The sequence below is a fragment of the Arachis hypogaea genome, chromosome 15, assembly GCF_003086295.3.
Source record: "Arachis hypogaea cultivar Tifrunner chromosome 15, arahy.Tifrunner.gnm2.J5K5, whole genome shotgun sequence".
NCBI classification, from domain to species: Eukaryota; Viridiplantae; Streptophyta; class Magnoliopsida; order Fabales; family Fabaceae; genus Arachis; species Arachis hypogaea.
In genome coordinates this window covers 159,656,483-159,778,378 of record NC_092050.1, presented here as the reverse complement: position 1 = coordinate 159,778,378, position 121,896 = coordinate 159,656,483, and the positions used below count along the sequence as shown (strand labels likewise).

Genomic DNA, 121,896 nt, shown 5'->3' with positions numbered 1-121,896 from the left:
ATCCATTGAATCAAGATAGATTTCAGCATCTAATATCCATGATAAATAATTGTTTCCAGATATATCAAGAGCATTGCATTCAAGATGAGAGAGTTTCGACATAATGAAAATTTGTTACCTGAGTCTTCCTAAAAATATGATCAAAGTCTCGTGCTGATAACGTGTTGTAAAATAAATAAGGAAGATATAATAAATATAAAATAGAGAAATATAAATATGCTCTTATCTCACTATAATATAAGTAATCTATATATATTTACTAATATTATAATTATTGTAGTTTAAAACCACACAGATAATGAGATAAAAGAGAGAGAAGAATATTTGTAAGATAAGAAAGGAGAGAGAATTGTTTTTATTGCTTGTGTATGATAGCTCAGATATGTGCCTCTTATTTATACATGTACGGGTCTTTATTTTCAACTTTCATTTAAGTTCATTCTTTCTTGTGAATGGACATCTACATTGATTCTTATCACAACAGGTATTTATTTATTTATTTATTTTTTGGGTCTTGGGTTAAGCCCAAAGAACCGTACTTGATCCTTATACCCGACCCAAACCCATTCTGATCGTCGCGCCAAGATTCTTGTTTCCATGGCTGTCGCGACCTAACCACAACAGATGTCTTCCAGGAATGGTTGAACCTTGCCAATGTCTTCTTTTGACTTGATTGGTTGGGTGATATTCAGACTATCTGTTTCAATTATTACACTCTCCATATCTAAATTTTCTGCTGTCAGGGCTGAACATGCTATAATTTTTTAAGCTGAACCAGTTACAATGCATCCATTATGGTCCCTAAACACTACAACAACTGCTCCTTTTACAGAATTTTTATTAAATGATGCATCTACATTCCTTTGATCCAGCCATTTAGTGGTGGCCTCCAGGTAATGCTCCCACCTTTGCTATTCCTATTGATGTTGTTATTTAAATCTGCAGTGTTCACTGGGTCTGAGAATTCCACTTCCAATATTCTTGCTCTGAGTATGCACTGCCTGGATGCCTTTTCATATCTCCCAAATCAAACATCTAGCTTTGTTTGTATACATTCTGTATTCTGATCCGAAGAGCTTATCTTCATGTTTTCTACAAGGTCCAGCATCCATTTCCCAGATGTTGTAACTATCTATGGCCTTGGGCTGCACTGAATTTGTGCACCGAACCATACTGCTCTAATCCAGGGACATAAGAGCAACTCATGTTCGGTTGTCTCCTGCTCCTACATACATAATGGGCAAACAAGGATATTAGTAATCCTTCTTTTATATAGGTTAGTGAATACCAGAATAATATTATGCGAAGCCTTCCAAAGGAACATCCTAATCTTATGCGGGATCATTAAATCCCATATTTCTTTTCACAACTCCTCTATGTTCTCACTAGTCCATGAGACATTCTGAGTATTACTTGTATTTTCTTTCCTAATTAAGTGGTACCCAGTTCTAACTGTATATTTTTCATCTGCTCTATATGGCCATATGAATCTATCCTGGTCATTAATTATGCTGACTGGAGTTCTTCTAATTTTTTCCACAATGTCATCTTGAAACCTCTCTCTTAATTTAGCTAAAGTTCCATCCAACACCTTCATCAATCCGATCTTTCACCATATTCATGTATTCATTCCTCTGTCCTTGTATTGTCCCTATCCCTAGCACTCATTTGTCTTCCCATATCCTCACTTTATCCTCCTTGCCTATATCCCATCTTCCATTCCACAGCCAAAAATCCCTCTCCTCTATAATACTTTGCCAAACCCAAGATGAAGATCTCCCACCCTCTCCTCTTTGAACTGACAAGGAAAATAAATAGCCTTGAGAACTTGGACCCATATAGCATTAGAGTTCTCAAAAAATTCTCCAAGCTTGTTTGGCATGAAAGGCTAGGTTTTGATCATGCAAATTCTTAAAGCCTAAGCCTCCTTCCCTTTTGCTAATGCACAATTTAGACCAACTCTTCCAATGAATCCCTCTCTTTTTTCCAATCGAGGCCCACCAAAATCTAGCTATCCTATTGCTCAACCTCTGACAGAACCTTTTAAGAATGCATACAACATTCATGACATAAGATGGAATGGCCTGTAATACAACTTTGATTAAAACTTCTTTCCATGCCATATCTAGGAGAAGATCCTATTGAAGTATCTAGGTATATATGCTTAATTGTCATATGCCTTAAGGCTGCGTTTGGAAGGGAGACAGAGATTGAGACTGAATTAAGTCGCTGTATTGTGTTCGGTGTAAAATATATTGGACTGAGTTATGACTCAGTATTATGTTTAATTTAAAATAAATATGGAGATTGGGGGTAGATTTGGAATTTGAAAAGTTAAATTAAGATATTTTTGAAAAGAAATGTTATTAAAGTTTCAGTCTCCATTCCCAAAATTTCAGTCCTTTGTGTTCCCACTTTCTGGAGGTACTGAAAGGATTGAAATTTTGCGAACGAAAACTGAAATTTTAGTTCCAATCTCTGGCCACCAAACACCCAGTTCCTCAGTCTCAGTCCCAATTCCCCTAACCAAACGCTAACTAAGGGCTTAAACTACCACAAATATTAATAATTTCACCGACACTCACCTCTAACTTTCTCTGTTAGCAATCACATCATCACCAAACTCTACAAGACTTAATATAGACCACAGCTACAACAACTATCTATTAGTCCAATTCTTACCTAATCAATTTGATAATATTCATGCAAGCTTAAATTCATGCTAGCACCATGCATTCACACACTTGGAACAAGCATCACAGCATTTTATCATCAAAATTGTAAGGTATAGCAGGTCAAATTTAAAGGGGGAGTGAATTATCACTAATGTCTTACACTGCTAATTCTTTGCCGATTAAGTCTGACCGAGAGATGCTTGATCTCGAAGGCAATGATAACCCAACTGCACACTCCTTCAAATCTTCATCTACCAACTTACCAGAACACAAACCTTGTGAAACCTTAAGATGTGTATGATAGCTTTAATTTTGGAGGATATTTTGTCTTCAAAGATCGAAACTCACTAATATACCCTTCTAAAGCACTCCAAACAAATCTCCTAACGAACCAATCTAAAGCACTCGCCACCGCCTCGCCCCACCTACAATCACCCTGGCTCACATTCCTTACTCTAGTCACCGCCTAAGATATAAAGAAGAAAAGGTCTTAAATCAACCATGGTAAAGGTTTCAATGATGAGGAAAAAGAAAGAAAATATGCAATACACCATGGAAAGAAGGAAGACCCAATATTTAGCTTATTTAGTTAGACAATTATATTCCTTCTTTTTTATGTGCATTTTGAAAATTCCTAAATTACCCCATCCTATTGACCTGCCCAAGTGCCTGTTGTCACTATCACATCTCCTTCAAGACCAGCCACCATGAAAGGTTCCACACAGGAGAGGGGGTGAGGGACCCCTTCAGAAATTTGTGTCCACATCCTCTTCCTCCAATCTTCCACCATGCTTCCCACCTCTTTTAGTTCCAGCCGTACACGTCAATGATGGGTCCTTTGTTGGTGTCTGGAAATGCCACACCCTATTCTGGTCTCAGCATAAATATTGTTAGAGAGTACCAACAGAAATAGAAAAGAACTATCCTGGTTCATGAATGGTTATATTAGTTCACGGTCTTATTTCATTTAATCCAAGACACATGTCGGAGAGAATGAACAAGCAAATGTTAGCTTTATGCTTGTGGTACTAAAGTTAACAAATGCAAATGCCTAATAGTCCCTAGTTGGTCACAACTGAAAGTTTTTATTAAAAGAAATAGTGAAAGATGCAACAAATTCATAGAAAGGCACAATGAAAATAAGACGGCACAACACATCCACAAATTGGGTTTTACAAAATAATAATAATAATAATAATTATAATAATAATAATAATAATTAAAAAACCACTAATCTCACTTTTTCCTTTACAATACCATAAACAGAAAACACTGAAACAAATCAAGAAATGATAACAAAAACTTATTAGGCAGGTAGATTCTTTAGTTTAGGAATCAATTTAAAGTACAATGCAATGCTGTTCCCACTTTATGGGTAGCTACTAGCTAGTCTATCCGCTACGCGGCTACGGACTAAATCTCCAAAGTAATCCCTTAAATTCATGACTTTCACAACTTTAGCCCTTCAAATCCAAAATTCATTATAATAGTTCTCGAGATTCATCTCTGGGCACCATATTAGTCATTGGACCTTTTCTAGCACCGAGTCAACGAACAAAGTGCTGAACTAATTTTGACTTACCACCCTAGATATAGGGTTAAACGACGTCGTTTTGTTTTGGTGCTTAAACAAGGCAAAACGAGAAGACGAAGAAGAGTTTATATGATATGCAAACCGTTTTATCTCTCCCTATCCTCCAAAACAACATTGTTTTCGCCTTGTTTAAGCGCCAAAACAAAACAACATCATGTATCCTTGTGTTTAGCGTAGAAATTCAGAGCTAGCTCGGTATTCCATTTGTCGACTCAATGCCAAAAAGGGTCCAGGGATCAATATGGTGCCTGGAATTAGATCTCGGGGACTAGTATAGTAAATTTTGAATTTGAGGGACTAAAATAGTGAAAGGCGTGAATCTCAGGGACTACTATAAGGATTTAGTCATCCGCTATGCTTTAGAAGTCATAAACTTTCAAGAAGGTTTCTTTTGTTTTACTGGGATGCTTCCTGCAGTTGAATTCAAAGTACTGGGTTTCGTAAACCAAGTAGTATAGAGAAACTGTTTATGTTGTCCTACATGATTGCAAATGAGGCGAAGCTTTTGTCTCTCTCTCATCCATCTCAACACTATCTTCATATGTTGCTTGCCTTTCAAATCTTTCAATCCAACCTCCTGAAACAGTTTAGACAGTTACTCAATGGGCTCAATCTACTGATTAAACAGGTAAAGTTTAATTATGAGTTTCAGTATATACTTAAGCAACTTTGATCATTATCCCCTAGTAGAAGTAGCTGTAGTATGTTTGTAATTTGCTGAATAATAAGATTTATTGGAGTAAACAAAATCAAAATTTAATCCTTACTCAATAATGTTCAGTTCAATGTTATTCCTTCCTTTATTCACTTAGCAAGCAACAGCACATTACTCGCAAAGATGACGGAAGAAAGAGTATCAAAAATATTTATAGCACTATATGTATACCTTGACATGTTCCCAGGTGTCTTGAACGGTGAGGGGACCATGCTCCTTCACAATATCAAATAGCACTCTAGTGATGGTGAGTCTCTGCTCCGGTGGAGTCTTAAGTTCTATTGGTCCCATCTTCGGCTTCGGTTTCTTGGCAAACAACCTTATTGCTGTCCCCAACATGCTGGTGAGTTGCGCAATTGCAGCGCAAGCAGTCAAATTAGAGAAATGTTGAGTATTGACGCCTCTTGAAGCAGTGGAGATTACAGACGCGTTGGAGTTGTGATTAGGGACGATGCGGGTCTCTTGGAGAGTTGGAGTGCTCCAAACCCAGCTACATCAGTGGAGGAGGCTGAAGCAAGGGGCTGCTATTTGGGCTTCTAGTTTTGGACATATAGGTGTTATAGGGCAGGTTTTGAAATCGGATCGGTCAATAAATTGTTCTAGTTATTAGTAAAATTATTGATTCAACTGCTAAAATTGGTTTGTATTAAAATAATAAATAAACATACTAATTTAACAATTTAACATTTAGTTTTCATTAAACTAGATTATATCACTATTGTATTGAATAAACAAAAGCTCATGTTTCAACTCAGTTTTAACAAAGATTAAACTGATTATATTAAACAAATAAAAGATCATGTTTCAACATAATTTTAACATAGGTAAGCAATATTTTTAGCAAATAGCAGAATGATCACAATTTTAACTAGATCACAGCACACAAAAAAAAGCAACAAAATAGAGTACAGCACGACAGCAGTGAGCAGATTAATCATTTAATAATTCAATCTGAGTAGCACTAGTAATTGTAGAATTTTAAACCGATGAACAAAGAAACAAGAATCAAAAAGAAAAAAACAAAACAAAACAAAAACAATATCTGAGTAACACTAGTAAAATTCTAAACTTTTTTTTTTCACTTCTGAACATAGCATAAAAAAACGAAAAACAAACACTAGCAGTGAATAATGACCTTCGATCTGAGCAGCTTGGACAGAGTATGATGGAAGATAGTTGAGTGCGACATAAGCAGCATGACAACTAGACGACAACCACGATTATTCCTTCTTCACTTCACCACTAATGAGTTATGAGTCACGATTCACGAGATACTTTTCAAGGACAAAGTTCAAACAGGAATATCGTTCATATATAAATTTTTATAAAAGATTAAAAGATATGAATGTCTTTTTGATATGTGTGTGTGAGACTTAAAGGATATGAATGTCTTTTTTAAAGACATAATAATAATTTTTGACAAAGGAATATAAAGGTCATTTATTAAAAGATTGAGGATAAAATAACAACCTAATAAAAAGGAGGACATAAAGAAAAATATCCTAAAAGAATAAGTGCAAAGAAAGTCCCTAAAGGAAAGAGACAGAATAAAATAAAATGAGATAGATTGAAATAAAATATTAAACCGAAACAAAGTGAAACAGAATGAGGCGGATGAAAACAAAATAAAATAGAATAAGACAGACTAAAAACAAAATGAGGAAGGCTGCTAAAACTAAATAAGCCAGAATGTGATAGAATTGAAGGCAGAATACTTACTAATGAACATTCTTAAAAGCTTTATAAGAGAATGATAATGAAGAAATGTCTCAGGCCTAATGAATGGTTAAATGTTTGCTTAGCAAGGTTGAGAGTTCCATCTCGCTTGTCCAATGCATAGACTATATGAATGCGGGTTTCTGGTTTTATCCTACCCACGGAGTGTTTGACTATGTGTGTATATTATAGCGCCAAGTTTTGTGATAATTGGCGGTTGTCATTGACTAATGGTATTCTTAATCATTCGATACATGTATACAGACTGACGCAATCGAAAAGTTGTATCTGAGACTTGTTCCCAAGTAATGTCGGGTTGCTGGTAGTGAACCAACACATAAATTCATGGCATGCATGCGTAGGACAGACATGCATCATGATTGTCTGCAGAATATTCTCTGTAATCTTGTGTTGTGTTTGATTCTTTATTATTGTGCTTTGTAACTTGTAATTTGTGATTTGTCTATGATTGTCTACTGTTACTGACTTACTATTATGAAATTGACGAAAATACTAAATGTTAATGGAAAAAAACTGTAAAGAATTATAAGAAAATGTAAGGAATAATGTGAAAAGGAATTAAGACTAAAATAGCCACGAGATAAAAGAAAGCTAAAATTGTATAACCTATGATTGAAATAATAACGTGTATCATTATCCCTACGCTAGAGTCTTATCCAAGGACCGATAAGCAAATTATTTCTCTCGTTAGTATCCTACTGAAAACCGTAGATTTTCGCCCTTTTCCTTCACTATTCCTACAGGGGTTGAAGAGGTGGTACTACCCCCCTTTTGCTACAATCCAAACTTGAAATGTGTTTACCTTTTAAAAACGCCCAACGGCCAACGCTATATAAAGCTATGAAATCTAGAGTGTTTTTCCTCTCCTTGTTAATATTTTCTTGATGGGTAAGACTTTACTAACTTGGATGCCATACTATAAGCTTTTTGAATTGGCTAGGACTCAGATGTCATATGTCTATAAGAGTCTGTACTATATATGTAGTGTAACATACTAAAGGAGTCTAAATTTAGGATATGTGATGTTGTATGACTAATGTTGTTTTAGTCTCTTGATGTATGTATGAAGCCCTTGCGACATTATGTGACATATTTAGTTTGAGGAAGTATAGGAAATCAATACATGTACCGTACAATGTATATAATGGGGTTAATTTTAAATTAAAATTAAAGTATTGGATGTTTATTTAAAACTATTCACATATACTTATTTTAGAATAATAAAAGTGTATTTGTGTAATCAGTTTCAAGTATTTTAAATTGGATGTTCGATTTAGTAAGATATTAAATGTTTATTATCTTTGGTAGTTAGATTCTGAATAATATGAGTATATTGTATTTGATAAATTAGTAGTATTTTATCTTAAATGTTTAAATTTATATGATAGCAAATGGTTAATTTTAATTTTTTATTCATATTAGGCCAAAAAATCAACTCATTATATACATTATATACTTACTCCATTAGTCCCTAGCGAAATTCATTCGGTTTTTATACCTTGCTCGTATATTGAATGCATCTTTTTTAGTCTTTATCTATTTTACGTATGTCGTGAAACCAAGCAAATATAGCTAGTGGATAATGTGCACATTCACGGGTCATTGTGATAGGTTGAATAATATATAAATTAAATAAAAGTTTAGAATTTATAAGTTGACAGATTAATAATACTTGACAATTGGCATTAGTCACGACATGCTAAAAAATTAAGTTGTTATAAAAATATAAATCATAATAAAAAAAGTGATAAATGCTAAAAATTTATCTATTGAAAAAAATATGCTTAGATTCTTTTTGAGGATTAAAGTAAAATTAAATGTCTAATTACCATTAAAAATTGAATTTTAGTGCAAAAAGAATAATGAAAGCCACTCATGTACTAAATTTAAATATGAAAAATTGTAGAATTATTATTATAAATGTGAAAAAATTAATCATGATAAAAGAATTTGTGCTAGAGATAACTATGTCCATAGTAAATCCAAATGTCATCAGATATGATCCACAGAAAAAAAAAAGAGCAAAATAATGGGATGGAAGAGTCAAGTCAATGAGGGATAAGAAGTTTCTAAGCTAGTATCTCAGCAAAATTTTGGGAAGACTAACAATCCACATGATCAAATGAAAGGGAGACAAGTGGCAATGCAAAAAATTCAAGACAATGATGAAGGGGATGATCTTGAAGAAATAAACGGAGATGGGAAAGTCACCAAAAAAAAAACGGAGATGGGAACACTAATGTCTTAAAATTAGGTGATGGTACCGCAAATAAAAAAAAAAGAAAAAAAAAAAAGAAAGGTTACTTAAAAAAATCAACAAGTCAGTGGATCAGAATCATCTAACTAATGGTAATTTTTTATTTACCTAATGGACACTTAATACGTAGGTTAGTGTTAATATGATTAAAACTGATACGAAACATAACCCAGGATAAGATGGAAGATAAAAAAAAGAATTCTTCTACTTCAATTTGATTTTCTGATGTAACAGTTAAGGAAATTACTTTATTTTATCTGTTCACACCCAAGTTTCTCAAAAAAATTCAAACAAAATTTCATTCATCAAAATTAAGAAAAAAATGACTACCAGATTTTAGAAGGTTTTTATACCTCTTAAATTTAAAACCCTAATTCATAAATTTACTAGAATAAAATATGAGTCGAATCATAATTGGGCCTAAAACAAATAAATAACAAAAATAAAATAAATATAGAATAAATTCTAAGAAAGTGACGTCTTTTTTAATTCATTTTGTCTAATGAGAGTCTTCAATGCATCTTATAAAATAGTAAAACGTGTGACTTTTGATAATCATTAATCATTATTTTATCCAATTCTTGATGCATCTCTTGAACACATGATTTAGCCATATTTATAAAACCTTCTTTTATTCTCTCAGTTTGTCCCATAAGGATCGTATCAAAAACTTTGATAAGGTGATCAAAACTTTGTTATACAAGTTAATAATTATAAAATCATGAAAGACAGCTTCAATTAGATGGTATAATGGGATAGAAAACCTATTATATATATATTTTTTATATTACATTATTGAGGTATAATTCTTTTGCTGTTTTTTATAAAATGAATTGTTTGTATCAAATTAATTTTTTTATTAAAAGTTTTATTTCTGACTACCAGTTTTATAGGTTATTGTTTAAGGTTTATTAATTTAAAATATAAATAATATTTTTTTTGCAATTATTAGAGTGTATATGTTATTTACTAATGTTTTCTATATCTTAATTATTTAATTTTAGTATTAATCATGTTAATTCAATTAAATAGCTGTTAAAAGTTGCAACGTTGGATTTTTTATTGCTTTTTTTTAGCAGAATTTGATATAAGTCCTACCAAATTTTTTTTTAAGGATAAAATATTATTTTAATTTCTAAGATTAAGACTAAATTTTAATTTGTTCTCTAACATTTTAAACGTATTATTTTTATCTCAACAAATTTTAAATAGATTCAATGTGGTTCTATCGTTAAATTTAACACTCATAGTTAACAGAATGAGTTGTGTGAACGTTAATATCGTTACTAGTTAAGTCATATATCTTCTTTAATGTGTTAGAAAAATAAAACCAAAATCTTTTTATAACACTTTTTTTTCTTAATTTTTATTTGAGGAGTGCTAAGAGGCTAACAAGTTTTGTGATTTGTAGCCATCAATTAGCCAACATTAGTATTTTTAATAATGTGAGATTTCATCCAATGGTGTAAGATTACTCAATTTTCCTTTGTTGGTTAAGTATTAGCTAGATTTTAATAAAAATGTTGGCCCCTAGACTTTCTCTTTTTATTTTGTATAAAATTCTAAATCCTAATAATCAATCATCAACGCTTCTAAATCAAAGAAAAAACTTTTATATTAGTGATTATCCGTAGATCGATTTTACTTGCATATTAAAATCGAATGCTATTGACTTTTCAATATGTGAATTGTTTGTGTCAAATTTAATGATAAAACAATATTAAAATCGTTTAAAATTTTTTTGAAATTAAAATAAAATATTTAAAAATTTTTAAATTGAAATAGGATATTTCAAACGTTAGAGACTGAATTAAGATTCGTCCTAAATATTGGAAATTAAAATAATATTTTATATTTTTTTATTAAAAGTGTTATATTGTGTATTTTTTATTATTTCTTTTTGTTTGTTGCATCCATATTTATATACAATTTAAAAGGTTAGCTGTGGGTAGAGTTTGTTATGTTAAAACTATTAAAATCTTTTTTAATTAGAATTTTCATATATCATGTATCCTTTTTAACATTGTGATTTTTAGTTTTTTTGTGCATCCACGGGCATTCAATATGTATATAATATAATTCTCAATAAACGTATCTCATTTATAGTGCGAATAAATACTTATGAACATATTTTATTTTCTTTTTAAATGAAATATATTTAAAAAATATTTTTTATTTTATCTTGATTGTATTTGTGATAGATTTTTAACGTATTAACGAGCAATGTTAGGGGATCAATAATTTTTGTGATTTGTAGCCATCAAATAGCCATCAATGATGATTTTAATGGTGTGAGATTTCATCCAATGACTCACTTTTCTTTGCTGGTTACATGCTAGCCAGAATTTAACAAAATTGCTGACTCCCTAGACTTTTTCTTTTTACTTATCTCGTTCTCTAACAAACTCGTCTTATATAAAAATGAGATATATAATACATGAAAAAATATAAAATTTTTAAACTCGTAACTTTATTTGTAAATTTAGTATTTATTTTATTTATTTAGATTTTTATATCTATTGATCTTATAAATGTAATCTCATATTATAACTAATTTTTAAATATTGTTTGAAAATTAAACAAATTTTAATTTTTTATTTATAACCGTTATATTAAAATTTAAAATCGAAACATATTAGCATTTGCACTCATATTAGATAAAACTTTTTCTTTCAATTCCCTTGTTTTAATCCCACTTAAATCTTAACAAAACTCATTAGTGAATGTAATTAACATCTTACACATAGGCCATAGCATAGTTGTTCAATAATTTTTGTTGTTAAATAACTTAAAAATATAGGCAACACAAGATTCTTACAGTAATTACACTACTAACTAGGAATACTAAAACACAGATTTAACATGAAGTAAGCGGTAGTATAGGTGCTTACCAGATAGAGCAGCAAAAAAGTTTTTTTCTATTTATAAAATTTGATAATTTTATTTTATATGTGTGATTTGTTTCAGCATAATTAACAACCTGTGCGATGAGATTCCAGGAATATCTGTGTCATACTGGAACAGTCCTAGAAGATGCAGTTTGGTGCTGCTCAGAAGTAGTGATCTCAGCAGCTTCTTCGTCTTCTTCATTCTCGCCGCTCAACTCCTCCAACGATTTCCCTTTCGATTCCGGCACCAGCAACGTGAAGAACATCCCAAGACAGTTGCACACAGCAAGCAGAATAAGAGTATCCTTCATCCCAATACCAGCAGGGTACCCTGCATCTCTTTTACTAGGATCTTTGCTCTGTGAAGCGTACAAGAACCCGAACGCACCCACAATGGCCCCGGCCTTTCCGGCGGCCGAGGATATCCCATGGCAAGTGGACCTCAACCTGGCCGGAAAGATCTCGGCCGGGACAACAAAAGTGGTGGCGTTGGGACCGAAATTGGCGAAGAAGAAAGTAAGAGAGTACATGACCAAGAAACCAATCCTGTGTTCCTTCTGTGTCCAGTGATGGTATGGAATGGCGAGGGCGAACATGAAGACAGTCATGAAGAAGAAGCCCATTAGTTGGATGAAGAATCGACCCAAGTAGTCTATGAATGCCACAGTGAACCAGTAGCCAGGGACAGTGCCACAGAGCGCAATGAGTGTCTGAGCTCTAGCAACCCTGTAAACCTCGTGGATGGCGTTCATTTTAGCCGCCGGAGGAAGCCACCCGATGCTAGTATAGATGTCCTTCTGGAAAAGGTTTGAACTGTAATACGCAATGTCCAGTAGAAACCAAGTGGTAGTTGTTCCAAGTAAGTGCAGGCCGTGGCGGCGGGCGAATTCCCTTGTAAACAATCCAAAGCTGTTGTTATCTTTCACCGCCATCGCGTCCACCTTCTCCTGCTCCGCTACAATCTCAACTTGCAGCACTTTTGACATGTCTTGCGCCGCCTGTTTCGCGTTCCGGGCCACCAGCGCCGTGTACCTCGCCGTCTCCGGCATCTTCATCCGCCAATAGTATGTTAGGGCGGCAGGCACAGCGCCGAACATCAAGATGATCCGCCACACGTAATCTGCTTCAGGGACAAGGGACGCCTTTGGATCCACGTTGTACGGCGGTGCCTTATAGGCGTGGTCAAACGCCGTGGACACAATGAGTGACACAATTCCACCAACCAAAATCCCGAATCCCTGCATAGCGAAAACCGCCGCTATGAAGGCGCCGCGGGTCTTCTTGTTGGCGTACTCCGACATAATTGTGGCGGAGAGAGGGTAATCGCCACCAATCCCAAAGCCAAGCCAGAACCTGAAGAAACAGAGCGTGGATATGACGCCCTTGGCGCTCTTGCCAAAGGACAAACCAGAAGCAAGAGAGGACACAACCATGAGAGCAAGCGTGACTCCATAAACCTTCTTCCTACCAAGTTTGTCACCCAACCAACCGAAGAAGAGCTGGCCTGCTAGAGTGCCGCAGAGGGCAACGCCGTTAACTGCGCATGAGACATTCGGAGGCAGAGTCCCGGGCTTTGGCGCCCCTTCGTGTGTGTAGTATATGCGTCCCAGCAACTTTGTGACGTTGGCTATGCTGAAAAGATCATAAGCATCTGTAAAGAATCCCATGCCGGCGATCACTATGGCCGTGAAGTGATACCATTGCGTCTTTGCTGCGTCAAGTGCAGTAAGCACTCCCAGTTGATCTCCACCTCCAGCCATCTCAACTGCTTCTCTTAAGACCTCTGCAAAAGTAATATCAACTGAAGCTTTTAAGAAGCATAAATAAATATCTCTTTCGTTTTTATATTAAAATTAACAATAAAAAATAAAAATAAATGATCGAAAAAATTATGTAGGAGCATCATTTCTCTAAACTCAACACCTCTAGCTAGTAGCTACTTGGCCTTAATTGAACCCCTTGCATTGGTATTCTACAATACTTTAACTCTTATTTAATTATCGAAAATGTTTAGTAACCAAAGAAAATCAGCCAAAAGTCATAACTTATCTTATTTAGCATTTATTAATTGTTGCGACAATTAATGAATGTTAAATAAGGCAAGTTATGGCTGTTTTTTTTTTTGTCTCCCTAGCATTACCCTTTAATTATTTGGTCTTTTAGATCTTTATGCTCAAAATAGTTTATTCGTTGCTGACCCTACTGCAATTATTTTATTTTTCCTGTATTTCTATGTCGCTTTTGAATACTGATTTCAACTTAATTATTTATTCAAATATGTCCGCTTGTGTTCAAATTTTCTAAGCAAGTTGTTTTCAGTATTGTGACATCTATACTAATGTTCAAAGCCTACTAGAAACTTGTGTTATTTGAACTACTTTTTAATATATTTTCTAATTTTAGATATGGAGGAACAAATTAAAAACAAAAAATGTAAATTATTTTTGAAAAGAAAGTTGTATATTTTTAAAATTTGCTTGTATTCTTTGCCTTATCTTTATAGAAGGAAAAGTGAAAAAATGGAGGAAAATGTTATATGGGAAATAGTCATTTGTTGATTCTACACATAATACAAATAACAATTCAATTAAATACTTTTTGTAATAGTTTTGGAGGTATAAACTATCATCTCCTCCCCTTTGGTCCCGAGTCAGTTTATCAATAAATTAAGGTAGAAACTTAGGTGCGTGAAATTGATAACTAAGAGCCATTAGATTATTTGACTGATTTGACTAAATTTTCATCTAACGACTTTCAACTATCAATTTCACGTGAAGTCAACTGCATTTGAATTTTCATCATAAATTAATGACTAAAGTCACTAAACTGTTTTGTGCGAGTTCATAAGAGGGACTAACCTGTTTCACTTCATAAAGAAGTTACGTTTGGAGCAAAGGATTGAATTGTCTCTGTTATGCATGAAAAGGAATCGGTTGAAGTGGTTATATATATCACATATATCATACATTCATAAACCGATAAACAGCAATCAATCTCATCTTCGTCAGGGTGATAGAGTCTTGTATGGCATCTTTGGCATATACCATGATTCTTTCGTGGAATAAAATAATCAAAGTCAACGATTACACAAAATGTTGAACATGGTGTATTTTAAACGCTAATTAATTTTCTATCTGCGTTCCATTACATAATGGTAATGTGAAACTAGGAAATTAAGATGTCAAAATTTGAAGGTTAGACACAAAGACTTGTATCTTGTTGCTTTTCATTATTTTTCTTTCAAGTTTCCACCGATGTTAACTTTTATTGGCTTCTAAAATAAGAAAAAATATAACTCTACTACTCTAGCCTTTGGAATAGAAACATGTGTAATTTTTTTTCCTTTTAATCTTTTACTCTTTTTCTTCGTCCTTTTTCTTCTCTTCTATGTTTTTATTTCGTTTTATTGATTTATTAGCATTTTTCTTTTTTTTTTTTTCTCTATCTTCTTTTCTATTTTTAATTTTTTTTTGCTTTTCTATTCATGATCATTGTACACATACTTTTACCTTAAAAGCGACATACGCTCCGTTAAGATTTTATTTTGAGATAGAATTACATAAAAAATGCAATTCCTATATTAAATATATATGTGGTTTAATTTATTTTCAATGTATATTTATATTTTAACATATATTTTAAATTAATAGTTAACTTTGGTAATTGATTTTGGTGTACGCATAGCATAATCAAAAATACATAAACAAAAAAAATTTAGAGACAAATAATATTTGGATGTAGAAATAGAGACAAATTTATAAATCTATCCCTACCTTTGGAACAGATTAAGCCAAAATTCTTGTTCATTCTAAAATTTTAAATACAAAGATAATATTCTGAAACAAAGGACAATTCCTTTCTCTTTCCAAAATAATTCTCATTAACTTTTAATAATCCAATTATACATTTTACATTTTTTAAAATCAAAGTCTCACATATTACAATAGTTTGTTTTATAATCATGCTATTTTAAATTGTGATCATAGTTTAACTTATGGTCACGGTTTAAGTGTGATCATAGCTTATTCTATGGTCACTCTAGTTTTAAACCATGATCATAATTTAATCTATAGTCACACTATTTTAAAATTGTGACTATAGTCACACTAATTTTAAACCGTGACCATAAATTACTCTATTGACTATATCTTATTCTGATTACGCTTTTTTAAACTGTGATCATAGAAAAGCTATGGTCATACTAGTTTTAAACCGCGACCATAATACATAGCTTACTATATGGTTACCATGTTTTAAAAACTGTGATCACAGAGTAAACTATGATAATGGTTTTAATACTCTATAGTCACTGTTTTTCGTACTCTACAGTCATAGTTGTTAGACAATTCAAAATTGTGACATTTATTTTTCTTAAAGTATATTCATATCCAAAAATTATGATAATTAATCATAAAATAATTCTAAAACAAACATAAATTCAATCATCTAAATCATAAAATTTACATTATATATTAAATAATATTTTAGTCCAGAAAACACAAATCAAAACATATTATATTATTCATTATATATAATATGCGATAAAGACCCATAACAAAAAAAATTTAAAAAACATTAAAATATTACAATTAAATAACTAGAGTATATATAAGATCCGTCTCATCTCATATATCTATCAAAAATAATATTTTTTATATCACGTCTTTCTGCTAATAAAAAAAATAAATATTTTAGTGATTTTCACATTCACATTGTCTGCTATTAGATGAAAAAAAATTAATTACAAAATATGATATAAATATCATTTGTTAGGATAACATTTGATTTAAATAACTAAATGAATCTTGAAAGAACCTAATGGAAAGTGATATTCACATTCACATTTCTATGCATGTAGTACAAGCTACGTCTCATATTTTTGTCTTATTACTACAACAAGAATCAGGCACTACTAATTTTTATAGTATTTACTTTCAAATCTTTTGGTATATGACTCGATCCAGATAAAGGAGAAATGTTTCGTCGCGCGTAACTTGATCCACTATTTGTGTCAGATGGAGATTATCGGGAAGATTCTATCATAGTTTACATTTGTTTTGTACTCATATCATGATTGACTTGTTGCAACAACACTCTAACTAACTTTGTTAAACCATTCAACTTCTAAATTAAGTTATTTTGATTTTTTTTTCATAGTTGCAACCACTTCAGTATGCTGTTACTACATTTGTTGGATTTCTTTTCCTTTTTAAGAGAAGATTTGCTGCATTTGTTGGATTTGCTTAACTGGTTTCAGTGATGGTCTGGTCAGTCGGATCAATGAATAGGAGTCTATATCTCTGGAGGTGTTGTCGTCAGTTGAAGAAGTAAAGTAGGAAGTATAGGATTGCGAGTCAACTAAGGCACAGGTAGTGATGGTTACAATATGAATTTTATCAAGAAGTATTGGGAAGAAATTGCGGGTAAGTTCAATGCAGTTGTGATGAGTTTCTTTGAGACAGCTAAGCTATCAAAGGATTCAAACGTTACCTGGGTGGCTTTGGCACCGAAATTTATTGGAGCAAAGGAGATTAAAGACTTACGGCCGATTAGTATAGTTGGTTATGTATATAAGGTGATATCTAAAATGTTGTCTAGGAGGCTGAGAAGGATAATGCCTGGATTAGTCGAGGAGACACAAAGTGCTTTTGTGAAAGGTAGAAAAATAGATGATGGGACTTTGATAGCCTGTGAGACTGCTCAGTGGCTAAAATTGAGAAAGAAAGCTTCTGCCATCATTAAGTTGGATTTTCAAAAAGTGTATGATAGAGTTAAGTAGATCTTTGTAGATATTGTTTTGGCTAAGATGGATTTTGATCAAAGATGAAAGAAGTGGATTAGGGAATGTGTAGTTACCGCATCAATATTGGTATCATAAATGGGTCACCAACGAAATCCTTCAGGATGGAAAGGGGTTTGAGGCAAGGAGATCCTTTGTCTCCATTTCTCTTTGTTTTTGTTGTTGATATTTTGCACAGGATGATAGGAGAGACAATTCGAAATGGGCGCATTTTTTCCATTACTAGTAGGGAGGGATAATATAGAGTTGTGTCATCTCCAATTTGTATATGACACTGTACTATTATGCTCTGCTGAAGAGAAAACTGTGCAAAACTATAAGAGGCTTCTCTAATATTTTAAATTGATGTCTGGGTTAAGTATCAACTTTGAGAAGTCTAGTTTGATTCTGGTTAATTGTGAGCCAGACTGGGTACATCGGATGTGTGATGTCTTAAAGTGCAAGGCAGCAGTACTACCTGTGAAGTACCTTGGTATCAGTGATTGATAAGATTAAAGAGAAGCTTAACCTATGGAAAGTTAAGGTGTTAAATGAAGCTAGTAAATTGGTTCTTTTAAAATATGTTTTTAATAGCTTGCTAGTTTATTATCTTAGCTTGTATAAGATGTCGAAGGCGGTTGCGAAAAAGTTAATTATTTTACAGAGAAGATTTCTTTAAGGTAAGGAAGATGGTAAATCTAGGATTGCTCAAGTTAAATAAGAAGTAGTACATGCACCTAAGAAGCTAGGAGATTTGGGGGTGGGTGATATAGTTGTTCGAAAATATGACGCTTCTGTTTAAATGGTAGTGGAGATTTTCTAAAGAAGATTGCTCGCTTTGGAAAAAGGTGGTGTGCTCGTCTAATAACCTGGATCCAAATCGGATGCTATACACTCAGACGCTCTATACTAGAGGTGGCCCTTGGAAGGACATTTGTTAAATGCAGATAAAGGAGTAACATGTGAAAGAGAAGATGATTAATGGTCTTTATATGAGGTTAGGAGATGGGAGGATGATTAGATTTTGGAAAGATAACTAGTTACATTGTAGTGTTCTAAAGTCTTTTTTTCCAAGACTTTTCTCGGTTTCAAACAAAAAATGGTCCACTATATGGGAATGTAGGTTTTGGAATGGGTTAGAGTGGGTGTGGAACTTCCAATGGAGAAGAGATATCTATCAATTGAAATTAGAATTACTCAACCAACTACATGGTGTTCTACAAGAGGCCAAATTGACAAGAGTAGGGGTGAGCACGGGTTGCGAGTACCCGATTATCCGCCCGAATTCGAACCGAACCAATTAAATTGGTTCTGGAACCAACGGGTAATCGGATTCAACCCGAATCAAATCAATGACTCTCGCTAGTAATTGGTTCGGTAACAGTTTTGGGGTACGGAACCTGAATCAATTCAAACACCTGACCATATATCAATTAAATAAAAAAAAAATTTCAAATATATATATGCCTTTTATTATGTTTGGATTTTAACGTGTTTAGTTTTTAATGTATTTAAAGTTTAACATGTTTGGATTATTTCTATTAGTATTACATGTTTATTGTACTTACAGAATTTTTAAGATAAAAAATTTCGTTTTTTTTTTATGAATTTCTGTTTCATTAGATACCTAATTACTCGAACCGAACCAATTTATTTTTAATCGGTTTGGTTTGGTTCGAATACACAAAAAAAAAATACAAATCGAACCAAGTACAATTCAATAGGTTCGATTCCAATTTCACCTTAAACCCGAACCTATCCAACGCGTACTCACCCCTAGACAAGAGGAAGAGAAGATACACTTGTATGAAAATTTGATAAAAATGGACTGTTTACTACTAACTCATTTGTACAGGTATTGCAGGAAGAAAGGTTACCAGAGGATATATCAAGCTATAGTTTTACTAAAGCTATTTGGAAGGGGTTGGTTCCACCTCGAGCTGAAGTTTTTACTTGGTTTGTATTATTGGTAAAATTAATACTACAGATAGGTTGAGTGTGTTTGGCGTAATTAAATCTAGTGACAATTTGTGTGTGTTGTATGGTAAGAATGTAGAGAATGTATACTATTTGTTTGTTGCTTGTGAGTTTTTGTGGCAGGTGTGGTGTGCTTGGACTTGTGATGGTAGTCGCTTATGAATTATTTCAGGTACAATAAAAGAATATTTTAAAAGTTGGACAGAAATAACAATAAAAAAAGATCATAGAAAGAAATGATTAATAAATTTTTTTGCTATTATTTAAAATATTTGGTAAAAAAAAAAATCAAATGAACTTTCAGTATAAAGTATCAGAAATTGTTGATGTTATTCAATCTTTATATAAAAATTACAAAAAATAGAATTATGCTGATTCTTTTAGTTATTGATAACAATGTCAAAAATAACAAAAATATAAATTATAAATAATTTTTTATTTTATTTCATTTTATTGTGCTGAATTTTGTGTTTTTTAAAAAAATTCAAACAATTAGACTGTGACGTTGGTCAAAAGTCAAAATCATATATAATTGATTAATTGTCCTCCTATTCATAATTCATTAGTGTAAATCAAGACGCAATCTTATCCGTTTGGGACACCTGTTTAAATTGTTTAATCGGCATCATTACATCAACACGGCTAATACATGGGATTTAATTAAAAAAATTATGGCACGCGCACAATCGAAGACTCCAAATATATGTATCACATTGCTTCTAAATAATTGCTCAGATACCATTATACACACAAATTAAAGAAATAAAATAATTAGAAATTTATTAATTTTCAATAAATTAAAGTGAAAGAACTATGCGCAAAAATTAAAAAAGTAATTATTTTATCTTTTCACTTACTTTTTAGTTGTAAACACAGAATTAGTAGTAAAAATAATTAATTAATGTTCTAAACTATATTAAAAAGAGAAAATTATTTGGTGATCTTGATTCTTCATGCCTATTTTATAGTTCGAAATTTGACTTTTCTATCATTTTTATCATCACGAATAATTAAAACGATCCCAACAAGTCTACCTGTTCTTTTGTGACAACATAAGCCCGTCTATTTAGATTAACTTCTCCGAATTGAACAATAAATTATTAAATTTCAATAAAATATTTTCCCATAGTCATCTTTTCTGGAAACCCTTTTTGTTTGCTGAAAAAAAATAATACAATAGAGTCAATGGACCGTGATGGATGGTTACTGAATAATGATCTGATCTAACCTAATAATATAATGTAATATATGAATAGCAAAAAAGTATGTTTATTCCACTAAAAAAAATTACTCATATAATTACTTTTAAAAAGTATAACTAAAAATGATAAAAAATAATGTTTTTGTCAAAGGCTACACTTATTTGATTTTGGAAACATTTTAATAGAAATTATCTATTTAGACATTGTCTATTTTTAAAGGCATCACTTTTCCCTATCAAAAATTATACTTTTGAAAATTAGAATAACCTACGTTTTTAAAGTGATGCGCTAAAAGATCAAACACTACACTTTTCATCACTCATACTTCCATAATTCAAAAGAATATGTTATATTTATCTTTACTAATGCGATAATTCTAAAGAATAGGTTATATTTACCTTTAAAATATAACAATATTGTATACTTATAACTATTTTATATAAATATAGTCTTATGTTCTTTACTTTTTTTATTATATATATATATATATATATATATATATATATATATATATAATCTTCTTTTCTAAAATCTAATATTTAGTAATATTTAAACATAATCTTAGTAATATGATTATACATATAATTCTGTATTTTCAATTAAATTAATCAAATATTATAAAATAAAACTAAATACATAGTAATATATACTATATGTTCTTTAAATAATAAAAATTTATTCTTAAATAAAGTATATTTATAATGAACTAAAAATATTAAGATTATCATATAATTTTAAATACTCATAAATTTTCACACTAAAATAAACATATGCATATCAAAATATGTATAAAATCACTTTGAGTTTACTATTAATAAACTAAAAAAAAATAAAAAATATTTTATCCTATATCATAAGTATCTTCTAATTAAATTCATTACCAATAACCATCTTTAATATTTTCAAGCCAAATAAATTAACCATCTTTTAATTCTCAACACTCAATCTTTGCCAATATATCATTATAATAAATATCTTAATCTTTATTAATATCTTTAAAATTATCCTGTATAATTATATGAAAAAATAATAAAAAAAATTATAATAATATGTAAGCATGATTATAATTAATCTATATATAATTAAATTATCTTTTTACTATGTTAACAATCATAATTAATTAATTAATAATTAACTAACTGAAATTGTAACTAAGTGATGAATTGTAACAAATCAACAACAAATAAAATTAGATTTGCCATGATTAAATGTATAAAAAGTCATAACCATGCTTAGTGTTGCTGCCAAACTTTATATATTGTATGTGCAATTCCAATCATGTGCCATTCAGACTTTTAAACAGACAATATATAGGAGCAAAATTAATGTGATTATTCTTATATTAACGATTACCATATCTATATTTGGAACATGAGTTGATTCATGAGCATTATTTACATCAATTGGAGAGCGTTGAACAGTTTGTAACAAAATTTTGATTTTTTCTGGTCTCATTTTAGGTTCAGATCACTAAAGTAGTAATTTAACTATATTTTGTAATTAATGAATCTCTTTCTCTTAGTACCATTGTCACTACTAAAAAAAATTTTTTTAGCGGTCATTTATTTTGTTTTTAGCAATAATAAAAATAGATGTTAATATATTTATCGGCAATTAAACATTAGTCATCTTATGCTTTATCGCAAAAAAATTTTAGCGACAACTATACAATTGCCGATAAAGACATCTTTAATGGCCACTAAAAGTTATAATTTTTTGTGATTATCAGAAATTTATATGGCCACTAAAAATAATTATAAGATTATAATGTTATTCACTTTTAGTTGCTATTATTATTGTCTAAAACCTTAAGTCATTTTTTAATTATAGGTTTAATTACTTTGTTAGTCCTTATAGTTTCACCAAATTTTTAATTAGGTCCTTTGATAAATACCTTCCTCCTCAGGACCTTTGACAAGAATGGAATGGAGTTTAATTACTTGTGTGAATGAAATATACAGCAGAAGTTGCTCATCCGCATCACTCTCCAAATACAAACCATCATCTTCTCTATACCCCTGTTTGCTAATACACACATCAATAACATAACATGCACCTATAACCAATCCAAAAGTTTTCTTTAAGAAAAATGGCAGCAATTCTAGCAATAAATAAGGGCTTTCAGAAAAGCACAATAACTTGCTACAAAAAAGGATAAAACTGAAAATGAAAACTCGGATTTCTAAATATTCAATCCAAACAATTAATTGTGTAAAAGAAAAATTCAAAAACTGCAAATAAAATTATAGGAATCGACAATGTACAAATTACAAACAAAAGGTAGTTAATTGCAATAAAAGTATAAGTACAAATAAAAAGAAAAAGATGCTGAAAGGGAAAAATAGCGATCGTTACCTACTTTAAACAACAGCTATGGAGAGCAAGCTGACGGCGAAAATTGTTGGTGACGGCGACAACAACTAGGGGTGGTAAAGCGGGCTGACCCGCCCTAACCCGCCCGTCCCGCCTAGGCCCACCCCATAAACGGGGCGGACCGGCCCGCCTCGCCAACTAAAATGGGTTCAAAATGCTAGCCCGCCCCGCTTTATGGCGGGTTGGCGGGCTAGCCCGCTTGACTCTTTTTTTTTTTGAAAAATAAAATTCATTAAAATTAACCAAAAAATAATAATTAAAAAATCAAATACAAATAAAAAATAGTCAAATTATAATATAATTTTTTTACTATTTTTCTTTTTGAATTTTTAACTTCAATAAAATTGTTCAAAATAATATTTGTCAATAGAATCATCTTTATTTTAAAAAATAAGTCACATAATTTGAGCATATATACGAAATTGTAAAATAAAATAAATAAAGTTAATAACTAAAAGAAGAATAAAAACAAAAAATGAAAAAAAAGTGTTTAAAAATTCTATAATTATTAATTTTATAATAGTAATCACTCTTTTATTTAATAAAAAAAAGAAAAATAAAAATCTTCGGCCCGTCGAACCGGCCTGCCTCGCCCCGCCAAAATCCGCCAATTTAGCGGTGTGGGTTTGGCGGGCTCCAAATCCTAGCCTGATCCGCCTTTTTAGCGGATTGGCCCGACGGGCTCGACCCGTTTTGCCACCCTTAATGATGTGTTGGAAACGAGATTCCAACACGTAAACTCATCGGCAAGTGTACCGGGTCGCATCAAGTAGTAATTACTCACATGAGTGAGGTCTATCCCACAGGGATTGAAGTATTGAGCAATTTTAGTTAGGTGGTTAGTTTAGTTAAGCAAACAGTTGATGATTTGAGTGAATTGTAACCAACAGAAACTAAATTGCATGAAACTAAAAGGGAGAGGGAGATTTGACAGTAAATTAAAGAGCAGAAGAAGTAAAATAGCGAAATCTTAAAGTGCCAGTAATGTAAATGACTGAAACTTAAATTGCAAGAAATGTAAATGGCTGAAACTTAAATTGGAAGAAATGTAAATTGCTTGAACAATAACGGGATGTGGGATGGGGATTCATAATTTAACAATAGAAAGTAAAGAAGATGAAGTAAGTGCAGTAGATCTAAACAGAATTGGAAAATTGCAGTGAAGAACAAAACAGAAAGTAAATTCAACTCAATTGCAAGAGCTAGGAAAGAAATTCAAGAACTCAGAGGCTCAATGAGACTAGAAAACAAGTCTAGATCTCAATTCCTTCCTTGATCCAACAGAGAACAATTTGTAGAAGAAAATAAAATAAAAACAGTAAAGGAAACTCATATCCACTTCTTGGAACAATTGAGAAGAGAGGTATAAGATGATTCTCAAACTTAGAATCAATGAAGCTCTTCAATCTCAATTCAAATTCCAAGAGAAGATAGCAAATGTAGCAGAAGAAATGAAAATAAAAACAGAAAGCTAAATCCAATTCCCAATCCTTAGAATTATACAGAAGAGAACAAAGATGAATTGTAGACCAAGGATTGAAACAGAATTCCTTCAATCTCTATCCACAATTCAAAAACAGAAAGTAAGAAATGCAAAAGTAAGAACAAAGAAGAGAGAACCCAGCTCTCAATCCCAATTCCCCAATTCAAGCTAAAATTCAAAATGAAAGTTCAAAAGTGAGTGAAAAAGGTTTTTCTCTAACTCAAACTAAGTCCTATTTATACACTTTCTATTTTTGATCTTCAGAATTTGGAGTGGGCTTTTCATTTGGTGAAGAATTGAATCCAAAATGGTAATTGAAGTGAAATTGGCCCATGGTGCAACTCCTAGGGAAGCGCTCAGTTAACTAAATTAACTTAGCGCTACCCATTGCCCTTCCTTAGCTTATTTTGGTTCGTGCGTGGCTCCAGGGAAGCGTTGAGTTATGTTTCTCAACTGAGTGCTACACATGCCTTTGGCCTTCAATTTTTGGTACGTGACAAGTTTCCTTGGGCAGCCCTCATAGCGCTAAGTTAACTAAGTTAACTGAGCACCCCAAGCCTTGCACGAGGTCCCTTCTTCGAGTCTTGCTGAGGCCACCTTGGCCCCTTTGTTTGTTGAACTAGCGCTCAGTTGAAGGAGTTAACTCAGCACCCTTTGGTTTGAGTGGAGGCTTCTCTTCGAGACTTGGGGAGTGCATGGTGTGCCCATTTTCTTTCAAGGGGTAGCAATACAAGGTAGCGCTCAGTTAAGTAAGGCAACCGAGCGCCCTTGTCTTCCTTAGGTAGCGCCTTCTTGTTATCCCTCTTGGTGAATGCTTTTTGGCCAATTTCCCTTGGAGTAGCGCTTCTCTTGGCTAGCTCAAGGTTCAAGGTTCGAACCTTGGCCATTTCATTTTGGTTAATTCCACTGCTTGTAGCGCTTCCTCCATGTCCTCCAAGTGCTTGGTTCGAATCCTGGCTGCCCCCTTTTGCTTGCTTGCGCTTTGATTTTTTTCCTTGGGGAGCCCGATAAAGTTAACTTAGTTAACTGAGTGCCCATGCTTTCTTTGTTTCTTGTAGCGCTCAGTTAGGTAAACTAACTTAACGCCATGCTTTCTTTGGTTCCTTGGTCATGCAGCGCCTTTGGCCTTGCCCTTTGGAGCTTCCACTGGCGCTCAGTTAAGTGATTGAACTGAGCGCCCATGCCTCCTTTGGTGCGCCACGCTTTTGTACCTTGGGTCACACTTTCCAAAGCGTGGCCTAAGGTCGAAAGCGTGCTTTATCTTTAAAAGCGTGCCAAAAATTCTTTTTTCAACCATTTCTTCACCTACAAGTAATCAAAACAACCAATCAAAGCATCACCAAATTCACAAGGTTCATAAATCATTCAAAAACCAACTAATTTTAGCTTAAACCTTATGATTTAGTGTCAAATAAAGGATGGTTGATTGATTCAACAAAACCATGCAAATCCACTCCAAATTACTTACTTACAATGCAAGAAGGTGAATAAAACCTAATGAAACAAGTGAAAATTGCTTGAAAAGCTAGCATAAGATGACTTGTCATCACCTAACAACAACACAAAATCCTGCTGAATTTCAGAATTAGTAAAAATATAAAATGAGAAACAAAAAATAAAAAAGATAAATAAATAAATAAAAGGAGAAGATCTACTGGCGGCTCCTCACTGTTGACAAGGCTTATAGAATGAGCATAGGTATCCCTGAATCCATCCATCTTCAGCCATTAATGCACATAACCCTTTGGTCTATCTCCTCGCTTTGCTATTGTAGCCATTGCGTGCATATGCCTAGCATAGCAAGCAGATTTGCATTATAATACTTTTATCAAAGATATTAAGATGATTTCATTATCAGCTACACATATGAGTAAATACTGCCCAACACCAATGAACATGAATGTAAAGTTTTTACTTGTAATTTGCCACATATTACAAATACATGTGTTGTTCCCTAGATGCACTCTAACTTTCTTCATATGATATTGTACCTCAAAAATATGTCTAGCATCATCACCAGTCCACTGAGCAGTTTAATATTTGCACTCCTTTATGATGTCTTTCATCCTCATCTGTTGCACTGATGCCACCACGCCTGTGTACGTGCTCAGGACCTTTTTATGTTAGGTCATCCTCCTCATGATGTAGTATCTTCACTCTAGCATTATTAAAATAGGCTTTTTCTATGTAGTGGACTATCTTGGCATTCCACGCTTCTGTCATATTGTTTGTGATGTTATCAAGTTTAGGTCAATGGATAAAATGTGACTTGGTCTAGCATCCTGAGTTGAATTTGGCTAGGTAATCCCATGCATCCTCATTAATTCTCTTCGTCCTATCCATGTTCTCCTTGAACTCTGCATACGTACTACTCTTGGTACAAGCACAGACCACATTCTTCAACTGCTTGCTCTTATACGTATTAGTAAAATTCTTCCATATATGCCTTACACAGTTTCTATGATGTGCATTCGGCATAACCTCTTTCAGAGCCGACAGCATACCCTACACAAGATTGCTCGATGTTATAACTAAATTAAAGGAATTAAAAATTATAAGAATTAACGATATTAAAAAACTATATTGCTGATACCTTTTGTTGATCACTAATGAAGTTTCACCCTTCTACAGCAGCACTGCTCAAGTAATTTTGTAACAATTCTATAAACCATTTTCAGCTAGCTTTAGTCTCACTATCAATTAATACATATGCAATCACATAAAATTGAATGTTAGCATCTTGTGCTATAGTTAACAGTAGTTATTTCCCGTAATACCCCTTTAGAAAGAAGCCATTTAATCCTATCAATAGTCAGCAGCCAGCCTTAAACCCTTGTTTACATGTATATAAGCTGACATACAACTTGTCAAATAGTGGGGGGTGAGTGGGAATAGTCTCCACTGATAAAAGGAAAGTTTAACCAGGATTGTTTTTATGTAGCTCCAGCTGGTAGTCTCGCAACTTTTCATATTGAGCCTTCTCATTACCGACATACTTCTCTCTTGCCATCTTCAACCTCTATACAACATCTTGTCATTGATTATGACATTGTAGTCAATCTTGATATGATCACATACCTCTACATGAGTTAATCTTAGCTGACTCAAAAGTCTTTTTGACAATTTGTCTGCAACCCAATTTTAGTCTGCCATATTGTTTCCAAATTCTCTCCCCTAAGTGTGCACGAGTTTAAAAGTCTTAATCTAGTAGCCACTAGACCTTGAGTTTATTGCATAGTAAATAAGCCAAGAACAATCATTCTTCTCATCTTATTCTTTATCACCCGCTGTCTCAGACCTTGCCTTACCTGCATTCTGATTAGTTCCACCGTGTACTCCATTATCTACCACAACATCAGTCCATATGTCAACATCAGAACAACCTCTTATTTGTTTATTCACAAAACGAATGTATAAAGCGATTCCAACTAAATAAAGAAATACAATCCTGTCAAAAAATATATAATTTTCTTATTTCAACCACTACCACTAATTACTACTACTATCCATCACAATGCATGTACACATACTAAAAAATTCAACAAAATTCAATTACTAACCTTGATCAATGACGAACCGAAGCTAGATTCTTTAACCAACTACCGTCACGACCTCCGTCACAACCACTTTTATGGCAAAGTAGAGCAATGAGTATGGTCAACATTAATGGATATATGAAAGGGTTTTCTATAAAACCTAGCAGAGATAGTGGGGTTTGGAGTAATTTCATGAATAGATTGAATATAAGAAGACTCCTTCAACGAGATTGTCCCCCATTTAAAACAGCAACGTTTCACGCCTCTGGCCTCCAAATTGTGCTCCACGAAATGACGTCGTTCTTTTCTCATCTAATACGGTGTCATTTTTGCCACATCGGCTAGGGACCAAACTGTCCTACGCGTGACACGTCTCACTTAATTAGATACATTAGCAATTTAACCTTCACGTAGGATGTCAACGTTAGTCTTAACGTGGTGAAACTGGGGTGGAGACGTATCTGGTGTATAACTAAAAAACTCAGGCCCAAAATCCTAGTTAAATTTTGTTGGAGACAAATCTGTCGAATCGTAAATTTTTTGAAAATCTATTTGGGATATTACTCTGATATTTTTAAAAATTATATAGAAACTTATTTAAACAATGTGTTAATTACAATTGATCCTATTATGATTAAAATATTAATGCTAGTTGAATTTACTCCGCTCGCATTATTAGTATGAGCAAATCACTAATGTCGCACCGGAATTATCAGAAAATTGACCAAAATGATCTTGAATTTTATTAATGACAAAAAGTTTCACATAAATTTTTTAAAAACAGAAGAAAATTAACCAAAGGTGAATCCAATCCATCTCTGTTAGTGGTTTTCATTAAGGTAGCTAACGAAGTTGCTGTTGTGGCAAACAAAGGTGCCTATGTGGGATTCCTTTGAGATTGTACCTTTGGGTTTCCAATCCTACGACCAAATGTGAAAGGACAAATAGGTCATTAATATTTTGTTTCGCAGATAGTTAACTTTATAAGGAATGAAAAAATACATGAAGGTCTCTGGCTTTCTTAAACGTGAGATACTTAGATCTTTTTGTTCATTCAAGTTTGTGAAATATATAACAAAGTTTATTCTACAAAAAATATTTTTTCAAGTGATTTTTTTAAAAGATCCTTTAGAAAAATAAAAATAATTTTATATTTTAATATTTTATGTAAAAATATATTTTTATCTAATAATTATATTTGTATATGATAATATAAAAATATTTTTTATTTAATATTAAAATATCTTTTTTTAAATAATTTTTAAAAAAAATATAAAATTATAATTTATAAAAGACTAAAATATCTTTCCTATATTTGAATTTTTTTAATTTTTACTACTAAAATTTTAATCAACACACTAAAAATTTAAAAAAAAAACAACTAAAAAAAAAACTTTTTTGTAACAAGTTCACTAGTCATGCCACCAAAACCTCTCAAACTTTTTGGGAAATGATTTGGGTATTATTCTTCTTTTGCTGGTTCGCTCGCAGCTCTTTCTGAACTACCGTCATTGCTTATAGGAAAGCGGAAGAAGATGACTGACGTGGCAAGTTCGGTGGTCCATGAGGTTTTGGGACGAAGGGTTCTCGACGTGGATCAGCCAATCGTTGATTACATCGTGAACGTCCTCGCCGACGACGACTTTGATTTCGGACTCGACGGCGAAGGCGCCTTCGAAGCCCTAGGAGAACTTCTTGTCGCCGCTGGCTGCGTCGACGATTTCTCCGAGTGCCGCACGGTCAGTCCCAGTCGAAACCACGATCTCAATTTGTTTGCGTGTTCATTAACGATTTTGTTTGTCGAATAATTCCAAGTGAAATTGGTATAGGTGTGTAGCAAGCTGACTGATAAGTTTGGGAAGCATGGTTTGGTAAAGGCGAAGCCAACGGTGCGAAGTCTTGCGGCGCCGTTTAGGATGAATGAGGGAATGGATGAAGGGCAAGCTAAGAAGAAGAAGCCCGAGCCTGTTGATGGCCCTTTGCTCTCTGAACGCGACCGCATGAAGCTCGATAGGAGAAAGAGAAAGGAGGAACGCCAGAGAGAGGTTCCAATTAAAATTTTCTCTCTTCTTGTATTTAACTTGATGAATTTTGTTGATATGTCTGTACCTAGTAAGCCACAAAAACCCTAACAGCTGATGAGGTTTTTCCTTAGGTATGTTTGTTTGGGGGTAAAATAGGTTTGGAACAGTTATGGATGAATTCCACGTGTAAAAATACGCACAAAATGATTGAACTTATCCATGAATTTGCTACCAATTTTTACCCCTAACTAAACAGACACTCAATCGAAATTTTTTTTGTACCACAAAGGGAGGAAAAAAGAAAAGAAAAAGAAGAAGAGTGGATAGCTGGTTGATCACTTGCAGTTCAAAGATTCATTAGCTAGTGGTATTGTGTTTTTGTTATGTACAGGCGCAATACCAAATGCACTTAGCAGAGATGGAAGCAGCACGGGCAGGGATGCCGGTTGTATGTGTTAGGCATGAAGGTATTGGTGGAGCAGCTGTGAAGGACATTCATATGGAGGGCTTCAATATCTCTGTTGGTGGCCGTGATCTCATTGTTGACGGTTCAGTTACACTTTCCTTTGGAAGGCATTATGGTGATTGCTTCCTTCTTGTCCATTATTGTGAGTTTCTGCAATCATGATCAGGAATTTGATTGGTGTTCCTGATCTTTTTCTTTGTTTTGGTGGTGCAGGCCTTGTTGGAAGAAATGGTACAGGCAAAACTACTTTCCTCAGGCACATGGCTATGCATGCCATTGATGGTATTCCAATGAACTGTCAGATATTGCATGTGGAACAAGAGGTTGTTGGTGATAATACAACTGCCTTGCAGTGTGTTCTCAATGCTGACATTGAACGAACTCAACTTTTGGAGGAAGAAGCTCAATTGCTTGCCAAACAGGTTGAATAGTTGAATATACTGTTCTGTTTAATCATGTCTCCATTCCCTTCCCCTGTCCTTATTGTGTTGTTTGTCTTACAAGTTGTTATGCCCCTAAAACTGGACAACTGATGATGTTGTGGCTGTTTGCCAGAGGGAACTTGAGGAGAAAAATGGACAAAGCAATGGGGAGGTTCATAAAGATGGTATTTCGCAAAGACTCGAGGAAATATACAAGAGGCTTGAGTTAATTGATGCTTATTCTGCAGAGGCACGTGCAGCATCGATACTCGCGGTGAGTTCATAGGTGAACTAACGTGTATTGCAGTTTATTGAAGATTAGAAAGCTCTGATAGTCTGATTTGACTTATTGAGAGTTTTTATTATCTTATTAACCATGTTGAAGCTTGTAAAATTCTGAACTTTCTTTGTTTTTTCTTTGGTGAACAAAGATACAAAACGAAAAAGAAAATGGAAATAAAAAACCTAAAGAAATAAAAAAACTAGGTTCCTAAGGACTACAATCACTCATCATAGCCGAAAGTATCGAATTATTTGGGTAAAGCCACTCCACCATATCTGAAGCTCATTGAGCACCTCCTTTCACCATTTAGTCTACAACTTTATTAGCCTCCCTTTGAATCAGACCAAAACGGACAAGCCAAGCTTTTCGCTGCTTCAATTAAAAAATTTCGTTGATAATAGCCTTCTCTTCATGATCATATGGCACTTTCCAATTTAGCCAGAAAGAATACCTCTACAGAGTTAGTTTCGCAAACGACATTCTTGAACCGAGCCTCCTAGGCCATTGTCAATCCCCTCCAAATAGCAAAAACTTCAGCTCTCAATATACTGACACTTGGAACTCAGCTAGAACACCCTCTCAGCCCATTACTATCACAATCTCTAATCAGACATCCAGATCCAACTCTTCCAACATTTTAAAAAACGCTCTCATCACCATTTGATTTGACAAAGAAGCCATTTAGATCACTTAATAAGATTGTGATCCCTGCCTGACCCTACATATCAGTTTTGCGTAATTATGGAGGGTGGAAATACTCTCTCTCTCTCTCTCTCTCTCTCTATTATATATATATATATATATATATATATATAGCAAATGTCCAACCAAAATTTTCTTATAAAATGGCTTGTATTTAATTTTGGGTGTCCCCTAAAATTACAACAAACTACAACTAAGCTTTGTCCCACTAGGTGACAAGCTACATGGATAAAGCGAAACCATAGTGCCCTATCATGTCTCATGTACATGTGTAAATCATTTATTTTTAAATCTCTTTTACTAATTTTCTTTATAGTTTTCTTAGATCTTCCTCTACCTTTATCCATAGGGCTGCAATTGTTTGTAGTAAATGTAGGTAATGGGGAATGTTTTGGCTTTTGTTAAGTATCTAAGAAAGTGGGAAACCACACCTTAAAAGCTAGCTGATAAGGGGGAAGAACCACTCTCCTTATATACAACATCAAGCATCCCATCTACTCGATGTAGGAGCTTGAGCACCCCATAACACCCAAGTGCCTAACAGCTTATTGGAATTGAAAATTGCTGGGGTGTATAGCTGCTACTGCTTTTAGTGTTCACTTTTTCTGGAATCTTTTCTTCATATTTAAGTCATTGATGTAGTCTTACATTTTTGTAGGTTGATCCACATTAAATTCACGTCTGTCTCTCTTCTTAGTTGTTTTGAACACTTGGCAACAATGTAATTGAGTCTGATAGGATCAAGGAACTAGCAGAATTAGGGGGATTTTATTGATGAACTAGGGATTGTAAATCAGAATCCCTTATTGGAGTACACTGTTGGATCTAACCAACTCTGGAGAGAATTTTCCTCTCCTGAACTAACACACTGAACAGAATTTTATAATTAACTAAAAGCTAACTAACTCCTAGCATTTATAGGCAGCAGCTAGGCCTAGCACTACTGCTCCTAAACCTGATAAACTAGCTTAAAAAGACCAACAAACAGCCATTCTGCAGCAATTAGGAATTAAACAGTGAAAAATCAGCCCATCAACTCCTTACCTTCTCAGTCTGGAAGTGATGCAGTAATGCCACATGAAGGGACTGCCACTGTAGCGTCGTGCGGTCGCTTCCCACCATAGGAACCACGTGAACGCGCGGCCTTCCATGGCGAACGTTGCCACCGCAAGCTACTCCTCATCTGGCACCGCTCTGAGCAAGAACTGCTCCAGACGCTTGACCAAAGTCCTCGCATCCTCACTGTTTGAAAAATCGGGAGTTCCAGTTTTCTCCACTGCTCTGGCGCGGTTCTACTCCCCTGTGAGCCATTGGCGGCCTGGTGCAACGCTGGAGAACTCCGTTTGTGATGGATCAGAGCGCCCTGCTCCATGGAATGCACTTGTGCATTGATCCTCTACAGCATCTCCTGCAGCGTGCGGCACAGGTCTTCGAATCGGTCGCGATTCCATCGCATCCAATCTCCCTTCCATTTTCTGCTATCGGGTTACACCATTCACCACTTCCAGGATCCATGGACTTCTTGTACCAGTGATAGGTTCAAGGAACTAGCAGAATTAGGGGATTTTATTGATAAACTAGGGATTGTGATCACAATCCCTTATTGGAGTACACTGTTGGATCTAACCAACTCTGGAGAGAATTTCCCTCTCCTGAACTAACACAATGAACAGAATTTTCTAACTAACTAAAAACTAACTAACCCCTAGCATTTATAGGCAGGAGCTAGGCCTAGCACTACTGCTCCTAAACATGCTAAACTAGCTTAAAAAGACCAACAAACAGCCATTCCGCAACAATTACGAATTAAGCAGTGAAAAATCAGTCCATCAACTCCTTACCATTCCTCCTATAAACCAAGCCAAACCTGTTTCTATCAGAGTCCCTGAAGAATTTGTGAAAATTCATTGTGACATGAAAAGAATTTATTTTTGTGCTCAAATGATTTTCACTTTGCCTTATTAATTGGATAATCAGTTGTCCAGAGTTGTTATTGATATCAACTGTATTTTCAGGGTCTTAGTTTCTCTCCTGAGATGCAGAAGAAAGCAACAAAAACTTTTTCTGGAGGATGGCGGATGCGCATAGCTCTTGCTCGTGCACTGTTTATAGAGCCTGATATGTTACTTCTTGATGAGCCTACAGTGAGTCAGCATTCTATATTTTCATTCATCCTGGAGTAATATAATTTCAGATTACTTACTTTATTTTTATTACAGAATCATCTTGATCTTCATGCTGTCCTATGGCTTGAATCATACTTGGTTAAATGGCCAAAAACATTTATCGTTGTTTCTCATGCCAGGGAATTTTTAAATACGGTAAAATGTTGATTTTATCTTTATATCTTTGATTTGGTATTTTGTTCATAAGTTGTTTCTCTAACTTAATTTGTAACTTACCTCAGGTGGTTACTGATATAATTCACTTACAAGCTCAGAAGCTGACTACATACAGAGGGAATTATGATACTTTTGAGAAGACACGAGAAGAACAAATCAAGAACCAGCAAAAAGCACTAGAGGCAAACGAACGTTCAAGATCTCATATGCAGGTATCACTTTTTCTGTTTCAAGATCTCATAAGGTAGTTTGTTTCTTTTTGCTTATTCTTATTTATAATACTAAATAATAAATTACATTACATAGATGTCACTCCATTCGTGATATGAGCTTTATATTCATGGTCTTGCCATGAATAATGTGTTTAGTAGTTTACACGTGACTTTATTATTTACTTTTGTCTTGAATCTTGATGCTTTGAGGTGGGGGATCTGGTGATCAGTCTAAGTGGTCATTTAATACTTTCTGCATTAATATGTAAATTTATACGATAACTACCTTGTCCCACTACATGGTGCAAGTTTGTCAAATTATTCTATTAAATTTACTGGATAGGCTAGTTTGTGTTAACTGTTAAGAGGAATTTGAATAGCAAACTATGATGGAAAACTATAGCTTACTGTATGTTTGCAATGCTGTATGGAAATTCCGTTCCTCAATGTGGTTTCTTATATCAGTCTAAACTTATAATTTTTTTAATTGAACAAAATTTTGATTATTTGACTTCTCAATGTAACTTTTTATTGATTGTATTTGATATTTTAGCTGTGTTGGTTTCTGTTTTTTGCTACCAGTCCTTCATTGATAAGTTCCGCTATAATGCCAAGAGAGCATCCCTTGTTCAATCCAGAATCAAGGTACTTGATAGCATCTGTTTTTTAATTACCAATCAAATGCTCAAAAGCTTCATCAAACACAAACACACACACACACGGAGAGAGAGAAAGATCTTATGTGGTTGGTTATTTGAAGCTTCTAATTAAATCATTAAAATTGAAATTTATTTCTTCTTTGAACAATATTCCAGGCTTTGGAACGAATGGGCCATGTGGATGAAATTATTAACGATCCTGAGTATGAACTGCTATTTTTTTTCTCTCTCATTAAATAATTCTCTTTCAAGCTGTCATTAATTATGTTTCATTTGGTTCAATATAGTTACAAATTTGAGTTCCCCACCCCAGATGATAGACCGGGCCCACCCATCATAAGCTTCAGGTAGAGCATTAACCCTTCTTTAACTCATTGTTGACAAAAGACATCTATACATAAATGAATCTGTGACACATGATTGGCCTATCTCTAACCTTATTTTATTTTCTTTTCTGCAAAATTTTACTGCAGTGATGCATCATTTGGTTATCCTGGGGGACCCATTCTATTTAAGAATTTGAATTTCGGCATAGACCTTGACAGCCGTATTGCAAGTAAGAAGCTTCTCTATCCATATGCATGACTTTTCTCCCCTTTCTTATGAATCCTTGGTAAATTATTGTATCATTGTAATAAACTATATTATCAGCCTATATTAACATAGTTTACTATTCATATTTTGTAACGAGTGTAAATGGGCTCGAGTTATGTGATGAGTATAATTGAGTTAGCCTAATAAGTAGAAGTCTACTTTGTAGAAGTAGAATTAGATATTATTAGAAATAGTATAAATAGTATTGTGTGACACACCACAGCAGCCAAGAAGTTCAGGGCAGAAAGGAGAAATTACCCCTTTCAAATAGACATATTACATATAGGAGGAGAGGCAAGAAAACTAAATGAATGAGTGATGGAGATCACTGTGCTTTTAGGAGTTAGTTAGAAGGGAGAGAGATACAAATAGACGTAATTAGCAATTGTTGGGAGATGAAAAAGAGTGGAGTGGACTTGGGGAGAGAATTGGCCTCTTGAAGGCCAAATTATCATTTCTGTATTCCCTTTTTTTTATCACACAGAGTTATTCAATACAATCCTCACTGAGGAATTATCACACTGATATTCCCTTTTCTGTGATCATACTTTGTTCTTCTACTCTCTGTTTCTATCTTTTATATTCTCCATATTATCTATTTGGTTCTGCTATTCTACTGTGATAGAAATTGTAATGGAATATGTTGAATTTATTGAAGGCTCTCGTCTCTCTGGATTCTCTTTTCTCTATTCTAATTTTTTATCAATAATTCTATTCTTCTTAGTTATATTCATACTTATCACACTCGTATTCCTATACACATCCATATTACATAGAAACCATTAGTCATCATTTCCTCTCCTAGCTTACGTACAAAAAATCCAAATGTTCTATTGTAATCACTAATAGAGCAAGCTATTGAAGTCTAGAGTAGTAGTTAGTTAGTATAATAGAGCCAGCTAGGATAGGACAGCTGTTAGTTACAGCTTCCATAACTAAAGCATGAACTATGAAATGACTGTTCAGATTTTTCTTATCTTACACCACAAGTTATCTCCTCATTGTATATCAGCACTAATCTGTGTTTAGCTCATTAAGGACATACATTACACAATTCAGACCACTATTGCTTCTCTTTGAACTCTCTCTTTCCTTTTAATCACCGATCTTAAATTCCTACCTATTACATATTGATGATTGCAGTGACTTTTATGATGCCGATGCATGGTAGATATGCCAGCCTGGTTGCATCTTTTCTTCAAACTTGTCTTGAATACATGTGCCCTACTGTTGTGTGTGAGATAATGTTGTTGAAACTAGTAAAGGACTGCCACATTGTTTGTCTCATGTTATAAAATATAAATTGTATCCTTTGTTTTTACAGTGGTTGGACCAAATGGTATTGGCAAGTCGACTATACTCAAATTAATTGCTGGGGAACTAAATCCTAGTTCTGGGACAGTTTTCCGATCTGCTAAGGTAACTACTAAATCTGCCAACACTTTCATCATTGCAAGTCAATTGTCCCTCACCTTCATGTCATGCTATCTTTTGCTTTCATATGTGACCCCTCTAATTGATGTTTTGTGTTGGTGCACTATATATTTATTCATCCATGATAATTTTGAATGTCAGCTGCTGAGAAGTATGCTTCTTTATTTTACCAATTAGATACAAATTTAAACTAGTTTACGCATGATTTGCAAAGCTAATGTTGGAAAGATAAATAGACTTTGATCTGCAAGGACTAAATATTATAAGAATGGCTATGTCTCTCCTTTATGCTCTCTTTTCATCATCATTGTTTTGTCTTGTTTTGAAATTTGGGTCATTAGTTATGCTTGCTGCCTGTCTGTCTGCAGGTTCGTATAGCAGTGTTCAGTCAGCATCATGTTGATGGACTGGACTTATCTTCAAATCCTCTTCTGTATATGATGCGCTGCTATCCTGTAAGCACTTTATAGAAACTATTGTAATGTTTTTCTTCAAGAGTTTAACTACTATTTAGTTGTCATTTGTTGACTGAGCCATAGTTGCATTGAATTTATTTTCTGGTAAGAATGAAAATTGTTAAATGCAATTGTTATTGAAATGTTGGGAAGAATGCAAGGATGTATATGATAATAGCTGCAGTTGCATATATTTGAAAAGTGATCATTTTCAGGAAACTCTTTTTTTGGATAAATACATACATTTGATATTGGTGCTAATGACTTTGAATTCCAAGGGCACAATTTATTTATTTATTTATTTATTTATTATTATTATTATTATTATTATTATTATTATTATTATGAGTTCTACACATTACGATGTACATTTTTTAGGTACTTGTATTAACAGATTTCCTTTCTGAATCTTCTGCAGGGTGTTCCAGAGCAGAAGCTTCGAGCTCATTTAGGATCTTTTGGTGTAACGGGAAATCTCGCACTTCAACCAATGTATACTTTATCAGGTATTATCTCTTATTTTGGTACCTGTATCTCTTAAAAAGATTCTGAATATGGTGATATTCAAAAAATGCAATAAAAGATGCTAGGACACATTGATTGTTCAGAGTAGCTATTGATATTTTCATGCACCTTGCAATTATTTATGTTTTTGGCTTTTCTGATTGCTTTTCTTAGGGGGTCAGAAAAGCAGAGTTGCATTTGCTAAGATAACTTTCAAGAAGCCACATATAATATTGCTTGATGAGCCATCCAATCATCTGGTAAGTTCCCTGTCTCTCTTACATTGATTTTTTCTTAGTGGGGTTGCTGGATAGCTAGCTGCTTGCTTAATTTTTTTTATTTTTTTAATTTTGTTGGAGGAAAGTGTGCCGAAAACATTAGTTATTGTTACTAATATCATTATCATAAATGATTTCGTTGCCATTGTGGCCCTATTTTTCAATGGTTAAAAGTATCGCTCTAATAGCCTATTTGTAAACAAAAGTTTGGGGTTAATTGTACTTTACCTCTCTAAACTTAAGCCCCTGAACTTTGAAATTGTGGTAATCAAGCCTTTGAACTTTTGCAAATATGCGGATTGCTCACACTAGTAATTTTTCCATCAATTGTTTATTGTTAACAAAAATAGCATTTATCATCTTCTAGGGTGTCAGTTGCATATTTAAGAAAGTTTAGCAGGGAGATTTGCACATCACAAGAAGTTGAAGCATATATTGCACTTATTTTGAATAAAATGCACATTTAGGGAACTTTATAGGGTCTATTTGCGCATTCTTAAAAGTTTAAGGGCTAAAGTGCATATGGCATATAAAGTTCCGTGGCTAACTTTTTTTAACCCCCTTAAAAACTGTTCAGTAAAAATGAGTCATGTTTCTAGATAATGACCAAAAAGGTTGTCGTGCAACCTGCATGACTTCGACAAAATATAAACCCAACATTGACTGCAAGTATCTGATGATGTAGGACTTGGATGCTGTCGAGGCGCTAATTCAAGGACTGGTGATGTTCCAAGGAGGCATTCTCATGGTATGTTGATGTTCACTTCTTGCAATAGTATATGTGATGTGATAAGAGAACAAAGTGATGTAAACCCTGATAAATGTGTTTTGGCAGGTGAGTCATGATGAGCACCTCATATCCGGAAGCGTGGAGGAGCTATGGGTTGTATCCGAAGGAAGAGTGACGCCATTCCAGGGCAACTTCCAAGATTATAAGAAGATACTCCAATCTTAGGAGAGTTATAATAGTGCAGTTTCAGATTATGGTTTCATGAAGTGAAGATTGGATTTCTGCTGTTCATTTCAGCCCTGTTGTACAATTTTGCACCTTACCTTACCTTTTCAACAACTATGTATAAGCTACATTTTTGTTTCTGCTTTCAAGGGAATAAAAAAGGGGGGAAGTTTATTAACGGAGAGGACAAGAAGTTGGAGTAGAAGAAAACATAAGATTCCATGGAATTGAACCTTGTAGCATGTAGATGAAACATACAATTTTGCACTTTTCTTTTTCGATACCTATGTATGAGCTAAATTGTTTTTGCTTCCAAGGAAAAAGGAAATTTTATTAACAGTAATACAAATCAGAGTAGAAGATCCCATGAGATTGAATCTTGTAGCAGTACAGATTTTTCTGCTTATCTAAACAAACAAACAAAATGGAATTGAGACTTCGAAGTCCAATGATAATCCGCAGCGACACATTATGTTGATGAGATCAAATTTAGTTCGTTACCAAGAAAAAGGGGGAAGCTCTCATAATGAGAAAACTAAAAAAAAAAATAATTTTTATCGTGTCGTATTACATCATATCCTGTTTATAGCTTAAGTGAAGCTGAAGATAAATTTTGTGTGTCTGCGTACAAGCTGAAGATAACATTATAGTTCATTCAATAACAAACCTGACTAAGGCCTAAAATTCAACTAACACAATCGACTAAGAAAGGATACCCCATCATTATTAAGAATAATCCAACTAAGAAAAACGTCCTGCCAGCACCGTTTCTTAAAAAAGAGTACCATTATCTATCATAATGGTCTAGGCCCTTAAATATGCAAATCTGAATAGAAAATCAAAATGCTCTTGAAATTGGAGTTATTGGAAACTACACAAAAATCACAAGAAAAAGGACAATAACTCCAACCATTTCTGTTAGAGTATTTACCATTTTGGTCCTCAAATAATTTCGGACCAAACACTTTAATTCCCAACTAAAATTAATTACTTGATAGGTCCCTAACAATTAACTCCGTCAGTTACTTAGGTCATTTGTTCCGTCAACTCTAACGAAGGATAAAATAGTCCCTAGCAATTCTAACAGGGGACAAAATGGTCCCTGACCTCTTCTATTCCAAAACGACACTGTTCTCCTCCAATTTCCATCATATCTCGAATAAGTCTAACAGTTTAACACTGTAACTTCAACTTACACAATGCACACTCTGCAACTTCAATGTTCATAAGAAGAAATATCATCAACTTGTTTTCAATCAATTAATACTCGAGAAACTAATGACTATATCTCTCAAGTACTTGTTGTCTTCAATGGATCCCATGAATCTTTAAGACCCGTACCCGTCATCACCATCTCCCTCCTCCTCTGCCCTATCATCTCCATGACCACATTGTCCATCACTCCGATCGCTTCTTTCAGCTTCTTCTCCGAATCAATATTCATTAATTGCTCCAGTTTTCATATAAGCAGCAATGACGATATTGCTCGTTGTACTAATAGCTTGGATTTAAGGTCGAAACTGTCGGGAAAAAAGGAATAAAGCACTCGGGGTCTATTCCAAATGAGAATTTGCATATGATGTCGAAGGAGAATCTTCTCATGATGTTTTAATGTCCAACAATCTATATTACTTGCTGGAGAATGGAGAAAGGCGTGTTCTTGGGATAGTTATGGAATTTGGTCTTGAGGATGTGGTGGACAATGTCGAGGTTGGAGGTGATGCTGTTATCAAGGACGTGAAGGTGGATGCTTCTGGTGGGTGAAGTGCGGAAGAGGTGGGTGTACCAGTCACAGATTTAGGAAATGTGTGGTCAATAACATGCTGAAGTAGGTGCAACACACGTGACAGTTACATCATGGCTTGATCTTAGAGTTGAAGAGGAGGAAGAAAAAGATGGAAAAGAAGACTGTGAAGGTGAAAGAGAGTATGAATGTTAGGATTATGCGAGATATGATGAAAATTATGGAAGAACAATGTTTTCAAACAAAGAAGTCAGGGATCATTTTGTCCCATATTAGAGTTGTCAAGGACAATTTTGTCTTCCATTAGAGTTGACGAAGCCAAAAACCTAAGTGACTGACGAAATTAATTGTTAAAGATCAATCGAGTAATTAATTTTAGTTAGAGACTAAAGTGTCTGATTCAAAATTCTGAGGACTTAAATAGATAAATACTCATGCTGCATCTGGCTTCATCTTAGGTCTCCAAGTCACTTATTCATGCTGCATCTGGCTACTCTTAAAGCTGAAGAAAGGTGGTCCATTTTCGTAATTCACATTCAATCTAATTACTCTTGGTCTTTTTCTCCATGGCTAGTTTAGTCTTGCAAAAAAGCTGCTTTTAGTCTTACTCTTTTTTGCTCTAGCTCTAGTCATGGACCATTTATACCTTGTAGTTATTTAGTATCTTTGGTGTGCATTGTATTCTCATCGGGAAGAACCTCCAGTTTGAAAACGAAGAATATGCACAGTAATTTGCAAAATAAAATGACAGATGCTACATAATTTACAAAATAGAATTGTATGTTGACAATTTTGCCTAAAGTAAACAGATGCTTTTACAAAAGGTTAACGTCCAAAACGAAAAAACGCCTAAATACCAAAATTTCATGTCATAGGATAAGCAATACTTCTTTCATTGAAATATGATAACGCAACAATAATTATAAACCACAATTGAATACCAGTATATTTATAATTATATCTATATACAACTACATAGACCCTATGACAACCAAAATTCCAAGATAACTTGTTGAATTAACTAATAGCAATAGACAATATACTCCAGAAATCATTTTGGGGAAAGTTTTAAGTACCTCCACACTAAAACCTTGTGGCTACATCAAGAAGTGAATCATTGTTGCGTTTGACAGATTCCAACACATTCTTTGAAGTTTCAGTGACAACTTCACTGTTAACATAGTGATATCGGCACACTGGCATGTAGACATCGGAACCAGCAATCAGCTCAGTTTGTGTCTCTTGTGTCTTCCTGAGAGTGAAGAAAGCACGCTTGCAGCATAATTCACATCGAGCTGTCAACTTGGTTACAGTATCAGCAAGCGGTATTATGTGAAGCACAGAACCAAAGCTTTTCCTGAAGAACATAGATAGCAGAAAAAAAGTTTGAAAAGCATCCATATTGGTAACATTTCCAGCACAGTAAAACACAACAACGATTAGAATATCTGCACAAAGTACCTCAAGTAATCACCATCCAGGCCAGCAACAATCACAATTTTACCATCTTCATCAGCAGCCTTGCAGCAGAACTCATATAGGTCCTCAAAAAATTGAGCTTCATCTATACCAATCACATCCAACTGCATCCAAAATACTACTAACATTCAGCCAACATTACATCTAGCTAAGGGTATCGCTTAGCTCCTCTATAGCACCACAAATTCAAATGAGCAATATCCCCTAAGCAATAGTCAACAGTAACATAATGAAATATTGAGACTACCTTTCGATAAGCATCATGACCATATTTTTCTTGGAATGACATCAGATCTTGCAGTGCCCAACAAGGAAATCTAATCCCATCATGTGTCACAACCGAGTCAATGGCATATCTTGTATCCTTGCTTGATTTTAACATAGCCACGTTTCTTCACAACATAACATAATTTAAACATAAAGAGGAATTAGCCCCCAGCAGAAGATTCTACAAATCACTATCAGATCACAGTTTTAAACTTTCTTTTATTATTCGTTCCAAGAGAAAGAAATTACGTGGTGAAGCATGTATAGTCAGCAGTAACTGAAAAGGAAGGGATTCCCCACCAAAACACCAAAGTTTCATTGTGATAGCCATTGATACCACTTCAGAGGCTCATTTCAAGTTATCAAAATTTTCCAGCCGAGTAGAGCAACAAAATAAAGATACTATTAAAGACTTTAAAACGATTGTTAAAAAGCAAAAAACGCACAACCCATCCACTAATTCATTAATACCTGCCATTGTCAACTTCGGATTTGATACGGCGAAGAAGAGAAGAAGTTTTTCCTGCAAACATGGGACCAACAATAACATGGACCTCTCCAGAAGGATAACGATCCTTGCCGGAGATAAAGGGAATTGGGTGCTTGAAGGAAGCCATTGAATGAATCGAGGATCTTTGATGGTGAATGGTGATGGGTAAATTTGGAGATCATGGTTTGAACATTTATAGAGAGAGTGAGAGAGGAACATCTTTTGGGCGGGATCTATGAAGGTATTGGTGGCTCACTGCCTTCGCATTTTGATTTTTCGGAATTTGAAAAGCCACTCAAAATTTGGAGGGAATAAAGAATTTTGAAAGACTAATCATTGTTGATTAAAGACGGATTCGAATTTTGGACATTTAAAATTTGAAAAACCTTAGCTTAGGCTACATTTCGTTGTGAAAATAGAATAAAACAGAACATTAAAAATAAAATATAAATAATAGAGACATAAAAATGAATAATTTATATTTTATTTGAAAATAAAATAAATAATAAAAATTTTATTTATCTTTATTTTTTATACAAAATTTAAAAAGAAAAAATATCAATATTAAAAATATAATTATAAAAAATTGATGTTGACAATAAAAAAATAAGTTACATCTCTATCTAATGTTTCTGTATTTTTTTTTTTTGACAAAAAAATACAAAATACGTTAATTTAATTTTCTAAGATACAATGTTTGTATTTAGTGAAAACTCAGGTCCAGTCAACTTCATATAAAATTAATAACTAAAAGCTGTTAGATAAAAATGTAGTCAAATCATTTAACGACTCTCATTATCAACTTTATTTTTCGCCATATGTATTTATGTCTGATTATCATATGCTTATAAATAAACGCAGCCTTTATACACATACATTAATATAACAAAATAACACACCCCTAAATCAATTTGCATTGTTGCCTTTTTCAATCATATCGACCTATTAACAAAAAAACCACGCTTACAAGAACAACTACATAATCAAATCCTACCTACTAATATTCAATGGTGCTTCTAATTGTCACGTTCATTGAATGTAGATTTCAACGTTCTTCATACTTTATTAATAACAGCAGAACTCTAATACTAATTCATGCATGGCAGGAATAAACCACAATACTCGAGTAAAATCCTTTCTCTCCTTTTTTTACTACATAGGCCCATTTCCTTTTTTAAGTATTGAACACTCGAACAAAACAAAATGTGATCTAGAAGGCAGAAGCCACCACCCAGAGAGTGGATTAAGGCAAATATGGATGCTGCTTTTCGAAAGGACTTGGCGGAAGGTGCTACAGGCGTAGTGATCAGAGATAAGTCAGGAAGATCAATCACAGGGACAACTATGCCATAAGGAGTGCACTGAATTTAGCAGAAAATTTACAAACGGAAAAAATATTTGTTGAATCGGGCAACCTTAGAGCAAGCATTGAAGTCAAAATAGATCCTATTCTTCAGGACATTCAATGGCCTCTGGGATCGTCCATTCTCATAGTCCATATCCAAGAGACATCCAACCTCCTTGTTTGAAGTTCAAGAAAGGACCGACAAATACATCAACATGGAAGAGACTGCACAGTTAAGAAGACCTCATCAGAACAAAAAAAGTTGGTCAAAGCTATAACAAGAAGGATCAAAAGAAGAATGACGACTACACTCTTACACCCCACTAAGAATATCTCTTGTTGAAGTTTATAGGGACATTTGTCAAGTGAAGAAGTTACCACATCCACGTCCAATCAGAAGCAAGAAAAGTATCAACGCATATATGGCCACCACACTAATGATTGCTATGACATGTTATGAAATAGCTTGCGCGAGATGGAAAGCATGATAAATACTGGGAGTCTTATATTGTCTAACAAAGGTAAACATTAGAGACTGTTTTATATATTCTAAAACTTGGGAAACTAAAGTGTCGGATATTAAAATTCCCAAGTATTCATTTAGGTAATGACTTGTTATCAGAAAGTAAACAAGGGAACTAAAGTCTGAAATAGAAACTTTGATAGCACCTTTCTCCTTTCATCCTTCCCACCTCTCCTGATTCCTCCATATACCATCAAGTTCTTGAAGCTCTGGCTGCATATATCAATTATTCAAAGTTCAAACAGAAGTGAAAATTTTCCCCTATAATAGAACAAACTGTAGCAGCACTATGAAAAGGAATTCAAGTTAGTCACTTACGTTACTAAAAAAAATTAGGCCAGGACTTACCAAAATGGCAGAAATTTTACACACAAGATTCTCATATAGAATGATTCAGCATCTACACAATAGGTCTTTCGTAATTGCTTATTTTCCATTTTAATAGATTCCATGGAAACCTACATTACTATCCATGAGCCACTCGTTTAGGGCACACTGTACTCTATTTAATTCCAATCTAACGGCTGGAAAAAGAAAAGAAACATAACATTCGTAGTTGGTAGAGATGGCGGCGAGAGGCAAAGGGAGTGTGAGTTTAGAGGGACAGAAAGTCATTCTTGTTCCGTACATGGAGTCCCACGTGCCCAAGTATCACTCCTGGATGCAAGACCCTTCTCTTCTTCAGGCTACTGCCTCAGAATCTCTCTCCCTCGACCAAGAGTATCACATGCAACTTTCCTGGTCTCAGGACCTTAACAGTTCTCTCTCTCTCTCTCTCTCTCTCTCTCTCTATTTTTGTTGAGCAATTTAGGGTTTATGGCTGATTCTGTTCTTTTTTTGCAGAGGATACGTTTATTGTACTCGATAAAGATTTGCTTCTTGGAAATTTCTCTCATGGGGAACCCCATGTTGAAGGTATCTCTCCTGTTGATTTTATGACCTAATCTCTGTAACCGGAAAATTTGGGAATCTTTGGGAACCTAAGAAGAACACAAAAGAAAAAGTTCTTCTTTTACTAGCTGTTATTCTGAAAATCCTCTTTGTTCAAAATTTTCTATTTCTCCTTATATTCTAAATTTTTACTCCCCCGATCGATAATGCTTTTCTCTATCATTTATTTTATTGTATGAATATGAATAGTTTCAGTTTTTGCAAAATAGAACTTGCTTTGGGTATTTAATGAATAGGTAGCAGGGTTTGTTCGATATGATTAAAGGGATGCAACATGATTTCGTTAAGGATTTAGATTTGATTAATTGACTTGGGGCTATTCAGATTTTTAATTCTTTAATCAGTGTATGAGCATTAAAACCTGTTGTCGGGTAGTAATCTTGTGAACACCGCCATCCTTCTTGCTTCCGTTAGTTTCAACTTGCAATCCTTATGTTAAATATTCGTGTATTCAACTTGTTCAGTTGAACAGCAATTTAGTTAGGTAGGCTTGCAGCTACATGGGCAATTTTCTTGATTCCAAGTAATTTGATTAGATTGGAGACTAATATATGCTATATTGCAGCCATGGTTGGTGATGTAAATATCTTCATGAATGACTTGGATAATCCTCACATGGCAGAGATTGAAGTAATGATTGCTGAACCAAAAAGGTAAAAGCTTTAATTTTCATGTCATAAACTAGTTTTTAACATATTTGGTTCAGAGTTCACCAGTTTTTTTCTAGTCCTTTTTACTGGATATGTTTCACAGCTCATTTCTTATTGAAAATGAATGCCATTCCTTTTTATTTTATGTTAATAAAAAAATAATCATAAGAAAAAAAAAAACTACAACTTCATCCTTGAAAGTTCAAGATAACATATTCATCCTAGAAATAGACAGCAAGTGATTAGTTTCCTGAACTTTATATCCTGGATCAGTTTTGTTAGAGGGCCAAACTGTGTTTTGTAATAATGTGACTAAATTACAGGTTTTTCTAGGGACAAATATGTTTATACCTCGAATTTTCAAGGATGAGATTGTAGGCTTTTTTTTTCCCTAATAATAATTATTGGCAGTTTAGATGCTGAGGAAATTTAGAAATTTTACTAGCACAACCAGCTAAAGTAGTTTCTTTGGAGCCCCATTCTTTATGGCATCAAGTTATTAGTAGTAAGTATGGCTTGAATGAAATGGTTGGGAGGCTAATATTGCTATCCATATGCTACTCATTCTGATTCTATCCCCTGGAAATTCATTTCTCGTTTTTTATTTTTCCTACCTCCAAACCTTTGCTTTCCTTGAAGGTGGGTGATTGTTCTCACTTTCACTTGGAGGAGGATCATCGAGTAGGTGCTGTCTTTTATACTAACCTTCCTCATCTATATCGTCTATTATCCTTGCATAACTCTCCTATCTAGAATTTTTATACTGTATATGGTTCTTCCTTTTCTTGGAATTTTTACCTTTACTGGTAACCTAAATGTTAGAGAATCCTTTGAGAGTCACTTTATTGGGTCTCCTTGAAATTTCTCCTTTGTCATCTAACCCTGAACAAAGGTTGTGTTAACTTGATATATTTGGTATGTTTAGTTGTAAATCTTAGATCAGTTTTTGTTGATTACTTTTGCTGCTTTGGGAACAGTGAAGGCAGAATCTTTTTGGCAATATCCAGTATATGCCACTATATGGTGTATTTGGTTGAACCACAATTTGGGTGTTTGGCCTCCTTTGGTGTAATGCTTATGATCTTTTTAGAGTTCTTACAATATCAGAAATTCAGAATATTGAGAGATTGGAAAGCTATTCTTCACTTATCTTCTGACACCATTTCTTCCCCCCCCCCCCCCCGGGGGGCGCGCGCGTAAGGACGCCATCCTAACCTTCCTTCTTATAACATTCTTTACTCCGTGATATTCTTTTATCAAAAAGAGAAAAAGATACCCAGAGAAAAAGTTAAAAACGGTAGGCATAGCAGAATATAGATGAAAACAAGTTAAAATGGGTTTCTTTGAGTTAGGTAGATTACATCATTTAGTTTATGGATTTCTATTAGTGTGAATCTGCTTTCCTCTTTTAAATTTGCATCCCTAAAACTAATAGGGGAATTTGTTTCTGTTCTGAAATAGCTGTAGTCTACTCTGGAATGGTTCTGGTCTATTGTCAATATACAAGCATTTTCTCTCGGTTGCATTTCGATAACCTTTGTCCTGTTGGTGTATAGTATAATAACCCATCAGACCAGAATAAAATTTTAGAAACTGTATTATTTCTTAGTTATATCCTCTAACATCTTTACATCAACTTTTTGTTTATATGATGATCATGGAAGTTTTAACAATAAAAGCCATTTCTGGTCCTGAATTTAACAGCAAGGTTTTGGTTTTGATTTCGTCTGAGACAGCCAGTATTAAAGCTCATCGTTCTCTTGGTCTTTGCTAGCATAGCCGTGGAAAAGGACTAGGAAAGGAGTCTGTTCTGATTATGATGGCCTTTTCTATCGAGAGCTTAGGAATCAATGTCTTTCGTGTCAAAATTGGAGAATCAAATGAAGCATCCCTTAACCTATTCAAAAAATTGGTGTGTATGCTGCTTTCTCCATTTTTCGTTTTCTTTTTCAGATTCAAATGGTTGTTATAAGTTCTATTTAGATTGACTAAGCTCTTAATTGCTTTGTAGGGTTTTGTGCAGACTTCATATAGCAATATCTTCCGTGAGGTGAGCATATTTATTACTTACAACTCCCTCAGCTATCAAATAATTGTTCAGTATTGAAATTTCATTTGTTAACAACTAATTGGCCATTTAGAAAATTTATGCACATTAATTATCGTTTCTGAATTATATCCCTATTCAATAACATGAATGGAAAAGTGGAGGAGGGAGACATTGGTTGAATAGGGGGAACAAATAATAAGTAGGGAAATTTTTTTCTTTTTCTTTTTGATAAAAGAATTTCATTAAAGTGAGAAGAGAAGGACCAAACGTTATAATTGCTGTTATGATTAATTGATAACTTCGTGCATGTGTGTTCCTGTACAGTGTACATTAGAAAGTTTCTTCATTTTCTTTTTCCATTCTTTTTTAAATGTAATTTTTTTTACAGGTAACTTTGGAGTGGCAAGTATCAGAGCTCAAGAATGAAGAGATGGTTGGTTTGTCGGCTACTATGATTAAACATAAATAAATGTTACATTTCAGATCATCTTGTTAAATTTTAATAGCGGATGCCAGATATTCACTCCTCCTTATATGACGTTTCCCATTAATCGTTATTTAATGAGATGGAGGAGGGTTTTCAAGCCTCTCTTTTGATAATGTCTCAGTAACACTGATACAATTAAGTAACAAATGTTAAATTAGGGGGATCAAATTAAATAAATTGAAATTTTGAGGACGAAATTGAACTACGAATGTAATTTTAAAGATGAATTTGAGTATTAACTCCAATTGAGCATGAAGATACTCCACATAGATATACAAATGCGTAAGCTCCAAACTGCTTGAAAATGCTATAAATATTAGGTGATGGTGCAAAAATTAAATCCAAATAGAATATAAAGTAGATTGACTGGTAAAACTAGTGAAGTCTAAAGATTTAGAAGTTTCTAAGTTTAATTTTGATTGAATTAGATATAATAAAATAATATAAATTTATATAACATATATCTATTTGTAAAGAAGAACGATAGAATGATGCGACTATGTGTGGATTATTGTCAACTTAATAAGATATCTATTGTCAAGTATTGATAATTTGTTTAATCAATTTCAAGGAATTATATGTTTTTTTAAGATTGACCTAGGTTTAAGGTACTATTAATTGAAGATAAAAGAGGAAGATTTTTGAAAAACGGTCTTTTGTACTCGTTATAGACATTATGAGTTCTTAGTAATGTCTTTTGTCTTGATAAATGTACTAACAACTTTCATGGATTTAATGAACTGGGTTTTCAAACTTTTTTTTAGATTGTTTTGTTATCGTCTTCGTTGATGATATCCTGAAATTCCAAAAGTGCTACAAAGCATAGATATCATTTGAGGATTGTGTTGCAAACCTTAAGGGACCACAAGCTTAATTTCAAATTTTTTAAATGTGAGTTTTGGCTCGATCACGTGACATTTTTGGGACATGTCGTATAAAGAGATAGAATTATGGGGGACCCAAAGAAGTTTGAAGCCGTTCAGAAGTGACCAAAATCTACTACGGTGATAGAAATCTGTAGCTTTTCTAGGGTTTGCCTGCTACTATTAGCGATTTATCAAGGATTTCTCGAGGATTTATATGCCATTGACTAAGTTAACTCAAAAGAATGTAAAGTTTCATTGATAATAAGCTTGCGAGGAAGGTTTTCAGACACTTAAGGCTTGTCTAACCTCAACACCTGTTCTTAATTTATTTTCCAGATCTGAAAAATTTTTCGTTTTTTGTGATGCATCTCGGATAGGACTTGGATGTGTATTGATGCAGCATAGTCAAGATAATGCTTATGCCTCGCGACAACTCAAGAACCACAAGCAAAATTATCCAACTCATGACTTGAAAATGATAGCTATCATTTTTGCCTTAAAGATTTAGAGGCATTATCTTTATGGTGAGATCCGTGAGATCTATACCGACCACACAAGTTTAAAGTATATTTCAATAAAAGAATTTGAATATGAGACAATAAAGATGGATGGAGTTGCTAAAGAATTATTATTGTACTATTTTATATCATCATGGCAAGACAAATATTGTGGTGGATCTCCTTATTAATATAAAGTCTATGAGTAGCCAAACACATATCACTTTTATAAGGAGACTAATTGTTGAAGAAGTCCACCAACTTAAGGCTAGTGGAATATAATTTGATCTTGGAGAATCATGAACTGACCTAGCACATATTTGGGTTCAATTTTTTCTCATAGAACAGATCAAGGTTGTACAAAGTGATGACCTGTAATTAAAAAAATTTATGGAAGATGTTTGCAATGGGAAGAACTCATACTTTTTTGTTGAGCAAGGTGTTTTGGTTGTGGTAACCTCTTATATGTGTTGGATAGCCACGACTTGAAGAAAACGATTTTTGAGGAAGCTCACAATTTTAAGTACACAGTTCATCCAATACTAGCTTACAAATATTATTATTATTATTATTCTAGAGTTGTAGAGTTGTTAGACATCATTTGGTAGTTCGGTGACGTGCTCAGAGTTGTTTTTGATTTTTTGAAATCAAATTGCGAATGAATACTATGTCTATTATTGTTTTTAAGTGTATTACTATCAATATATAAATTAATTTATAATTTTTAGCACTTAAAAATATTTGATTGATGTGAATTTTGAATTATTGGAATGAATATTAATTTTTGAGAAACTTATAATTTTGTAAAAATACACATGAAATGATATTAGTATATTTTATAAAGTATACATATTTTTTTTTAATTGACTTTATTATACTTTAAAATTTGACTTTTAGTATGCATACTTATATATGCTTGATTTATTATGATATTTAGTATTATGTTACAAGAATTAGATGTTTGTTATCCATGAATTATTTTGGATTGCTATGGGAGACTCTGGCTTAAAAATCGTAATTAATGGTGGTTATGACGTTAGTCTATATATATTAAAATATTAAGATTCAACAAGTGATGCGACAAATCGGTTTTTCAATTATTGAGTTTTACCATATAAATTAAACAGTAATAAAAATTATAATTTTAAAAATTTAAAAGATTTAAATTTTAAAATAACTACTATATTATTTAGTGAGATTTAAAATATTAAATTTTTAAATATATAATCAACAATAATTTGATAAATTCGTTTAAATAAAAAAATTTCACTATAAAAAAGTTATAATTTGAAAACGTAAAATTTTAAAATACAGATGACAAAATAAATTTATAATAATTTAATTATTTTTATTATTTCATGTAAAGAGAATTTTGTTTATTAAGGTCTAAAAATAATATTAAAATGAGTATTATAAAAAATATTTTAAATTTAATATTATGAAGAAAAAAAATATATATATAAAGACTAATTTGAATAATTTTTAAAATTTTAGGGATGAAAATGACTTACGTTTGGACTTTCAAATATTATTTTGATTATAAATAACTTTTTTACATGTCAAGTGACACATGATGTACTAGGTGTCACTGACCTGATACGTCAACTAATCATTTGGTGATACATGGCACTTAACGTGATACGTCATCATCCCATGTGGCACTTAACGTGACACGCCATCATCTAACTAACGGAAGGACCAATTTGACTTATGTTTTATCTTTCAAGGACTAAATGACTAAAAAAAATCATTTGAAAACTAATTTGAAAAATGAATGATCTTTCATAGACGAATTTGACTATTAACCCTACAAAATATTCTCTTTTTATATGTTGAGTAAACTACTATTTGTACCCACGAAAGTTGAAAATGCTGACACATCTACCCATAAAAAAAGAAAATTACTATTTGTACCTATAAAACATGAATTCCATATAACAAAATTATCCAAACACTAAAAAATCACAGAAAAATTCCAAATTACCCTTATCATCATCTGCATCATCTTTTTCCCTCCACCACCACCACCACTAACCCCATCTTCTCTCTCTCTCCTTCCATTTTCTGAGCTCGTCGCCGCCGCCAGAGTTCGTCAACTCTATCAACTCCTTCCTCTCTCTCTTTCCCTCTCTTCCCTTCTGTGATTTGCTTCTCGCTCTCTTCTACTTTTTCGAATGGTTGCAGATTGGGAAAGAGCGGGTGGAACCGCAGACTGGACATGGGCTGGATCGGAGCTCTGTGTCAGCGAGAGATGGAGGGCTAGTTGGAATGGGTTGGGGCAGCGGTAGCGATCAGGCAACGGCGGTGGCTCTAGGGTTGCGAAAGGCAGCGACGGTGGTCCTAGGCTCGTGGAGGTGAGGCGAGGGGAAGAAGAAGAAAGAGAGAAGGAAAGGGTGGAGGAGGAAAGAAAAGGGTAAAGGACGCGGTGACAGCGAGTGGAGGTTGAGTGGGACTTGACGGCGCCAGCGACTGTTGAGTGGTGGTTACGCATAGGAGCAGAGAAGAGAACACGGGTGAGAAGGGGCGAGAGAGAGGAAGAAGAGAGGAAATCGGGTGAGGGGGCGACAACTTGGTGGTCGCCGGTGGTGGTGCGGTGGTCTGAGACAATTTATTTTTTTTATTGTTGTTGTTGTTGCTTTATGTGAAGAAGATGATAATGGAGGTATAGTGGTGGTGGTAGTGATGATAGTGATAAAAGAAATGAAGTAGTGGTGCCTTTAAACTCAAAGTTTGGCTCTGGCAAGAAAGAGACAGGGAAGGAGAGAAGGAAGAGTGGATGATGCGGATGATGATAAGGGTAATTTGGGGTTTTTATGTGATTTTTTAGTGTTTGGATAATTTTGTTATATGAAATTCATGTTTTATGGGTACAAATAGTAATTTTCTTTTTTTTATGAGTAGATGTGTCAGCATTTTCAATTTTTGTGGATAGAAATGGTAGTTTACTCTTATATGTTTTTCTATTTTTCCTTTTTCTTGTTTTTCAGTGTATTCTTTTTGTATCTCTTTTTACATTTTTTTAAATTTTGATTGAATTTAGTTTTCAACTTTGAGTTAGAAATTTGAAATTAAATTAAATGGTAATTGAGAAGTAAAGATGTGGTATTTATCTTAAACAAAAAAGCTTCGTGTATAAAAAAGACAAGTGATGAATTAGATAGATTTTGTCTTTCTTACTTCTACTTGGAATTTTTTGTGTTCTTTGCTGCGATGCAGGAGAGATAAGTGATTTAGGGTTTGTTTGGATAGGTTCATAAGTGATTTTTTTTAACTTTTAATTTATGAAAAGGTGTAGTATTAATGTCTAGTATCATTTTTAAAATAAAATTGTAACTTTTTAAAAAGTTATTTTGGTGTTTAAGGAGAAGTTAAAAAAAATGACTTCTTTTATAATAAAAAGCTTTTTATCACTTTTCTCTTAAAATAAATACTTTTAAAATTTAAAAATCAAACTAAAATAACTTATTTATAAGCTACTTTTAATATAAGCATTTATTATTTAAACTATTTCTTCAAAAATAACTTAATTAAATTGTTTATCCAAACTAGACCTTAATGTATTCTTCTACACATTTTTTTATTTTTATCTTTTTCTTCTTGTTCTTCTGTTTATCTTCCACGCTCTTCTTTTTTATTGTATCTCTTTATTTTTTTTATTTTTAATTTTGATTGAGTTATATTTTTAGTTAAGAATTTGAGTTAAATCTTTATCACATAAAATATATAATAATTAAAAAAATATTTTTGTTAAAATTTTAATTTTAATTTAAATAAGTTAATCTATAATTATTTATTAGATTAAAATAAAAATTCAGGTGTAATTAATTTTATGTAAAGTTAATAACTGAAAATAATTAGATAACAATTTAGTTAAATATATCAAATCTTCACGTATGACACCTAAATTTTTACTTTAGATTAAGTGTAAATCAATCACATAATATTATGTAAAAAAATAAATTATCTTATATATAACAAAAAATTCTAGAATATTTTGCCAATGTTTAAAATTAAAATAAAAATTTATATACAATTATTTTTATATAAAATTAATAAATAAAAATTATTAATCTAAATCAGATTATAAATTTATAACCAAATTTTAGAAGTTTATTAGTCAAACTCGCGAGTTTATTAAGCGATAATGCATGGATTAATTACGTATTTACTTTTATGCATTTTCCCCGAAACGCGAAACGGAACGAAGTGGAGGGAGATTGGATTAGTGCCTTAACCGTCAATTCCGGCTCATCCTTAAACGCTCCTTGTTAAGTATGGAGTGCTGCATACCTTATGAATTCGTTAAATTTAAACTCTATATTTATTATATTTTATTTGAATGGTCTGAATTTAAAAAAGTAACCTATTAATCAGGTTAATCATTTTTTTACAAGTTTTAGATTTTTTTTATAAGTTTCGAATATTGAGCTGAAGTTCAAAATAAAAAAGTAGTATATAAATATTAAAAACAACATGTCTATACACAAAAATTATTGGACTTTAGAATTAAAATAAATAATATATAAAAAATAAGTTGAAAATTTATGTACTAAATCTAGAAAAAAAAAGATATATTAGAATCTTAAAAAAAATAATATTAAATATATATTATGTATATAATATTAAAATTTAAATAAATTTTATTTTGTGTGAAATAAAATTATAATATTAAATATAAAAACAATGATAAAAAATGTTGTGTTATATATATATTATGTATATAATATTAAAATTTAAATAAATTTTGTTTTATGTGAAATAAAATTATAATATTAAATATAAACACAATGATAAAAAAATTTGTGTTATGTATGTATATATACAATTTTATTTTGTGAGAAACAAAATTAAAACATTAAATATGAATAGAATGATAAAAGATTTTGTATTATATTAATTTAATTAAAAAACATATATACAACGTAAAAAGCAAATAAACATATAATAATTTTATTTTGTGCGAAACAAAAATTCATATAATTTTTTATTGAAATATGTCATTTTACTATATTTATAATATATTATTTGGGATAATTATATTATTTTAGTTAATATATATTATTTAAAAAAATATTTAAAATTTATTATTTTGTATTAAGAATATTATTAAAAATATATTATTGGTTTTTCTTAAAATAATACTTTCTTTTCTTTGGTTCAAATATTATGACAATAAAAAAATTTTACGTAACTGTGTCTACTCAATAAATATTATATTTATTTTTTCTATATTGCATGTAAAATAAATAATTAATGTTTAAAAAAGTTAATAAAAAAAAGTATTCTTTTTTTTTTTACCAATTCTTAGGTGAATATAGAGACTATGCCATTTGAACTATAGCTCGTTGGCAAAGAAAGAAATACTCTTAGTTATATGTTAAATAGAATAATTATTTATTAGGCTCATTCTTATACAAATATTTTTTTTTAGTTTTATATCTGTAATATTTTATACCAATTAGCTTCAAAATTTAATATTTTTTGAATAAATTAATAAAAAATAATACAAATAATTGTTTAAATATAATTGTATTTTAATTTTTCATTCTATTACGTACACGTTGAGAATAATTTGAAATAAAAGATAATTTTTCATGTATTTTGTGCTTTGACTGCGTCGTCATCTGAGAATCATGGCACCTTCATGGAGACCGGATTCTTCTACAGAATCAGTTTCACGTTTGGAGTTAGCCAACCAGCAGCGGCGACGGATAGCGTCTTCCTTTTCTATGGCAGCAATTTTTCGGACTTTGAAGGTCCATTTATAGTAGAAGTGGAATGGAATGGGTTCGAGAGCGTCAAAATCTGTCGTTAGACAGAATAATAGTGGAAGCACCTGCTAGCGTAAAAATGTTTGAAGACATCACATCAATAATAATAAAGTAACGGAGGAATTCGATCAAATTTTTCTGAGTACTTTTTTGGTGTAAAGATAGTCCTGTATTAAACGAGTTAATTAGTTTTTTTTTGTTAATGCCGATTTTAGGGGTGTGCATGGCCGGCCCGGCCCGAAGACCCGGCCCGGTCCCGAACACTTTAGGGGCTAATTGGGTGTGATTTCATCGGGTCTAGGGTCGGGTATGGGTCTCAAAAATAGACCCGGTCTTTATTTCGGGTCGGGTCCGGGTCATAGCTCGGGTCACCCGAAATCGGCCCGGTGGCCCGGTCATCATACATAATTAATATTTTGTGTTATTAGTGATGGATGATGGCTATTATTATGTGAAATTTAAGTGTTGTAAACATTAATATTTTGTGTTATTAGTCATTATATATAAGACTATAAGTTAATATTTTATGTTTAAAATGCATAAGACTTTAGACTAATTCATAATCTTGTGTTATTTGTATTGATTTAAATATTTGGTGTTATTAGGCAATATTAGTATTGATTATGGTTATGCTTTAATTTTAGAGAAGAGTTGGTTCTTATTATATTTTTCTAAGTGAATTTTACCATGTCAAATAATGATTGGAGTCTTGAAAATTTGGATATTTTTACATGCTAACTTACAAGAAGGTATCAAGGTAATATAATGTTAACGGCCCGGTTTTCACCCGGTTTTTACCCGGTATAATCGTGGCCCGAAAGTGTATAGGTTTCATCGGGTCTAGGGTCGGGTTCGAGTCTAACAAATAGGCCCGGTATATATTTCGGGTCGGGTCTGGGTCACATCAAACTCGGCTTCACCCGGGCCCATGCACACCCCTAACCGATTTATTTGTTCAGCCCATAACAAAAAAAAAAATAACAATAATAAATAAATTTAATTTATTTTATCATTTTTGATAGTAGGTTAAGTTTAAAAAAATGCTGCACTCACTACTTTAAAGTGCTATAGCTTTCGCCGTCAATCCCACGCATCAAAATGTAAACTCCTCCTCCACCCTTATCAATTCTCATCAGTCATCACTCATTCCCTCTTCCAGTCTTTTCTTTCACACGACGCATAAAACATAAAAGATTAACAGTTATTAAGATATGAGACTCCCTCATTTTATTGGGTGTTTTTTGGTCCATTCACCCAAAATGGCTGCTACCTTTGCCATTTCCCCTCTTCCATCCTCTACGCCCTTCCCTTTCCATTTCCATTTCCATAAACCATACTCAACGCAGCGCTCCGGTTCACTTCACGGTACCTTATTCTCTCCAACCACTTCCAGCCCCTTCCTTAACCGCTACCGTGCCAAAAGACAAAAATGCCTCTCAACTATCACTCTCGCCGTCGCCACCGATTCCTCCATCCACCAGAACCAGAACCAGAGGGGGAGCGAGGACAAAATTGTTCTTCCAACTAACGAATCTTCTGAGACGCTTCTCAGGATTCGCCACACGGTAATGTGAATTCTTCGTTTCGCATAAGATTGAAATGAAAAGTTTTTGTTTTCTGCAAACTTATAATTACACAGTCACCAAAAAAAAAAAAAACTTATAATTACACTAATTTCTTATATATTAGTTTAGGACAGTTTTACACGTGCTTTTAGTTCACACCCTAAAAAATAACTACATATGATAACTACAATCGATCGATTTACCCAAAATGAAGATGTTTCTTTATCATTTCCTTAATTGCTGAGCATAATTAATTTTGATCACTAATTTTGGACTTGAGGTAGTGAGGTATTCGTTAGTAGTGCACTAAGAACATTTGGTTGGCCCTGAGGGACATGATGGTAAGGAAAGAATGAAAGATATATATGAACTCCACTCAGGGAAATGGAGAGGAAGATATTTTTGGCGATACGTTGTGCTGTGGGTGCCAAAATGTATTGCATCAATCTTTTATTTGTGATTTTCATTGTTCACTTATTATTTGTTTCCTTACGTATTCATTTTTAGTGTAAGAGGTGAAAGCAAGTCAAGCAACATTCATAGATGTCATTAGCATTAGCGAGTTCAATTTGAAATTCAGATTTCTGTTGTTCATAATTATAAACAAAATTTTTTTGCTTTATAATAAAGAAAACTGACAGTGAGTATGTAGAATTTCATGAGAAATAAATAGTGATAGTTAATTCTGTGGTGTGACTCTTAGTTGTTGTACAAGTTACTGAATGCTTTTTATGTCTAGATTCAGCTGTTTGACTAACAAGCTGCAGACATACAGTGTGCACATGTGATGGCAATGGCTGTTCAAAAACTATTTCCTGATGCAAAAGTCACAATTGGGCCTTGGATAAAAAATGGGTTTTATTATGATTTCGATATCGAGTCTTTGACTGATAATGATTTGAAGAAAATCAAGAAGGAGATGGTAAGTTGAGTCAATCTATTAGTTTTATATGTGGGATTTATTTACTTGTTATGGTCACATTCTTCTCAAACCATCCATTAGGCTATGTATCCACAGAATATAATTAATGTTTTTTCAATTGACTGTAGGATCGAATAATTGGCAGAAATTTACCCCTTGTAAGAGAAGAAGTTTCAAGAGATGAAGCTCTCAGAAGAATAATGGCTCTGAATGAACCTTACAAGATAGAGATTTTGGAAAGCATTAAAGAAGAACCCATCACGATTTATCATATTGGTAGGCTTCCAGCTCTTTCCCCAGTGTCTTCTGTACGTATTCTTAGACAGAGAGAGAAAGAGAGTATATTGAAGTGTGGATTAGGTGCATGTATGTTTCATATAGACAAGTATGTTTTAGTATAGTTATTCTGGTGAGACTCTAGTCTAATAAAGGATTGCTGTATAGATACACCAGCTTCATGATTGTTAGTCAAATTGTATGTGTGTATTTATATTAGTCATTCTAAACTGCTACAACCTAAGCCCAAATATAGAATTCTAAACTGCTACATGTTTTATATCCCACATAACAACCGAATTGTGGCAGACCCGTTTCTCTAATATAGTAAGCTAGCATAATCTAGAAGAGTCTAGAAGAGTTAGTTAGAGTCCTCTTTCAGCTATGATATGACAACTACGGTTAGTTACAGCTGTCATAACTAATATATGAAAAGGCTATTCTGCCTAGCTTACACCACAAGCTACAATCTCTCTGTATATAATAAGTCGTACCACTGTGATTCAGTAATAAAAACAGCTTTTCAGATTCAGAGTTTCACTGTCTCCAAATTCTCTGAACTCTCTAAATTCTCCTTTCTCTAATATTCTCGCTTTATGTGTTTTCTTTGTTTTACAAGTCAAACTTCCTGAAAGGGCTCGTCAATATTGGTATCCATCCCATTTTTTTCTTTACAAAGTTAACACCTTTAACTTTCCTTTACATTTCAGTTCCTAACACTTTGTTGATTGAGTCGGTTGGATATTATAGTTTGTAATAAATTATTATTCCTCAATGCTAATAGGTTAACCGCTTATTGGTTTTCTATGTTGCTGCATTTTCATATGGATTTTATATTTAAAAAGTATGACCTTTTAAACTAGGGTCCCACCTTGTGAGGTTTTGAGAGAGTATATGTATGTGGCCTTGTCTATCCCACAGTTGAAGAGGTTTCATAGTATTGCGGTCAAAGACATTGTCGTCCACATAAGATTTCTCTTGAACAAACTCATTTGCCAGTTTAAATCTCCCTATGTTCAAAGCTTTTTCTTGGAATGTTGTTCTTAATTGGGTTAATTCTAATGATGCTCTAGAAGTGCAGGTCCCTCATTGCTTTTGTCTGCTAATATGTGTAAGTGTACCATTAAGACTCTTAATCTGCACCCAATATTTGGAGAATGTTGGGTTTGTCCCATGGACATGGACTTGCATAATTTTCTACTCATTAAGCTTGGGGGTTTTGGTTCATGTAAAGATGCAAAGTTTCTGTGGCAATGTTAGGTTTTTGTAGTGCTTTGGTGTATTTGGTTAGAAAGAAATTCTAGGGTTTTTAATGATTCCTTTTCCACAATTGATTTTGTTTGGCAGAATTGCCTATTTGGCGTCCCCTTGACATGCAGCTACTGGTTTTCCTTTAACTGATATTAAAAGGGATTGGTATACACCGTTACATTATCTTATCCCTTTTGGCCTTAGCTATATCTTTTGCATCTATCCGACGATTACTTATCCTCCCCTTTTGTACATTCTTCAGCCACATAAGTTGATTGTCAGTTGTATCCATAGCATAATACCTTAATTCTCTATCAGACCACAATGCTGCATTTTGCTTGTGAACTCTTACTTTGACATGTTATATTTCTTGTTCTCGGATCCTTTAAATTGGTAAAAGATTATTTCTGGTTTTTCGTTTGTCACCTTCAGTGGAGCAGAGGAGCTCTATTTCTTTGTTGTCTCTTAAGGGATTGTTTGTAAGCTGAATTTTTGAAGAAAAGGGTGGGGAAGGGAAGACTTGTAGTGTAAATTTTATACTATATGCCCTCCATTTCCCTGCCATTCCCTTAAACTTTCATCTTTTGTGGGTTGGAGGCTTATATGTAGCCACTAAGCTTGAATGTTTTGAATGCTGCACTATTTTGCATCTTTAGCTTGATCAATGAAAACCCTTCAATATAAATGGATAATGTAGGATGTCTGATATTGGTACTGTGAATTTGCAAGTGTAAAAGCGTGTGCTTAGAAAGATTGCCTTGCAGTTTTTGACATTGCATTCAAGAAGAATATTGCCTGAGGAGTAACTTTATCCTTTCTTCCATAAAGGTGAGGAATGGTGGGATCTTTGTGCCGGACCTCATGTTGATTCTACTGGTAAAATCAACAAGAAAGCGGTTGAACTTGAATCTGTTGCTGGTGCTTACTGGAGAGGAGATGAAAGGAAACCTATGTTGCAACGGATATATGGTACTGCATGGGAGAATGAAGAACAATTGAAAGCTTACCTTCACTTCAAGGAGGAAGCTAAGCGTCGTGATCATAGGCGCCTAGGGCAAGATCTTGATTTGTTTTCAATTCAGGTGCATGTTCTTTGCGTTATGGTTTCCTTTCTTATTTGCTTCCATGATGAAGCAGATTTGTTAGGATATCTTATCATTCATAATTTTGTGGGTAAGTAACTGTTGATTCATGATGAAATCTTGCCTGTGTGACTGAAATTTATTTATGCAGGATGATGCTGGTGGGGGTTTAGTTTTCTGGCACCCAAAAGGCGCCATTGTGAGGCACATAATTGAAGATTTGTGGAAAAAAATTCACATGGCTCGTGATTATGATCTTCTGTACACACCACATGTGGCAAAAGCTGAACTCTGGAAGATTAGTGGTCATTTGGACTTCTACAAGGAGAGTATGTATGATCAGATGAGCATTGAAGATGAGATCTATCAGCTTCGACCAATGAACTGTCCTTATCATATTTTGGTATACAAAAGGAAGCTGAATTCCTATCGAGATTTTCCTATTAGGGTGGCAGAATTGGGAACCGTTTATAGATATGAGTTATCTGGAAGTTTACATGGGCTTTTCCGGGTCAGAGGTTTCACTCAGGTTTGCCATCATTATACATAGCTCATTGTCTTCTGAACTATTAAATACTATACACTGATCCTGTTTTTCTAAAAGAGTGGAAGACAAATCTCTGGCTTTTACTTACTGTGAGTTTTGATTTAGTGTTAAAGGTTGTGGACATCTGATGTTCCTGGCCCATATTTCTGAAAACCTCGTGCGTAAAGCACCCACTTTATATATATATATATATATATATATATATATATATATATATTTTTTTTTTTCCGAGGGGGGAAAAATTGTGGCATGTGATGTTGTTAATGTTAAATATAGGATAGCCTTGTTGTAGATTGTATGCTGATAGATTGGCTGTGCTATCTCGATGTCATTTTTACAGGATGATGCACACATCTTTTGTTTGGAGGATCAGATTAAAGATGAGATAAGGGGTGTCTTAGATCTCACTGAAGAAATACTGCTGAAATTTGGTTTTGACAAGTATGAAGTAAATTTGTCTACAAGGCCTGAAAAAGCTGTTGGGGATGATAATATATGGGAGAAAGCTATCTCTGCTTTGAAAGATGCTTTGGATGATAAAGGTTGGACATATCAAATTGATGAAGGGGGAGGTGCCTTTTATGGGCCAAAGATTGATCTCAAGATTGAGGATGCTCTTGGTAGGAAGTGGCAATGTTCAACCATACAGGCAATTCCTAACTTCATAATTGTTTAAATATAAAGAGAAATAAGAGGGGGCTATCAAAATTTATTATTTTTGGCCATCACTTAGTCATCAACTTAATTCCTTTAGTCTAGTTCTCTTAGTCTAGTAATCCAACAACATACTTTTAAGTATTGATGGCTAAATGATGGCTAAATTATACTCATTTCTTTGGCATGGCCCTATTGGGAAGAGCTTATTTTTACCCTTATCAATCCATGCCACAACACTAATTTCAATACTTAGTATAACTGGCGGGTTTGTTTATTGTCAATGTTTTAATTTTATGCTCAAATTGAGACATAAAACCATTCTTGTGCCTCTATCCAGTTACTTGAAATTAATGACAGATTGACAGGTGTGAGATTCATTCATTAACAATTGTATGCTTAAGCTTCATCTTTTCTCAGAAAGTATTCGCTGGATAGTTTTTTATGTTACTCTTTGCATTAAACTATTTCCCTAATTGTTTTGACTTCACTTAAATTTCAACAGGTTGATTTTAATTTACCACAGCGTTTCGACATCACCTATGTTGACTCGGATGGTGAATCGAAGAGACCTATATTGATCCATAGAGCAGTGCTTGGATCCTTGGAAAGATTCTTTGGTGTTCTCATAGAGCATTATGCCGGTGATTTTCCATTATGGCTTTCTCCAATACAAGTTCGGGTGTTACCTGTTACTGATGTCCAGGTAACGTAACTCAAAACTTTGGTATATATATGTTTTCTGTATGCATGCATGGTAAATGGGTTATGGGGAAATATTCCCACATGAAGAAAACGAAAAAAAAAAAAATGAAAGGGAAGATATATGATTCATAGTGAGAACAATCGGTGGTGTGTAAACTGAAGGAAGCATTTTCTGTTTTTCACGCAGCTTGAGTATTGCAATGATGTGATCAATAACCTGAAAACGAAAGGCATCCGTGCTGAAGTGTGCCATGGAGAACGCCTGGCAAAGCTCATAAGAAATGCAGAGAAGCAGAAAATTCCATTGATGGCTGTTGTTGGCGCAAAGGAAGTTGAAACAAAATCAGTTACAGTTAGATCTAGATTCGGTGGGGAGCTTGGAACCATGTCAGTTGATGATTTGATTAGCAGAGTAAATTTGACAACAGAAAACCCATCCTCAATTCATCATTTTGATATTTCAAATTAAGCAAGGTCGTGGCCCTACTACCATCCGAAACATCATATGCTTTGTAATTATTTTACAACATCAAGTTAGCATGGGCATTCAGTTGCAACTTACATATTGTAGAAGAATAACGTGATAGATTCTGGAATAGCTGCAGACGCAATAAGTCGATTTAGCTCGAGAATTGATATTTGGGTACAAGTTCTGTGTTTTATTTTTTATGCTTTGGTATTTTTCTTATTTATGCAAAGAAGAGAGTAAACATTTTATTTTTTTAACTATGAATGTTCAGAAGACAAATAAATTTAGAGAAATGCTAGGGGCCAACAACTTTTGTGATTTGTAGCCATCAAATAGCCATCAATGATGGTTTTAATGGTGTGAGATTGATGTGAGATTTCATCTAATGGCTCACTTTTTTTTTTTTGCTGGTTACATGCTGGTCAAAATTTAACAAAGTTGCTAGCCCTCTAGATTTTTCCATAAATTTATTCCAAACAAATAAAACAAACTTGTTAAAAATGGGTTCTAGAAACTATCACCCCACTTCACTTGCAGCCACCACCGCCTTATCAGGAATCAGCCACTGTCACCTCACCTCTTCCCAACCCCACCTGTAGCCACTGTTACCTCACCTTATCCCACCTAACCCAACTCCCTTTCACTCACACCATTTGCTCTGCCTTCATCGTTGTCATTACTGCTTCCTCTGCCATTCTCACTATTCTTGCTCTTTCTCTACCTCCCATCACCATTGATGGATTTGAGCCCTGTCACTATTGGTTCTTCGTCTACCTTTAAGGTTCCTCTGGCTTCGTGGTGATGGCTGCTCTTTTGCCTCCCGTAGTCATTGCACCTCCACCCTCGTTCTTGCACTTGCCTGGATTTTCTCTACTGAAAAAAAAAAATTGGATAGTATCCAATGTTTAATATCATCTTTTATTAGTTTTTTTCTTTCTATTTATTTTTGGTTCTACTTATAAAATAAAAAATAAGAAATCAGACTTTATTCTTTTTAAGTGTTAAAAAAAATAGAAAACATCTATTTCCTGCCTTTTCCCCTTTCATTGGCTCATTATCACTCCGAAGATCCAAAAATTTTAAGCGGCGAGGCAATATATATGATACATAAAAGTAAGGACAATTTACATAAATAAATTGTTTGTCTTTTAAATTTACGCAATTGCATGCAAATAATTTATTTATGTAAATGGTCCTAAAAATAACAAAAAAAATCGTGTAAAAATATTAAATAATATATTTATTATCAACTTTTATAAATATATTATTAAAAAATGTTTTATAAAAATTAATTTTCAAACCGTTGTCACAGTCTCAGGAAACACTCCTAAGCTCGCTCCGGTAGTCTCTCGGTTTCTCCGCTCTCTTCTGTTCTTGCCGGAGCTCGTGGGTGACTCGCTGGAGTCTTCCCTCTGCTCCATATCTTCACCGCCCTCTCCACCTCGGCCTTCCATGCTTGCTGCTGTTCTAGTTCTGCCGTCGCGTCAGTTCAGGTAGTCCTCCTCCTTGGTTCCTCCCTCTCAACCTCAATTCGTCGTTGGTCACTGTTATTTTGTTTCTGCTCTCTTTTTATTTTCGAACGATTGATTCTGTTCTGTGAATGATTGAGGTCTAAGTTACAGAACTTGCAATATTTATTAAGGCAATTTCAGCCAATTCATTCAGCACCTTAAGTTATAAGGCACTCTCTTACTGCCTAGCTAATTTCACTCTTAGGGAAGTTACACTTTGAACCCTTCCCTTCTCATTCTCTTTGGCCTTTGCTGCTTCTTAGGAAGTTGTTCGTTGCTCTTCTCTCTCTCGTTCTCTCACGTTCGTCCTTAGCGGATCAGGAAGGTATATTATATATTTTTATTGTTTATGAAATTGTTATTGATAATAGAACCGAAAAATGTTTGACTAAACGAGTGATAATATGCATCTTTTAAAAGTGAAGCTAAGACATTGGTGAATTATATGAGAACCAAATATTTGAAAAAAATCCCATAAAACCAGCAAATGTTTTCATTTTCTTTTCGTTTATTTCTTTAATTTAACCCTCTATATTTAATTTCTAATAATCGTTATAAAACACACATTTTATTGTTTTAGTATTGATAAATATTTTCTAGTAAAAGTAAAAGATGCTTTTTTTTTTTTTAGTTAACTAGGCAAACTGCCCAAAGAAACTACACAAGAACTATTCTAGAGTGAGCAATGCCCAAAGTTGTCTATTTTGTTCATTGATGATTCTCCTTATAAAACATAAGTTTTATTGGGAATAATTGGTCACATGCTGCTTTGAGGTCTTCCTCAAGAGGCCAATGTTTGAGTGATAGTATATCATCAATTTGACTAAATTGTGGTGTCTTATCTTTCTTATTGTTTGCTTAAATGCTTAGCATACATGTATTTGATGAGATAGTTTTCAATACTGAATATTTCTATGTGTTTCAGTTGGTTCATTATTTCAAGATTTGAAGTCATTTCGTTATTTCATTATCATATTATGTGTTGTCTATAGTTATCAAGGTGGGACAAGGGTCCTTAGGATTTTGTTCTTGGGTATAACGATTTAATTTCAAGATTATAGTTATATAGATACTTTCTGAAACTGGAACTTTGAAAGTTGATTATTGAAGCTTTAATATGACTTGGAATGATATTATAAACTCCTTTTATGATGAATGCTTATGATATTTGGAACTTTGATTTTCTAGCACAGGTGAGGCTCGAAACTAATATTCTAGAGTCTGAAGTTTGTTCTGTTGGGAACTTTAAGGAAAGGTCATTTTCCTGTATCCTATGATGTGTTGACCTTACTAATGAGGTTGGAAAAAACAGAAGTGAGATGAGCGCAAAGTGCTCTTAACAAGTTGCTTGAGCAACTAGCCGCTCAAACATCCGTGGCTGGAGACCTCTCTTCCATTCAATTGGGAAATATTAACAGAATTGCGTCTTTGGTTAGCAAGAAAAAGGAAACCAGTAGGAATGAGAATGGAGGAAGGCGTAAGGAGATGGGTGGTGGACATCTCAAAGTGGGACCCACAACCCCCTGACTTATCCTTTCCCCTCTCTTTCCTTCCTTCCCACGAGCACTCCTCTGTTACCAGGTACATACATTCAAGTGCTTTTGTAGTTGGTTGCTGCACAAATTGATTGGCTTTTGTTAAACACTTAATGGTGTGTACTGGTGGGTACCAGGTTTGTGAAAATGGAAGATAGGAAACGAGCACTTGTCAGCAGAATGCTTCAGTATGCTCTTGTATCTGATGTTCTGCGAATCCCACTTAGTGAAATTTCCATAAAGCGAACACCCGAGGGCAAGCCATATGTGGTATGACTATTACTATTCATACACCAAACACACCACACACCTGTATTAGTATACCATATTTACTATTAATATGTGTTTCAATTATTCTTCAATAATTAAAATAATACATGGTGCGTGTACGGGTTTTTTCCCCCTTTGGCTTCCTTACTTTTAGGAACCAACCCATTCCCCCTATTTCGTAGACAACCTTTGCTACTTAGTTGCAGATTATCTTTTTTAATTAACAATGAAGAATTGCTCATTTTCAAGCTAATCACACTCATTCCATGCTTTCTTTTCCTCATTTTCACTCTTTCAATCACACCATTGAAAATTTAATCATGTAGCATTGTCATTCATCCATAATTTACTTCACCAACCTACTGTGATTTTTTCATAATATTCCCCTTTCCAATCTTGCTATTAGAAATTCTTGTGATTTATCTTCTGTTTTATTCTCTAACAATTGAGACATTAATTGATATTGTCATGGAGGTTAAACGCTTTTTTTCATTCCGCGACACTGTTGGCTCTTATAAAAATTGTGATGTTGAAAGTTTCTAACTGAAATTGATTTTTGATTTTGAATTTGATCAATAACGAATAATATTTAATGGATCCTACGTATTTTTATAGTGTGTCAAATCGGTGTCTGGTACAAGGGTGTACGCGTAGCAGGATTGTTTCTTCAATTTGATGAAAGTCAAACTTTGTTTCTATTTCCATTTCATTGATCTTGATTTTGCTGTTATTTTCCATTTCTTTTAGAACATGAGGGATATGTGATTCTATATTTTGCTACCAACTCTTTAGGACCAACCTTGGGAAGAACGAGGAATAACTAAGCCTTGATATATTAGCTTGGCATAATAGTACTTCTCTTACCTTTTCATAAACTATGCACATTTAAACCTACTAAGGAGCATCACTCGCAAGTTTATAATGCCTATCTCGAGTTGTTATCATGAAAATGACCCTGAACCTTCTGAGTTATGCCAAAAGTGAGGAGCTTGTATCTCGCAGATGAGCTTTAATGATTATTGTTTGGGGCCCAACATTATTTTAAACAAGGATTAGTACTTTTGCCTTTTCTATCACACATTCACACCATATTATATTGTTCTAAAACCGATCATCTCAATACCTTGTTTGCACGATACGGAAATCGGGATCAAAGTTTCTAGGATTTTCGATAGTTCTATCTTCTCTGCACACATTCATGGGTTGTATCAAATTTCTTCATTGACAGTTGCATTCAAAATTCATGCATATTACATGGTTAATTTAAGAAAAATTCTGAGTGATTTAAACAACGTTGTATAACTTGTTCCAAAAGTGCTCGTCTCCTAAGTGTTGATTTGTTTTGCTTCCTTAAATCACGTAAAGCTTTGCAGTTTCTCTATTCTTCATCATAGGTATATTTTTTCTATCCATTTTGAATAAATGGAGATGCTTGTATTAAGATGTTGGCATATATCTTACACTCATACTATCACTCTTTATATTGTGATACTATCACTCCTCATATTGTGTTTCTGCCACCTTTTCTATTTGCTTCCATGTAGCTCTATTTATTCTTTACAGTTTAAATGGTTTTGCTTCAGGATTATGATAAACTTGGCCTCGGATTACCTAATTTTAATTTCAATGTATCTCATCATGGTGACTATGTGGCCATAGCATCCGAATCTGTATACCTTGTGGGGTTAGACATTGTCTCCTATGATATACCACAGGGAGAAACAATTACAGAATTCATACATTTCTTCGCATCATACTTTTCCAGTTTGGAATGGGACAATATAGTTAATGCTGGCACATCTTATGATGTATTAATTGAATTTTACAGGTATTCTCGTGATCTATTTGTATATTTGTTGAGGAAATAGTTTAATTACAAAATGTTCATGCGGTTTGGATTTTGTTGTTGCTGCTGTTCCGGACTTCCAGTTTCTAGAGAGTGAACAACTTTTTCTTAAGTATTGAAAATTTTCTGCATCTATTTATTTATTTACTTTTGGATTTTTTTTCGTTACCTTGAAAGAGATTTTGCTCTCTCTTTAGTGCTATTTTCCTTCCGTTCTATCTTTACATAGTTTTTTTTTTCTTCTGTTGCCAAAATAAAAAACCTCAATTCTGCATTTTCAAAATTTAACACGTTTGAAATGCCATAAAAATTCAATGTTGTCATTTGTTTGGGGGAAAACCCAATTGCAATATACAAAACATAGAGTGCTTCCTATCATATTTCAAGAATATGAGCACACTGTTTCCTCAACTACTGCGATGCTTTGATAAACCTGTTGGTATGCTTGCCTAGCTTTATTTCAAAGAACTGTTATCTCCACCCTCTTGATGAAAATTCCATGAATGACTTGATCGATCCTTAAGATCTTCATCTCTGTATAATGTAGACGTAGATTAAAGATAGTCTTTGAAATTATATATTTTATATTTGTTTTGAGACAATCACAGATCTCACAATATATTTTATCTGCTTAATATTAAGAACTCTTTATCGATGTATAATGACATTTTCCAGGTATTGGAGCCTAAAAGAAGCATACGTTAAAGCCATAGGGAGTGGACTGACTGAAGAGTTGCATAAAGTGGAGTTTACTCACACATGCTGGACTAATATTACTGCTAAAGTGGAAGGAATGCCTATGACAGAGTGGAGATTTTGGCTGTTCGAGCTTGGAGAAAGGCATTGCGTAAGTTCCCTCCAATTTTAGATGAAATGATTTGTTGAGCTGCATAATTATGATTCTACGAATCCCTGAGTATACTTTTTTTCTTTGGGTGGTTATTATTTTACATCAACAACAGCAGCAACAAAAAATAGGATTTTGTTTTGGGTTGCTAATACAAGACATGAATTGTTCTTGGAATTGATTTCTTTCCAATTGGGATGAAATTTTGGATTAATTTAGATAGTTGGATTCAATAATCTGATATTGTATGTCTTCTTCTGAAAATTTGAACACATTAAGGCCCAAATGTTGATCGGAGGAAAATCTTTTTCCAAGATACAATACTAACTAATCTAAACATGTGAATTTGTGCATCCTACTACTCAGTGATATACTGACATGATGATTTGTCTTGTTTTGCAGGTATCAGTTGCAAAAGGTCACCCAAGATCAGCTGCTATGAACTATAAAGCAACTTTGAATAAAATGGACTTTATAGAAGACGAATATCATCAATTTCTTAATCTTCCAAATGTAGACTTTGTTGAACTAAGTATAGAACAACTGCTGTTGGCTCTACAAAAAGCAAGGGTAGGTAAGCATAGAAGTTAGGTGTTAATGTAGGTTGGAAGAAAGGTTTGTATATCTCTTGAGCAAACAATTTTTTCCAATGACTATGCAATTACACTACTACAACAACAACAACATCAACAACAATAACAACTATCCCACTACATAAGCCAGACGATGTCATTGAACTATATCATGTATGATGAACTCTATCCTGCATCAAGTCTATAATTTTCATGTAAATTTCCTTTTGCTACTTCATGTATGGTCTTTTTAGGTCTTTTTATTTTTCGTTTTCTGACTATCTTCCATCTCATCTACCTTTCTAATTGGATGTTCTATTGATCTTCTACATGTTCAAACCATATGAAACGAGTTAAAAAGTAATGTCCTTAACCAATTTGGGTTGGTTTAGTAGTTAGTTCACTAGTTCACTTAATCAAGTGACGGGAGGCTTAGTGCATGCAATAATTTATTTGCCAATGGTAAATTCTTAAATGGAATTTCGATTATTAATAGATTAGTTTTCAACTTGTTGGGTTGGGAAATACTATGGAAACAAAAAAAAAGTAATATTCTTTATTTATACATTTAAAAATAATCATTTTATAAATACTCTTATTTCTATTTTGTCTATAAATTTAAGATATGAGACACTCTACGGTGAAGAGACAATTGGATAAAAGATTTACAGAGATTTCTTCTAGTTGAATCCTACAGTGACACATGGTATAGATATTTTTGTAAATACAACAAAATGGCAAGACAAAGCACTTGCAACGGCTGGCATGGATGAACCTTAGCCATTGGTGTAACAGGATTTAGTTAGGTTAGGCTCCGTTATTGCATGGTTGGCCTTTATTAGAGTGGGTTTTCACAACAATGAATAAAAATTATACAATTTATAATAACGTGTGTGTACTAATTTGGTGTAGTTGAAAACTATAAAAATTGTTTAGCATGGAGCTCCCTTCAACACGTTAGTTCCATGAGCAATCCTTTCCTCTATATAGTTGGCAAAGTATTTGATAGAGTTCCAATAAAGAGTTCTACATAATGGAATTGGCCAAATTGTTTTAATTTTGTCAAGAGTATTTACTTATTTTGGTCTTCAAATAATTTCAAACGAGGCATTTTACTCTCTAACTAAATTTAATTACTTCATTAGTCCCTAACGAAACTGTCATACATGTGAGTTAACTTGCTTCGTCAAACGTTAAGTGTCCCTGGACTCCTCTGTGCGGCAACGGAGCCCCATGTCCACTAATTTTCCTCGTATCCTCCATGTCGCCTGCGAGGGAGAAGTGTTAGAATTGATCGAAGCATTGGCAGCGCATCCAGTGGAGGGAGGAATCGGACAGCTAAAGGTGACAACCCAAGATGTCATTGCGGAGCATATGCCATTGTGGTGGAGTCTGGCACAACAAAGAACCTGAAAATGCTATTCTTTGATTTTCCTTATTTCAAGGTAACAATGATGTTATTGTAGTGATCCTTTCGTTAATTAAATTGCTGTAATGTTGAATCTTTAGAGATCCTGATGTGCTGTTTTTTCTATAAGGCAGCATGCAAATAGAATAGTCAAAATTTTTAAATTATTATCACCGAAAACCTTATCAGGCTAGCATTCACAGAATAGATTAGTCTTCACTGTCAAGATCCAATTTCCTAATTTTTTTTTTTGGGAGCGTCTGCAGTTCAAGTAAAGGATTGCGTGAAACAAAGGTATCTCTACCTGACTCAGTTTCGTCATCAACCGTTGCAAAACTTGTTTCAACCGAACCACTTGCTGCGAGTACAGACCCCTCATCTGCAGCAAAATCAGAAGACAATGGTGGTGTTGTAATGGCAACGACAGAGTGATCACCAAAGTCCCCTTATTAACTTCCCCATTTGTCCAATAACTCATAAGATTTGTTAGAGAAATTGCCCTTAACAACCACAATTCGAGAAAAGAACAAAAAAAAACAGAAGAAAACAGATGAGATATTTGAAGTAATAATAGTAATCTAACATATATAATTTACCAACTATGCTGCGTGTACACCAAAATCAGCCACCAAAGTCAGCCACGAGTAAAAAATACATGTTGGAAGACAAATACACATTGAAAATAAATTAAATCACACATGTATTTATACACAAATATATTGGTGGCTGATTTTAGTAGCTGATTGGTATACAAATAGTATTTTTGATAATTTACTGAGGAGGACGGCGGATTCTGCTGCAACCCTGGTGAGGATGGAGCAGGGGGGATCCACCATAAAGGTTCCAGCAACCTGACCTGAAGGAGACGCAGCCTCTGAAAGCGAAACAGGAGCACAAAGAGGAGAAGCTCCCTCTGGCTCGATCAGAGAAGATGAGGGAGAGGTGTGCTGTGAAGACAGGGCGAACAGATGTCACGTGGAAGGAAGCTGCAGGGATGCTTCCGGATAGTATCAGCCACAGGTGACAAAGACAACAGCAGTCTGGTATCACAGCAACTGTCAACTTCAGTGGCAGTGGCCATTGATACCGATGCTAGGCCTGAACGGTGAATCATGGGGAGTATGTAGAGTAGCATCTAAGGTCACCTGATGAGGGTAAACTGAGGTTGGGGTCGAGTGGTCCTCATCCCGGCTAGACAGTGACCAGAAATAAAGACACTATGTCTAATATGCATAGCATTAACAACTTACTTTGGTAACAAATAAACAATTAAACATTTGTTTTCATTAACTTATTATATATCATACGTGAGATCAGCTTCTTCTAATTTCAATATTTCTCATGTTTTCTGTTTTTGAAAAAGAATACCAACTTAATTTCCTTTGCGCCATACATAAGGGTGTGTGTTTGGAAACACAATAAAGTCGATATTGAATTGATTTGCAGATCACATGAAGTTACTTTATAGCACAATAATTTCACCCCCTGAACTCGGAACTCTATTTATTACGCTTAGGTGCAAATCTTGCTTAAGGAAAAGTACAAGTGCACGCACTCACTCGTATAACTATAAGAATTGAAGATGTCTAATATTACCTAGTGATTATGAAAGAGCCGTATGAATAAATGAATGCTCGAGCAACAGAAGTTACAAAAACCCAACTTAAGAACTCCGAGCCACCTAACTTACTATCTTTGACAAAGAAAAGCTATACATTTTATTCCAATTAACTTATCACAGTTCTTTCTGCATCACCTGAAATTAATGTGCTGTCTGGAGACAAACCCAACGTTTTGAGGTCATCCATACCATCAGCTTCTGAATTATCGGATTTTTCTTGCTCAGCAACAAGCATAAGCATCTCGAGCCGCTTATCAAATTGCAACGCACTCTCATCTCTCTCGTCGAGCTCAGCAGCTTCAATTTCAAGCCATTTCTCGCGCAAATCATCGAGAAGGTTTCCTTGATCCGATTTTAGATCAGATCCAGGCATGCTTGGGACAGTAGTACGAAGAGAGGAGTCTCCAGATGGTGGAGGGAAAGTCAACAGCATTGCCCTGAACTCTTTGGTATCAGCAAATGTTTCAAAGTTACAAGCAATGGTGTCCAGACAATATTCCCGAATCTTGAAAACACCATACCTGGACAAGGAAATTCTCAAATACTACTAAATCAAAAACATAATCTAGCACGCTACATGATTATTAGATGTGAAATCACAAGACCAAATATCAATTATGATGTCATAAATTACAAATACATAAGTTACCACAGAAGGCGCACAACACTTCCAAGACAGACAATTTAATTATATAACAAATGCTTTTAACCAAAGAGTAATTTCATCCTGTAACAATTTTAAGGCCAATTACACTATTTGTATCATGACATTCAGTTCTTCTGATAGTGTGATTCGTCCAAATAGTTAAGTGAACATAATTTCCATACAAACATTTAAGGTTTCAATCATATCTAGATATCCTCATGTTTATTACCCAGTTTTTGACATCTTACCAGTTGCCACCACCTAATAGTCCATGTTACAACAGAAAGCATAGTACAGAATATATGACATAAAACACTGCCTAGTACTAACCAAGATAGATTCTGCACAAAGGAATTAATATCACTTGGGTAATTCTTATTTACACTCAATCATATTTACAATTCAAGTTTGTAATTCCAGCTCAATGAATGGCAGGAAATAATGAAATCTGAGGAACAAGCACCACAATATATTAGTTCAAATTCCACCATATTTTCAGAAAAATAGCTTAGCAAAGTACTTATTATGATAAAGCTTGCTAAGCAAACAGTACTTTCATAATTCGAGCCTAAAATGTTTTGAACAGAATTAAAAAAGCATACTAGTGAAAAATATTGAAACAAGCATTATAGGGCCAAATGGTTATTAATATTTTTTATGGAAGAAAGGATAGCTGTCTACAAGTCAACCACTGTTACAACAACGCAGGTAGGCAGGAATGTCTAAGCTATGAATCCTATTAAAGGAAAATCCAGTTAAACTGGGGATTAATATAAGGAGAGGAAGCTGTGAAATGTCTCTTCATTGCATTTTCATTGTTTGTGCAATCTATAGAGGACTAAGTCTGAAACCAAGGAACTATTCTCTGTATAGTTAAGTTTTATTTCTATCAATATGTTAACAGAATAAGAGCTCTCAAATCTCAACTGCAAGCTACCGTAATGTATTCAAATATGAAAAGGGGGAGAAGCATTCTGATATCAGAATAAAAATGTGATGGAAGCATTTGAGCATTGGAGGTAAGAAGCATGGCAGGACGAAGAAGACAAGAATGGTGAAGTTTGAAGATTAGAATGGTGAAGTTTGAAGATTACGGTATATTACGTATCAAGCTAATTAGAAATTAGGGACCAAAATGTAATTGAGTGAACTATGGGCTGTGGTGGGTTTTGTAACTAACTTGCCACCTGGTACAGTTAGTGAGGGAAGAATGAAGAAGAGGGGTATTAATAGTAACCGAATGGTGGAAGGGGAGGTAGGCATTAGAGTAAGGAATCAGATCAGAATTAGAAGATGCTAGCTCTCCAACACTCAGTCAACACTCCTACTTTTTCCTTGTGATTTCGGCACTTTTCCAATCCAATAAAACTATAGCAGGAGTGAAATCATCCTGATTCACTTCCTTTTCATTCAATACTACATCTGCTGTGTTAATTTCACTAAGATAAAGATTAAGGGCAAAATTGGAAAAAATGCTGATTAACTATTGACAATAAAAGTAGTAAAGATAAAATTGAAACTTATTTCAAATGTTAAGAGTGAAATTGAATCAAATTAAACATTAGCAGTATTTTTAAAGAATTTCAAAAACGCTAAAGACAAAAAACATATTTTATCCGATAGAAAATTCTCTTGGTTTGTATAAAGGGCTTCTTCTGAGAGCAAGGAGTTGCTCTCTATTAGCTATAGAAAACACATTGAGAAAACAATATAGAAATGTTTGACAGATCCCTTCCCTCCACCAAAGTGTAATATCAAACATGGAACAATAGTTGCAGCCACTAATGTAAAACAAAGCAAGCATGACAGAAATGCAACATACAGGTCTGCTAATATTAACCAATGACAGAGTTCTTCGGGTGACACCATCTCCAAGTGTGGCAACAACACATCAGCAACCGCACGCTTAAGAGGAAACAATAAGTATCTAGAAGCGACGTCAAACATTTCCTCAGCCTGTTCAATACACACTGTCAGTGTAAGACTATACAAGACAAAACCAACAGAAATCTATATGAACATATACATACATACCTGATCTGGGTTTATATCCTGCAAGCCATCAGTGTACCTGAAACAATAAGACAGCAGAATAAGATTTACAATAATCAAATTTGCAGCAAACAGAAATGTCATCATGCTATGAAGGCACCCCTACAAGGAAAATTCTAGAAACATTTATTTAAAAAAAAAAATACACAAAAAATGGCCTGCAAGAAAATAATAATAATAATAATAATGAATGAACTCAAAACAATCAATCTTCACAAATTAGAATCACTCAACCAGAAACTACTTAAAACAAGCATGATGTTGAATAAATATTGCAACTAGAAAACAATTGATTGTGTTCATTCAATAGAGATTACATATTCTAACTTGTATGGAAGATACAAGGTGAAACCAGGCAAATGATTGCATATTAGAAAGATTACATATTAGGTTAATATGAATCAAGAAAAATCCTGAATTACAAGATAACATATAGATGATAATAAGCAAACAACGAAAAGTTATCAACTACTGTCCCTCCACTATTTCAAAGTTCCAGATTTTACTGGGTAGAAAGGAGACTTACATATATTCAATCATTTTCTCAAATGCATCTGTACTCAAATCATGCTCTTCAATGCAAGGAAGTAAATCCAAATATAACTCATCTTCCCCTTCATGGAAGTCCTTCATACGCAACAATCTTGTCTTAAAATATTCAGACCTTGATGCAAGAACCACTTGATGGCAACGGAAATTTTTCCCATCAACTCTTACGCATACATCAGCAAGATCATCAATAGATCTACCCATTTTCATAGCACCTATGCCAGCAATCATTTCATCAACTGCATCATCTTGACCGTTTGCAAGGGTTGAATTTGAAAGGGCAGTTTGAAGGATTAAGTGCAAGGCTGCAGGAAGCCTGTCTTCTACAGGAAGGGACAGACCTTGCAAAATGTATCGTTTCTGTGAGTTATCTACATCCTTCAACGCTTTATATTCCGCATACTTTTGATGAATGACTTCTTTCTCGATAATTTTCTGCAGTGATTCGAGGTTGCATACTTTACAGATTCTCACAAGATCTTCCATGTCATCCACAGCAATCTCTAATCTGTCCGAATAAAAGAAGTGTATAAGGCTGTAGAGTGCAGGATATGACAATTTTTCCCGTGGCAATCTCACTTCACTGCGATCTTTCCAATCAGTCTCAAACTTTTTCTTAAAAAATGGTGACCTTGCGCTTAATATGACTCTGTGAGCTTCAATAGGCCTTCCATGTACAATAAAAACCACATCTGGAGGAAAATAGCCACGGCTGGATCCCTGGGTGGATGAAATACCTACTCCAGTAAGATCACTATTGAGTCTCACACAATATCATTATTTGGGAAAAACACAATTAATAATCGTTTGCTCTTTGCAACATTAAAACATCAACTATGACATACCTATTCCACATTAGAAAACAACCACGGAAAAGAGAAATACAGTACTATTAGAGTGGCTCAAGAATCATTATTGTATGCAGTTGATGATATTATCATATCTTAAAATTTCAACCTCGTAATTAGTGGTCTAAGTAATTTAAATTAGTCCAATATGATTGCCATTCAATTTCATAAGTAGCTCACAATTTCAGCAGCTAAAAACAAAACTATTTTCTTTAGGTTCAAAATTCTGTGGCACAGAGGAATGAAGCAAAAGAGATTAAAAAAGAAAGGGCAAGAGGATATCGTACCCGGAAGATGAAAGTCGGTGTCTGAGAGGTCATAGAAGGAGCGGTTAGCGGGGGAGGAAAGGAAGGTGTCACGAAGGGCGGCCTGCAAGGGGGCCAAGGGAGGGGGGCGGGCCTCAAAGGCCTTGAGGAGTTTGCGGACTTTGAGATTAAGGGCGGCGTAGTGGCAGCGGTCGCCGTCGAAGGTGTGCTCGGAGCAGATGGCGCCGCTCTCGAGAAGCATGCGAGCAGCGTCGAGGTGGCCGGCGAGGCAGGCGTAGTAGAGAGCAACGGAGTCCCACTGGTCGCGGGCGTTCACGTTGACACCAGACTCCAGCAGGTAGCGCAGCCGCTCCACGTCCCCCGCCCTCGACGCCTCGAAGACGTCCCCGTTTGGGACCTTTTTCAGCGGAACTGACGCCGCGAAGTCCGACGCGTCCAGGTCGATGCCGTCCTCGATGAACGCCATTACTGCCTCAGGATTCTGTTCAGAAAGGGTTTTACTTCTCAGAGGGAGTCAGACTCGAACTCTCTAAAATCTTGTTTCGAAGCAATTTTTAAAAAAGGTTTTTTTTTCTAATGATTTTTTTAAAGAACTTTTATAAAAGTAAAAGTAATTTTAAGTTTAGATGTCTCATGTAAAAAGATTTTTTTATTTATCAATTTTGTTTGGATAAAATAAGATAAAAGTATTTTTTTGTTCATATACAATGTAAAAAATATTTTTAAAAAAAAAAAGATCTTTTAAAAAAATATGTAAATTGTAGTTTCTCAAAAAAATATTTTTTTATTTTTTTAGTACTTTTATTTTTATTATTAAAAATTTATCAAACACATTAAAAAATAAAAAAAGATCTTTTTTATTAAAAAAAGATCTTATTTTATTGATTTAATGGCGCCCAAACAAACACTAACTCAATGCCAGCCATATACGTTTATTTAAAGAAAATGCTACTTTTTCACCATTCTTATATTAAAAATTTAGGTACAATCAACTTTACATCAATAATTAAAAAATATTAGATAAAAATTTAGTTAAATTAATCAAATTATTTAACGATTTTAAACTATTAATTTTACTGTAAAATTAATTACATATAAATTTTCATCTTTTTACATACATAATAGGAGTAAATCATCATTTCTAGATCTAGATACTCACAAAACTAACTATCAAAAAATGCTGATTAACTATTTGCTTAATAAATTAAATTAAATTAACTATACATGCATGCCTAGCTATATAGTTAATTACATATTTGTTTATTACTTTACTTATGATGTGTAGTGTAATACTCTAACTATATGTCTAAATCAATTTCAAATTTTCAATACTTCTATTACGATAAGAAATTGGTTTTAGGTAAAAATGATATCGGATATGAATATGAATTATGATGCATTATATATATTATTATTTTATTTTTTTTTATTTTCTAATGTTACTATATTATAGGGCCAAAGCCTAAACTACGAAAATTATTAATAATTATAAGAGTAAAATGATAATTAGATCTTTAAATATATTAAATTTAGATTAATTTGTCTTCAAAAAAATAAATAGTGCAAAATAAAATTGAATTGTCTATATATTTCGTTATTTACAGTGGTGCATGTCTCATTATTATCATATGAGCAATATTATTTTGAGTTTTTATATATCATTTATCAACTGCTCTGTATTTGTTACAATCTTATCAAAATAAATGAAGTTTCATTCCAAAAGTTGTTATTTACATTACTATCTTTCATAGATAGACAGACATGTTAGAATAATTAATAGTACATATAAACATTATCGTTAGATTTTAGTTGATGAATTGATAAAAGGACATCATGTTTACCTTTTACTATCTTAAAAGACCAAATTGATACTTTTTTTTCTTTAAAGACTAATTTGTCTAAAATTAAAATATTCAGGAACTTCATTGTTACTTTACTCTAATTATAATTATATATATTTATATTATATTATCGTTTTCTATATATATTTATAATCTTTAGAGTCCATAATTTAGAGATTAATTCTTTATTTTTATTTGTCTAAGTCTAAGGTTTGTGTTAAAATAAAATGGGTTCAAATGTAGATAATGGTGAAAATTATGGATTTGAATCCTCTAAAGTTTGAATTTCATTTTAGAGAGTAAAGTGTGATCTCTCATTATTAATTTCATAGGTGGGACCAAGAATAAATATGAAAGAGAAACTATTCAAAGTACAAAATCACACTTTACTTTCTAAAGTGAAATTCAAACTTTAGAAGATTCAAATCCAAAAATTATACCCGGACTGAAATTGTTGGTGGTGGTACATCCAAAAAGATTGCTAAAATATTGCTTCAAGAAGTAGGAGTAACAAAGCTTGAAAGCATGGTATTTCTAGGCTGATTTTTTTGTATATAAAAAAAATATTGATGTTTTTTTGGGAAATGAAATTATTTGGTGTAATTACAGATGGGTGGATTTTGTAGGTAAAAAGGTTAACACGTGGGGGCGTGGTGCAACACGTAGGAGCGTGTTGGACACGTGGCAACATCCTGACCAACACGTGGGAGCATATTGGCCAATACGTGGGGGCGTGTTAAATGAATTCCACAATACTGTAATACACTTCAAATATCAATATTCAACCAAAATACCATCTCCATTTCTATATTAAAAATAATTTCTGGTATTTCTATTGATGGAGATGCCAAGGGAATAAAGTATAACACAATTCAACTCTTTTTCATGTTATATAGTCAAGATTATGACAAATATTGATGGGATAATACAAATATTTTATATCTATAAAAAAGATAAAAAAGAATTGACCTGAGAAATAACAGGAGAATGAACGTCATTGACGTTATCAAACTCCAGTGACCAACTTTTACCACTTGTCCTTCTATTTGCTGGTCAACATTTTCTAAAACTTCGGCACCAATAATGCATTAGCACAATGGGAAATAAAAAATTAGCCATTCAACACTAACTAAGTATCCATTGATCACAGCTTTGTGAACACTTTATAACTCCACCCCGAGAAAGAAAATGTTAAAACTAGTAAGGTGAAAAGCATATATATATATATATATTCTCAATCTTCGTCTTTGCACGTCAAAAGTTGGTACTAATAAATTGAAAGCATTTTTTGAAGACGCATTGGAACATAATAACACATTATCAATGGCCAATATTGTTACTAGTTTGCTTCTGGTATTATTGATTCGCATTACAGCAGTGCATGGGAGAAAAACACTGCAAGAAAATAATGAATTGCCAGCATCGTCGTCTATAGCTGCAGCAGATACCGGTATTTGCAAAATAATGGTAGAGAAAAACGGTTACACTTGTGAAGAACACAAGGTGCATATTATTACTACTTACTGTAATAATAAGTTTAGAGGAATTCTAGGGGCCAGCAACTTTTGTGATTTGTAACTATCAAATAGTCATTAATGATGGTTTTAAGGGTGTGAGATTGGTGTGAGATTTCATCCAATGTTTCATTTTTCTTTGCTGGTTACATGCTGGTCAGAATTTAACAAAGTTGCTGGTCCCCTAGACTTTTCCATAAGGTTATTCCCATGTATACCATTGGAGGTATTTTTTTTTTGAAGGAAATTTTTTTTTTTTTGTTGAACTCGATCAGGTTACGACAGAAGATGGTTACATCCTTAGTCTGCAGAGGATGCCGAAGGCGCGATCCGGTAAGGCAGCAAACAAGCCACCAGTTTTCTTGCAACATGGACTCTTTGTGGTAAGTTGTGTTACTGCAATAGAGATATGAGAAGTTGGGTAAATAAGTCAGAACTTATCTTATTTAACATTCATTAATTATAGACAATTATATTTTTTCCAGGATGGTATCATATGGTTGTACAATAATCCAGAAGAATCATTGGGATATATCTTAGCGGACAACGGCTATGATGTGTGGATTGCCAATTCTCGTGGGTCAAGATATAGCAAAGGCCATACATCACTTGCTCCTGATGAAAGGGTTATTTTTTATTTTTTTTATATTGAATAAATACACTTAATTAGTCCTCTTCATGTTTCATATAAGATATAAATTTTTACATTTGATTTTGAAATTCGACGCCAAACAAGACCGGAGAAAGAGAATGGAGCTTGCTTGTTTGGGAGGGTCGTCCACTTTATCAGATTATGAAACTTTTGGAGGAAATCAAATTTTAACTACTAGATTTGAGCTAATTTATTCTGTTATTAATAGGCATATTGGGATTGGACATGGGATCAGTTACTGAGTTACGATCTTCCTGCTTCAGTTGGATATGTATTCAAACATACCGGTCAAAAAATGCACTACGTGGGTCATTCCTTGGTGAGTTCTGGTTTTTACTTTTTGTTATCTTATTTAAATCATCCTACTATACATATGTGTGTTTATGAATAACCATAACATGGAATTTCAGGGTACTTTAATAGGTTTAGGTGCATTCTCCCAAAATCAACTATTGAATATGTTGAGATCAGCGGCATTACTTAGCCCAATTGCTCATTTGAATCATATTACTTCACCACCATCCAAGATTGCTGGTGACCTTTTCATGGCAGATGTAAGATACACATAAATCACACAAATTAAATATACTCTACTTGAGCAATGAAAATGTCAACAAATACGAAATAACAAAATTATTCTCTTTTTTTGATTTTTTTTTTACAGAAAGCTTACTGGTTAGGCATTCGTAAAATCGTTCCCAACGAGTAATGAAAAGAACCTTATGTTAATTTTTCACTTCTTAACTTTTTCAAAATTTTTCACTACTAATATGCTCTTCTAATGAATAGGGCAATTGCATCCAAACTTTTGAAGAAAATTTGCAAAGCACTAAAACCGAGGGACTGTTCAAATATGTTAGATCTTTTTACAGGTACTTATATCATTGGAATGATGAATTTCAGACACTTTATTCATATATATGTTGATTTCACTAAAATAAGGCGTTATTTTGAAATTTATTAATCAAAATTTTAGGTCCCAATTGCTGCATAAATGGTTCAAGGCTGGAATTAATTGCTACTTATGAACCACAAGCATCATCAACGAAGAATTTAATACATCTATCACAAAGTAAGTATTTCAATTAGATAATAATATTTGAGAATTTTGTTATTGAGGGTAATTTTTTTTAGGTATTCTATGTTGAAAGTCTTATCTTATTGATAATTTTATTTTATAAATTTTAAATAACAAGATATTGTTTGATTTGAAGTATTTTATTTATACTTTTATAAAATTCTAAATTGATGAACTAATCTTTCTTCATATATGGCTTCAATTTGAATAGATATAAGAACAGGGAAAATTACAAAATATAACTATGGACATAGAGAAGAAAATATACAACACTATGGACAACCTAATCCTCCTCCTTATGATATGGCTAGCATTCCAAAAGAATTCCCACTTTTCTTTGGCTATGGAGGGACAGACATGTTAGCTGATGTAACGGATGTCCAAATTTTGCTGTCGGAGCTCAAAGATCATGACAGGAATAAGCTCGTGCAGGTGTTTATCAAAGACTATGCTCATGGTGATTTTGTTATGGCTGTCAATGCTCACAAACTTGTTTATGATCCCCTTATGTCTTTCTTCGCTGCTAATTGATATTGTACATCAAATCTTGTAAAAGTAGGTTTCATTTCAAGGTTTCAATAAAGCAAAATACTCATTCAACAATGCAAAACTAGTTAACTACTTTTGAACCATCGCAAGTTGGCACAGATGGATGAGGGTCTGTGTCCTTTAACCATCTCTCCCGGGTTCGATACTCACTGGAGGATGGGAATGGAGTTTGCTTGCTTGGGAGGGTCGCCCACTTTGCCTCTGCAGTACCCGAGGGATTAGTCATTGGGCTACTAGTCTGATGGATATCCTGGTGCAAACAAAAAAAAAAAGTTAACTACTTTTGAGTTTTGACAACCACAACTACGGAAAAGAAAATACGTATAAAAGTATAAAATAGAAACATATACAGTAAAAGAGTCATAAGGCTGGCTTGTGGAAAGACCATTAAACTGGTTCTAAGGCTAAAACGACCAAATAAAATAAAATCATGTCTTTCAAATCAAGACTCATATAGTAAATATATTAGTAGTGAGAAAAAACAAATCTTATCAGAATGAACATAGAAAATAACATAAATTTGTCGGTAATGTGATGAACTGATGATGATGCTGGTAGTGATGGTAAGTCGTGGAAGAAGGGTAATTTGAGATTTTTGGATAGTTTTGTAGAGTTTGAACAGTTTTGTCGTATAGAGCCAATCTTTCATGGGTACAACTTTAATTCTCTTGTTTTGTGGATAAATTTACCGTGCTCGAATTTTTTATAGTTAGAAATGGCTATTTAATTATAAAATTTAATTATAGAGAAATGTTAGAGAGCTATCAGAATTTATTATTTTTGTCTATTACTTAACCATCAACTCAATTCTTTTAGTCTAGTTTCTTTAATTTAGTAATCTAACAATATACTTTATCCTATACTTTTAAATATTAGGGTAAAGCACTAAATTAGTCCCATACGTTTGGACGTAATCCTGTTTTGGTCCTTAAGGTTTAAAGTGTCCTATTTGAATCCAAAAAAGTTTCATTTAGCTTCAATTTAGTCCCACCGAAAGGTCAAAGATAAATAATTAACAAAATGTCCTACATGACAGCAGTATAAGAACAAGGTCGATAATTTGGAGAATAAGTAGAAGCTCCAGAAGCACAAAATCAACCGTGGATGCATCAATACATGCATTTAACATTTTTTTAAGTTTTATAGAAAATATTTCATTTTAATTATAAGAAAAATGATAAATAAATGTATTGATGCATCACGGTTGATTTTGTGCCTCTGGAGCTTGTACTTATTCTCTATATTATCGACCTTATTCTTATACTGCTGTCATATAGGACATTTCGTTAATTATTTATCTTTGACTTCCGGTGGGACTAAATTGAAGTTAAATGAAACTTTTTTGAATTCAAATAGGACACTTTAAACCTTAAGGACCAAAACAGAATTACGCCCAAACGTAAGGGACCAATTTAGTACTTTACCCTAAATATTAATAGCTAAACAATGACAAAAAATAATAAATTCTAATAGTCCTCTAACATTCTTCTTTATTATATTTATAAATTTAAAAGAAAATTTTTTTATTAATTATAATATATTTTTTATTTTTATGATTATGATCTTTATTTTCTTTTAGGAGAGTAATCAAACTATTTAGGAAGGTATGCATAACTACTAATAAAAAGTATATAGAAAAAATGATGTCGTTTTAAAATATATTAAAAATGTTATATTTTAAAATTTGATAGGGACAAAAGTATATAATTTAGAAATAGAGAACACAAATAGTATTATATAATTATATCTGAAGATGGAATATATTTCACTCTAAATTATGTTCCATTCTAGTCTAAAGGAAAACATCTGCAACCATTACAAAAAGCTTTGCATTACATTAACTTGAAGATTCTTGTGTAGAAACCATTGCGCAACGAAGTTCAACTAGTGCGACTGCTTCATTAATTGCATCCATCACTTCTAGTTTGCCTCTAGTAACAGCTTCATCCATTGGAGTCCTCTCATGACTGAAAACATGATGCATTATGAAAAAAGGATGCATGAGAAAAAGCAAAGCACCGCATAGATAGATAGATACATTTTGAAACGCTTCAAACTCAAGTAACGTGACAAACCTGTTCAAAACACCAACATTAGCTCCAGCCATGATTAACTTTTTCACAACCTGAAACAACACTTGCCTGTTATAAGAAAGAAACCATCATATGTGAAATAAGGAGGGATGCTCTTATTACAAAACAGTATTACCTCAACATGTCCGTTGAGACAAGCCCAGTGAAGAGGTGTATTCTTTTCCTCGTTTGCAACATTAAGATCCTGTCGTTCAAACACCCATTTTTAAACCCCCATCTTGTGCAAGAGCATAGGTGGAGAGGGAAACATGAGAGAAATATAAAAGGGTTCATGAGTCAATTTCCACATTTCGTTTGCCCCTTACTTTAGACGAATTGACTCTTAAACTCTCGTAAGTTTGCAATCTAATTCTCATTCCTTTCAAAGCAGTGTGGATACTTTTTCTAGTTAATTGATGTAGCACATCCCATGAATGACATTCCCAACATTTAAAACGGATTCTTTAAGTCTTTCCTAGTGCTATTTGATATGTGGGATTAGGATGAATTACATGCATTCATCAACGAGTATGACTACAGTCAAATAGGGTAAAAGATGAAATAAATATAAAGTAAATCATGTCTGATTTTTCCTAGACCAAAGCATACCAAAATGTACAAGCTATAGATTGATCCACTGGAAACACTCTAATTAAACACAACAGTTACAAACATTGATGTTTTTATTTGCAGGGAGCGGACACAAAAATTCTCATATATATTATTTGGTAAAACAAAGTAAAAAATTGTTCTGACTGCTTTCTGAAAGTGATAACACTATTACTTGTAAACAAGGGGGAAAAAATTAATTGTAATGAACAAAAGTCACACAATTAGTGTTTGATAACATCATTCTTAAAATCTAAAATTACTACAATAAACATAATAATATTAACAAGATGAAACTCAGAATCTGCAAAATCCTCAAATAATGAAATGTTATATAGTTTTTGGATAAAGTTTTGCTCAAGTCCCTAACGATTAGATTAAGCCCTAATTTTATCTCTAACGTTTGAACCACATTATTTTTATATCAAACATCTTATTTTTGTCCTCCGGTCAAAATTCAACCTTTTTCTTCCAAAAATACCTTCTTTTATTTTTCTCCTTCATCGTCATCTATTTATTCTTCTCCAACCAACTACCATATTACCACAACAACCACCATGCAACTGCCACTTCATTCTCTTTCTCAAATCCAACCCTCATGGCTTATCCCCCCCCCCCCCCCCCTACAAAAAAATCTTTCTCCTCTCCTTTCCTTGAACAATATGCCCTTAATTTGATAATTTCCTTCACCTGACAGCCATAAATGTTCCATTATTCATTCCATTACATATTGTGGTCCTTCTCCTGCACCTTCATGTTTCATGAACTCGCGCTCAAACTAAAGCCACCACCATGCAACACCACCCTTTTCAGTTTTCAAGACGTTCACCCATTTCCCATAACACCCTCCTCCTCGCACATCCCATACTTTTCCTTCCCCTTCCCTCCATTTTGGAACCTTGCTTCACCCCTTGCCAACTCCATGTCCCTCTCATGGTCAAACAACTCCACTGTTATGTCATCATCTGCAATCCACAACACCTACTTCAAAACAAAGCTTGCTGCATTCCACGCTTCATATGGCTGAAATGAGAGAAGCAAACAGTATATCTGATGAAATTTCGTCGAAGAATTTGTTTTTTCTGGAACTCAATGATAATAGGTTATGCTTGTAAAGTTTTCTGTTGAGGTTTAAGTACAGTGATATGTTTGCTAAGTTTGGTGAACTGGGGATTGAGAGGTAGTGTTTGATGAAATGCCTTAAGGGGATTTGAGTTCATGAATACTCTCATGACAAGGTATGTGAAGAATGCTGAAGCAAGCTGAGGTAACAAATAGGACAGCTGAAAAAGTTAGTGGGAAGGGCACGAGTGAGGGATGAATTCTAATATAGGAGAGACGACTGAGAGTGTATACAAGGTGGGACAAAGGAAATGAATAGGGCAGAAAAGGATCTAGGTTGGGCATGACCTTAGGCGAGTGGTAGTCTCTCAAACGCTACCTTGTTTCCTTCCTTTCAGTACTTAGTTCTTCAATGAATACATCAAAGACTGGGAAGGTATCACCTTGAAATCTTCCACCTGCTCTGTTTATTATCCAATCTCTCTTCCACTCTTACTTCCACTCCCTTCCATCATTCTATACTACATCTTCTACTCTTCTGCTGCTACTACAGCAGAACATCACTGAACATGATTTGACACCACTAAATTGAAAAGTGTAAAAGATAAAAAGTGGTGATGATCAATTGAGTGATTTGCTATAGGACAGAAAACAACTTTCCATATAGTGGTAATTGAACAATGACTTAATTGAGATGATAAAAAAGACAGCAATAAAAAGAATATTTATGAAAAAGCCACTCACCACACCTTGACCAATTAAGTACTCCACAATTTCAATGTGCCCATTAGCAGCAGCCATATGAAGAGCTGTATTCATATATTAAAGGAGCAAAGTTAACTACAAATGGAAGGTAAAGTGCATCATAACCACTTCATTTTCTTAAATTTGGTTATCCATGCCAGAGTTACTAATTTTATATAACCATATATATACCTGTTCTACCCTGTTCATCCTTGGAATTAAGAGGAACACCATTAGATGCTAAGATCACAACATCATCCATGTCATCATACCTCGCGGCCTTCAAAACATTCAATACTTCACATTGAGATTCATGCTAACTGAAAGAGTTTATGTGTAGCAAACAATAAAATGGTAGAAGTTTGTCATTACCTCAAGCAAGGCTTCCACATTCGCTGACATCATTTCAGGCAGTGCTTGCACTGTTGTATTTGCCTCTGCCTCATCCATTTTCAGTCCACTTCACTGTTCAAGCCAAAGAAAAAACATGAATCCAAAAATCTATATTGGTGTGTTTGGAAGGTGGGCTGAATTTTATTTGACCATGTTGGTAGCTACAAGGTTAAGAATAGCATAAAATTCCTCTGACTGAATTTTATCTGACCATGTTGGTAGGTATAAGGTTCCTTGGAATTAACATTCCTGTGTTTGGTAAAATGGAATATTCTTGCGCATTTTATGCTATTTAACTAAAATATCCCTAATAATTTTAACTAAAAAAATTAGCATCTGCCAAAATTAACATTATTAAGTTAAAAAATACCATCCTAAAAACTTGACAACACTAACTCAAAAATCAATAACTTAAAATCAACAATTTAACTAGAAGAAAATGATATTACCTACAAAAGCAACAATATTTACTACATAAATAAAACCTTAATCTCACAAATTATACCAAGGTAAAGAATTAACAATAATATTATATAAATGGACAATTCTATTGGAATTTGTTAATTTACATGTTTATGATGATGTTATATAAAAGGACATTTTCTAATTAATCTTACTAACTATTGTGACCCTCAAACCTATATACTTAACTTAATTTCCAAACTATGCCCAAAACCCACTTATCCAAGCTTGAACCAATTTCCTATTTATTCCATAACTACAAATTACCTAACTTTATTCTTTATCCATTCATCAACTTATCTCCTAATCTCAGAATCCACTCTCCTTAAAACTCAAGGATTTAGAGACAACTAATCCACCTACCAAGGGGCAATGGGCCTCAACCAACATCATCATAATCATTCTATCATCAATCAATCATCACCAAAATCAAGAGATAACCAAGTCCATCACACAAATCCCTACTTACTTTCGTTTAAATATTAGAAAAAAATTGACATAACCTCCCCTAAAACTTGGACATATTTCCTTTAAGGTTCTATTAAAACCAACCATTCCTCGACAATTTCTCAACCTCTAATACGTTAAAAAGATTTTCAACATCAACTTTCATTATTATAACCATGAACCATAAACAAATTCCTTTTGGATTTCCAGTTGGATTTCCAACCTAGAAATTTAGCACCAATCATGATCTCAACACCACATTAAACTCCAATTAAACTAACATAACCATCAATCCTCATCCACCACCACAATCAACCATAATTAGGTTTTCTATATTCATAAACTTGAGTAATCATCAACCATTCATGACCATCGTCAATCATAAAAATTAGATCAATCAAACTCTCATTAAAGGTAAACAATCCATAAAACAATCATCAACCCGTAAATACTTTTTTATTAAACTTGCAATTGTAAATAAAAATGCTTTAGTTTAAAAGAAACCCGTACCTCAATTTGACTAATTTTTTGTGTGTGGTGTAGAAAATGAAGGTGGCTGCAGTGGTGTTGACCAGCAGTGCAGCCGTAGGGACAGCTGTAGAGGTGTGGAATCCGGCTCTGCAGCAACAAGGCAGAAGCAGAACAGAGACGGCAGACCACAGTGGCAAAGACCGAACAGTGCGGGTGAGCAGGAAGAGTGGAGAGGGGCTGAGGGGGGTAGCTGCAGACAGAGGGAACGGACTGATAAAAATAAAAATTTGTTTAATTTTTTTATTTTTAAATTTATTTAATTTTATTTAATATATTTTATAAAAATAAAATTTAATTTAATTTTTTTTAATTTTTTAATTTTGATTCCTCTTTTAAATGTAGCTTAGGGATAAGAAAAAGAGATAAATGAAAATGAAAATTAAAATATATATATAACATGAAATGACTAAAACATCTATAATAGAAATAAAATATTTAAGGTAGTTAGGTAAATTCACAAATTTTGAAAATTAATGAAAATAGGATAGAAATTTTTACTCGGATTTCTAGATTAATTTTGGTAGAATTTTATTTTATATTTCTATTTTTACGCGAAATTTTTTTTTTGAATCTTCGTTTAGAACAGTTTCTGCATAAATTTCACACGTAGAAGAGTTTTGTCATTCTTTTAGACTCAATTCGGACCACCTTATTTTGTTAAATAAGTAGAATTTAGTTTTTTTTTTTATTTGTAAAATTATAAGATTAAAATTAAAAAAAGTCTACAAAACTTGTTGAACTAACCCATAAAAATATTATTGTGTAGAAATCAATTATTTTTAATTTAAATTTTTAATTAATCAATCATAATAAATCTCAAAAAAAAAAATTAACGAGCCTAAATTATTTATCCACATTTCTTAATTTCTTATCATAATTCATAACCTAGCCACTATTAAACAATGAACATTGATATCAAAAATGCTCGCTAAATGAACATTGTTCTCTTGAAAAAACTAATTTGACATCTTTTATATAGAAAAGAGAAATTTTAGGTTCAAATGATGATAGCTAAATATTTATCTGATACTTCACTTTGTGAGCTTCTTTCTATCCATAATCCATCTTAAAGAAGAGTATTTTTGATGTATTAAATTGTTGGATCAATCTTTCTAATTTGACAAATAAAAATTAGAGGACCCTTTGCGAATGAATGTTCCTTATATTCATATTAGTTATTTGGATTTCAAGGTGCAAGATATTTGGGGGATAGTAGGTGGTGTTTAAAGAAGTATTATTCTTCTATTCCCGATAATGTGCGGGTTGAGCTCAACAAATACAACTCTATTGCTTAATGTGGACCACAAACTGGTTGAATTTGGGGACATTCTAACTTTTATACGGCCAAGAATGGGTATGAATGGGTTGCGCAAAATCTTTTATTGGCAGCATAACAATAATTGGCAGTAAGTGTGGAGATTAAAAATTCCAGAAAAAATTAAATTTCGTGTGCGACTTGCTTTTCATGAGACTTTGTCTATTGCATCTTTCCGAACTAAAAGAGATATTGCTAATTCTAATATTTGTCCTCGTTGCTACAATGGAGTGGAGTCTATTTTTCATTGTTTGCGTAATTGTAGCATGGCTAAAATTATGTGACATAGGAACGACTTTTTTTCTTAATCTTTTTTCTCGAACTATAATTTACAGAATTGGTTTGCTTTAAATGTTAAGAAGAATGGTTTTCTTTTCTTGACTGCTGTGTGGATTTGGCGAAGCTACAACAATGGCATTTTCAGTTTTGATCAATTTTGGTCTGATGGTCTCCAACTAAACTTCAAATCCTTATATATAATTCTTGTCAAGATTTTAACAAATCAATTCATACTCGAAAAATTGGTGCACTTCCTTTTTTGTTGATTAATTAGTAGTTTCACGAATAAATAATCATCTAAAAAAAAGAATGTAACACCCATATGCATATATTTGAAGTGGCTAAAATTATTATATCATAAATTAGAATAAAAATAATTTGTGACCGTGAATACATGAGCCCGCTCCCTAAATAGTGAGGTAGTGTTTGGTAGAGAGACAGAGACTGAAAGACTAAAACTGAGAGACTGAGACTAAGAGACAGAGACCGAAATAAATTTTAGTATTTTATTTGGTGCAAAGTGAGAGACAGAAATTGAAACAAGAATAAAACTCTAATTTAATTTACACAAAAGATAAAATTGGAATTAATTAATTGAAATGAAGGTATTTTAGGTATAAAATGTTATTAAAATTTCAGTCTCTGTCTCTAAAAATTTCAGTCCCCTGTGTCCCTACTTTTTGGAGATACTGAAATACTGAAATTTTAGGGACAGAAACAAAAATTTTAGTACCAGTCTCTGAACCAACAAACATGATACTGTGTTTCAGTTTCTCAATCTTTGTCCTAATACCTCAAAACAAACACTACCTGATAGAACTAAAGAATAGTAAAAGAACAAAAACCTCAAACTACCAAAATACAACAAAAGAGAAAAAGATAATTGTAATAGTTCAAATGATTAACATATGTAAAGAACTGAACAATAGAAGAGATAAAATAATTAACAAGCAAAAAACTAAATAGTATTAAGAGATTTCAAAAAATAACATTTGGTTGTTTTATCTATATCCTTAGCGACACTTGGATTAATATAATCCTCGTCTTACTACTCAATATTATCTCATTTGTTCTCATCGAATTATGTTTTTTTCATTAGACTTATTGTTAACTTAACAAGAAATTTATCAATTGACAATGTAGCTATTTTTGTAAATGTATTTTTTTTTCTAAAACCAGCTATTTTTCTTTTGCAAGAGTTTTTTTTTTTTATAATCTCCTCTTTTTCTTTTGCAAAAATGGTTTTTTTTTGTTTAATTCCATTCCCTTTCCCTATTACCAAGAATTTTGATCAGCCTCAATTGTTGTTGTTATTATTGTTGTCGTCGTTATTATTGTTATTGTTGTCGATAATGAAGCATCTTTTCTTGCTTGACTTCCATCCTTCTCAAGAACTTTGCATGCATTTCAGCACTTGACTTTGAATTTATTTTAATATCAATAATTTTTTGATTTTTTTTTGAAAAAAAAAAAAGAAAAAAAAAAGTATGAGAGGAGTATATATAGAAAGTTATTGACATAATGATAGCATAACCCAATCTCTAACATTGCTTAAAATTTATCAAATATAAGAAATTCACTTTATAATGTTGAATTATGAATGATAATGTCAAAAAGTTTTTACAACCAAGATATAAATCATATTTTATCTCCTCAAACAACTTATATCTTTGCATTTTCGTTTGGCCCATCCTGATCTCTATTTCTTGACGTGATAAACCTATACAATGTAACATTTTTGAAATTTTTTATTTATTAGATAATCATAAACTTCGTTCTTTTGTCCCCAACTAAAGTTGCTATTATAATTTAAGTTTTTTCAATATACATATATAAGGATATTTGAATTGTCACTATAACAAGTATTTTTAAAATAGAGTTAATGTTGATTCTCGGCATTTCAAAGTGTTAACTGAAAGTGATATCAAGTCTGACCAATTGATAAATATACATATATCTAATTCTAATTAATATATCTAGATTAATATTAATCAGTTACCTATTATATTTAGTGTGCAATATATTTCAAACAATTTTACTCAAGTGTTGGTAGCAATAGTGAAGCATGATGATTTAGAATTTTATAAGCCATCTTAGCTCAGCGGTAGAGCGCGTGGCTTTTAACCACGTGGTCGTGGGTTCGATCCCCACAGATGGCGATTAATATAGTCACAAAAAAAAAACTCTATGAAATGGTATCCTGGCTAAATAGATCAACTTGTGTTTTTTGTCTAAATAGGTCATTTTCAATTTAAATTAATCATGTTTTAGATTAAAATATTAACTTCAGGAAAAAAAATTTGCCCTTTTAATTATTGGGTTGAAACTTGAAATATTTTTTGTTAGAACCTAAGATATATAAAAAAAAATAATAAGAAAAAATTAAACGAGCTAAACAGGTCAGCTAATTTATTTTGCAAGCCAGCCCATTTAATTATAGGTTAATTGAGTTAAACCTATTTAACATCTCATTTTTATAGGTCTACTTTTAGAGCCAAAAATCCACTCATTTATTGTTCTTAAATGATCCAGTCCGATAGGCTAGCCCATTATGACGGCTTTGATTGAAATATTATAAAGTTATTATCAATTAATATCAAATAATTTGGTCTTTGGTTTGAAAAACAAAAATAGAGAGTGAATATAAATTTAGCTCTAATTGAAATTTTTTTTGCCAAATGAGTAGACTAAAGAAATTAGATTTGTGCATTATTGGAAATGATTTTAACTAAGACGAGAGAAAAGGGGGCTGATTTTAAGATTAAGAGCAATTCAATTATATTTTTATGAACAAAAAATATTATTCTGTAACACATCTAACTTGATACCATCCGTATCAAGGTAGAAAAAATTGAGATTTTACGTGAAATCGAAAATGTAAATTAAGAATGTAAAACGTAAAATCTTAACAAGATTTAAATCGTAAAATCGTAATATCAGAAGATTTTAAGAGTTAAATCGATATTTTAACTACTATGATCTGTATAACTTGGCACAAGGTAGTTATAAATCGGAGAATGTCCGCAACAAAGGATAAGATCAGATTGCCAACTATATTACACTCAAGCTGCCACATTCCCTTTAAGTTCAGCAACAGATAGAGTTTAAATAAGTCAAGTCTAATGGACTAATTAAGAGTGTCTAAAAGAGAACGATCCACCCAAAGGCAAAGCAAGATAACAACATACAAAAACTATACTTTATAGAAAAAGATTATTATTATTATTATTTCAAGACACTTTATTGATTTGAGTGTCGAAGTATTTTTTCAAGTATCTTGACGTGCCTTTTTGTTCACAAAAAATCAGCGTATACTTCATCCAAAGAGTAGGACGAAGTTACTTCTCCCTTTATCGGGACGAGTTATACCTCGACGAGTCTTCCTACACAAAAATATTTGGAGTCCACCATTGGCCGAGTTATTATACTCACCCCATTATTTTTTGTTTCCATATTTTTTTTTGTCTTTTTGCAGGAATCTAACCATGGTCGATGAACAATCCCCTTTCATGTTGACGCCCAAGGAGTTATTGACCATGGTTGTTGCACTACAAGCTAAAAACCAGAGGATGGAAGAGCAGTTAGCTCGGCGTAATGATGATATGAAGGTTAACACTAATGGCAACGTGAATGATGACCATACCTTCAAGACCAACACTGTAGAGGCAACTCCAACTAAAGGAGCTAAATGACCCTCTAATCTCTTTTCTAAGGAGATCATGAGTTTCTAAATGCTCATGAACTTCACTCTACCTACAACCTAATGTCATATGATGGACTCAGTGACCCGAACTTACATATCACCGGATTCCGTTCTATGATGTTACTGAACAGTGACTCTGAACTCTATCTTATATCGTTGATTTTTGAACTTTTTAGATGGTGCTGCTTTACTATAGTTTTATTCACTGATTGCAAGTTCTATTTCTGCATTTTTGGAGTTTGCTGATATTTTTACTAACAACTTTATTGTCTCAAAAATATATGTCCATGACTTCAACTACCTGAACACCATCAAGCAGGGCCAGCATGAAAGCAACTAAGATTATATGGCAAAATTAAGCAAAATAGCAATGGAATTCCCTATCTTAATCCACACATCCACCTCCATGCTCTCAAAAGTGGTATTTTGTTGAGTTAAGAGTTGATTTGGTATCTAATGATGACAAATATAATTAACTATTTTCTATTATAACTAATCTTTATGATGAGCATCATAGGAATCAATCAAGGATGATCAATCAAGCAAGATGGAATTGTGCAAATCATCAACATTAATATGCATATCATATCAAACTAAGTTAGGAAAGAGATTGCACAATAAAAATAGCAAGAAACACTCCAAGAATCAACCTCATGAGCAATTGAATAGCTACTGCATTTTTATCAAGCTAAACAAGAAATGAATTCTCATTCAAACCAACGGCTAAGAGCGTTAAAGGTGCAACGCCTAGCTTGATCAAATTAGGAAAGATTCCAACATTAAAGAAAGCATTCAAACTCTATCAAAGAATATTCTATCAAGGAAGAAGGCAACCAGTTTCGTGCATATTGAAGACCATAGAAACAACCCTTGTTTTTTCTTGTTTTTGAGTGTGTTCTTATTTCTCTTTTATAGATTCAAGTTTATTTTGAGAGATATAAATAGCAAAGAGAGTAGTGCATCAAAAAATCATTAACCTTTGTTTGATAGTTTTGATTTGGAAAGTGTATTGGGTTTGAGTGCACTTGGTTCCGTTTAACTAGGTTGGATTAGCACCTAGGTGATTTACTAAGATTGGGATAGTTTATGTGGTTTACAAGAGTGTGAGTCTCTTGGAATTGGTGATTGTAATATATCTTGATTATAGTAAATATTCTATCATTGTTGTAGTGGAGACTGGACATAGGTCACATTGCACTTCGCGGTTGAACCAGGATGTGTCACTCTTCTCCTTTCATGTTTTCTGTATTTTCTGTTATACATAATCAGGAGAAAAAATCACAAATAATCTCCTGATTTATTAATCCGCTGCATTATCTATAAAAGTGGTTCTTTGATTCAATTCCCTTCTCAACTCACTTGAGAACCTTCAGTCTTTGACCAGAAAAATTTTAAGAAGCCCTCGTTGTTTGCCAAACCAAAGACTTTAGCAGAATTTCGTGACAAGGCCAAAGAACAAATGGAGATAAAAGAGGTTCCCCAAGCTAGGAGAAATGAGAAGCACACTTTCAACCAGGAGGATGATAAGCGCAACAAGTCTCAGGGTTCCCGCAATAATTGAAAGCCATTCAAATTGACGCCTTGATATGATTCATACACACAGTTCAACACAAAAGAGAGGAGATTATTAATAAAATCCTACATTCAATACTCATTAGACCTCTGAGCAAGCAGACACTTATCAAGACCAGACGTACATGGACACATCAAAGTATTACACCTTTCATAAAAAATACGGAAACACTACTTATGACTATGTAGTAGCCAAGGACCTCTTTGAAAGGTTAGCTCAGCAAAGGCTCCTGAACAAGTACATTGTCAACCAAACACACTGAGCACCTCATAACAGCACATACCCAACAACACGAGGCACAGTTTCAACTGGAATAAAACATAAAGACAAAAACAAATGGGTTATCTCTGATACACCAACACAACCCTGAGGTATAATTAATTGTATTTCAAGTGATTTTGTTGTCAAAGGTTGTACTAGCTCGACAAGGAAACACACTTACCGAAGGATTTTTGTGATGGAAGGCACTAACATTTGTCAATCAAGTTAGCTTGATATGCCACCCATCACTTTCAAGCATACGAATTTTAAATCTCCCAACTCAAACCTCGATGATCTAGTAGTTATCTCAATACTAGTTGAAAACCAATTAGTCAAAAAGGCATTGTTAGACCTAAGAAGCAATATCGATGTCTTGTTCCACTCATCATCTGGAGAGCTGGTAGGGTTTTTTAGTAAAAGAGTCCATTTACTAGGTTATGTATGTTTAAAAGCAACCATAGGAGAACACCCATACACTAAGGTGACAGATATACAATTTCTAGTGGTTATTCGCCCTAGTCCTTACAATATAATACATGGCAAACCTTTCCTAAATTGATTATTGAACCTTTGGTAAAGGAAAATGACTCCGATCAATTTTATACACAATTTGAGCTCAATACCCTCCAACGTCAAAGTAATGTTAAAAGAATGCGTAAGATAAGTTAAAGTCAATTTCATGCATTACATAAGAGTGTATGTCTAACAAGGGATTATTTTATTTTCATGTAAAGAAAAGTTAGGAGAATGTTAAGAAAAATCAAGTCAAAGTTCATTTTGCATTCTGTATGATTTAATGTTATAAACATTCACTCATGAGTCACATGTGTCATAACATAAGTAAATAAGAAGCGTTTAAAAGTCACACCACTCCGATTAACAAAGACTTTTGAAAATAATAATTGAACAACATTACATCGCCACTATTTTTATTTTGAAATTTGGAGTGGTTGCGGATGGATACGATGATACCATATAGATAAACTACTAAAAAAACTTTTGTGTCTCACCCCTCTCCCCGTACCATCTTCAGGAACGACGCAGTGCAAAATAATATGCTACTCGATTGAGTTGAAAAGATCAGTACACTATAAGATGATTAAGAGCGAGATATCAAGGATATAGATACAGAATGTTAAGCACTTGTTCAAATTCATATTAAGAATGAAGAATAGACGATTGGTTTTAGTCAAGTTATGCAAAGTGAGAATTAGAATTTTCTGTGTATCTTATTTTATCTTTACTGAGTGACTACAAATGTGGCTATGCTATTTGTTTTTTATATGATTAATTGATATGAGTAAAGTTTGTCATTGTTTTTAGCTTTATAGTTTAGTATGCCCATTTTCCATGTTAGAATCACGAGGTCCATATTTCTATTTTCCAACTATTAATGATTCTAATAATTTATTTTCAAATGGCTTTCAAAAATAAAAACTAGTTATCCACTATTTTTTTATAAATTATTTTTTATAAATATTTTATTTCAAAAATTTCATAAAATTTGAGTATCAACAACCAATATAATTCAAATAAAACTTAAGACTAGTTCAAAAATATTAGGGTGCTACAAAACTCCCAACACATAGTTTATTTCATAAGCAAAGTCTTATAGCATGCTGAGGTTAGATATTCAAAGCTTGAAAAGCTCGCTTTAACATTAGTCATCACAGGCTGACAACCACAGCACTACCTCCAAAGCCACACCGTTATAGCGCGAATAGACCAGGCACTAAGACAAGTTCTATCCAAACCTGAGCTAGTTAGTCGATTTATAAAGTGATCAATCAAGCTCTCTAAATTTGACATGCAATATAAAACTCGAGGAGCATTAAAATCACAAATACTCGTTGATTTCATCGTCGAGTTCACATCTCATTAGGAGTTAGACATAAGAAACCTTCATGTAGATGGAGCATCAAACATTGAAAGATGTGGGGCAAGCACTTTACTAAAAGATAATTATTAACTTGTCATAGAACTTTACAATTGGAAAAGTCTAGGGACTCAGTAACTTTTCTAAATTCTAGCCAGCATGTAACCAGCAAAGAAAAGTGAGTCATTAGATGAAATCTCACACCAATCTCACACCATTAAAATCATCATTGATGATTATTTGATGGCTACAAATTACAAAAGTTACTGATCCCCTAACACTCCTTATCATTACAATTTGCATTCAAGGCAAGTAATAACTAGGTCAAATATGAGGCACTACTCGCAAGGCTACGTCATACTAAAGATTTTAATATCTCCAACCTCACAATGCATTGTGACTCTACCAATCGTCGAACAGGTAAATGGTAACTACCACGTATGCGATCCTTTGCTTCAACAATACTTAGCACTTGTTGAACAATTTATTTCGTTTTTTTTTTTTTTTTATGTTAAGTTTGAACTCATCCACATGTTACCTTAATCTGTATTTAGGAAAAACAACAACCGAGCAGGCATTTTATCTAAGTTAGCTACGACTAGAAAATAATACAATTTTCCCTACTTTATCTATTTGTATAACTCAGCACGACGAGGTAGTTATATAACTCAAAGAATGTTCATAGCAAAGGATAAGATCAAATTACTAACTGAATTATGAATTCACACTAGCTATCACATTCCTTTTAAGTTCGACAACAAATAGAGTTTAAATAAGTATAACAAACTAAAGAGAGTCTATAAGAGGACAATCCACACAAACGCTGTGAAAATTGGTGAAAGAGAGGCTTCACTCTCATCAAATACTGTAAGATGAGTCTGAGAACAAAGAAAGAAAGAAAGAAAGAAAGAATGGATAAAGGGAAGAAGGTGAAAAGAGAGATGGTTCGCAGAGAGAGAAAAGAAGGGAAGTAAACAGAGAACCAATATTCAAAAAGGGGCTGAATGAATTCTCAAAGGAAAAGTTAAAAAAAAATACCCTAATAGCTATTGTATATATATGTACATAATAATAGAAATTGAATAACTAATTTGCCGAGGCATTAGGGATAACAAACCAAATGCCAACTAGCGTATAATTAGTAATCTATGACTCAACTTACACCCTCCCGCAAACTAGGACTGTGAATGTTTAGAAGGCCTAGTTTGGAAAGGTTAATCGCAAAAGGACCTGGTGCCAAAGCCTTTGTCAGAAAATCTGCAAGCTGATTGGACGAGGAGACTGGCATCAAGTGAGTGAGGCCAGAAAGGTGCTGATTCCGAGCGGTGTGGCAATCCACCTCGATATGCTTTGTGCGTTCATGAAAAATAGGATTAGTGGCAATGTGAATGGCGGATCTATTGTCACAAAAGAGAGTAATCGGCTTCGTTAGGGGCAATCCAAGGTCATGCATGATGAAAGACAGCCATTGAGCTTGGCAAGTAGCCAATGCCAAGGCTCGATATTCTGCCTCGGATGAGGATCTAGCGACGGTGCTTTGTTTCTTACTCTTCCAACTAATTAAGGAACTCCCAAGATAGAAGCAGTGGCCAGTGATAGACTTTCGAGTATCTGCACATGTTGCCCAATCGGCATCGGCAAAACCAGTGAGCTTGAGGTCATTGTCTGCTGAAAAGAAAACACCAACGGATGGGCATCCTTTTAAGTATTTTAACACACGAAAAGCTGCCCGCATGTGCTCATCAGTTGGGCAATCAATGAACTGACTAAGTCGCCCCATAGCATAGGCAATGTCTGGCCGTGTATTGGTTAGGTATAATAGTCTTCCAACGAGCTGCCGGTAAGGAGTGCGATCAGCTAGAGCAGTGCCACTATCTCGTGACAATTTGGAAGCACAAGTGTAATCCATAGGCGTGCTAACAGGTTTGCAATCTAAGTACCCAAAATCTTTGAGGATGTCAAGCGCATATTTTCTCTGACAGATGTGAATTCCTTTGGAGGATCTGGCCACTTCCATTCCTAAGAAATACTTTAAATCACCCAAATCTTTAATTTTAAACCGCAGATCAAGTAACTTTTTGATTCTCTCAATTTCATCCAAGTCGTCACCAGTCAAAACCAGGTCATCAACATAAACCATAATGATAGTAACCCCCTGAGAAGTGATTTTCGTATATAAAGAGTGATCTGATTCAGATTTGGTGAAGCCCGCAGTGGTGAGAGTTTCAGTCAACTTTAAGTTCCATTGTCGACTTGCTTGTCTCAACCCATAAAGAGATTTTTGAAGTTTACAAACTGAATCTGATCTTACAGCCAGATAATCGAGCCCAGGAGGAAGTTTCATGTATACTTCCTCATTCAAATCACCGTGAAGGAAAGCGGTGTTAACGTCTAACTGCTTGATGTGCCACTGCTTGGCCGCAGCTAAGGCCAATACAATTCTCATGGTTGTCATGCGAACCACTGGACTGAACGTGTCTATAAAATCAACCCCTTCTATTTGGGTAAATCCTTTTGCTACAAGCCTGGCCTTGTAGCGTTCAACGGAACCGTCGGGGTGAAGTTTGACCCGAAACACCCACTTGCAACCTATAGGTTTCTTACCAGCAGGGAGTTTTGTAATGCACCAAGTTTGATTTTGCTTCAAAGCCTCCAGTTCACTATGAATGGCTTCTCTCCAGCAAGGATGAACAATTGCTTCCTCATAATTGCTAGGCACAACAGTTGTAGCAACAGCCAAAGAAAAAGACTTGTGTTTGGGACTAAGTGCATCATAAGATATATATTGTGATATCGGGTACCTGCAAAGAGAATTGATAGTAGATGTTGTGGTATGTATCTTACAATGGTAGTCCTTAAGGTACGTTGGCATTTTCTTTATTCTTGAAGATTGTCTTACTTCAATTGGGGGTGTTGGTGTATGTAATGAAGAGTTGTGCGCTGGCTGAGGTGTTAATGATGCATGAGTAGTTTGTGATGCATGTGATGAAATGGGACTCGGGAGATGGTTGTCCCCACTTGTAATGTTTGGAGATGTAGTGTGTGCAGGATTGGACAGCAAAGGGTTCCACAAGTTGGTAGTGTCATCAATAAAGGGGTCAAAGGTGTTTTGATGCAAGTTGGATGCAAATTGAGGTTGGTCATGTCCATGAGAATGATTAGAAATCACAGAATATGGAAAGCAATCCTCATAAAAGACAACATTTCTTGAAATAAAAATATTTCTAGAATTCAAATCAAAAAGAGTAAATCCTTTGGCACCATCTTTAAAGCCCAAGAATATGCACTTTCGAGCTCTTGGGTCCAACTTTGATCTCCCATTAGTGAGGGTTGATGCATAAGATAAGCAACCAAAAACTCTTAAATTTGACAAAGTTGGCAGTGTACCAAAAAGAATTTCGAATGGAACTTTATTTTTGAGAAATTGACTAGGCTGAATGTTTATTAAGTACACTGCATGTCGAATAGCAAAATTCCAAAAACATTTAGGTATCGATGAGTGAAATAATAATGCTCGAGCAATGCCTAAAATATGTTGGTGTTTTCTTTCCACTATCCCGTTTTGTTGTGGGGTTTCAACACAAGAAGTTTGATGCAAAATTCCTTGAGATGCATAAAAGGTTTTCAAAGCAAATTCAGGTCCATTATCTGACCTGAAGCATTTTATGGTTTTGTTAAATTGAGTTTGCACAAATTTGACAAAATTCTTTAAAATTTCAGAGGCCTCAGATTTTGTTTTCATACAATGAACCCAAGTATATCTACTTTTGTCATCAACTAACGTTAAAAAATATTTTTCTCCTTGCAAAGACGGGGTGGAAATAGGGCCCCAAATATCCACATGCAACAAATCAAAACAATTCACAGATTCAGTCAAGCTATAAGAGAAAGGTAATCTTTTTTGTTTTGCCAAATGACAAGAGTTGCAAGGATCTATGTTCTCATTACAATCAATTAAAGGATAAATTTTGTGCATGATTTCTAGTCTATACCGTGGAACATGTCCTAAGCGTGAATGCCAGAGTGCAGTTACATGATTTGCTGTGTGTGTAGTCACATAGTTGCTGTCCAAAGTGACAGCATCTGCATAAATGTGTGGTGAAGTGCTTGAATCATGAATGAAGTGATTTACATGCTTGTTAATGCCAACAACAGCTTGACTATCCATAGTATAGAGTCCATCCGCACATTTAGCTACTCCAATCCTCTTCAAAGTAGCTTGGTCCTGGATCTCACAAATTTGATCATTTATAAGCATTTGGCACTTCAATCCATTAGTTATTTTAGACACAGAAATCAGTTTGAAGTCAAAATTTGGAATAAAAAGTACATTTGTGATGTATAATTGATTAGAGAACCTAATGGTACCAATGGTGCTACTAACCGTTTGGCTCCCATCAGGCATTCTAACAATTATGGGGCTGGTTTGAATATATGACTCAAAATCATTTAAATCAAATGTCACGTGATCAGTTGCCCCAGTGTCTATGACCCAAAGGGAAGATTTTGCAGCAACAAAGGATGAAATATTTGTGCTGTATTTTAAAATGATACCTTTACCTTGACCCATCGAAGTGGTGTTTGCGGAACGTTGTGCCTGATTTGCAATTTGGGGTTGCACATGAGCCTCTTGTCCATTGAGAAGTTTGATAATAGCTTCCTTTTGGTGAGAAGTTAGATCTAATTTTGGTGAATCACTAGCTTCCTTTTGGTAATTGCTTAGATTGCTCTGACTGAATTCATCACTTTTCTTCTCAGTTGGTAGTTCAGCAGCCGTGTAATTGATGCTGCTAACTTGCCTCTGCCTAAGATGAGGGGGCAAGCCATGCTTCTTATAGCATGTATCCACTGTGTGTCCTGTTTTATCACAGAATGTGCACTGTATTCGATTTCCTCTGCCTCTTCCCCCAGCCTGAAACCTGCCTCTTCCTCTGCCTCTGCCTCGATTCCTCTCATCACTAAGCTGAAGTCCGGAATTAGTCTTATTGAAGAAAACTTTTGACTCATGAGTATCACTAAATTGTCTTTCCTGCTGAGTCAACATTGAGAAGGCAGAATTTATATCAGGGATTGGGTTCATAAGCATCAACTGCGACCTCACAGTGGAGTATTGATCATTTAGACCCCGAAGAAACCGAGTTGTATAGTCTTCACGCCTATATTGTCGTATCACATCCAATCCACATAAGCATGAAAATTCACATCCTTTGCAATTAGGTATCGGTCTAAAATTGTTTAGATCTTCCCAAATTGATTTTAATTTGGTGTAATACGCAGTTACATTTAAATCGCCTTGCTTCATAGAGAATAATTCTTCCTGAAGTTCAGCCACTCTGTACTTATCTCCCTGATAATATCGATGTTTCAAATCTTTCCAAAGGTCCGAAGCAATGTTATTCCAAACCACGCTTGCTGATATTTCAGGACTCAATGACAAATTGATCCAAGATACTACATATGTATTGCACCTTTCCCAAGCTTCAAATAGTGTATCATCCTCATTTGGTTTTGTAAGAGATCCATCTACAAACTTCAATTTGTTCTTTCCTTTCAAAGCTAATAACATTGCTCTACTCCACGAACCATAATTGCTAGCATTGAGAGTAATTGAGATTAAAGGATTACCCGGATTTTCGCTTGGATGAATGTAGTAGGGGCTAGACGGATCTTGCATTGGATTGACATTGTTCTTTGCCATTTGAGCTTGAAATGTTGATATTTGGCTCAAGAAAGTTGCGATTGACTGAGCATCCAATGGATTAGAACTTATTCCTTGATTATCAGCCATTACACAAGTGAGAATCGATGAATCTGCTGCAGCGTCAAATCCCAAGCCTTCTGTCTTCAGTCTCGTCGATCAGAGATTTACCTCTCCTCCACGCTCACCGCACCATGTGAAAATTGGTGAAAGAGAGGCTTCACTCTCATCAAATACTGTAAGATGAGTCTGAGAACAAAGAAAGAAAGAAAGAAAGAAAGAATGGATAAAGGGAAGAAGGTGAAAAGAGAGATGGTTCGCAGAGAGAGAAAAGAAGGGAAGTAAACAGAGAACCAATTTTCAAAAAGGGGCTGAATGAATTCTCAAAGGAAAAGTTAAAAAAAAATACCCTAATAGCTATTGTATATATATGTACATAATAATAGAAATTGAATAACTAATTTGCCGAGGCATTAGGGATAACAAACCAAATGCCAACTAGCGTATAATTAGTAATCTATGACTCAACTTACAAACGCAACGGTAGATAACAACTAACATACAAAAAAAAAAAAAACACTTAGTAGAAGAGGGTTATTATTATTTTAATACGATTTACTTATTTGAGTGTTAGAATCTTTTGTGTAAGTATTCTAACAAACTCTTTTGTTCACGAAAAATTTACGTATGCCTCATCCATAGAATAGAAAAAAAGTTACTTATCTCTTTATTAGGACGAGTTATACTTCAAAACGTCTTCTTATACAAGAACATACCTATTTATTATTTTATATGTTTAGTATGTATTTAGATCAAAATTAAAATTTTTTAGGATGCATGATAGAACTTTATTATTAAAGACTATATTATTATTATTATTATTATTATTATTATTATTATTATTATTATTATGATGATGATGGATAATATTATAAAAAACAAAAAATAGGAAATATAATTTGTATATATTTAAGTTATATTTGTTATAATCACAACTTATAAAAATTCTAGATTAATAAGTTATGAAATAAGATCAACATTGAGCCCCTTGCATTTGCACAGGTTTTTGCTAATAAAATTAAGAGGGGGATTAAAGAAATTTGGTGTAACTGTCATTAATTCCACATATATTCTATGACGCTAGATGTTATAACGTGTTTCGAAAAATAAAGAGTACAATAATTTTTTGAAAATTAATCTGTTATTAAAAATAAAATAAAAATATCTTAAACTTTTAAATTTTGAATCATAAATTTTAAATTCTAAATTCTAAATTCTTAATTTAAAATTTATTTAATTAATAAAAAACATATACATCACTCCTTAATTAATAAAAAGCTTTTAAGATTAAACTCATTGCCACATGTCACAAAAAAAAAAAAAAAAAAAAAAAACCCACTACGAACCAATATCATTTTTTAACAACAAAAGTATAAAAAAAATTATAAGAAACTAACTTTCAATTAATCAATATTAATTTTTTATTATAAAAATATTTTCTTAATCATTATCTTTTTAAAAATTTAAGAGTTAAGATTAAAATTTAGAATATAAAATTTGAAATTTAAAATTTAAAATTTAAATTAAATAAAAAAAAACTTTCTAATTGAAATTTTTTAATATCAAATAGATGCATGAAGGATGAACCGTACTACCCACAAAAGCACGCAAAAATTAATACCTGGTTTAGTTACTATATTTCGTAGGATTTTTTCGTATTTAATTGTTTATATATTTAATTTTGAGATAATTTATTTAAGTCAAAAAATTTATATTTACTTTTTTGCACAAAAATATAATTTTGACGAAATTAATACTATTGGAATATAGCACCCGTTGTAAAAGGAAAAATTTCTAGGTTTTGACGAACCCACAAGTTATTAAAATCAAACATATAAAATTAATAAATAGGTCAAAATGAAATTAAATAACGTTTGAATATTCAAACTCCACACGTTGTGTTCTTCCATCATCTATCCTAATCATTCCTAACTACGACTCTTGTTCCGGAGAACACTATTATGCACCCACTTGAATTTGGTTTATCATATAGTATGCAAATTTAAAGATATGATGGAGGGTTACGTAGGTTAAATCAATTCAGAGATCTTTTCAATTCTATTAAATTTGCAATTAGGTATCTAACATTTTAAAATTTTATTATCGAGTTCCTAACATTAAGACACGTTAAAAAAAAAAAAAAAAAAAACCGAAATATTTTTACATAACCTCACCTTGATTTTGTTGTTAGGGAACAAGTAAAGATGAAAGAGTAATGTTAATGAGCAAATATTTTAATCAATATTAGTTAACCTTTTAAAAATTATTTATTTATTTTAAATTTTAATTTTAAATAAATTTTTTAAAATTTTAAAATCGAAATTATACATTCTAAATCTTAATTTTTTTAAAAAAAATATAAAATTAAAAAAATTAATATTAACTAATTAAAATTTGATTTTTTATAAATTTTTTAACATGAAAAAAATTCATTTTAATCATTTTAGTCGTCTACCGTTATTAAATAACACGTCGTGACTAAATGGTCTACGGGTGTATAATGTGGCATTTTTTGCACACATTGCATGTCATGTGTCTATTACATATTACTTTTAGCACAAGTGACATACCATATAATTATCCATGTTATTTAACATGATATATTATCAAAATTGTAAAACCGAGATTAATTACAGACAATAAAATGCAATTTCAAAGATCAAAATACTCATTTCAAAATTTCAATGAAAACTAAAATGGATCTTATAATTTATAAACAAAATGAAAAACCAAAATATATAAACCTTTAGCACCAAATGTACAAATTAGGGGTGTGCATGGCCCGGTCCGGCCCGAAGATTCGACCTGGTTTCGAATACTTTAGGGGTTAATTTGGTGTGATTTTATCGGGTCTAGAGTCAGGAAAGGGTCTCAAAAATAGATCCAGTCATTATTTCGGGTCGGGTCCGCGCCATAGCTCAAGTCACCCGAACTCGGCGGTCATCATACACAATTAATATTTTGTGTTATTAGTGATGGATGATGGCTATTCTTATGTGGAATTTAAGTATTGTAAACCTTAGTATTTTGTGTTATTAGTTATTATAAGATTATAAGTTAATGTTTTATGTTTAAAATGCATAAGATTTTAGACTAATGCATAATATTGTGTTATTTGTATTGATTTAAATATTTGGTGTTATTAGACAATATTAGTATTAATTATGGTTATGCTTTAATTTCAGAGAGTAGTTGGTTCTTGTTATATTTTTCTAAGTGAATTTTACCATGTCAAATAATGGTTGAAATATTGGAAATTTGGATATTTTCACATGCTAGCTTATAAGAAGGTACCAACGTAATGTAATGTTAACGGTCCGATTTTTACCCGGTATAATCGTGGCCCAAAAGTGTATAGGTTTCATCGGGTTTAAGACCGGGTTTGGATCTAATAAATAGGCCCGGTATATATTTCGGGTCGAATCTGGATCACATCAAACTCGGTTTCACTCGGCCTATACACACCCCTAGTACAAATTAAAACAAAAAGTTGGCCAATCATAAGAATGGTTTGTAATGATTCAAGTTGCTTTAATTAGCTAAGACGATGTCCCATGGATTATTTTTAGAGTTTAGTTAATATGTTACAAAAATACTATTTATATACACTAAAATTAGTTATTAAAATCAGTCATCAATGTATTTATATATAAATATATGTGGTTTAATTTATTTTTAATGTATATTTATATTCTAATATGTATTTTATACTGAATTACTGATAGCTGACTTTGGTGGTTGATTTTAGTGTATACGTAACATAGTCGAATATGTTAATATTATTATCAATTAAAAAAATTCTAAAAAAATATACAAAGTTTAGTTTTTAATATATTTATTATATATTTATTAAAATAAAAATTTTAAAAATTCTACCAATAATAATCTTAACATGTGTCTAAAGACATATAATAACTGAATCTATTTTTTTATTTATTTTGTTTTACTGAAACAAATTTGATTTTCAATGATTGCATGTAATTTAGCCCTAATTAATTAACTTTAGTAAAAGAGATTTTAAATAAAATTTTATTAAGTTTAATCTTTGACTTTAAAAAAAGAGAATGTTAGGAGATAATATTTTTAATGAAAAAGTAAAGAATTAACTAATGTTGACTGGAATATAAAATAAATATAAAAAAATATTGATAACCTAATTAATATTTCTCATAAAACAAATCAAATATCCAATTATATACGTCAACCAAGAATGATTAACACAATTAATATAATGAAGAAAAAAAGATCGACGTCTCTGGGTGCTTAAAGAATGACAATGAATTAGAAAACAATTTTTTAATAATAATTATTTAATAAATTAATTACTAAGTGAAGGGTTCTCCAGAAAGCAAGACATACATCCTGTTACCTATTAGAAATTGTAATTTCACAAACCACGGATATAGTCGAAAAATAAAATTTTACGAACCAAGGATATTACAGCACACTAAAATAGCAACGGTTTTTGGTCATTTTAAAAAAAATAATAATATTTATACACTAAAATTAATCACTCATGTCAATTATTATATATTTATATATAAATATATGTATTATTTAACTAATTCTCAATATATATTTTATATTCAAATATCTATTTTATATTAGTGTCTAATTTTAATAATTTATTTTAATATACACCTAATAATATACTCATTTTTTTAAATACGAATTAACTTTAAAATTTTACAAAATATAGAATAAGAAAACTCACACCCATATATTTAAGTATATAAAGGTTAAATGATTTTTTAAGAAAATTAGTTTTCTCTTTAGAATTTAAGGTTTAAATCTAAAAATTTAAATTTTAAATTTTAAATTCTAATAATAAATTTTAAATTTTTTAAAAAAATATTAAAAATAATTTTATAATAAAAAAATTGACTAACATTAACTAATGAATTGATACTTATACTTATTCAATAAACAAAGATTAATAGATTGAGATGTTATTATAAAAAGAGGAAAAGTGATTTTAAAAATAAAAGATAAATATTAATTACTATTTAGTTAAAAAGAAAAAAAGGATGTTGATTTTTTCTTTCACCAAAGGCTAATTAATTAGTTAAATTTGGCCTATTAAAATATCCATAAAACATGTATATCGCACTTTTACTATTAAATTATATCTGCTGTTACAATAATACTATTATTACATATAATTAGACTTTATGTCGAATCTAGTACGGGATCTTTTAGGAATGAAAGACTTAAACCTTCGCGATTTCTTAAGTTGATAGATTTTTTTTTTTATAAATTTTAATATTGACGAGATTGACATGTAGAATATATTTTTTAATATATATAATATTAGAATCTCCATTAAAATATATGCATATAGATATATTTATTATCTATTAAATGACAAAAAATTTGATTTACCTAATAAAAAAATATATAGTTAATAAAAAAAATTATTAATTATTGAATATACTTTTTAATATAGATATAATATTAGAATATCCGTTAAAATATATGCACATAAATATATCTATTATTTATATATAGACTCATTAAAGGAGAAAAAATTCGAATTTTTTGATAGATGTATAGTTAATAAAAAAAAGTTATTGATATGGGGTTTATATATAGAGTCCGTTTAAAAAGTTTTAAAAGTAATTTTTTTGAGCTTTTAATTTATAAAATTTAATAATATCAGATGTACAATTTTTTAAAATTAAATTGTAACTTTTTAAGAAACTATTTAGGAGTTTATAAAAAAGTTAAAAAAAATGATTTCTCTCATAAAAAAAATTTTTTTTTATCACATTTTTTTAAAAATAAGCATTTTAAAAATTAAAAATTAAATACAAAATAACTTATTTATAAGCTACTTTTAATATAGGCATTTATTATTTAAGCTATTTTTTCAAAAGAGCTTAATTAAGTTGTTTATTCATATTAAAAATTTAATTAGAAAAATAACTTTTTTCAGTTAATATTAAATAAATTTTTAAAATGAAGTTTTTACCTTAAATTCAAATATTAAATTTTAGTTTCCAAACTCAATTCTACTTTTAACTCTATTTCTAGAAATTAAAAAAAGTATAATAAAGAGGGATTAATATATATTTAGCATGAAAAATGAATTGTTTGTAGTTGTTTATGTTACACGAAGAAGCCAAAAAGGTGCATGGATGAATTTGAGTTTTTGACACTAATGAAATACTATATAGAAAAGACTAGGGGCAGTAATTTTGTTGAATTTTGACCAGCATACAATTAGCAGAAAAAGGTGAGTCATTAGATAAAATCTCACATCAATTTCATACCATTAAATTATCATTGATAGCTATTTGATGATTATCAATCACAAAAGTTGCTGGCCCTAGTATTACTCATACTATATTATTATTTTGCACTGCTTTGTTGACCATATAGAAGTTAGACCTTTGAATTTGTTTTCTAGTGCGTAAAAGATCTAGTCTAAGTGTACTGACCCCACACAGTCATTTCTTTCTGCATTGAACCTTCTTTCCTTCGTGAAACCCCACGGACCCACACTCACACCTCCTTTCCTTTCTTTTCCTTTCTTTTCTCCTGACTCTGACTACTATAAATTCTCCTTCATTATCTTTCTTATTCATCATCCTCTCTTCCACTCTCTACAACTATGGCTGACCATGGCATCACCATGTCGCTTTCCCACACCTCCGACGACTCCTCCTCCGACCACAACACCCCTGCCACCGCTGCTGCCGTCGTCTCCAGGAGGCTGCCACCCTCGTCGTCCACCGGCAACCATTCATACCACCATCACCTCTCCGAGCCGCCGCCCCAGAAGAAGCCACGTGGCAGGCCTCCGGGGTCCAAGAATAAGCCGAAGCCACCCGTGGTGATCACCCAGGAAAGCGACCACGTGATGAAACCGGTGGTGATCGAGGTTGCCGCCGGCTCGGATGTGGTGGAGGCGGTGGTGAGTTTTGCCCGGCGGCGCCAGGTAAGCTTGTCAGTGTTGAGTGGGTCAGGAACCATTGCGAACGTCACCTTACGTCACCCTTACTCACATGCTCCTGCATTAACCCTCCATGGACCCTTCACCTTGTTGTCATTCTCTGGAAGCTACATCGCTGGCCCTTTCACTCCTTCACCTCGTCCTCTTCCTCTTGCCTCTCCAGCTTCCGCTTCAGCTTCAACGGATGCTTCCTCAGCTAGCCCTACCCCCACCTGCTCCAGCTTCGCTGTTTCCTTCTCCGGTTCCCAGGGACAGATCTTCGGCGGGGTTGTGGCCGGGACACTCGTGGCGGCCAGCACGGTTGTGGTGTCGGCCTCCATCTTCAAGAGGCCTGAGTTCCACCAGGTTGGCGAGGGTGTCAGTGCTGGTGGTCGTGACGGTGACAATAAGGACGACGCTGATCGTCATAATAACTACAGTAATGCAGTTGTGAGTGAGAACCCTCTTACTGTGTTCAATGTGGGGAATGCCGGTGGTGGAGGAAACGGCATCAATAATAGCCACCCTGCTGATGTGAACGTCATGCAATGGGGCCACACTCTCTCGGCTTCTCGCGCTGCCAATTACTGAACCCCCAAGATCTAGCTAGCCAAATCCATATCTCTCAGCATTATTAATTAATTCCCCATTTTCTGTTTTTTTTTTTTATATTTTTCTTTTAGTTGTCTAAATTCTAAATTGTTAAGTATGGGGAAAACTGTTAATTACTCAGTCATTACAGTGTCACAGAGGCTGAAATAATAGGGTTTTCTCTTTCTTTGCTTTTTTTTTTTTTATATGAGCATGCTTGTCTTCTTGGTCGCTCTTTCTTATTTAATTTAAGGAAAAGTTTAGGAGGTCAGCAACTTTGTTAAATTCTGGTCAGCATGTAACCAGCAAAGAAAAGTGAGCCATTTGATAAAATCTCACATCATTAAAACCATCATTGATGGCTATTTAATGGCTACAAATTACAAAAGTTGCTGGTCTCCTAGCATTAGTCTTAATTTAATTATTCTCGGTTTTCCTTCATCAAAGAATATGTGTTTTGATTATGGGATGGAGTTTCAGGCGTAGAAGGTGGTGGATAAAATTACAGGGTGGTGTGGTTGTGGTGCTGCCGCCTCGGGAAGGACCCAATTTTGTTGTCTCCAATACGAAGCATGGAGACAAATGAAAGGGAAAGAGAGAAAGGCAAAGTCACAAGTCCCTTTAAATTGAAACATGACTCGTCTAATCTCTATTCATCTGCCCTATTGGAATTGCTTTTATCTCCCAGTTACATACATTACTACTATTACTCAACCTTCATCTCTTCATTTTTACATTCTTCTTCTTCTGCCCTTCTGGCTACTTAACATATCATTGCATCATCATGAACTTTTATAACATGCATGCTCATCACCTTATTATTAATTAGAGGAACCAACTCTTGCTCGAATATTACTTATTCTTAGAGTTAGGTTTATAATTTAGAATTTGAAATTAAAAAATTTTTAAGTTAAAATAAATAAATAGTTCTAGAAACAAAGGCTTTAGCTAACATTGTAATCAATTATAATTATAAATACAAAGTCTAAAGAAATCAAAAGTTATTTTATTTTGCATTCTTTAATTACTACTAGAATAATTGCTAATTTAGATATTACATATAAAAAATAAAAAATATTAAGTTAAATAAGATAACTTTGAATTATTATTTTCTTACCACATCAATAGTAAAAATATTTAAAAGACAATAAAAGGCAAAAATATTTTTATTTTGCACTCTTAACCATCATTTACCTTATTGGCATGTTAGGAAGAAAATAATTCAAAGTTATTTTATTTAACTTACATCTAAAATTTATGTATGTATCATCTAAACTTATATACTTATTACACATAATATTACTCATTTATTTTAGCTACTACAAAAAAAAATCATTTTTATTGACAAATTTTTAATTAGTGATAATAATATAATGACTACTATATATTTTATTTAACTTATATTTTTATGACAATTATATATTTTTCATTATTGCTACATGTTATAATAATGGCAATTATATATTTTTTGAGATCATTAAAAAGATATTTACTAGTAATTATATAATTTACACTAAAATTTTTTAGCGACAAAATATAAAACGGTTAATGTTTAATTGCTGCTAAATATATTAGCGATTATTTTTATTATATTTAAAATTAAAATAAATAACCGCCAAAAGTGATTTACTAATAATAAGTGGTAATTAATGAGTGCAAAATGTAGTAATTTTGGCTGATATCTATTGTCACCCAAATATTTTTGGATCTTATTTTGTGTTTCTTAATTGTTGTTAAAATAATTAAGTAATATGATATGTAATAAATATGTAATTATCAATATTATATACATAAAATTATAAATATTAAATTAAATAAAATTACTTTAAATTATTATCTCTTTAGTATTACTGATAATTTTTTTTACCTGTATTGAAGCTTAAAAATTACTATTGATCATGAATTGGTTAAATATTTAAACTAATAAATCAGTAGCTAAAGTGATAGCCGATTTGATTTCTAAAACCTTGCCTATATAAGCTATAACACGTCTCATTGATTGCAACGAAAAAGAAAAATACAATACATAAATACCTAATGTTTTGTCGCAACAAAATATCGGATTCCTTTTTAAATAAATAAATTAAATTCTATATATGCACTAAAATTTTTAAATTATTTATATTCTTACATCATATTACTTATCTCATTCTAAATAAAAAATTTAATTTATTTATTTAAAAAATTTTCATAATAACTAAAAAAATATTATTTTAAGCAATTCTTTAAGGTTATCATCTCAAAAATATTATGTTAATAACTGTAAAATGACTTTGTTCTTAATTTTATTTGAAACATAAAACTCGATTATTTTGAGTTTTATCTCATTTTTTTGTGATTATGCTACTTGTATACAAAAATTAGCTATTAAAATCAGCTATCAATATAAAATACATATTGGAATATAAATACACATTAAAAATAAATTAAACTACACATGTATTTATACACAAATACATTAATAGCTGATTTTAATAGTTAATTTTAGTGTTTGAAACCTTTTTATATTTTCTATTCAAATTAGATAACTATTTAAATAAAGATGGCAAAAACATCTTTTTATAAAGATGCTTTATTTAAAATGTAATTTATTTATTTAGCCACACTTTAAACAAAAACAACATTTTTATAATATATTAAAATCTAGCCGGCCAAACAATCTATCATCCAAGATCAAAAGAAAACATTTTCATACGAAGACAATTATAAAATCTTCATGGTAGTATCTATCTTTAAATTATGTAATGTTTACTTATACGTTGATAAAAATATAAAATAAGAAGAAAAATAGAAAAAAGAAGTAGTAAATATATGATTAGTTTTTCATTCTTTTATTTTCTTTGACTTATATATTAGAAGAGAGTGGCTGAAAGACGGGGCTAATTTTTTTGGATATGAGAAGTATGTGTGTACTGTGTATTATTATGGAAGATGTGAGTGCTAGACATAGATGTGGGAACAACTTTTTCTGAAACAAGAATGAAGAAATCGGACCATCCGATTTCTTTGTAAAAAAAAATTAAACTTACTAATCGGATAGTTCGATTAGTGTGAAAGAGGAAATTTAAATTTTGATGAAAATAATCGGACCCTTCAATTTGTGTACTCAAAAATCAGTCCAATTTTTGCTCCTAACACCATAGTTGCGTAAAGCACCTATACACTCTATATCTGCGTCTTACACCATTTTCCCTTCCATATCTAAATTAAAAAGTGGAAAGACGGACTCAAACGAGTCAAAAATGGAGTCAAAATGCTGAGCAGCTGAGACATGCATACTACTTGGCTTTAAGATGTGACAATGAGAGGAGTCCAAATCCACTGCTCTCATATTTATGATCTTTTCGTCCTCTCTCAATTTCATTTATTTAAATGAAGCATAATAATTAATAATGATCATTTGATGGTGTACTCTAATGTGAGGGATGAGGCCATCTGGTGAGTGCACGCGAGGTCTGAGGCAGATCAGAGCAGTCTTCATACATATATAAGTGTGAAATGACGTCCCATGGCTTCTTCGGCGAGAGTAAAAATTAAAGCTGCATTCACTTCTTTCCCTCTTACAAACCACACACCAACCTCAATTTCTTCTTTCTTTGCATATTTTGTGTTTCTTATACACATTATACAGTGCATGTAATTAATCGTTTTATCGCATAACCTAATAAACATCTTTTTTTGATAGAAGAGATTTGTCATTTTCGTGGAATGCAGAGAGCGAGGGAGGGGGGGATGAAAAAGCAAAAGAGTTGAAGGAGGGAAGAGGGTACGTACGTGACTTTTTGATGAGTAGGGGGTCAGTGTCACAAAATATAGGGGCCTTCCATAACCCGTACACTGCTAAAGCAACGTAACAGAAGGCCCTTTATAGGTTAGACTTTAGGATAACATTCTCCAACGCTTAGGTTATTAGGAGTAAAGTTGTACCAAACACTTGGGAGCTGATATATTTTGCCTATGGGAGACAAAGACAACATATGTGATTGGGGTACGGTATTATGATCCACCGGTTTTTATTATGCTCCCTCATCTAGTGTCCAACGGTTTTTTTGTTTCACTCTCACAACACACACTCTTCACTCTTCACTATGTATGTACGTTGCTTACAATATGCATACCAATGGATAATGCTACAACTTTAACTTTTCTCTTAGGCCTTCACACTCACGATATTAACACATTTTTGCTAAGCAGAATATTAGGGTCAGTAATTTTGGTGTTTTGTAATCATTAATTGGCCATTAATAATATTTTTAATAGTGTGAGATTACATCTAATGGTGGAGATCATTCACTTTTGTTTTGATGGTTAAGTGCTGGCCAGAAAACACAAAAGTTGCTGGCCCCTAGACTTTTCCATTTGCTAATACGTATTTCACAATTTTTGTTAAAGCATATTTTTTTTTTTTGGAAAAAGAGAGTAAATTATTAATTTAATTCTTAAAATTTTATGTTATTTAGTTTTTAAATAATAATTATTTATAGACTTTTAGATATGAATAATTTTTGACAGAATATTTTAAAATATTCTCTTTCTCAAAAATTGTTATCTTTAATGTGATTATTTTTTAAAAGCTAAATTACCAGTGTCTTAATTTCTCAAGAATTAAATAAGTGTTTTATCAAGAAGGAAAATAAAATTATGTTATAAGATAAATGGTATAAATTCAATAAAAAAAATATGCGTATTCATTATGTGGTTATGTGTTTTTGCACTACTTCAATACAAAAAATTTTACAAAGTATGTAAAATTTTGCACATAATGCATAAACTTATGAATATAATATAAAAAATTTTTTACATAACACACAAATTTATTAATATAATACATAAATTTTTTTGTATTGTATATTAAAATTTTGTGCTGTGTATTAAAATTTTTATGCTCATATATTTGTTGAACATATATAAAAGAAAAAACTCCTGCAAAAAAAAAGAATTAAATATCTAAATGTTTTGGCTATAATATTAAAGATTATTTTATATATAAATAAAATAGAATTTTTATATTAAAGAGAGTTTGATTTGTGTTGAGATAATTTTTTTTACTATAAAATAAATCAGAGGTCTAATTTATATATTTAAATATTTTTAATTTTAAATACAAATCTAAAGATTAAATTTGTGTATTTAAAATAAATTTGACTCTTAAATTTACATATTTTAAAAAAAAAGTCACAAATCTAACCATTAAATTTGTGATTTTCACATGTAAAGATTCTTGATGGCCAAAAGAGAGGGAGATGTTAGATTTATGATCTTCTTTTAAACTTGATTTATTAATCCTCAAATTAGAAAATAAAATTTGATTTCTGTTCTGATTGTAAGATAGATTATGCAGGAGATAATTTTATTTTGTCTCTTAATGAACAAAGTCAGAAACAAATCAGAGAGGAGAAGAAGACCCAGTCAATAGTATTTTGGTTCAGCTAACAAGTGTAATGTAACCTACATCTAATCTCTACCACAATAGTGGTGGAATTTTCACTACATTTCCAAATTTTACATACACCAATACCCAAAGATTTAGCATAATCTGCTTATCAGAGACAAATCAAACTTCTTCTTAAACTTGACTTGGCTAGGTTCACTCTCTAAACTTACAACACATTAAGTGTTCACCCAACTTAGTAACGAATACCTCTCAGGTACAAGATATAAAACAGAAATATAATCAAAAGAGATTTGAAGTAACTTTTGGCTTTTCTCTCAAAGTTACCTCTCGTTGCTTTTTTTTTAATGGCTTTTTCTAAATGACTCACATAAATGCCTTACCATTGAAGTGAAACAAAAAAAGATAAAACATACAAACTGAATATTCAATGATAGACTATGAAGGAGATGATGTTAAACAGCTCTAAAGTGATAAGATGACCGGATTTAACATTCTCATATGTAGCGCTCTCCATCTTGGCAAAATATTCCTTTGATGCATAAATATTGTCCAAAATGTTGAGTAAGAGTAGTAAAAAAGCTCTCAATAAAACTTTGATTTTGGTTCACTCTCCTTGAGCCAACTCTTGTTGAGTATTCCATTTTGTATTGAGTTCTGTTGCCAAGGCTAAGGCTTGCTTTCCTAAGTAAACTCATTAAATCTTGAATCAGTTAAAATTTTCCTTTTTTCCATCAATCAGACCAAAAAATTAGGAATTTGAGATCAAAGTTAAACTGTGTAGAAGAGAGATGAGCTGCAGCTTCATTGATTTTGTTTTCTTAATAAGTTTGCCAAATTCAAACCTTTAATATTGTGCTTTGGCCCCCAAATTTCAATATCCACCATTAATTCACAACAGAAGAAAGTAGCCTCCACTCTCTTATTGTTACCCAAATTGCATGTGTAGAAGAAAGGTAAAATTAACGAATAATTGACTTGTATGTTAATAAAAAAATCTTTTACCTTTTTCTTTTGATTATGCTTGGTTTAAGCCTTTTATTTTGGCTCTATCTTGATTTGACATTGCCTTTAAGATTTTACTTTCCATTTTCTTCTTTGATGTTAGATTAAAAACATGAACATCTTTTTTCTTCTTTATGTTTTACTCGAAACCACAAAACTTCACCTTCGTCACTTTGGATTCCTCTTCAAGAAGCAAGTGACTCGATTTTGGACTTAGTCTCAATCAGTTGCCTTGAATATACACTATTCTTTTTATTGGGCTGCTTGTTTTTTTTTGTTTAAACTGCACAATAAAATTTAGACCTGCAAAATTAAGTAATTCATCACAATATTTTTAGACTATTAATTCTAACCAAAATCATGTTTATTATCATCAAAAATGTTATTATTTGTTTTTTAAACTCAACAACAGGAAAAAAAAAAACTAAATCTCAATATTATTGAAATACAGTTAAAAATATAACACCAAAATTAAAAAACATATAGAAATATGGTAAAAAAAAAAAAAAAACTTACTAATTAGGAGAATCATTTGCAAGTTCTAAAGTACCCTCGGTAGTACAGTTTTGTGTGTTTGTCCTTTAAGTTAGTATTATTTTTACTTCTAAGTTTTACAGTTTTCATTCTAACATGAACACAGAATTACTAATCAACAAAATAGAATATCCAATCTAATAAACTAAACATAGAAAAGCCACCGAGAAAACATAGAAATTGACTAAAATAAACATAAAAACATCAAATGTTAAACTCACTCATAAGAATCATCTATTGAAAGTATGTGTTATATTTGTGTGTGTGTTTTTTTTTAGTTGTTTTAATGTTTTCCTTCTAAAATATACATAAATTTGCATAAAGGGAACACACAAAAATTAAGACACATGAACATAGAAAATCAGATATAAGAAATATAAAAAAAATTATAAATATGTAAATTTAAGGGTTAAGTACGATTTTGATCTCTAAGGCATAAGCCGAAAATGTTTTTTGTCCTTAACCTTTTTTTACATACAAAATCGTTCTTAAGGTTTAATTTGGTTTTAAAATCGTCCTTACTTTAGGGACTAAAATCATACGGAAGTGACAGTGGAGGCGGAGGTAGAAGTGGATCCATGGACAGCTTCTTCTTCTTCTTCTCTTCCCCCTTCGAAGGAATAGAAACACTCTCTTTCTCTTATTTTTTTTTCTCTTTTTTTATTTTATAATTTTTTAGTTATGAGTAATTTGGTCAAAAATTTTAATATTTAAATAAAAAAGACGATTTTAAAACTTGATTTTAGAACTTAGGGACGATTTTGTATGCAAAAAAAGGTTGGAGACGAAAAATTTTTTGGTCTATATCTTAGAGACCAAAATCGTACTTAATCCTAAATTTAACTAAGTAACTCCCTCCTCTATGTTCTTTAGGAATCTAATTTCATCCCCAATCCCATGTGATTTACATTGAACTTTTGTTCATTCAGCCCAAAGAATGTTTTTATTATGGGGGGAGGAGAAGGATCCACTGCAAGGGAACTGCTGAGGCATAACACCATTGACCAAGTTATAATCTGTGACATTGATGAGGTAAATTAAATTAAAACCTCCTAAGTACTAAGTTAACAGATAATTATTATACATGATGATGGAGCCAGATTATTAACTAATTCCATTTTCATTGATGCTTGGTTTTATCACATCAGGAGGTGGTGGACTTTTGCAAATCATACTTGGTAGCTAATGGGAAACTTTCTATGATCCAAGACTTGAGGTCATCATCAATGATGCCAGGTCTGATAATAATCAAATAATAAACTCTTGTGCTTCCTGGATTATTGATCATCAGCATAATGGCCTATTGACCTTGGTCATATATAACAAGTTTCTATTAGCTAGGAATGAATAAATTCTAACAGAATGTGTCATGGTGAATTAAAGGGCTGAACTAGAAGCTGGAGAAGAGAGGTATGATGTGATAGTTGGGGACTATGGAGGCCCTTGTTATAAACTTTACACAAAATCCTTCTATGAGTTCACTGTCAAACCAAGACTGAAGGAGGGTGGCATATTTGTGACATGGGTACTATAAGACCAATGTCCATAACATAAATCAAACATTTATTAGAGGAAGCAAAATTAAAGTGACATTTATATATTGGTCAGGCAGGACCTGCTAGAATATTCAGCCACATTGAGGTCTTTTCATTTATCTACAACACATTGAGACAGGTTTTTAAGTGTAAGTAATCTTTTACCCTTCTTTATGTAATGCTATTTTGATTTAATAGTTTTCAAATTAAATAGTTGACCACTTTTGCAGATGTCCCATCCTATGCTGATATCTGGGGATGGGTCATGGTAAAGCTTATTACTTTATCATAATTTTCAAGAAATTGTTTTGTATGTTATCTCACAATAGGAAATGGACCTCATCATATCTTAATCATTCTTTTGCTCTTGGAATATAACAGGCTTCAGATTTTCCATTAGAGCTGAATGCAGAAGAGATATACCTGAGAATGAGACCAAGGATTAAGGGGGAAAATAGATATCTGGATGGCAAAACATTCTCATCAGCCTCAACATTGGGCAAAGTTGTTCGCAATTCGTAAGTGAAATCAAATTATAAGTTTGTAACTTTTGCCTCTCTCAAATATCTATTGTTGACAAGCATAGCCACTATTAACAGGTTGGACAATGAACTCATGTATACACAGAGGAAGCTGCAAGGTTCATACATGGCCATGGCAAGCACGCTTAATTAACCAAGCTTGACAACAAGTATCACAACATATAAAGAAAACAAGTGAAATCCCATGTTATGTTTTTGTTTGATTTTTTTTTTCATGTGTTCCCTTACCTAGCTTTGTTCTTCTCTTTTATTTTTCATTAAAGATGTTCTCTGAAACACTTAATGAAGATTTTTATGATTAAAGATTATTAATGAATTAAAGCTGAATATGTTTGCAATATTACTTAGATTTTTTTATGACATTTATGTTTTCTTGGAACACTTATCCATCACAAACGAATCTAAGGCTAAATGAGTTTGATTTTTTTTTTTTAGATTGGATCCTTTTTGTTAAGCGCAAGAAGAGAAAATGGATTGTATTTGGTTATTTCTGAAGCAAGATTCTACAATGCTTTAGCTTTTACGTTAGTTAGATA

At 32.9% G+C, this 121,896-nt stretch overlaps 10 protein-coding genes, 2 long non-coding RNA genes, 1 other non-coding gene and 1 pseudogene across 24 annotated transcripts; 8 read left to right on the top strand and 6 right to left on the bottom strand.

Annotated features, from left to right (window-relative positions):
• Positions 1-323: 323 nt before the first annotated feature.
• LOC112751963 (uncharacterized) lies at positions 324-6,095 on the bottom strand. 4 transcript variants are annotated; one of them, XR_011872919.1, is made up of 4 exons: positions 5,156-6,095; positions 4,751-4,846; positions 2,836-3,544; positions 324-1,225 (listed from the first exon to the last, which is right to left on the bottom strand). It is a non-coding gene; the product is annotated as an uncharacterized lncRNA (long non-coding RNA). The 4 variants fall into 4 exon arrangements; XR_011872921.1 differs by having other exon boundaries at positions 2,836-3,539; positions 5,156-6,038; XR_011872920.1 differs by having other exon boundaries at positions 324-1,219; positions 5,156-5,930.
• A 5,642-nt stretch (positions 6,096-11,737) lies between these two features.
• Positions 11,738-14,888, bottom strand: LOC112751962 (probable inorganic phosphate transporter 1-5). Of its 2 annotated transcripts, none has more exons than XM_025801304.3 (2): positions 14,725-14,888; positions 11,738-13,649 (listed from the first exon to the last, which is right to left on the bottom strand). In XM_025801304.3, the coding sequence occupies exon 2, from the start codon at positions 13,624-13,626 to the stop codon at positions 11,989-11,991; it is 1,638 nt and encodes a 545-aa protein (XP_025657089.1). In that variant the 5' UTR covers positions 13,627-13,649; positions 14,725-14,888; the 3' UTR covers positions 11,738-11,988. The 2 variants fall into 2 exon arrangements, with proteins under 2 accessions (XP_025657089.1, XP_025657090.1); XM_025801305.3 differs by lacking the exon at positions 14,725-14,888 and adding an exon at positions 13,790-13,929.
• Positions 14,889-29,588: 14,700 nt separating this feature from the next.
• On the top strand, positions 29,589-39,916 carry LOC112751961 (ABC transporter F family member 3). The gene is made up of 18 exons (XM_025801303.3): positions 29,589-29,955; positions 30,046-30,261; positions 30,632-30,821; positions 30,920-31,128; positions 31,262-31,402; positions 34,129-34,257; positions 34,333-34,434; positions 34,521-34,667; positions 35,250-35,312; positions 35,483-35,529; positions 35,614-35,673; positions 35,800-35,882; positions 37,245-37,339; positions 37,723-37,809; positions 38,228-38,315; positions 38,488-38,573; positions 39,277-39,339; positions 39,427-39,916. Exons 1-18 carry the CDS (start codon positions 29,752-29,754, stop codon positions 39,544-39,546), a joined length of 2,130 nt encoding a protein of 709 aa, XP_025657088.1. The 5' UTR covers positions 29,589-29,751; the 3' UTR covers positions 39,547-39,916.
• A 2,246-nt stretch (positions 39,917-42,162) lies between these two features.
• On the bottom strand, positions 42,163-46,433 carry LOC112751958 (thymidine kinase a). Its single transcript, XM_025801300.3, has 5 exons — positions 45,541-46,433; positions 43,508-45,096; positions 43,017-43,161; positions 42,752-42,873; positions 42,163-42,647 (listed from the first exon to the last, which is right to left on the bottom strand). The coding sequence occupies exons 2-5, from the start codon at positions 43,651-43,653 to the stop codon at positions 42,374-42,376; spliced, it is 687 nt and encodes a 228-aa protein (XP_025657085.1). The 5' UTR covers positions 43,654-45,096; positions 45,541-46,433; the 3' UTR covers positions 42,163-42,373.
• LOC112751959 (GCN5-related N-acetyltransferase 9) lies at positions 45,909-49,645 on the top strand. 2 transcript variants are annotated; one of them, XM_025801302.3, is made up of 6 exons: positions 45,909-46,152; positions 46,238-46,309; positions 46,911-46,998; positions 48,775-48,907; positions 49,007-49,045; positions 49,434-49,645. In XM_025801302.3, the coding sequence occupies exons 1-6, from the start codon at positions 45,960-45,962 to the stop codon at positions 49,512-49,514; spliced, it is 606 nt and encodes a 201-aa protein (XP_025657087.1). In that variant the 5' UTR covers positions 45,909-45,959; the 3' UTR covers positions 49,515-49,645. The 2 variants fall into 2 exon arrangements, with proteins under 2 accessions (XP_025657087.1, XP_072074305.1); XM_072218204.1 differs by lacking the exons at positions 48,775-48,907; positions 49,007-49,045; positions 49,434-49,645 and adding an exon at positions 47,973-48,316.
• Positions 49,646-57,702: 8,057 nt separating this feature from the next.
• On the top strand, positions 57,703-64,317 carry LOC112751956 (threonine--tRNA ligase, chloroplastic/mitochondrial 2). 2 transcript variants are annotated; one of them, XM_025801294.2, is made up of 8 exons: positions 57,703-58,231; positions 59,007-59,153; positions 59,282-59,429; positions 61,509-61,762; positions 61,914-62,291; positions 62,650-62,958; positions 63,469-63,669; positions 63,856-64,317. In XM_025801294.2, the coding sequence occupies exons 1-8, from the start codon at positions 57,878-57,880 to the stop codon at positions 64,135-64,137; spliced, it is 2,073 nt and encodes a 690-aa protein (XP_025657079.1). In that variant the 5' UTR covers positions 57,703-57,877; the 3' UTR covers positions 64,138-64,317. The 2 variants fall into 2 exon arrangements, with proteins under 2 accessions (XP_025657079.1, XP_072074300.1); XM_072218199.1 differs by having other exon boundaries at positions 57,754-58,231; positions 58,999-59,153.
• Positions 64,318-64,630: 313 nt separating this feature from the next.
• Positions 64,631-70,956, top strand: LOC112751957 (uncharacterized). 6 transcript variants are annotated; one of them, XM_025801295.3, is made up of 7 exons: positions 64,647-65,630; positions 65,912-65,973; positions 66,842-67,229; positions 67,321-67,453; positions 69,037-69,281; positions 69,975-70,146; positions 70,549-70,956. In XM_025801295.3, exons 3-7 carry the CDS (start codon positions 67,108-67,110, stop codon positions 70,735-70,737), a joined length of 861 nt encoding a protein of 286 aa, XP_025657080.1. In that variant the 5' UTR covers positions 64,647-65,630; positions 65,912-65,973; positions 66,842-67,107; the 3' UTR covers positions 70,738-70,956. The 6 variants fall into 6 exon arrangements, with proteins under 6 accessions (XP_072074304.1, XP_025657080.1, XP_072074301.1 ...); XM_072218200.1 differs by having other exon boundaries at positions 64,662-65,630; positions 66,961-67,229; XM_025801296.3 differs by having other exon boundaries at positions 64,662-65,630; positions 66,837-67,229.
• Positions 70,957-71,362: 406 nt separating this feature from the next.
• Positions 71,363-73,569, top strand: LOC140179355 (uncharacterized). Its single transcript, XR_011872918.1, has 2 exons — positions 71,363-72,163; positions 72,393-73,569. It is a non-coding gene; the product is annotated as an uncharacterized lncRNA (long non-coding RNA).
• On the bottom strand, positions 73,533-78,663 carry LOC112751955 (BTB/POZ domain-containing protein At2g04740). Its single transcript, XM_025801293.3, has 5 exons — positions 78,130-78,663; positions 76,972-77,731; positions 76,428-76,464; positions 76,216-76,349; positions 73,533-74,268 (listed from the first exon to the last, which is right to left on the bottom strand). Exons 1-5 carry the CDS (start codon positions 78,572-78,574, stop codon positions 73,854-73,856), a joined length of 1,791 nt encoding a protein of 596 aa, XP_025657078.1. The 5' UTR covers positions 78,575-78,663; the 3' UTR covers positions 73,533-73,853.
• Positions 78,664-81,272: 2,609 nt separating this feature from the next.
• On the top strand, positions 81,273-83,724 carry LOC112749452 (triacylglycerol lipase 2-like). Its single transcript, XM_072218362.1, has 8 exons — positions 81,273-81,452; positions 81,739-81,846; positions 81,949-82,089; positions 82,324-82,434; positions 82,526-82,669; positions 82,780-82,820; positions 82,905-82,987; positions 83,405-83,724. Exons 1-8 carry the CDS (start codon positions 81,273-81,275, stop codon positions 83,722-83,724), a joined length of 1,128 nt encoding a protein of 375 aa, XP_072074463.1.
• Positions 83,725-85,446: 1,722 nt separating this feature from the next.
• On the bottom strand, positions 85,447-90,310 carry LOC112751954 (uncharacterized). The gene is made up of 7 exons (XM_025801290.3): positions 90,042-90,310; positions 88,602-88,694; positions 88,422-88,509; positions 88,230-88,294; positions 85,951-86,019; positions 85,818-85,867; positions 85,447-85,709 (listed from the first exon to the last, which is right to left on the bottom strand). The coding sequence occupies exons 2-7, from the start codon at positions 88,677-88,679 to the stop codon at positions 85,580-85,582; spliced, it is 480 nt and encodes a 159-aa protein (XP_025657075.1). The 5' UTR covers positions 88,680-88,694; positions 90,042-90,310; the 3' UTR covers positions 85,447-85,579.
• A 3,433-nt stretch (positions 90,311-93,743) lies between these two features.
• Positions 93,744-93,815, top strand: TRNAK-UUU (transfer RNA lysine (anticodon UUU)). The gene has a single exon. It is a non-coding gene; the product is annotated as a tRNA-Lys (tRNA).
• Positions 93,816-102,886: 9,071 nt separating this feature from the next.
• On the bottom strand, positions 102,887-105,011 carry LOC112747297 (uncharacterized). The gene is made up of 2 exons (XM_025795248.3): positions 103,630-105,011; positions 102,887-103,294 (listed from the first exon to the last, which is right to left on the bottom strand). The coding sequence occupies exons 1-2, from the start codon at positions 104,855-104,857 to the stop codon at positions 103,260-103,262; spliced, it is 1,263 nt and encodes a 420-aa protein (XP_025651033.1). The 5' UTR covers positions 104,858-105,011; the 3' UTR covers positions 102,887-103,259.
• Positions 105,012-115,755: 10,744 nt separating this feature from the next.
• Positions 115,756-121,896, top strand: part of LOC112749451 (thermospermine synthase ACAULIS5-like) — a 6,311-nt pseudogene continuing 170 nt past the window's right edge.

Coding starts and splice junctions, on each gene's coding strand:
- LOC112751962 (XM_025801304.3), bottom strand. CDS start 13,626: ATGGCTGGAGGTGGAGATCAACTGGGAGTGCTTACTGCACTTGACGCA.
- LOC112751961 (XM_025801303.3), top strand. CDS start 29,752: ATGACTGACGTGGCAAGTTCGGTGGTCCATGAGGTTTTGGGACGAAGG. Junction 30,822..30,919: donor TTCCTTTGGAAGGCATTATG/GTGATTGCTTCC, acceptor TTGGTGGTGCAG/GCCTTGTTGGAAGAAATGGT. Junction 38,574..39,276: donor ATGAGCCATCCAATCATCTG/GTAAGTTCCCTG, acceptor CTGATGATGTAG/GACTTGGATGCTGTCGAGGC.
- LOC112751958 (XM_025801300.3), bottom strand. CDS start 43,653: ATGGCTTCCTTCAAGCACCCAATTCCCTTTATCTCCGGCAAGGATCGT. Junction 43,162..43,507: donor TCCGAAGTTGACAATGGCAG/GTATTAATGAAT, acceptor TATGTTGTGAAG/AAACGTGGCTATGTTAAAAT. Junction 42,648..42,751: donor CTGGATGGTGATTACTTGAG/GTACTTTGTGCA, acceptor TATGTTCTTCAG/GAAAAGCTTTGGTTCTGTGC.
- LOC112751959 (XM_025801302.3), top strand. CDS start 45,960: ATGGCGGCGAGAGGCAAAGGGAGTGTGAGTTTAGAGGGACAGAAAGTC. Junction 46,153..46,237: donor CTGGTCTCAGGACCTTAACA/GTTCTCTCTCTC, acceptor CTTTTTTTGCAG/AGGATACGTTTATTGTACTC. Junction 48,908..49,006: donor TTAACCTATTCAAAAAATTG/GTGTGTATGCTG, acceptor ATTGCTTTGTAG/GGTTTTGTGCAGACTTCATA.
- LOC112751956 (XM_025801294.2), top strand. CDS start 57,878: ATGAGACTCCCTCATTTTATTGGGTGTTTTTTGGTCCATTCACCCAAA. Junction 58,232..59,006: donor TTCTCAGGATTCGCCACACG/GTAATGTGAATT, acceptor GCAGACATACAG/TGTGCACATGTGATGGCAAT. Junction 59,154..59,281: donor AGAAAATCAAGAAGGAGATG/GTAAGTTGAGTC, acceptor AATTGACTGTAG/GATCGAATAATTGGCAGAAA.
- LOC112751957 (XM_072218203.1), top strand. CDS start 67,108: ATGAGAATGGAGGAAGGCGTAAGGAGATGGGTGGTGGACATCTCAAAG. Junction 67,230..67,320: donor GAGCACTCCTCTGTTACCAG/GTACATACATTC, acceptor GGTGGGTACCAG/GTTTGTGAAAATGGAAGATA. Junction 70,147..70,548: donor AGCTTGGAGAAAGGCATTGC/GTAAGTTCCCTC, acceptor CTTGTTTTGCAG/GTATCAGTTGCAAAAGGTCA.
- LOC112751955 (XM_025801293.3), bottom strand. CDS start 78,574: ATGGCGTTCATCGAGGACGGCATCGACCTGGACGCGTCGGACTTCGCG. Junction 77,732..78,129: donor CACCGACTTTCATCTTCCGG/GTACGATATCCT, acceptor TTACTGGAGTAG/GTATTTCATCCACCCAGGGA. Junction 76,350..76,427: donor AGGATATAAACCCAGATCAG/GTATGTATGTAT, acceptor TGTATTGAACAG/GCTGAGGAAATGTTTGACGT.
- LOC112749452 (XM_072218362.1), top strand. CDS start 81,273: ATGGCCAATATTGTTACTAGTTTGCTTCTGGTATTATTGATTCGCATT. Junction 81,453..81,738: donor ACACTTGTGAAGAACACAAG/GTGCATATTATT, acceptor GAACTCGATCAG/GTTACGACAGAAGATGGTTA. Junction 82,090..82,323: donor CACTTGCTCCTGATGAAAGG/GTTATTTTTTAT, acceptor TGTTATTAATAG/GCATATTGGGATTGGACATG.
- LOC112751954 (XM_025801290.3), bottom strand. CDS start 88,679: ATGGATGAGGCAGAGGCAAATACAACAGTGCAAGCACTGCCTGAAATG. Junction 88,295..88,421: donor GGATGAACAGGGTAGAACAG/GTATATATATGG, acceptor ATATGAATACAG/CTCTTCATATGGCTGCTGCT. Junction 85,710..85,817: donor AATGTTGGTGTTTTGAACAG/GTTTGTCACGTT, acceptor TCATGTTTTCAG/TCATGAGAGGACTCCAATGG.
- LOC112747297 (XM_025795248.3), bottom strand. CDS start 104,857: ATGGCTGATAATCAAGGAATAAGTTCTAATCCATTGGATGCTCAGTCA. Junction 103,295..103,629: donor CACCACTTCGATGGGTCAAG/GTAAAGGTATCA, acceptor TGTGAGATCCAG/GACCAAGCTACTTTGAAGAG.